General features: G+C 47.2%; 4 protein-coding genes and 4 pseudogenes across 4 annotated transcripts; 3 read left to right on the top strand and 5 right to left on the bottom strand.

Annotated features, from left to right (window-relative positions):
• Positions 1–10,682: 10,682 nt before the first annotated feature.
• Positions 10,683–11,618, bottom strand: LOC115645698 (olfactory receptor 51G2-like). The gene has a single exon (XM_030550704.1). It carries the CDS (start codon positions 11,616–11,618, stop codon positions 10,683–10,685), a length of 936 nt encoding a protein of 311 aa, XP_030406564.1.
• A 13,148-nt stretch (positions 11,619–24,766) lies between these two features.
• On the bottom strand, positions 24,767–25,702 carry LOC115645693 (olfactory receptor 51G2-like). Its single transcript, XM_030550692.1, has one exon. The coding sequence runs from the start codon at positions 25,700–25,702 to the stop codon at positions 24,767–24,769; it is 936 nt and encodes a 311-aa protein (XP_030406552.1).
• An 11,635-nt stretch (positions 25,703–37,337) lies between these two features.
• LOC115645687 lies at positions 37,338–38,267 on the bottom strand (annotated as a pseudogene).
• A 9,634-nt stretch (positions 38,268–47,901) lies between these two features.
• Positions 47,902–48,832, bottom strand: LOC115648225 (annotated as a pseudogene).
• A 35,173-nt stretch (positions 48,833–84,005) lies between these two features.
• LOC115645681 lies at positions 84,006–84,941 on the bottom strand (annotated as a pseudogene).
• An 11,523-nt stretch (positions 84,942–96,464) lies between these two features.
• Positions 96,465–97,412, top strand: LOC115648220 (olfactory receptor 52K2-like). The gene has a single exon (XM_030555496.1). It carries the CDS (start codon positions 96,627–96,629, stop codon positions 97,410–97,412), a length of 786 nt encoding a protein of 261 aa, XP_030411356.1. The 5' UTR covers positions 96,465–96,626.
• Positions 97,413–118,758: 21,346 nt separating this feature from the next.
• LOC115648212 (olfactory receptor 52M1-like) lies at positions 118,759–119,706 on the top strand. The gene has a single exon (XM_030555482.1). It carries the CDS (start codon positions 118,759–118,761, stop codon positions 119,704–119,706), a length of 948 nt encoding a protein of 315 aa, XP_030411342.1.
• A 22,946-nt stretch (positions 119,707–142,652) lies between these two features.
• LOC115644654 lies at positions 142,653–142,771 on the top strand (annotated as a pseudogene).
• The last annotated feature ends 1,408 nt before the right edge of the window (positions 142,772–144,179 follow it).

Here is a 144,179-nt window from a genome sequence, read left to right as displayed (position 1 = left end):
AGGATCTGCTGAAGCATGAATTGTATAGGGTGGAGGGGACTGCACAGACATGGGAGGGCAGATTAGAGTAGTTGATGGGCACAATACCCCAGCCCTAGACTGGTTCAGATGTTTCGAAATTTCTATGCCCCGTGTCCAGCCATAGACTCCGTAAGTGCAACCTTCATTTATGTTATGAGGAAGAGGAAGATGAAACACATCTAATTTCTTTTGGCGATTCAGGCAGTTGCAGCTGTGCAGCTTCATTGGGTCAAAATTGTGGAGGAGAGGCACTCTGTTTTCCTACATAAACCATGAAACTCTAGGTCACACCATGAAACTCTCTCTCTAGTTCTACAGGACCACACCCCTAGGTGGCTGCACAAGTCCCCCATCAACCTTCCACACTGAGCACCCTTACGATGACCATATTTCCCAAAGAAAAAACAGGAGACACACAGTTTCTCACCCTAGTCCCCCCAACTCTGTGCAAAGCTATCGCCCATCACTGGAACCCAGTAGGGGCCCCCTCAAGTTTCAGGAAGTTGTCACCTGTGGCTGCAACACTGCCACCTGCCTCTCAGCTCTGCATCACCCCAGGCTTGGGGCTGGCATCTCCACTCGCCTGCCCCAAATGTTCCTCCGCTCCCCACTTCCCCACTTTTATGATAGAAGTGGGCATTTGTCCTGTTTGCTGTTGCCGGCTGATCAAATCTCCAGGAGCAAACAATAGAAATGCCTCCTTTTGGGGAAAAAAAAAAGTTGAATTCGCTGGGACAGTGCTTAAAAAAGGGATTGTCCCAGCCAAAATGGGAAGTATGGTCACCCTACCACGGAAGTCTTCTAGGGTGGCTAGCTGAGCTCTATAACAGAGGGAACTCCTGGAAAAGGTTTGGTCCATCTAGCCCAGTGCCCTGTCTTCTGACTGTGGACAGTTCAGGTACTTCAGAGGGAAAGAAGAGAAGGAGGAAATTATTGAGTGATCCATCCCCCCTCGTCTACTCTCATCTTCTGACAGTCAGAGACACATATGGAGCATGGGATTGCGTCCCCGACCGTCTTGTCTTACAGCCACTAATGAACCTCTCCTCCATGAAATAACCTAGTTCTTTTTTTGGACTCAGTCATATTTTTGTCCTTCGCAACATCCCCTGGCAATGAGTCCCTCAGGTTGACTTTGCATTGTGCATTGTGTGAAGAAATGCGGCCTTTTGTTCATTTTAAACCTGAAGCATATTAATTTCACAGGTGACCCCAGTTGTTGTGTTATGTGTTTTATAAACCTCTATCATATTGCCGCTTAGTGATCTCTTTTCCAAGCTGAAAAGTCCCAGTATTTGTAATCTCTCATCCACTGGAAGCTGTTTCATACCCTAAACGTTTTTGTCACCCTTCTCTGTACTTTTTCTAATTCTAATATATCTTTTTGGAGATGGGGCAACCAGACCTGCACAAAGTATTCAAGGTGCGGGCGTACCATGCATTTATATAGAGGCATCTATTTCAGTCTCATTATCTATCCCTTTCCTAATGGTTTCCAAAATGGGCAGTGGGTGGAGCCCACTTTTGGGGACGCTAGCCACTATGATGAATATGGGAGGCAATGTCCCAACTGCTTCCTCAGCTGCCCTGGAACCTGCAAGGCAAATATGAAAAGCTGAGGTCCTTTGGGAAGAGACAAGCTTTTCTGGCGGTGGCTCAGGGTCTCACAAGAGGAGGCGCAGCATGGCTGGGGGGGCTCCAGCCAGTCCGGGGCTCCTCAAACCATGCTCAGGGCACTAGCCACGGGGGCTATGGGGGCTCTGGGCTTCTCCAGGGGGCTCACCACTCTAGCTGGGGGGGCAGTGAGAAGGGCAGAAGGAGAAGCTCTAGGGCAGCTGAGGAAGAGGTAGGGACATTACCTCCCATATTCATCATAGTGGTATCATTATGACACCGTTATAATAGATCTTGTACAAACATGTCTTGTGAGGTGTCTATGCAAAAGTTTCAGAGTGGTAGCCGTGTTAGTCTGTATCAGCAAAAAAAACGAGGAGTCCTTGTGGCACTTTAGAGACTAACATACTTATTTGGTGTTGTATCCTTGGGGGCAACACTTTTAGGAAGAAATCACTGGAGACACAGAGAGCTGTAAACCTTGAAGCAGCCATTTTATTGCCGCTCATAGAACTAACCAACAGCCAGCCAAAACTGACTGGGCTATCCCCTAATAATCTAACTCAGTTGTCATAGCAACACAAGATTCTATTACCACGACAACCAAATACATATTTGGGCATTATTAAGGTGGAGGTGGACTATTCTCAACAGTTGACAAGAAGGAGTGGAAATCACTTTGTAAAGTTAATGAGGCCAATGTAAACAAGGTGGCTCATTTGAAATGGTTGGAAAGAAGTGGTAAGTATTTAGCAAGGAGAAATTAGTTTTTGTAAAAACAGCTAGGAGTACTTGTGGCACTTTCGAGACTAACACCTTGATTTAGTTTCTGTAGTGACCCATCCACTCCCCCTCTATTTAGGCCTAATTTGATGGTGCCCAGTTTGGAAATAATTCCAGTTCTGCAGTTGCTCATTGGAGTCTGTTTTCTGAAGTTTTTTTGTTGAAGAATTACAACTCATATGCACCTGAAGGAGGGACTATAAAAGTTACTGGTAGCCCCCCTTAATAGCTTATAAGCAGCCAAAATAAAATAAAAAAAGCAAAAGCCTTATGTATACAGTAACATAAACTTTTAAACTCTCTCTTTTCTTCTGCCTCAAAGCAAAAAAAACTTATTTCAAACCAGTTTTTACTAAACAAATAACAAAACCGTAAGGTTTAACACCTACCAATCAAATGTTAACACACAAGACTCTTTGTCTAAAAGTGTATAAAAGGCTTGTAAAATTTGTATAAAATAGGGTCTTTGTACTAAAGTACAAGGCTCTTCTTTTTTTCTGCAAAATAAAGCATCTTTTCTTTATCCCTGTCAGGCTGTTATAGGCTCTCAAAGAGGCAAACCCAATATTTCGGTAACAAGTCCATGCATCATGATTTTCTGGAATGATGGGTAAACCTCCTCCCCATAAAAAGACAAAACATGGGGAGATGTAGTTGAAAGAAGACTTAAGACTTGAGGCCCTATAGGAGAGGCCTCATATGAGGCCTGAGGCCTGGGCTAAAGTAGTCACAATTTTGTGCTTATAAAGCAAAGTGATGTTGTGAAGAACAGGCAGGCCCAGCTCACAGAACCTTGCACCAACAGGGCTGACATTGCAGAAACACACATTTTTAAGTAGTGATAGGCACAATATATATACTCAAACAAATTCCAGAAAGGTGGTACCAGAACACCCTGATACTAATCACATTCCCCAAAGACAACAGGAGCATTCCGACTCATCTTAAGGATGAGGTCAAGATAACAGCATGATGGATCAAGATGCTTTGATCGAACCAACATGTACAAGGTAATGGGCGGCCCCTCTTTACATCAGTGGGTGGCATCCAGATACGTGAGGAGTAATACATAGCTTGTTTGAATCTGTGTATAAAGATGTGTCTCAGAGGCAATGTCTTTGTCTGGCTGAGGGAAGAACGGAAAGTCCCGTCATTCTCTAAGCCGGTCCATTGTCACAGGCATACCTGTGTTAGGCCATGGCTACACTAGAGAGTTGCAGCGCTGGTGAGGGGGTTACAGCGCTGCAACTTAGGATGTGGCCACACTTGCAAAGCACGGCCAGTGCTGCAACTCCCTGGTTGCAGCGCTGGCTGTACACCCGGTCGAGCCTCTGGTGTAGCGATTCCAGCGCTGGTGATCCAGCGCTGGTCAGCTAGTGTGGACCCCACCAGCGCTTTTATTGACCTCCGGGGTATAAGGAGGTATCCCAGAATTCCTGTCCACAACAAACCGGAAGAAAGGGGGAGCTCGGAGTTCTGCCAAACTGCTTATTTAAAAAACAAACACAGCTCCTGTTTGCTGAGTGAGCGGAGGCAGGCAGGGGAATTACTTTGGAATGTTCACAGCTGTTTGCTTGAAGAGAGAAACAGCACGCTCACACGGCAGAGGGGGAGGGGGAAGTCCGTGCTGAGCAGATGCTTATCTGGTCTGACGGCTATTTAGGAGCGCATAATTTGCATTTAGTGAATGAGAGAGGGGTGGGGGAAGGGGTCAGAACTTTTAAAATGATTGAAGGTAGGCACTGTGTGTCTTCCAGTCCTTAGAACTTGCAAGGCAGGGAGCTGAGAACAGTGTCAGCTCCAAAAATCCACTCTCTCTGTCTCTCCCACGCTCCCTGTCACATTCCACCCCACCCCCCTCTTTTGAAAAGCACGTTGCAGCCATTTGAACGCTGGGATAGCTGCCCACAATGCACCACTCCCAACAGCGCTGCAAATGCTGCAAATGTGGCCACACTGCAGCGCTGGTACCTGTCAGTGTGGCCACACTGCAGCGCTGGCCCTACACAGCTGTACGAACACAGCTGTAACTACCAGCGCTGCAGAACTGTAAGTGTAGCCATGGCCTAAGTGTTCTGTAATCACTGAGCAAGGGCATTAGCACCGTGCTTCATTGGCAATAAACCTGACCAATTTCCTTTGCTGAAAACTGAGTCTGTGGATTTACTGGGTGGTTCGCTCAAGGTCTGCTATGCCAGCTGTCTGCACAGAGCTGTGACAACACACAGGGAAAAAACACGCTCGCAGCCGAACATCTGTCAACAGTGATCACCTAGTCTTACTGCCTATATAACACAAGTCAGAGACCTGCCCCCAAAAATCCTAGAGAAGAGCTGTGAAAACAACATCCTGCCTTGATTTAACAATCATCAGTGCTGGAGAATCTACCACAACCCTTGGTAAATTTTCCCAGTGGTTAATTACCCTCATTGTTTAAAAAATTACACTTTAGCTCGAGTCTGAATTTGTCTAGCTCCTGTTATAACTTTTTCTGCTAGATTGAAGAGCCCATTATTAAACATTTGTTCCTCTTGCCAGTACGAACAGATTGTAACCAAGTCATCCCTTAACCTTCTCTTTGTTATGCTAAATAGACTGAGCTCCTTGAGTCTGTCACTCTCAGGGTATGTCTACACTATGGGATTATTCCGATATTACAGAAACCCATTTTTGGAAACAGATTGTATAATATCGAGTGCACGCCGCCACACTAAGCATATTAATTAGGCGGTGTGCTTCCATGTACCAAGGCTAGCGTTGATTTACGGAGCATTGCACTGTGGGTAGCTATCCCATAGCTATCCCATAGTTCCCGCAGTCTCCTCCGCCCACTGGAATTCTAGGTTGAGATCACAATGCACGATGAGGCAAAAACAGTGTCTCGGGTGATTCTGGGTAAATGTCGTCAGACAAGACTCCCTCCATGAAAGCAACGACAATCATTTTGCCCCCTTTTCCATGGATAGCCCTGGCAGATGCCATAGCACGGCAACCATGGAGCCCATTCATTTTCACTGTCACCGTATGTCTACTGGATGCTGCTGACAGATGTGGTACTGCAGTGCTACACAGCAGCATTCCCTTTCCTTTCCAAGTTAGCAGAGACGTTTACCAGTCATATTGTACCATCTGCTGCTTTGCAAATTGGCAATGATGGTTACCAGTCCTATTGTACCGTCTGCTGCTGTCATAGGTGCTCCTGGCTGGCCTTGGCGAGGTCAGCCGGGGGCACATGGACAAAAATGGGAATGACTCCCCAGGTCATTCCCTTCTTTACATTTTGTCTAAAGATAGAGTCAGTCCTGCCTAGAATATCAGGTAAGTCTACTAAAGAATCAGAGAGGCAAACGGCAGCTCCGGGTCACAGCACCAGACATCCCGCAGAAATGATGAGCTGCATGCCATTCTAGGGGTGCCCCTCCAACAATGCCACCCATTGCTTCCCTCCTCCTCCACCCTTCCTGGGCTACCATGGCAGTTATCCCCCTATTTGTGTGATGAAGTAATAAAGAATGCATGAATAAGAAACAACACTGACTTTATTGCCTCTGCAAGAAGAGATCAAAGGGGGAAGTGGAGCGCAGCCTCCAGCTGCAATGATATTCCAGGCAGGAATGAATCTCCATTAGACACAGCTTAAAGAAGGGAATGACTGGGAGTCATTCCCATTTTTACCCAGGAACCCCTGGCCGACCTCACCGAGGCCAGCCAGGAGTACTCACGGGATGAAGATGACGACAACTATCAGCCATATTGCACCATCTGCCATTGGGGAGGAGAGGGGAGGGGATGCTGCTGTTTAGCTCTGCAGCATCGCATCTGCCAGCAGCCTCCAGTAGACATACGATGACATTGAAAAAAGGTGAGAAACAATTTTTTTTCCCTTTTCTTTCACAGGATCGGGGTGTTTGTGAGGACATATACCCTGAACCACCTGTGACGATGTTTTTGACCCTTCAGGCTTTGGGAGCTCAGTCAAGAGTGAAAATGATTTTTGGAGAGTGCGGGAACTGTGGGATAGCTAGAGTCCTCAGTTCCCCTTCCCTCTGTAAGTGTCCATTTGATTCTTTGGCTTTCCGTTACGCTTTTCTCAGTGCCTTAAATTTCACGCAGCACTGTGTTGAGTCCCTGTTGTGGCAACTGTCTATCATAACCTTGAAGATTTTTTCAAATGCTTGGGCATTTCATCTTTTGGAACGGAGTTCTGATAGAACGGATTCATCTCCCCATACAGATAACAGATTCAGTATCTCCCACACGGTCCATGCTGGAGCTTTTTTTTTTGATTCTCGGACTGCATGGTCACCCGTGTTGATCGGCGCACCACGCTGGGCAAACAGGATACGAAATTCAAAAGTTTGTGGGGCTTTTCCTGTCTAACTGGCCAGTGCATCCGAGGTCAGATTGCTGTCCAGAGCACTCACAATGGTGCACTGTGGGACAGCGCCCGGAGGCCAATACCGTCAAATTGCGGCCACACTAACCCTAATCAGAAATGGCAATACTGGTTTCAGCACTACATCCCTCATTGGGGAGGATTACATATATCGGTATTAAGAGCCCTTTATATCGATATAAAGGGCTTCGTTCTTTGGATGGGTGCAGTGTTAATGAGATTTAATGCTGCCAAATTCGATATAAACTCATAGTGTAGACCAGGCCTAAGACAGATTTTCTAATCCTTTAACCATTCCCATGTCTCTTTTCTGCGCCTTCTCCAATTTATCAACGTCCATCAAGAACTGTAGACACCAGAACTAGACACAATATTCTGGCAGCAGTCACACCAGTGCCAAATAAAGGGATAAAATAACCTCTCTGCTCCAACTTCAGATTCTCCTGGTTATACATCCCAGATTGCAGTAGCGTTTTCGGCCGCAGTGTTGCACAGGGAGCTCATGTTCAATTGATTAACCACCGTGACCCCCAAGTCATTCTTAGAGTAACTGCATCCCAGCACCGCCTCCCCATCCGATAAGGATGACCAGCATCCTTTGTTCCTAGATGTACACCTTTACATTGAGCCGTTTTAAAACACATATTGCTGAAGAACGGAGGGACTAAATGAGTTTCCCAAAGTCACAGAGGAAGTCATTTGAAGAACCTGGAACTCAAGCCAATTCTCCTGTATCCCAGGCTAGTACTTTAACCACTGAACTATCCTTTCTCTCTGGAGCTAGTAGCTGTGATGGGGGCAGCTGGCATCTCAGCATCCTGAAATTATCTGAAGCTCAGAGAATTAAGCTCCTGTGACATAGATTCATAGATTCTAGGGTCAGAAGGGACCAATGTGATCATCTAGTCCGACCCCCTCACTAAATAGGAGCCCACGAACAATACCTTTTCCAGATGAAAATGCTGAGTCATGCTTTTTCCTGAATCTATTGAGGGCCAAATCCATAGGCCAGAGGATAGTGGACAAGTAACTCCACACACACTCCAAGTGTGATGCAAAGTGGGCTAATGGGATGTAGGGACATAGGCCAGGAAGGGACCTCCTGAGTCAAGGACTCTAGTCCACTGCTATGGCAGGCGACTCCATAATATCACCCAGTGAATTAGCTGTGTAAACAGGGTCGCAGTGAGTTCTCCCTTGACAGCAGGCTGGGATGGAGAGAGACTTCAGGAGCAAACTGTATTTACATAAACACGTCTACTCTGAGTAGCTATCCAGCAGACAGAGCGGTGTTGTTCAAAGTGATCAACTTTGGCTGGTGCTGGGTTACAAATCACTGTAGAACTGAATGCAGGGGTAGTGCAATGTTGTTATCAATGCTGATGTCCTTATTTTTATTTTTCGATTAGCTATTAAACCAGAGTTACCTTAAAGACAGTATGTGCTGTAGATTTTTTGCAGGGTTTATAATTATATTTTTGGCCGTTTAAGGTTAGTCCTCATACAGATATTTTAGGTTTTTTTCCAGTAACTAATTGAACATTTTTTGTTATGACAGCAAAGATCCATTATATAGGTTTTTTTTATTTTTATGTGCCCTTTGGATAAATTGTGATGACTTACAGGTTTTTTTAGAGCAGGATGACTTTTTATAACTTTATTTGCTTTGACAAATGTTTGGGCTTGTAATGTTGTAGTGTTTAGTAAGCAGCAAGAGCAGTTTGCTTACAGAGCTTTAATTTGCTTTTTGGAGCTGTTAATGCTTTGGTTTAGCATGCAGCAGGTGTTTCTCCCCCAGTATCAGTACTTTGCATGATTATACTAACAATACAGATAGTTTTAATGATAGGATGCAACGCGAAAGGGAACTTATTGTTGGGGTGACCAAAGCAGGTGTTTTCATTAACCCCTTTTCAAGCTTCCCCATTCACTAGCTGCTGTTTTTGTTTAGGTTTATTGTGTTTTTTTTAAGGAACAACCCAGTAACTACTGCACAAACCCTTTATGCTCCTTTTCTGTTTAACTTACTAGCAAGATAGTGTTTATATACTTCACAATTTTTTTGTTTGCAACAATTTTTTAAACATATTTTTACAGCAGTATGGAATATTGTGTGTGTATCGCAGTACCCCACAGGCAAAACATTTGAGCAATATCGAGTACCCTGGAACACAGAAGCCGTTTGGTACTGGGAAGCTGGATTTAAAGTAAACTTTAAAAAACATTTGTCACATTCAGTACAGAAAACCACCCTATTTCTGGGATACCACCTCCAGCAGCACAGGCTACGCAGCTACTATGGGGTGATTCCTGCTTAGCAATTTTGTTTAACCCTCAATCTTACTGTCAGCCTGGGGTACTTAAAACAAGACTCCCCTTTGTGGGATCGCATCAGTTCAGTCGTCTCCAAAACACAAACTCTCCTACCCTCCAGCCCCGTTCTCCTCCTTTACTTAGGATACTCCACCGCCCTGCCTGCTGCAGTTAGCATTAGTTCAGTCTTGTCACACCCTCTGACTCATCTCTTCCCTCAAATCTCTGCTCCCTGCTCTTCCAATTCTGGGCCAATGTGAGGAGACCTGGACTCTCCAACTTCCCTGGGGGTATGTCTTGGGTTTGGTGATAGAAGATGGGAGCTGCTTTCAGGCCGACCAGCCACCGGCCCAGGATTGGAGTAGGGACTGGGGCTCCTTATAGAAGTTCTGGAAACCTGGGCAGCACTTACCATGGCCCGGCTCTGGCTTCAGGTCTGGACAGGGGTTGGAGCCTCAGATAAAGAGGAGGAGCAGGGAGGTGGGCTTCTGGGGAAGAGATGGGGCAGAGGGAGAGGTAAAGGGGGAAGGGGATGAAGCAGGGGATTGTGGCTTCAGGCAAGAATGAAGGAGAGGTAGGTGCCTCAGGGTAAGAGGAAGCCCGGGGCGGGGCCACACTGGGGACAGGGCCCCTGCATATGTTCTGCTTTTGCCTTTTGAACAGGTGGTCACCCTGCAGTGAATGGGCTGGACTGCGATAGGAAATACCTGGGCTTCTCTACGGGAGCTGATTCCCACTCCCACCCCTTGGAAAGCAGCTGGGACAGCACAAACACAGGGGACAAGGAGGGAAACTGGGCCTCAGTTTCTTGTCAGGACTCCTGCATGTCAGACCCTCGCTCACAGAGGCAGCTCTGCTTGAGGGAGGGGGGAATGGGCTCAGTAGGTGTGCGGTGCTGAGACATCAATTGTGTGCAGGGGGCACTGCCTGAAAGGCTTGTCCTGCGTTAATCTGACAGGACTCAGTCATGATCACCTGGCTGAGGGCGTAGGGGAAGGGTGGGTGTCCGTGCACCTTGAATAGCCCCTGTCCATATCTCCTGCAGCCCTCATGGATTACACAGCAACCAGAGCACTCACAGTGAATCAGAGCTGAGACTGAAGAACAGCTCTGCAGCTTCCTCCATGGCCTATGCATGTTTAACCAGAGACAGGACAGGGGCAGGCCAGATGTAATAGGAAACAACATCCACCTCCCTTCTCTTTATTGACTATATGAAGAGGAATTCTAAGGTCGGAGCAGCAACAAATAGAGCTGTTTATGGGCCAACATCCCACCTGTCCCCAGGCTCTCTACAAACACAGTCACTTTGTAAATGCTGCTGCCTGCCTTGATCTCCTTCCCCTTGTGTGCTGTCCTCACTCACCAGCAGGTGCGGGCAGTCTCTTTCCCATTCCTCCAAGCCTTAGACCCCATCTCAACCTCTTTCTATAGAGAGGAGATGAGTAGCTCATCTTGTCTCAGATGTAAGGGTCCAGGATGGAATAAGTGTCTGTGTCCTGGGTTTTTCCTCTCCTGTGTCACCACTGCTGGAACTGGGTGATGAACTGACGCTTCACTTGATGAACAATCTGATTATCCTCAATCGAAGGTGTTTGCTTTTCATGCTGTACACGACTGGGTTCATAAGGGGCGGGACCAGAAGGTAGACGTAGCCCAGGAGAACCTGAAGCAGATGAGTCGAGCTGTTCCCGAATCTGTGTATCACAGACAAACCAATCTCTGAATTGTAGAAAAGCAGGACTACACAGAGGTGGGAGACACAGGTGTTCAGGGCCCGAAGACACTTTGTCTGTGACACAATGCTCAGCACTGTTTTGAGGATCATCACATACGAGAAGAAGATGAGCAGTGAATCCAACCCCATTATTAAGAATGAAAGACATAAGCCATAGAGGTTGTTGAATTTGTTGTCTGAACAAGCCAACTTCATGACTTCCTGGTGCGCACAGCAGGAATGGGAGAGGACATTGTCTCCACAGTATTGGAACCGTTTCAGGAGAAGGTGGAGTGGGAATATTACGGCTATTCCTCTTAGCACACACACCAGTCCCATCTTGGCTATTCTAGGCAGGGTTAAGATGGAAGCATAGCTCAGTGGGTTACAGATTGCGATGAAGCGGTCAAAGGCCATCAGCAAGAGTACAGAAGATTCAATGCATCGAAGTGAGCCAATAAAGAACAACTGTGTAAAACAGGCATTAAAGCTGATTTCCCTAGAGTTAAACAAGTATATGCCTAATATCGTCGGCATGGTGGCTATCAATAAGCCAAGGTCTGTGATGGCCAACATGGAAAGGAAAATGTACATGGGTTCATGGAGGGTTGGATCTGTTTTTATAATGAAGAGAATGACTGAATTTCCTACTATCGAAATAACATACGTTAAACAGAAGAGGATAGAAATCCAGAGATGGACATCCTCCTGCCCTGGTATCCCAGTGAGAAGGAACACTGCAGAGTTGAATTTGGTGTCATTGACAGCTGACATAATGTCCTGGGCAGGCACAGGGAGTTTTGAACTTTAGATTCTGAAAGGAGAAATAACAGGAGACGAGATGAAAATTAAGGAGATATCTTTCTGCTCTCAATGCAAGTCTAGAGGCTCCCAGGATCTCAAGGAAAATGAGCAACTACATAGTCTTGGATTTTCACCACCACCAGGAAGATAGGCACTGCCAGACTGGATCAGACATCTGGTCCATTCAGCTCAGTATTTAGTATCCATTTCCTAGATTCTTCAGTGGAAAGTAGAACAAGTCTTGCAATAGGCAGCTATGAGATTTCCTGCTGCCAGGGAATATTTCCCCCTGACACCCACTACTTAGACATATTTGGTGGTGTAAATCAGGAAGGCTTAGAGCTCTTCCAAGACTTTTTAAAAGAGATCCTAACAACCTTAATGGGATTTATTTTTTTATCCATATAAACATCTTATCCCTCTTTGAAGCCTGCTAAGCTCTTGGTCCCATAGATATCTTGAGCTGGGAGTTCCACAGCCTATTGTGCACTATGTGCATTTACAGTTGTGACTTTCCCACACACACTCTTTCTGGCCCATTGCATCATGGCTTGTGTGCAAGTGCATGGTGATATTGGTCATTGTATTTATCTGTCCTGGATTGAAGCTATTTATAAATGTGTCTGCCTCTTCCTGGCACATGGGATGAATTCTTAGGGCCTGATTCTGAATTCAAGAATGTCTTAATGATATCACTCCAGATTTACATGGGTTAATTGCTTCAGAACAGGGGTCTATTAGCTTTCCCTTACCAAATGCCCGGGTGATACACTTTGACCCCCAAGAGTCCCTTCAAGAAGAGCTGAAATGCTTTGCCTCAACAATGTTGACTGAATCCAGACGGTCCATTCACCATACAAGCTTCTCTTCATTCTCACAGCCCCTGCATCCTCTCACCATGCAAGGGTCCGTAAATATCTGCAAAGTTACATGGGTGAATAGTTTAAACCAGGTTTGCACTAATATCCCCTTGAGCGTGCAAGTTATTTCAGAGATGTTCATGTAAGAGGTGATGGGTGAAAATTATATACAACCACTGTAACACTCCCCTTTTCTGCACCTCAGCTTGACTCTTTGCTGAAACACAGACCAATGGTTCTGTTATCTCATGACCTTTTCAAAAGACTTGCTCAGGTATTGCAGAGGGACAATGTTCATGACCCCCAATGTAAGTGTTAGAAAGAGCTTCTGGTCATTTCCCAGGAGACAGTATCATACAGCTGTTCACTGAACAAAGAGTTAAGAGCTCAAACCTATTGCCAACAATAGTTGGAGTACTACTGAAATACTTTCTAAAGCAAAAACCATTCAGCGGTACAGTTACCACTGCTTCTGACTTTCAATGTACAGGTATGTCATGAATTTTTGGTTTGTAATATTTGTGTTACAATGAAAAGATTTAGCATAACATTTACTCTGTACTTTAGCATACATGTGTCAGTCTATTCTTTCCCCTCTGATCCACTTTCAGAAATGATTTCTTGGATTAGAGTGGGACTTAAAATGTAACGTCTGTCATCGGGATTTCTTCAGAACCTGAAAAGATTGCGGAGTCCCAGCCCTCATTCAGTTGATTGCCAGCAAACAAAAGTCTAGTAGCTCCTCTGTCCCTGGGTTAATAGCTGACTGGTTCTCCTCAGGTTCTGCTCTGTCAGTCTGTAGCCTGTATCCAGAGCACTAACAGCCATTGGGATCAGTACAGAAAATATTCACTCCCTGAACTCTCACTCTCTAGTACATAGTAACTCCAGCACCTGTTATTCAGGCACGATGAGGGTTTGCAGTTAGTGGATTTCAAAGTCAAATGCAGGAGTATTCATGGAAATGGAACTTCATTTCCCACAGGAAAGTCACCTATTGCTCTCTCTCCGACTGTCTTTGTCCTGTATTCAAACAATCTGTAGCACCTGGGAATAGCATTGTATCAGACATGGAGCTGAGCTGTCATCATGAATGTGTGTGTTAAACCCAGTTCTTAGGATGGTAGCTTTATAGCTACATTGTGTTGACTATTTATGTTATGGCTGTACTGGGTGAAACCACAGTGTGCAATAGAGAAGGTCCCAGTCTGATGGTGGGAGGATCGTGGGATTTCACTCAATGAGAGGGAAAGCTATTATGCCTGACATCTGGCACTTGGGACCAGAGGAAGGGCAGAGATGTAGGTAGCTCTGTTACTCTGAGGGGTAGATACAAGGCAGAACTGCTGAAGCCCTCAGCCAGTCAGGAAACAGAAATATGCCCTATTGGAACTTATACCACAGAGCAGTGCAGATCTGAATTTCTGCTTTCACAATAGAACTAGAGAATAATATAATTTTATATGCATTTGTTGATTACATTTCCTGGAACAAATAAACCTGAGGTAATTTGTGAACTAGTCACTAATATTCTGTGGGGTTTCAGGATCAGGCCCAGAACACACTGCCCCTCTAGAAATGGGACAACTTGACAAATCCTAACTCATGGTACTGGAGTTTTAACTCTCCGAGCTCACTTTGCATGTCAGATTTCTGTGTAGCTTGAATAACCCACCTTGGTTCGTGGGCAGGTGTAGGGGAGAGATTGCCAAGTGACCAAGTGCTCCTGCCCTCCAGCCCCTGTCTCTATATTGCACCAACAGACCAGCTGAGTTTGCTGTTGCTGCACAGAACACCTGCAAATGGAAACAGTTTGCAGCCTTTCCCCTTCACTTCATGCTTTAAAAACAGTGAAACCTTCCAACATACCCAATTTCTGCTAGACAAGGAGCTGCTGACACCAGAGGTCTTCAGCCTAAAGGAAAAGGAGTCATCGGAGAGGTAGCAGGCAGTGTCTGTTCAGATAGGAAGACAACTGTGTTTATGAAGCATGAATGCACATTCCCTTGGGGGCCACTTGGCCATCAGGGAACTTCAGCTGCTTGGCTTAGTGTGCACCATCGTGGCCAAAAGCAAACTGCAGAAAGACAAATCACAGGGGATGCATAGTGATCCTACCCACCTGGATTGCAGCACAAGCCCTGCTGCAGGCTCTATTCCTGGAATCCAGGTTGTCATCACTGTTCATATGATTTCGATTAGTCATCTGGCTACCTTGGAGACGTCCGAGGGGTAGCAATGAACCTGTCACAGCTGTGATCTTGCTGAAATAACATAAAATAAAATCTAATTATAATAATATAGGAGTATATTTCTCCCTGGCAGCCCCCGTTCCTGTATTACTAAAATAGGGTGCAGGCCAGGGAAGGGATATTCCAAAATGCTCTGTACCTGGAAATTTCCCTTGAATCATTCCAGGAGGGGAGGTCTCTTCCCTTCTCCCTGACGAATAACTAAGGGGACCCAGGATCCAGGGTTCTTCAAAGTTAGGCTCAGATCTCAGTGGTCCACTGATAGCTAGGTCCTCCCACCCACAATCTCTGGGCCTCCACAACTGCTCTAGGATGCTCTCCGCCTCCCTGCTAGCACAGGTTCATCAGAGATGTGTTACCAGGGTCTGTCACAGTAGCCGCTGATTGCAGGATCTGCTGAAGCATGAATTGTATAGGGTGGAGGGGACTGCACAGACATGGGAGGGCAGATTAGAGTAGCTGATGGGCACAATACCCCAGCCCTAGACTGGTTTAGATGTTTCGAAATTTCTATGCCCCGTGTCCAGCCATAGACTCTGTAAGTGCAACCTTCATTTATGTTATGAGGAAGAGGAAGATGAAACACCTCTAATTTCTTTTGGCGATTCAGGCAGTTGCAGCTGTGCAGCTTCATTGGGTCAAAATTGTGGAGGAGAGGCACTCTGTTTTCCTACATAAACCATGAAACTCTAGGTCACACCATGAAACTCTCTCTCTAGTTCTACAGGACCACACCCCTAGGTGGCTGCACAAGTCCCCCATCAACCTTCCACACTGAGCACCCTTACGATGACCATATTTCCCAAAGAAAAAACAGGAGACACACAGTTTCTCACCCTAGTCCCCCCAACTCTGTGCAAAGCTATCGCCCATCACTGGAACCCAGTAGGGGCCCCCTCAAGTTTCAGGAAGTTGTCACCTGTGGCTGCAACACTGCCGCCTGCCTCTCAGCTCTGCATCACCCCAGGCTTGGGGCTGGCATCTCCACTCGCCTGCCCCAAATGTTCCTCCGCTCCCCACTTCCCCACTTTTATGATAGAAGTGGGCATTTGTCCTGTTTGCTGTTGCCGGCTGATCAAATCTCCAGGAGCAAACAATAGAAATGCCTCCTTTTGGGGAAAAAAAAAAGTTGAATTCGCTGGGACAGTGCTTAAAAAAGGGATTGTCCCAGCCAAAATGGGAAGTATGGTCACCCTACCACGGAAGTCTTCTAGGGTGGCTAGCTGAGCTCTATAACAGAGGGAACTCCTGGAAAAGGTTTGGTCCATCTAGCCCAGTGCCCTGTCTTCTGACTGTGGACAGTTCAGGTACTTCAGAGGGAAAGAAGAGAAGGGGGCAATTATTGAGTGATCCATCCCCCCTCGTCTACTCTCATCTTCTGACAGTCAGAGACACATCCGGAGCATGGGATTGCGTCCCCGACCATCTTGTCTTACAGCCACTAATGAACCTCTCCTCCATGAAATAACCTAGTTCTTTTTTTGGACTCAGTCATATTTTTGTCCTTCGCAACATCCCCTGGCAATGAGTCCCTCAGGTTGACTTTGCATTGTGCATTGTGTGAAGAAATGCGGCCTTTTGTTCATTTTAAACCTGAAGCATATTAATTTCACAGGTGACCCCAGTTGTTGTGTTATGTGTTTTATAAACCTCTATCATATTGCCGCTTAGTGATCTCTTTTCCAAGCTGAAAAGTCCCAGTATTTGTAATCTCTCATCCACTGGAAGCTGTTTCATACCCTAAACGTTTTTGTCACCCTTCTCTGTACTTTTTCTAATTCTAATATATCTTTTTGGAGATGGGGCAACCAGACCTGCACAAAGTATTCAAGGTGCGGGCATACCATGCATTTATATAGAGGCATCTATTTCAGTCTCATTGTCTATCCCTTTCCTAATGGTTTCCAAAATGGGCAGTGGGTGGAGCCCACTTTTGGGGACGCTAGCCACTATGATGAATATGGGAGGCAATGTCCCAACTGCTTCCTCAGCTGCCCTGGAACCTGCAAGGCAAATATGAAAAGCTGAGGTCCTTTGGGAAGAGACAAGCTTTTCTGGGGGTGGCTCAGGGTCTCATGAGAGGAGGCGCAGCATGGCTGGGGGGGCTCCAGCCAGTCCGGGGCTCCTCAAACCATGCTCAGGGCACTAGCCACGGGGGCTATGGGGGCTCTGGGCTTCTCCAGGGGGCTCACCACTCTAGCTGGGGGGGCAGTGAGAAGGGCAGAAGGAGAAGCTCTAGGGCAGCTGAGGAAGAGGTAGGGACATTGCCTCCCATATTCATCATAGTGGTATCATTATGACACCGTTATAATAGATCTTGTACAAACATGTCTTGTGAGGTGTCTATGCAAAAGTTTCAGAGTGGTAGCCGTGTTAGTCTGTATCAGCAAAAAAAACGAGGAGTCCTTGTGGCACTTTAGAGACTAACATACTTATTTGGTGTTGTATCCTTGGGGGCAACACTTTTAGGAAGAAATCACTGGAGACACAGAGAGCTGTAAACCTTGAAGCAGCCATTTTATTGCCGCTCATAGAACTAACCAACAGCCAGCCAAACTGACTGGGCTATCCCCTAATAATCTAACTCAGTTGTCATAGCAACACAAGATTCTATTACCACGACAACCAAATACATATTTGGGCATTATTAAGGTGGAGGTGGACTATTCTCAACAGTTGACAAGAAGGAGTGGAAATCACTTTGTAAAGTTAATGAGGCCAATGTAAACAAGGTGGCTCATTTGAAATGGTTGGAAAGAAGTGGTAAGTATTTAGCAAGGAGAAATTAGTTTTTGTAAAAACAGCTAGGAGTACTTGTGGCACTTTCGAGACTAACACCTTGATTTAGTTTCTGTAGTGACCCATCCACTCCCCCTCTATTTAGGCCTAATTTGATGGTGCCCAGTTTGGAAATAATTCCAGTTCTGCAGTTTCTCATTGGAGTCTGTTTTCTGAAGTTTTTTTGTTGAAGAATTACAACTCATATGCACCTGAAGGAGGGACTATAAAAGTTACTGGTAGCCCCCCTTAATAGCTTATAAGCAGCCAAAATAAAATAAAAAAAGCAAAAGCCTTATGTATACAGTAACGTAAACTTTTAAACTCTCTCTTTTCTTCTGCCTCAAAGCAAAAAAAACTTATTTCAAACCAGTTTTTACTAAACAAATAACAAAACCGTAAGGTTTAACACCTACCAATCAAATGTTAACACACAAGACTCTTTGTCCAAAAGTGTATAAAAGGCTTGTAAAATTTGTATAAAATAGGGTCTTTGTACTAAAGTACAAGGCTCTCCTTTTTCCTGCAAAATAAAGCATCTTTTCTTTATCCCTGTCAGGCTGTTATAGGCTCTCAGAGAGGCAAACCCAATATTTCAGTAACAAGTCCATGCATCATGATTTTCTGGAATGTTGGGTAAACCTCCTCCCCATAAAAAGACAAAACATGGGGAGATGTAGTTGAAAGAAGACTTAAGACTTGAGGCCCTATAGGAGAGGCCTCATATGAGGCCTGAGGCCTGGGCTAAAGTAGTCACAATTTTGTGCTTATAAAGCAAAGTGATGTTGTAAAGAACAGGCAGGCCCAGCTCACAGAACCTTGCACCAACAGGGCTGACATTGCAGAAACACACATTCTTAAGTAGTGATAGGCACAATATATATACTCAAACAAATTCCAGAAAGGTGGTACCAGAACACCCTGATGCTAATCACATTCCCCAAAGACAACAGGAGCATTCCGACTCATCTTAAGGATAAGGTCAAGATAACAGCACGATGGATCAAGATGCTTTGATCGAACCAACATGTACAAGGTAATGGGCGGCCCCTCTTTACATCAGTGGGTGGCATCCAGATACGTGAGGAGTAATACATAGCTTGTTTGAATCTGTGTATAAAGATGTGTCTCAGGGGCAATGTCTTTGTCTGGCTGAGGGAAGAACGGAAAGTCCCGTCATTCTCTAAGCCAGTCCATTGTCACAGGCATACCTGTGTTAGGCCATGGCTACACTAGAGAGTTGCAGCGCTGGTGAGGGGGTTACAGCGCTGCAACTTAGGATGTGGCCACACTTGCAAAGCACGGCCAGCGCTGCAACTCCCTGGTTGCAGGGCTGGCTGTACACCCGGTCGAGCCTCGGGTGTAGTGATTCCAGTGCTGGTGATCCAGCGCTGGTGAGCAAGTGTGGACCCCACCAGTGCTTTTATTGACCTCCGGGGTATAAGGAGGTATCCCAGAATTCCTGTCCACAACAAACCGGAAGAAAAGGGGAGCTCGGAGTTCAGCCAAACTGCTTATTTAAAAAACAAACACAGCTCCTGTTTGCTGAGTGAGCGGCGGCAGGCAGGGGAATTACTCTGGAATGTTCACAGCTGTTTGCTTGAAGAGAGAAACAGCACGCTCACACGGCAGAGGGGGAGGGGGAAGTCCGTGTTGAGCAGATGCTTATCTGGTCTGAGGGCTATTTAGGAGTGCATAATTTGCATTTAGTGAATGAGAGAGGGGTGGGGGAAGGGGTCAGAACTTTTAAAATGATTGAAGATAGGCACTGTGTGTCTTCCAGTCCTTAGAACTTGCAAGGCAGGGAGCTGAGAACAGTGTCAGCTCCAAAAATCCAATCTCTCTCTCTCTCCCCCACGCTCCCTGTCACATTCCACCCCACCCCCCTCTTTTGAAAAGCACGTTGCAGCCATTTGAATGCTGGGATAGCTGCCCACAATGCACCACTCCCAACAGCGCTGCAAATGCTGCAAATGTGGCCACACTGCAGCGCTGGTACCTGTCAGTGTGGCCACACTGCAGCACTGGCCCTACACAGCTGTACGAACACAGCTGTAACTACCAGCACTGCAGAACTGTAAGTGTAGCCATGGCCTAAGTGTTCTGTAACCACTGAGCAAGGGCATTAGCACCGTGCTTCGTTGGCAATAAACCTGACCAATTTCCTTTGCTGAAAACTGAGTCTGTGGATTTACTGGGTGGTTCGCTCAAGGTCTGCTGTGCCAGCTGTCTGCACAGAGCTGTGACAACACATAGGGAAAAAACACGCTCGCAGCCGAACATCTGTCAACAGTGATCACCTAATCTTACTGCCTATATAACACAAGTCAGAGACCTGCCCCCAAAAATCCTAGAGAAGAGCTGTGAAAACAACATCCTGCCTTGATTTAACAATCATCAGTGCTGGAGAATCTACCACAACCCTTGGTAAATTTTCCCAGTGGTTAATTACCCTCGTTGTTTAAAAAATTACACTTTAGCTCGAGTCTGAATTTGTCTAGCTCCTGTTATAACTTTCTCTGCTAGATTGAAGAGCCCATTATTAAACATTTGTTCCTCTTGCCAGTACGAACAGACTGTAACCAAGTCACCCCTTAACTTTCTCTTTGTTAAGCAAAAAAGACTGAGTTCCTTGAGTCTGTCAATCTCAGGGTATGTCTACACTACAGGATTATTCCGATATTACAGAAACCCATTTTTGGAAACAGATTGTATAATATCGAGTGCACGCCGCCACACTAAGCATATTAATTAGGCGGTGTGCTTCCATGTACCAAGGCTAGCGTTGATTTACGGAGCATTGCACTGTGGGTAGCTATCCCATAGCTATCCCATAGTTCCCGCAGTCTCCCCCGCCCATTGGAATTCTAGGTTGAGATCACAATGCATGATGAAGCAAAAACAGTGTCTCGGGTGATTCTGGGTAAATGTCGTCAGACAAGACTCCCTCCGTGAAAGCAATGACAATCATTTTGCCCCCTTTTCCATGGATTGCCCTGGCAGATGCCATAGCACAGCAACCATGGAGCCCGTTCATTTTCACTGTCACCGTACGTCTACTGGATGCTGCTGACAGATGCGGTACTGCAGTGCTACACAGCAGCATTCCCTTTCCTTTCCAAGTTAGCAGAAATGTTTACCAGTCATATTGTACCATATGCTGCTTTGCAAATTGGCAATGATGGTTACCAGTCCTATTGTGCCGTCTGCTGCTGTCATAGGTGCTCCTGGCTGGCCTTGGCGAGGTCAGCCGGGGTATCATGGACAAAAATGGGAATGACTCCCCAGGTCATTCCCTTCTTTACGTTTTGTCTAAAGATAGAGTCAGTCCTGCCTAGAATATCAGGTAAGTCTACTAAAGAATCAGAGAGACAAACGGCAGCTCCGGGTCACAGCGCCAGACATCCCGCAGAAATGATGAGCTGCATGCCATTCTAGGGCGTGCCTCTCCAACAATGCCACCCATTGCTTCCCTCCTCCTCCACCCTTCCTGGGCTACCATGGCAGTTATCCCCCTATTTGTGTGATGAAATAATAAAGAATGAATGAATAAGAAACAACACTGACTTTATTGCCTCTGCAAGAAGAGATCAAAGGGGGAAGCGGAGCGCAGCCTCCAGCTGCAATGATATTCCAGGCAGGACTGAATCTCCATTAGACACAGCTTAAAGAAGAGAATGACTGGGAGTCATTCCCATTTTTACCCAGGAACCCCTGGCCGACCTCACTGAGGCCAGCCAGGAGTACTCACGGGATGAAGATGACGACAGCTATCAGCCATATTGCACCATCTGCCATTGGGGAGGAGAGGGGAAGGGATGCTGCTGTTTAGCTCTGCAGCACTGCATCTGCCAGCAGCCTCCAGTAGATATACGATGACATTGAAAAAAGGCGAGAAACAATTTTTTTTCCCTTTTCTTTCACAGGATCGGGGTGTTTGTGAGGACATATACCCTGAACCACCTGTGACGATGTTTTTGACCCTTCAGGCTTTGGGAGCTCAGTCAAGAGTGAAAATGATTTTTGGAGAGTGCGGGAACTGTGGGATAGCTAGAGTCCTCAGTTCCCCTTCCCTCTGTAAGTGTCCATTTGATTCTTTGGCTTTCTGTTACGCTTTTCTCAGTGCCTTAAATTTCACGCAGCACTGTGTTGAGTCCCTGTTGTGGCAACTGTCTATCATAACCTTGAAGATTTTTTCAAATGCTTTGGCATTTCGTCTTTTGGAAAGAAGTTCTGATAGAACAGATTCATCTCCCCATACAGATAACAGATTCAGTATCTCCCACACGGTCCATGCTGGAGCTTTTTTTTTTGATTCTCGGACTGCATGGTCACCCGTGTTGATCGGCGCACCACGCTGGGCAAACAGGATATGAAATTCAAAAATTTGTGGGGCTTTTCCTGTCTAACTGGCCAGTGCATCCAAGGTCAGATTGCTGTCCAGAGCACTCACAATGGTGCACTGTGAGACAGCGCCCGGAGGCCAATACCGTCAAATTGCGGCCACACTAACCCTAATCCGAAATGGCAATACTGGTTTCAGCACTACACCCCTCGTTGGGGAGGATTACAGATATCGGTATTAAGAGCCCTTTATATCGATATAAAAGGCTTCGTTCTTTGGATGAGTAGCTATCCAGCAGACAGAGCGGTGTTGTTCAAAGTGATCAACTTTGGCTGGTGCTGGGTTACAAATCACTGTAGTACTGAATGCAGGGGTAGTGCAATGTTGTTATCAATGCTGATGTCTTTATTTTTATTTTTCGATTAGCTATTAAACCAGAGTTACCTTGAAGACAGTATGTTCTGTAGATTTTTTGCAGGGTTTATAATTATATTTTTGGCCACTTAAGGTTAGTCCTCATACAGATATTTTAGGTTTTTTTCCGGTAACCAATTGAACATTTTTTGTTATGACAGCAAAGATCCATTATATAGGTTTTTTTTATTTTTATGTGCCCTTTGATAAATTGTGATGACTTACAGGTTTTTTTAGAGCAGGATGGCTTTTTATAATAACTTTATTTGCTTAGACAAATGTTTGGGCTTGTAATGTTGTAGTGTTTAGTAAGCAGCAAGAGCAGTTTGCTTACAGAGCTTTAGTTTGCTTTTTGGAGCTGTTAATGCTTTGGTTTAGTATGCAGCAGGTGTTTCTCCCCCAGTATCGGTACTTTGCATGATTATACTAACAATACAGATAGTTTTAATGGTAGGATGCAACGCAAAAGGGAACTTATTGTTGGGGTGACCAAAGCAGGTGTTTTCATTAACCCCTTTTCAAGCTTCCCCATTCACTAGCTGCTGCTTTTGTTTAGGTTTATTGTGTTTTTTTAAGGAACAACCCAGTAACTACTGCACAAACCCTTTATGCTCCTTTTCTATTTAACTTACTAGCAAGATATTGTTTATATATTTCACAATTTTTTTGTTTGCAACAATTTTTTAAACATATTTTTACAGCAGTATGGAATATTGTGTGTGTATCACAGTACCCCACAGGCAAAACATTTGAGCAATATCGAGTACCCTGGAACACAGAAGCCGTTTGGTACTGGGAAGCTGGATTTAAAGTAAACTTTAAAAAACATTTGTCACATTCAGTACAGAAAACCACCCTATTTCTGGGATACCACCTCCAGCAGCACAGGCTACACAGCTACTATGGGGTGATTCCTGCTTAGCAATTTTGTTTAACCCTCAATCTTACTGTCAGCCTGGGGTACTTAAAACAAGACTCCCCTTTGTGGGATCGCTTCAGTTCAGTCGTCTCCAAAACACAAACTCTCCTACCCTCCAGCCCCGTCCTCCTTTACATAGGAGACTCCACCACCCTGCCTGCTGCAGTTAGCATTAGTTCAGTCTTGTCACACCCTCTGACTCATCTCTTCCCTCAAATCTCTGCCCCCTGCTCTTCCAATTCTGGGCCAATGTGAGGAGACCTGGACTCTCCAACTTCCCTGGGAGTATGTCTTGGGTTTGGTGATAGAAGATGGGAGCTGCTTTCAGGCCGACCAGCCATCGGCCCAGGATTGGCGTAGGGTCTGGGGCTCCTTATAGAAGTTCTGGAAACCTGGGCAGCTCTTACCATGGCCCGGCTCTGGCTTCAGGTCTGGACAGGGGTTGGAGCCTCAGATAAAGAGGAGGAGCAGGGAGGTGGGCTTCTGGGGAAGAGATGGGGCAGAGGGAGAGGTAAAGGGGAAAGGGGATGAAGCAGGGGATTGTGGCTTCAGGCAAGAATGAAGGAGAGGGAGGTGCCTCAGGGAAAGAGGAAGCCCGGGGTGGGGCCACACTGGGGACAGGGCCCCTGCATATGTTCTGCTTTTGCCTTTTGAACAGGTGGTCACCCTGCAGTGAATGGGCTGGACTGAGATAGGAAATACCTGGGCTTCTCTACGGGAGCTGATTCCCACTCCCACCCCTTGGAAAGCAGCTGGGGCAGCACAAACACAGGGGACAAGGAGGGAAACTGGGCCTCAGTTTCTTGTCAGGACTCCTGCGTGTCAGACCCTCGCTCACAGAGGCAGCTCTGCTTCGGGGCGGGGGGAACGGGCTCAGCAGGTGTGCGGTGCTGAGACATCAACTGTGTGCAGGGGGCGCTGCCTGAAAGGCTTGTCCTGTGTTAATCTGACAGGACTCAGTCATGATCACCTGGCTGAGGGCGTAGGGGAAGGGTGGGTGTCCGTGCACCTTGAATAGCCCCTGTCCATATCTCCTGCAGCCCTCATGGATCACACAGCAACCAGAGCACTCACAGTGAATCAGAGCTGAGACTGAAGAACAGCTCTGCAGCTTCCTCCATGGCCTATGCACGTTTAACCAGAGACAGGACAGGGGCAGGCCAGATGTAATAGGAAACAACATCCACCTCCCTTCTCTTTATTGACTATATGAAGAGGAATTCTAAGGTCTGAGCAGCAACAAATAGAGCTGTTTATGGGCCAACATCCCACCTGTCCCCGGGCTCTCCACAAACACAGTCACTTTGTAAATGCTGCTGCCTGCCTTGATCTCCTTCCCCTTGTGTGCTGTCCTCACTCATCAGCAGGTGCGGGCAGTCTCTCTCCCATTCCTCCAAGCCTTAGACCCCATCTCAACCTCTTTCTATAGAGAGGAGATGAGTAGCTCATCTTGTCTCAGATGTAAGGGTCCAGGATGGAATAAGTGTCTGTGTCCTGGGTTTTTCCTCTCCTGTGTCACCACTGCTGGAACTGGGTGATGAACTGACGCTTCACTTGACGAACAATCTGATTATCCTCAATCGAAGGTGTTTGCTTTTCATGCTGTACACGACTGGGTTCATAAGGGGCGGGACCAGAAGGTAGACGTAGCCCAGGAGAACCTGAAGCAGGTGAGTCGAGCTGTTCCCGAATCTGTGTATCACAGACAAACCAATCTCTGAAGTGTAGAAAAGCAGGACTACACAGAGGTGGGAGACACAGGTGTTCAGGGCCCGAAGACACTTTGTCTGTGACACAACGCTCAGCACTGTTTTGAGGATCATCACATACGAGAGGAAGATGAGCAGTGAATCCAACCCCATTATTAAGAATGAAAGACACAAGCCATAGAGGTTGTTGAATCTGTTGTCTGAACAAGCCAACTTCATGACTTCCTGGTTCGCACAATAGAAATGAGAGAGGACATTGTCTCCACAGTATTGGAACCGTTTCAGGAGAAGGGGGAGTGGGAATATTATGGCCATTCCTCTTAGCACACACACCAGTCCCATCTTGGCTATTCTAGGCAGGGTTAAGATGGAAGCATAGCTCAGTGGGATACAGATTGCGATGAAGCGGTCAAAGGCCATCAGCAAGAGTACAGAAGATTCAATGCATTGAAGTGAGCCAATAAAGAACAACTGTGTAAAACAGGCATTAAAGCTGATTTCCCTAGAGTTAAACAAGTATATGCCTAATATCGTCGGCATGGTGGCTATCAATAAGCCAAGGTCTGTGATGGCCAACATGGAAAGGAAAATGTACATGGGTTCATGAAGGGTTGGATCTGTTTTTATAATGAAGAGAATGACTGAATTTCCTACTATCGAAATAACATACGTTAAACAGAAGAGGATAGAAATCCAGAGATGGACATCCTCCTGCCCTGGTATCCCAGTGAGAAGGAACACTGCAGAGTTGAATTTGGTGTCATTGACAGCTGACATAATGTCCTGGGCAGGCACAGGGAGTTTTGAACTTTAGATTCTGAAAGGAGAAATAACAGGAGACGAGATGAAAATTAAGGAGATATCTTTCTGCTCTCAATGCAAGTCTAGAGGCTCCCAGGATCTCAAGGAAAATGAGCAACTACATAGTCTTGGATTTTCACCACCACCAGGAAGATAGGCACTGCCAGACTGGATCAGACATCTGGTCCATTCAGCTCAGAATTTAGTATCCATTTCCTAGATTCTTCAGTGGAAAGTAGAACAAGTCTTGCAATAGGCAGCTATGAGATTTCCTGCTGCCAGGGAATATTTCCCCCTGACACCCACTACTTAGACATATTTGGTGGTGTAAATCAGGAAGGCTTAGAGCTCTTCCAAGACTTTTTAAAAGAGATCCTAACAACCTTAATGGGATTTATTTTTTTATCCATATAAACATCTTATCCCTCTTTGAAGCCTGCTAAGCTCTTGGTCCCATAGATATCTTGAGCTGGGAGTTCCACAGCCTATTGTGCACTATGTGCATTTACAGTTGTGACTTTCCCACACACACTCTTTCTGGCCCATTGCATCATGGCATGTGTACAAGTGCATGGTGATATTGGTCATTGTATTTATCTGTCCTGGATTGAAGCTATTTATAAATGTGTCTGCCTCTTCCCGGCACATGGGATGAATTCTTAGGGCCTGATTCTGAATTCAAGAATGTCTTAATGATATCACTCCAGATTTACATGGGTTAATTGCTTCAGAACAGGGCTCTATTAGCTTTCCCTTACCAAATGCACAGGTGATACACTTTGACCCCCAAGAGTCCCTTCAAGAAGAGCTGAAATGCTTTGCCTCAACAATGTTGACTGAATCCAGACGGTCCATTCACCATACAAGCTTCTCTTCATTCTCACAGCCCCTGCATCCTCTCACCATGCAAGGGTCCGTAAATATCTGCAAAGTTACATGGGTGAATAGTTTAAACCAGGTTTGCACTAATATCCCCTTGAGCGTGCAAGTTATTTCAGAGATGTTCATGTAAGAGGTGATGGGTGAAAATTATATACAACCACTGTAACACTCCCCTTTTCTGCACCTCAGCTTGACTCTTTGCTGAAACACAGACCAATGGTTCTGTTATCTCATGACCTTTTCAAAAGACTTGCTCAGGTATTGCAGAGGGATAATGTTCATGACCCCCAATGTAAGTGTTAGAAAGAGCTTCTGGTCATTTCCCAGGAGACAGTATCATACAGCTGTTCACTGAACAAAGAGTTAAGAGCTCAAACCTATTGCCAACAATATTTGGAGTACTACTGAAATACTTTCTAAAGCAAAAACCATTCAGCACTACAGTTACCACTGCTTCTGACTTTCAATATACAGGCATGTCATGAATTTTTCGTTTGTAATATCTGTGTTACAAAGAAAAGATTTAGCATAACATTTACTCTGTACTTTAGCATACATGTGTCAGTCTATTCTTTCCCCTCTGATCCACTTTCAGAAATGATTTCTTGGATTAGAGTGGGACTTAAAATGTAACGTCTGTCATCGGGATTTCTTCAGAACCTGAAAAGATTGCAGAGTCCCAGCCCTCATTCAGTTGATTGCCAGCAAACAAAAGTCTAGTAGCTCCTCTGTCCCTGGGTTAATAGCTGACTGGTCCTCCTCAGGTTCTGCTCTGTCAGACTGCAGACTGTATCCAGAGCAGTAACAGCCATTGGGATCAGTATAGAAAATATTCACTCTCTGAACTCTCACTCTCTAGTACATAGTAACTCCAGCACCTTTTATTCAGGCACGATGAGGGTTTGCAGTTAGTGGATTTCAAAGTGAAATGCAGGAGTATTCATGGAAATGGAACTTCATTTTCCACAGGAAAGTCACCTATTGCTCTCTCTCTGTCTTTGTCCTGTATTCATAAAACCTGTAGCACCTGGGAACAGCATTGTATCAGACATGGAGCTGAGCTGTTATCATGAATGTGTGTGTTAAACCCAGTTCTTAGGATGGTAGCTTTATAGCTACATTGTGTTGACTGTTTCTGTTATGGCTGTACTGGGTGAAACCAGTATTGTTCATGTTAGTTTAGTAACAGGATGCTGGAAAACAAGCAGAAAGGGAAACAACAGCTGAAGAAAAGCCATCTCTCAGTAAGCTCTTCAGGGAAGCTGAGAGATCACTCCGTAGCTACAAGCTAGGAAGATCCTATTTGCGGGCTCCAGGCACATTACACAGCTTGTTTTGCCAGTGCTGGGAGTCTGTGCAGAAGTGTGGAATCTGTTGCTGAGAATCTCTTCATACCGACAGGCACAGACGACGCTGGGGATGTCTGAAGGCCCTCGGCCTGCCTGGGTCCCTGTCAGAGTGGGAGGGTTTGGGGTCAGAGACATGTACAGGCTGTTGTTTTAAAATTATTTTATTCTCTCATGTTATGCTTTATTCCTACTGTTCAAATTAAAGAGTATCTGGGTTCAAGAAGGCTGGCTGGTCACTTGTCACTAGTCACATGCTCACAAAGGGAAGAAACACATGTGCCTAGCCCACTTGGATGTGCAAGGAAAACACATTTGACCCACACTGTGTGGTAGACAAGATCCCAGTGTGAGAGTGGGGGGATCATGAGATTTCACTCAATGAGAGGGAAAGCTATTATGCCTGACATATGGCACTTGGAGACCAGAGGAAGGGCAGAGATGTAGGTAGCCCTGTAACTCTTAGGGATATATACAAGGTGGAAATGCAGGAGCCCTCAGCCAGTCAGGAAACAGAAATATGCCCTATTGGACCTGTTACCACAGAGCAGTGCAGATCTGAACTCCTGCCTTCACAATCGAACTAGAGAATAAAATAATTATATATGCATTTACCGATTACATTTCCTGGAACAAATAAACCTGAGATAATTTGTGAACTAGTCACTAATATTCTGTGGGATTTCAGGATCGGGCTCAGATCACACTGCTCCTCTAGAAATGGGACAACTTGACAAATCCTAACCCAGGGTACTGGAGTTTTAATGCTCCAAGCTCACTTTGCATGTCAGATTTCTGAGTAGCTTGAATAACCCACCTTGGTTCATAGGCAGGTGTAGGGGAGGGATTGCCAAGTGACCAAATGCTCCTGACCTCCATCCCCTGTCTCTGTCTCACATCAACAGACCAGTTGAGTTTGCTGCTGCTGCACAGAACATCTGCAAATGGAAACATTTTGCACTCTTTCCCCTTCACTTCACATTTTAAAGACAACGAAACCTCTCAACGTACCCAATTCCTGCTAGACATGGAGCTGCTGACACCAGAGGTCTTCAGCCTAAAGGAAAAGGAGTCATCGGAGAGCTAGCAGGCAGTATCTGTTCAGACAGGGAGGCAACTGTGTTTATGAAGCATGAGTGCATATTCCCTTGGGGGCCACTTGGCCATCAGGGAACTTCAGCTGCTTGGCTTAATATGCACCAGCTTTAACCCCCATTGTGGCCAAAGGCAAACTGCAGAAAGACAAATCACAGGGGATGTGTAGTGATCCTACCCACCTGGACTGCAGAGCAAGCCCTGCTGCAGGATCTATTCCTGGAATCCAGGCTTGTCATCACTGTTCATATGATTTTGATTAGTCACCTGGCTACCTTGGAGGCATCCAAGGGGTAACAATGAACCTGTCACAGCTGTGATCTTGCTGAAATAAAACAAAATAAAATATAATTATAATAATATAGTAGCATATTTCTCCCCAGCAGCCCCCTTTCCTGTATTACTAAACCAGGGTGCAGGCCAGGGAAGGGATATTCCAAAATGCTCTGTACCTGGAAATTTCCCTTGAATCGTTCCAGGAGGGCAGGTCCCTTCCCTTCTCCCTGAGGAATGAAAAAGGGGACCCAGGATCCAGGGTTCCCCAAAGTTAGGCACAGATCTCAGTGATCCACTGGTAGCTAGGTTCCCCCACCCACAATCTCTGGGCCTCCACAACTGTTCTTCACCTCCCTGCTAGCACAGGTTCATCAGAGATGTGCTACCAGGGCCTGTCACAGTAACCAGTGACTGCAGGATCTGCTGATGCGTGAATTGTACAGGGTGGAGGGGACTGCACAGACATGGGAGAGCAGATTAGAGTGCCTGATGGGCACAATACCCCAGCCCAAGACTGGTTCAGATGCTTCGACATTTCTATGCCCCGAGTCCAGATATAGACTCTGTCAGTGCAACCTTCAATTATGTTATGAGGAAGAGGAAGATGAAACCCCTCCAATTTCTCTTGGCGATTCAGGCAGTTGCAGCTGGGCAGCATCACTGGGTCAAAATTGTGGGGGAGAGGCACTCTGTTTTCCAAGCAAACCATGAAACTCTAGGTCAAACCATGAAACTCTGTCTCTAGTTCTACAGGACCACACGCCTAGGTCGCTGCATAAGCCCCCGATTAACCTTCCACACTGAGCACTCTTAGGGTGAACATATTTCCCAAAGAGAAAACAGGAAACACACAGTTTCTCACCCTAGTCCCCTCGCCCCTGTGCAAAGCTATCGCCCATCACTGGAACCCAGTAGGGACCCCCACAAGTTTCAGGAAGTTGTCACCTGTGGCTGCAACATTGCCTCCTGCCTCCCAGCTCTGCTTCACTCCCGTCTTGGGGCTGGCATCTCCACTCGCCTGCCTCAAACGTTCATCCGCTCCCCACTTCCCAACTTTTATGATAGAAGTGTGCATTTGGCCTGTTTGCTCTTGCCAGCTGATCAAGTCTGCAAGAGGAAACAGGACAAATGCCTCCTTTTGAAAAAAAAAAGGTTGATCAGGCTGGGACACTTGTATTAATATCACAGGGCAAATATATCAGGAAGATACTGAGCCATCTTAAGGAGAAGGGCAGGGACAACAGCATGATGAATAGATATTTTACTTGATTAAACCAACATGTACAAGGTAACGGGCGGCCCATGGATATGTCAGTGGGTGGCACCCTAAAACGTTACAGGGTGGCACTCTGATATGTCAGGGACAATAGGTAACTTGTTTGTATCTGTGTATAAAGATGTATCTCAGAGGCAATATGTTTATCTGGCCGAGGGGAGAATGGAAAGTCCTGCCATTCACTGAGCCAGTCCATTGTCATGGGCATACATGTGTGAGTGTTCCTGTAACCATCAGCACCCTGCTTCGGTGGCAGTAAACCTGACTAAGTGCCTGTCATAAACAGATAAGTAAGAGTTAATAGAACAGAAGTACTTCATATCTCTTTTGCCTGGAAAGGGTTAACAAGATCAGTGAGCCTGGCTGTCACCTGACCAGAGGACCAATCAGGGGACAGGATACTTACAAATCATGAGGGAGGGAAGTTTTTGCGTGTGCTGTTAGTTTTTGGTTGTTGTTCTCTCTGGATTCTGAGAGTGACCAGACGTGCAACCAGGTTTCTCTCCAATCTCCCTGATACAGGTTCTTATAGTTTCAAAATAGTAAGTACTAGGTAGATAAAGTGATTTAGGCTTATGTTTGTTTTCTTTATTTGCAAATGTGTATTTGGCTGGAAGGAGTTCAAAAGTGTATTTGGCTAAAATAATTTTACTTTGTACTTGTATACTTAGGCTGGGAGGGTATTCCCAGTGTCTATAGCTGAAAGACCCTATAACATATTCCATCTTAAATTTACAAAGATAATTTTTACTGTTTTTCTTTCTTTAATTAAAAGCTTTTCTTGTTTAAGAAGCTGATTGTTTTTTTTATTCTGGTGAGACTCCAGGGGACTGGGTCTGGATTCACCAGGGAATTGGTGGGGAGAAAGGAGGGAAGGGGGAGAGAGAGGTTAATTTTCTCTCTGTGTTAGGATTACTTTCTCTCTCAGAGAGAGTCTGGGAGGGGAAGGGAGAAGGAGGGGGAAGGTGAATTTTCCTCTCTGTTTTAAGATTCAAGGAGTTTGAATCACACAGTGATCTTCCAGGGTAACCCAGGGAGGCAATGGTGAGGGAAAGGGTTTACTTTCCTTGTGTTAAGATCCAGAGGGACTGGGTCTTGGGGGTCCCTGGGCAAGGTTTTGGGGGGACCAGAGTGTACCAGGCATTGGAATTCCTGGTTGGTGGCAGCGCTACATGTTCTAAGCTGGTAATTGAGCTTAGAGGAATTCATGCTGGTACCCCATCTTTTGGACGCTAAGGTTCAGAGTGGGGAATTATACCATGACAGTGCCTTTGCTGAAAACTGACTCTGTGGATTTATTGGGTAGTTCACTCAAGGTCTGCTGTGCCAGCTGTCTGCACAGAGCTATGACAGCACACAGGGAGAACACACACAATCAGCAGAACATCTGTCAACACTGATGATCCCCAACCATTGCTCTGATAAGGAAGTGAGCTGCGCTCCGTAGGACTCATGATCTAACATGGCAGAAAGCTATGTGTTAGGGAATCCCCTTAACCCCTCCCTAAGACTCCCCTGAGAGTTTCATAAAGTATGGATGTACTGGTTTGCTAGCCAAAGAGATCCATATGAACTTAAAAAATATAGTAGGGTAGATAAACATGCAATGAAATCTTACAGACCAAAGACACTAAAAGATATCACACCACAAAAACAACAGAAGATATCAGTATATAGTGAAGGAACCCTCAAGCAGCAAGAAAAGGAACATGAAGTGTTTTATAAATAAGAGACTGGTCAAAAACACCTCAGCTTACCATATATGGACAATTAAGTTGGCAATCAGCTAAACCTCACCATTAGTAAATTAAAACTTGTCTACCTCGTAAAAACAACTGTGTTATTTCTGTATTGCATTCTTGCTGTACATCATTTACAATGTGCATAACATTGCTAAACTGTTTAACCAACACAAAATAATGACAGCAAAGAACATGAAGTCAAGTTAAAAACAAAGTGGTAAAAAATATATATGTGACATAGTAAGTACGAATTGGGTAAACCAATTCCCTGGCAGTACCAGTCATAATTTGGATTAGTGACACTGCATCATAAGTGAGGCACATGTTATTCAAAACCATCTTGTTGAGGGTCTGGGTACCAATACTACATCCTGACATGGCAATATTGGAGAAATTGGTTATGGTCCATTCACTAGGCTATCTGGAAGACAGCGTCCATAAGAAACAACCATCTACGTCAGCTACTGATGTATCACAGAGTAATACAACCCATGGAACAAAGAAGCTAGACATCTCTGTTTCCTGCCTAGTAAAGTTTACCAGAGCGTGACCACCAGCAATAAGGGTAACCTATAACATGAATGGACAGTACAGTGTAGTAACTAATTGCGAGACATTTATATATAAAGGCCTCATTTGTAATGTCACCACTCTAAATTTGTTTTACTTCTCATATACATAGTTCAGTGGAACACATTGTAACAGTGCTTATCCCAGCATTTCAAAACACTCAGCCTACTACTACCGATGATACAGGTGATAACTGTCATTGCCCTAAGAGGAGTGTGTTGCTCTCTGTGGTGGCACAAAAGTAAAAGGGCCAAACTACTAAGACTCAATCATAAAATTACATTCCTCAGTCATGGTTCCAGGCCTAACATTCCCAGGTCCACAACAGAGGACTAAAAACAATTGGAAAAAAAAATCTGTCCATCAGTCGTACGAGGGAATGTGAGAGGGAATATGGGACAGATGTCGCACAATGGTATAGTAAGGTGGCCACATAACAGTGTTTAGCCCAACTGGTTCATCTTCAGTCCTGGCACTATGCTTTTCTGGGATGATGAGTAAATGTGGGGAAATGTAGTTGAAAGAAGGCCTAAGACTTGATGCTCTGTAGAGAGTCGTGATATGAGGCCTGATGCCCAGACTAAAATAGTCAAAACTTTGTGGTTATAAAGCAAAGTTGAGTTGTGAGCAAGAAGCAGGCCCAGCTCACAGAATCTTGCATGAACAGGGCTGACATTGCAGAAACCCACATTCTTAAGTAGTGATAGGCACAATATATATACTCAAAAAAATTCCAGAAAGGTGGTACCATTACTTCCTAATACCAAACACATTCCCCAAGGACAACAGGAGCATTCTGACTCATTTTAAGGATAAGGTCAAGATAACAGCATGATGGACAGAGATGTTTTGATCGAACCAACATGTATAAGGTAATGGGTGGCCCCTGGTTACGTCAGTGAGTGGCACCCTGATATGTCAGGGGTGATACATAACTTGTCTGTATCTGTGTATAAAGATTTCTCTCAGGGGCAACGTCTTTGTCTGGCTGAGGAGAGAATGGAACGTCCTGCCATTCACTGAGTCGGTCCCTTGTCACACACATACATGTATTAGTGTACCTGTAAACACTTAGCGAGGGCATTAACACTGTGCGTCATTGGCAATAAACATGACCAAGTTAATTTGCTGAAAACCAAGTCTGTGGATTTACTGGTGCTGTGTTAGGTGCTGAGTACCGCCAGATTAATTTTTTTCCAGTTCTTCTATGACTTGTTTTAGTGAATTTTTGGTGGTATTGGGTATTATTTAGTATATGAAGACATGTCTCCTTTTAGTGTAACCAAAATTTGTATCTTTCCTGTATTGAGAGGGTTTGTAGCTCATCCATTTTGTATTTCAGTCAACCAGGTTTTCCAGCCTTCTGGAGCAGGAGGTGGCTTTTTTGGTTTTATTGCTTTTACAGTTTGAGTAGCAAGCCCCATGCAGATTAGATTAACATCGTCCTTGCCCTCTTCTACAGTAACGGCCCCTTTGATACACATATTTGAGAAATGTATGATTATTTTTAGTTGCTTTATTGTTTCAGCTCCAATTACATTTTTTTTTCTGCGATGCCACACACACTTCTCCTGAATGACATGTGGACCAAACTGGGGATGCAGTGTTTCCACATCATATGTTTGCTTGTTTTTTTTTTGATATTTTTTGTATTTGTACAGAGTTTGTAACTGGGTATGAGCGAATGAGCTATTGGAATAAGAGCAAAATCAAAACTGTCATTGTGGTCCCTGCTCACAATGAAAGATGCACACCACGCTGTAGCCTGTGAATCCATGTACTGATGACAACTTAGTTTCATGCATTGCACACTAAATAGAAATCCAGCAAAATGCACTGCACCAGCTAGAGACAGACACACAGCACCAAACGAAGACCAAATCTGTCTGGAGGAATCAGCTTGGCTAGTTATTCACTGCTATGGGTAGAATGTGCACAGGAAGGTTTTTTCTCATGCCCATCCCAGAATACATTCCACACACCATCCCAGGGGGCCCACCCCCAGTGTGAGAAACTCTGGACTACATGGTCTAATGGTTCCTTTTGGACTTAAACTTTATAACTTTTTGAATCATTGACTTCAGTGGATTGTAATCTTGGATGCAACTTAAACAAGGGAAGTCTCAAAACTGTCTCACTCTTCGAGCTGGGAACAACATCCTATTCATGTTTAATGCTTATCACCAAGCAGGTCCAAAGGGACACTTCAGTCTCTTTCCTTCGGGTTTTTGTGACCAGAGCTATAGAGTCACCCCCAGCCTCCTTAAAACTAATAGGTTTATTGGAAAACAACACAAAGCATTAGAGAAAATTGTTTCAAAATAACAAGCCGCTGTCACACGTCTACACTCATCTATCTCACATCTCACTACGAGCTAAGTTAGACAAGGTTTGCTCTGGAGATACAGAAACAGAGCTGGCCCAACTTACATTCTTTTGGAAAGCCAAGGAGCTCATGGGACCTAGCCTAGTTTCTCTGTGTCTCTGAGCGCATCTTCCCAACTGTTTGCCATTTTCTTTTGGAATCAGACTTTGCTGAAACCTGTGTGAGCCTGGGCCCAGTCACCATAGTGCTCAGCTGTGTCTGTGTTACTGGGCCAAGGTGTGAAGCTGGCCTTTGCCCTCAGACTGCTTTCTCCCATCTAAGATGATGCCCCTGTGGCCGTTGCTCCACTGTTTGACAGTTAGACTCTTCAGCCTCTATGTCTTGAAAACACCATTCCGGTGACTGTCCAAAACTCCCGGTGACCCCGTGACACTCCAACATTCTCCTCAGAAATCCACTACTCACCCCTCATTGTCACGACGAGCACCCCCACAGCTGCCACAGACACCAAGATACTGGAATCACCTGGCTTCCCAGAAGCCAGCTGTCACAGGAGGCTGTGGTAAGAAATGTCAGTGGCTTTGCACTGTGGAACCCTGACATAGCCCTGATCTTAGGGTATGAGCACCTTGAGTGTATTTATCCTCCTGCCACTGACGTGAGGCAGGGCAGGGCTATTACTCACCTGTGCAGAGGCTCAGAGACAGCCAATGGCTCCCCCATGGTCACACACGACACAGGAATCAAACCTAACTCTGTTGAGTCACAGAGCAGTGCCAAGGCCACAGGACCAGACTTCCGCCCATCTGAGCATTGAGAGGTCCAGCTGGGGTCTCTTGTGCACTGCAGAAAGCAGGAACTCTCTACATTACTCCTGGGGGTGCACCCTTGGGTGAGGGACATGAGCTGGGTGCTGCTCTCACACCCCACAGCCCCCTGCCCAGGGCAAGAAGAGGGTCTTGGTCTGTGCACAGTGACTCTGGCTCCCTGGGAAGCTCTTACCATGCTCCAGCTCTGGCTTCGGGCCTGGAGAGGGAGAGGAGACTCGGGTAAAGAGGAGGAGCGGGGGGTGGGGGTTGGGGGAAGGGGTAGGGCAGAGGGAGTGGTATGGGGGGAAGAAGAGGGGCAGGGACTGTGTCAATGTGCAGACGTGACTCCTGTATATGTTCTGCTTTTGCCTTTGGAAAAGGTGGTCACCCTACACTGAATGGGCTGGGGTGGGAGAGGAGCTAGCTGTGCCTGTGATGGGGAGCGGATTCCCTTTTCCAACCCTTTGCATTGCTGGGGCAGCACAAACAGAGGGAGGAGGAGGGAATCTGGGCCTGAGTCTCTTGACAGGACTCCGGCGTGTCACGCCCTCATTCACACACGCAGCTCTGCTCTGCCTCAGTGAGGAGTGGGCTCAGCAGGTGTGCGGTGTACAGAGCCATCAGCGTGGGGGTGGGGATGTTCTGTTTGAATGGCTTCTCCTGGGGCTCCTATGTTAATCATGTCTCTGACACGACTCAGTCACAAGCACCTGGCTGAGGGGGTGGGGGAAGGGTGGGTGCCCGTACACCTCGAACAGCCCCTGTCCACAGTTGCTGCAGCCATCACGGATCAGGCAGCACCCAGAGCACTCAGGAAGGGCCAGGATTGCAACTGCAGAACAGCTCTGCAGCTTTCTTCATGGCCTATGGGTGTTTAACCAGAGACAGGCCAGCGACAGGCCAGGAGTAATAGGAAACAGCATCCACATCCCTTCTCTTTATTGACTGTATAGCCAGGAATTCTGAGGTCGGAGCAGCTACCAATACGTCTCTTTATCAGCCAATATCCCACCGTCCCCTGGCTCTCCACAAACACAGTCACTTTGTAAATGCTGGTGCCTGCCTTGGTCTAATTCCCCCAGTGCGCTGTCCTCCCTCAACAGAGGGTGGCGGTGGTCCCTGTCCCATTGCTTCAAGCTTTAGACCCCGTCTCAATCTCTTTCTATAGAGTGGAGGTGAGTAGCTCATCTCGTCTCAAATGTGAAGGTCCAGGATAGAATAAATGTCCATGTCTTGGGTTTTTAGTCTCTTATGTTACCAGCACTGGAAACAACTGATGAACTGACCCTTCACTTGACAAACAATCTGATAATCCTCGCACGAAGGTGTTTGCTTTTCACACTGTCATGACTGGATTCATCGGGGTGGAATGAGAAGGTAGACGTAGCTCAGGAGAATCTGAAGCAGGTGAGTAGAGCTGTTCCCGAATCTGTGTATCACAGTCAAGCTTATCTCTGGTGTGTAGAAGATCAGGACGATGCAGAGGTGGGAGATACGGATGTTCAGGGCCCTGAGGCACTCCGTGGGGGACACAACGCTCAACACTGTTTTGAGGATCATCACATAAGAGAGGAAGATGAGCAGCGAGTCCAGCCCCATAACAGTGAACCAGACAAACCATAGATGCTGTTGACTGTGATGTCTGAACAAGCCAGCTTCCTGATGTCCTGGTGCAGGCAGTAGGAATGGGAGAGGACATTGGCTCGACAATATTGGAACCGTTTTAGAAGAAGGGGGAGTGGGATTATTACGGTTACTCCTCTTAGCACACACACCAGTCCCATCTTGACTATTCTCGATGGGGTTAAGATGGAAGTATATCTTAGTGGGTTACAGATCGCGATGTAGTGGTCAAAGGCTATCAACAAGAGCACGGAGGATTCAGTGCATTGAAGTGAGTGGATAAAGAACAACTGTGCAAAACAGGCATCGAGGCTGATCTCCCTAGGATTAAACAAGAATATGCCCAGTGTTGTTGGCATGGTGGATATCGATAAGCCAAGGTCTGTGACAGCCAACATGGAAAGAAAAATGTACATGGGCTCATGGAGGCTTGGATCTATTTTTATAATGAACAGAATGACTGAATTTCCTACAATCAAAGTGACATACATTAGGCAGAACGAGATAGAGATCCAGATATGAAAGTCTTCGTGCCCAGGTATCCCGGTGAGAAGGAACACTGTAGGGTTGAATTTTGTGTCATTGACAGCTGACATAATGTCCTGGGCAAGTCTGAGGAGTTTTGAACTTTTCTTCCTGAAAGGAGAAATAACAGGAGACTGGATGACATTTAGTGAAACATCTTTCTGCTCTCAGTGCAAGTCTAGAGACTCCCAGGACCTCAAGGAAGATGAGTAAAAACATAGTCTTGGATTTACACCACCAATAGGAAGATAGACACTGCCAGACTGGATCAGAACTGAAGTCCATATAGGCCAGTATCCAGTGGCCAGGTCCAGGTTCTTCAGGGAACACATGGCAAGTGCATGATGAAAGTGGTCATCATATTTATCTGTCCTGGATTTAAGCTTTTTATAAATATGTCTGCCTCTTTCCAGTACATGGGATAAATTCTTAGGGCTAGGTTCTGAATTCAATATAATTTACTTCAACAATATTTCTCAAGATTTACATGTGTAAATTCGATCGGAAATGGGCTCTATTAACTTTCCCTTACAAAACCTTCCCAGTGATACACTTTGACTCCCAAGAATCCCCCCAAGAGGAGCTGAAGTGCTTTTCCTGGCCAATCTGACTTAATCCAGAGAGTTCGACCATCCTACAAGCCGTTTTTCATTGTCACATGACCTGCATCCTCTCCCCATGCAACAGTCTGTAGATATATCGGAAGTTACAAGCTAACACAGACAATTACTTCAGCTGAACAGGGGAGGGGTTTTCTTCACACATGGGTATGCAAGTTATTTCAGCCATGCACATGTACACGGTAATGGATAATTTTCACTTCCCTTTTCTGCACCTCAGTTCTACTCTTTCCTGAAACACTGACCAGCGGTTCTGGTCTCTCATGACTTTTTGGAAAGACTGCACAGGTATTGCAGAGGGATTGTGTTCATGACCCCAAATGTAAGTGTTAGAAACAGCTTCTGGTCATTTACGAGGAGACAGTATCATACAACTCTTCACTGAACAAAGAGTTAATAGCACAAACCCATTGCACACAGTATGTGGAGCACTTCTGAAATACTTTTGAAAGCAAAAGCCATTAAACAGTAAAGTCACCACTGCTCCTTCCTGTAGAGATTCTAACAACTCTGCTGCTGGCTTTCAAAGTTTGATTTGTAATATTTGTATTACAGTGAAAAGTTTTGGCATAAAATGTACACATCTGTCCTATAGTACACACATATCAATCCATTCTTTCCCCTCTGATTTTCTTTCAGAGATGATTTCTCAGGTTAGAGTGGGACTTAAAATGTAACATCTGTCACCTGGATTTCTTCAGAACCTGAAAAGTTCCCTGTGACTTAGCCCTCATTCAGTGGCTTGTCAGCAAACAAAAGTCTAGTAGCTCCTCTGTCCCTGGGTTAATAGCAGGTTCTGTTCTGTCAGTTTGTAGCCGGTATCCAGGGTGGTAACAGCCATTGGGATCAGTATATGAAATATTCATTCCCTGAGCTCTCACTCTCTAGTACATAATAACCCCAGCACCTGCTATTCAGGCACAATGAGGGTTTGCAGGAAGTGGATTTCAAAGTCAAATGTATGGGTATTCATGGAGCTGTCATAATGAATGTATATGTTCAACCCAGTTCTTGGGCTGTTTGCTATAGAGCTATATTGGGTTGACTATTGGGATGTTTATGTTATGGCTATATTAGGTTAAACCACAGAGCGTGGTGGGAAACAAGCAGGAAGGGAAGCTACAGCTGAAGAAAAGCTCAGCAAGGACTTAAGGAAATTTGAGAGGCCACACCTGACTACTATCTGGAAAATGCCTAATTCCGGGCTCCAGCCATGTTACAAAGCTTGTTTTGCCAGTGCTGAGACTCTGTCCAGAGGTGTGACAGCTGTTGCTGAGGAGCTCTTCAGACTGACAGGCACAGACACCACTGGGGAAGTGTGAAGGCCTTCGGCCTGCCTGCGTCCCCATCAGAGAGGGAGAGTTTGGAGTCAAGCCTGCTGTTGGAGAACTCTCTTATTCTCCCATCTTATACTTTATTCCTACTGTTCATATTAAACTGTATTTGGTTCAAGAAGGCTGCTGGTCACTTGTCTCACCAGTAGTCACAGACCCCCTGAGAGAAGAATCACAGGTACTGAACTCATTTGGACCAGTTGGGCAGTCACAGTCAACCAGCAATGGGCTGTAGCCAGGGTGGGAGGGTTGTAGGATTCCACCCCATGAAAGGGAAATCTATGAGGACTCAGATCTGGCACTTGGAGACCAGAGATGGGGCAGAGATACAAGTAGCCCTGTAACTCTGAGGGGTCTCTACAGGGCAAAAACACTGGAGCCCTCAGCCAGTCAGGAAACAGACATACTCCCTATTGGGCCTGTTATCAAAGAGCAACAGAACTCTGAATTCCTGCCTTCATGGTCGAGCCAGAGAACAAAATCATTGTAAATTCATTTGCTGATTACATTTCCAGGAGCAACTAAACCTGAGGTAATTTATGAACTAATCACTGATATTCCGTGGGGTCTCCTCTTGCTCAGCCACTGTCAGGATCAGTCCCAGAGCACACAGCACCTCTGAAATGGGACCCCTTGTGAAATCCTCACTCGGGGCATCAGGGTTTTAACACTCTAAGCTCACTTTGAACATCACATTTCTTTATAGCTTGAATAACCCACCGTGTACCATGGGCAGATGGAGGGGAGGGGTTGACAAGCGACCTAGCGCTGCCTGCCCATCACTGAGTCCCTGTCGCAGCCCAGCTGAGTTTGCTGCTGTAGCACAGAACATCTGCAAATGTAAACAGCTCGCAGCCTTTTCCCTTCACTTTGAATTTAAAGATACTGAAACATAAAATAATAGAATCTCAGGGTTGGAAGGGACCTCAGGAGGTCATCTAATCCAAGCCCCTGCTCAAAGCAGGACCAATTCCCAACTAAACCTGCTAACATACCCAATTCCTGCTAGATAAGGACACGCTGACACCAGAAGGATTCACCCTAAAGGACAATCAGTCATCAGAGAGGTTGCACAGGCAGCAGGCAGTATCTGTTCAGGCAGGGAGGCAACTGCCTTTATGAAGCATGTCTGCACATTCCCTTGGGGGGCACTTGGCCATCAGAGAACGTCAGCTGCTTGGCTCAGTGTGCACCAGCTTTAACTCCTGTCACAGCCAATGGAAAACTGGAGGAGGCCAATTAACAGGGGATGTGTGGTGATCCTATCCACATGGACTGCAGTGCCAAGTCTGCTGCAGGCTCTACTCCTGGAATCCAGGCTTGTCATCACTCTTCGTATAATTGTGATTAGTCACATCGCTACCTTGGGGGGTCCGAGGGTTAACGATGATGCTGGCACAGCTGTGATCTTGCTGAAATAAAATAAACTGTAATAATCATAATCATAATCATAATCATAATATAGGAACAGCTTTCTCCCCCGCAGCCCCTTTCCCTGCATTAAACACCCAGGGTGCAGGCCAGGGAAGGGAGATTCCACATGCTCCGTAAGTGGAAATTTCTCTTGGATCATTCCAGTAGGGGGATCCCATCTCTTCTCTCTGAAGAAGGAAAAGGGGGACCCAGGATCCAGGGATCCCCAAAGTTAGGCACAGATCTCAGGGATCCACTGGTAGCTCGGCTCACCCACCCACAATCTCTGGACCTCCACAACTGCTCTAGGAACCTCTCCAGCTCCCGACTAGCACAGGCTCATCAGAGGTGTGCTAATAGGGCCTGTTACAATAGCCGCTGCCCGCAGCGTCTGGTGAAGGAGCCTTGTACAGGGTGGAGGGGGCTGCACAGAGATGGGAAGGCTGGTTAGAGTAGCTGATGGGCACAATACGCCAGCCATAGACTGGTCAGGAGATTTCGACCTTTCCATACCCAGAGTGCAGCCATAGACTCCCTCAGTGCAAACTTAATTTATGTTATGAGGGAGAAAAAGATGAAAAGCCTTCAATTTCTCTTGGGGATCCAGGAAGTTTCAGGTAGGCAGCACAATGACAGCTGATCTCTCAGAGAAAAATGCTCCATTTTCTATGACAACTCACCCCAAATATTTGATGAAAAAGAGACATTTTAGTTTGGGTCAAAATTTTTCATGGGGGTAAATGTTTCTGTTTTCTGGCCTAGCTCTAGCTCAAAACATGAACCTCTGTCCCTTGTGCTATAGGACCATACCCCTAGATGACAGCACTAGCCACCATTCCTCTTATGAGCCTCCCACACTGAGCAGGCCCTGGACATCTGCTAGGGTGGCTACACTAGCTCTATAGCAGAGGGAGCCCCTGGAAATGGCCTGTCTGCATGAGCCCCTCAATCAGTGGAACAATTTAAGAACATAAGAGCAACCTTATTGGGTCAGCCCAATGGTCCATCTACCCCAGTGTTCTGACAGTGACCCATATAAATACTTCAGAAGGAACAAACAGAACAGGGCAATTATCAAGTGATCCATCCCCTGTCATCTGCTTCCAGCTCCTGACAGTCAGAGGTTTAGAGATACCCAGACAATCACCATTGTGGAGATTCCTGTGTACCCCATGTTGATAACAGGGGGTGCTACTACCCTTGAAATGGATCTTTACTGGCTCCCGTTGGAGCAGATTACTGTCATGCCAGTGAAGAAGGTCCCCAGTAATTATTTTCAATGTGCAGTAGTTTATTGAGAAGGAATACACAAGCAGCAAAGGGTTATATTAAGCACATAACTCCTATATTAGACATTAAGAGCTATACAATAAGAGCGATACATTCCCCTTATCAAGTCTTTTTTTCACAAACATACATAGACAGGCCCTGCACTAGCCTTACGCAGTTCCTGCTTGGCAAACAGAAAAGATGGTTACCAACTTTATAGATGGCTTCTTCTCTGTCTGTTCCTCTCAGCCTTCTGGTCTGTCTGGGATTCCCCCGAAGTAAGGCCTCGGTTGCCTTGAGATCTTCTGGTTCACAGTCCTACTCGAACTACGGAGCAGAGTTTTGGCTACTCTGTCTAGCAGTGTTGCTTGTTCAAGCGTCCATCAAGGAATCCAACCAGTAATTTAATTTGCTTGATTTTTATAGTCTTTTCCTCAAAGGAGTCCCATGTGTTAAAAGCATGCCCAGTGGGCCTGTGGTTACTAATTTTTACCTAATTAATACTTTAGGAGGAGACTGCAGAATGTTGCCAGCTGAACATTACCCTACATTCACTCCCTTATCAATCATTCACTTCAGCCTCCTGTGTGATGTCCTTCAACCGGGTCGAGATGCCCCAGTCAGCCCATGCTCCACTCCAGATGTTCTACACATGTTGTTTGTTTTCAGGCGGACATATTTGCTGACCCAAAGATCAACATACAGCATGGGGCCAGTTGGTTTCACCTCTGGCATCTGCCTCATGCTAGGAGAAGGATTCTGCTCCCAGAATCCTCTTTCACAGTTCATTCCTGTCAAGCCATGCTCTCACAACATTCATTCAGTAGGCCACAATAATTCAGCAACATCCCAACACCCTACAGTGTCCTGGGCTCCCTGGGCAGCTCTTACCACAGCCCAGCTCTGGCCTAGCCGGGGGGCAGAGTCTCAGGGAAACTGGAGGGTCAAGGAGTAGTGCTCACTGGGAAGAAATGGGGCACAAAGCAGGGCCTCAGGGGAAGAGATTAGGCAGAGTGTGGGGCCTCAGGGTAAAAAGGGGAGCAGGGGGTGCGGCAAGCCTGAACCAACACTAACCACAACTAGAAGGGCGGTGGGCTCCTGAGTAAAGGAGGAGTATGGAACCAGAGGATAGGAGAGCCTATGTTTTATAGAAGACAGAATTAATGTGACCCCACAAAGTGGGGTCTCCTTTTATGTATTCCTGTCTGAGAGGAAGTCATTGTAAGGAACTTTGAAGGAAGGGCAAGGCACCTGCAGGGCTACCTCAGACCCCAAGTAGGCACTCTGGGGTGTCACCCATCTGCAGGGACTTGGATGGAGAAGGCTGTGATCCTGGAAGCCGTAACTAATGGGCAGAGGCCAGGCCAGCTCCTAGGCTGCTCTAAATGACACTGAGGCAGAAGGAGAACAAGTCAGAGAATCAAACCACTTTTAATAGCTCCTTGGCATCCCCACTATCTGCAGCACAGAAGGCTGGTCCTGTGTTCCGGGCACTGTTCTGTGACTCAGGAGAGCTGGGTTTGATTTCTTTCCCCTGTGTGACCATAAGCACGCCATTGGCTGTCTCTGAGCCTTTGCACAGGTGCATAATAGCCCTGCCCTGCCTCAGAGTGGTGGTGGGAGGATAAATACATTCAAGGTGTTCAAATACCCTGAGATCAAGGCTATGTCAGGGTCCCACAAAGCAACATCTCTGACATTTGTCTATAAAAGGCCTTTTACCACAGCTCCTGTGACAGCTGCTTCTGCGAAGTCCCATGCCTCCAACATGGTGGTGTCTGTGGCAGATGTGGGGGTGCTCAGGGGTGACAGTGAGGGGTAGGTAGTGGATTTCTGAGGAGAGTGTTGGAGTGTCATGGAGACTCCGAGCGGTTCAGCACAGTTACCGGCCCAGTGTTTGCAAGTCATTGAGGCTGAATAGGTCAAACTGCTGAGCAATGGCCCCGGGACCCTCATTTTAGATGTCTGACTTGGAGAAAGCAATCTGAGGGCAAAGGTCAGCTTCGCACCTTGGCCCGGTAACATGGACATGACATGGCTGAGCACTATAGTGACTGGGCCCAGGCTCACGCAGGTTTCAGCACAGGCTGCTTCCACAGAAATGGGCAAACAGATGGGAAGATGCTCTCAGAGACACAGGGAAACTAGGCTGGGTCCCAAGAGCTCCTTGGCTTCCCAAAAGAATGTAAGTTGGGCCAGTTCTGTTCCTCTATCTCCAGAGCAAAACCTGTCTAACTTAGCCTGTAGTGAGATGTCAGATAGACAAGCGTAGACATGCGACAGCTGCCTGGTATTTCAGAATCATTTTCTCTAATGTTTTATGCTATTTGCAAATGAGCCTATCAATTTTAAGGAGGCTGAGGGTGACTGTATAGCTTTGGTCATAAGCACCAGAAGGGAAAACATTGAGGTGTCCAATAGGATCTGCTTGGTGATAAGCTTTTGGCATATATGGGGTATTGTTTCTAGCTCGAAGAGTGGGACAATTAAGAACATATGAATGGCCATACTGAGTCAGACCAATGTTCCATATAAACCAGTATCCTTTCTTCTGAAAGTGGGCAATGTGAGGTGCCCCAGAGGGAATGAACAGAACAGGCAATTATCAAGTGATCCACCCCGTGTCAGCACTCCCCAGCTTCTGGCAAACAGATACTAGGGACACCATCCCTGCCCATCCTGGCTAATAGCCATTGATTGACCTATCCTCCATGGATTTATCTAGCTCTTTTTTGAACCCTGTTATAGTCTTGGCCTTCACAACATCCTCTGGCAAAGAGTTCCACAGGTTGACTGTGAGTTGTGTGAAGAAATAATTCCTTTTCTTTCATTAAACCTGCTTCCTATTAATTTCATTTGGTGATCTGTAATTCTTATGCAAAGGAGTAAATAACACTTCCTTATTGACCTTCTCCACACCAGAATTTCACCCAATTACCCCCGTTTTGGGTCTAATGATGTGGGTTTGACTAATGCATAACATTTGTTCTTCAAAAGGGTATCTTCCAGGAGATCATCCAGTCTTGGCTTGGAGGTATCAGGAGAATCCATCACCTCTATTGGGAGGTTTTTTTGACTCATTAAGCACCCTTGCTGTTAAAAAATGTGTGCCTCATTTCCAAATTTAGTTAGTCTGGTTTCAGTTTCCAGCCATTGGTTCTTGTTATAACTTTCCCTGATAGATTAAAGAGCCCATTATTACCCAGTATTTTGTCCCCATGAAAGTGCTTGTACATTGTCATCAACTCTCCTCTTAGTCCTCTCTACTTATTCTCACTACACCCAGTTTCTACAGACAGAGAAGGCTGAATGACCTGAGTATAATAGTCAGTCCCAGGATGTGAGCCACTAATGTGATGAGACTGTGAACAAGGCAAATGAGATCCTAGAATGTGTCATGTGAGATAGGAACATATTAATATCCTTATACCAGGCACTGGTGAGATCTCCTGTGGCAAACTGTGTAAAATTCTGGTCACTCCTATTCCAGAAAGAAGAATTCAGACTGGAACAGTGAAGGACTATTAAGACTGTCAGGGCAATGGAAAGCCTGGCTTTGGAGGAGACTGAAGGGGCTAGGCTGGTTTAAACTAACATAAGGGGAGCGTATTGCTCTATAAACACATCGGGGTGGGAGGTAGGTTGTGAACACCGGGGGGAGATGAGCTCCTGAAGCTGAAGGACGGTGCTGACAAAAGACCAAATGGGGAGAAACTGGCCAGGAGTAAACTGAGGCTGAAAAGCACAGCCCCTTTTGACGAGGGAGTTTTGGGCCCCTCCTGCAGCTCGGCAGTAAGAGGGGGAATCAGGAGGTGCTTTCAGAGGGTGAAGGACCTGGAGAGCATTGTCTGGCCAAACACAGCCCTGTTGGGCTTCCCGTTGGTCTGATCCTGACTCCCACCTGCTCCATGAGCACTGCGAGCTGCTCTAGCGCTGGAGACAGACCTCACACCCTGCGTCCAAATTTCCATCATCATCAAGTTTGGGGACAGCTGGATCTGAGGGAGCGGGTTTGTTTATGTCCAATAGAGAGCTAGCAAGAGGTACTTGGAGCTTAACTTGGGTCGCGTTTGTGAGTAGGGAGCTATTGCCTCTCAGATGCTCCCAGGGTGGAGTGTAATTTTCCCAGGTTACTGGGTGAGGCTCAAGCCGCTTGTGTACTGTATTGTATTGTTGAAAAGGAACCCCTAGAGCTGTGGCTCTCAAACTTCTGTGCTGGTGACCCCTTTCACATAGCAAGCCCCTGAGTGTGACCCCCCCCTTATAAATTAAAAACACTTTTAAATATATTTGACACCATTATAAATGCTGGAGACAAAGCTGGGCTTGGAATATGTATGACCAACATTTTACACAGTTTTCCAGAGGAGGTTTCACCCGTGCCTTGTATAAGGATGTTAATATTTCTCTATCTGACCGGACACATTCTACGATCTCATTTGCTTTGTTCACAGCCATATCATATTGGTGGCTCACAGTTATCCTGAGATCGACTAATCCACCCAGATCTTTCTCCTCCTCTATTCTTTCCAACTTACCTTTCATGTATAAACTGGGGCATAGTGAGTAGATGTAGGGAAGACTGAGAACTGACTTGATGACTCTGTACAAGCACTTTCACAGAAATGAAATACCAGCTACTAATGGGCTCTTCTGTTTATAGGAGAAAGATATAAAAAGACCAATCCTAGGAGACTGAAGCCAGAAAAATGAAATTTGGAATGAGACTGACATTTTTAACAGCGAGGGTGCTTAAACAGTGGAACAAACTTCCATGGGAGGTGGTGGATTTTCCTGATACCTCCAACCCAAGGCTGGATGCCTTCCTGGAAAATATGCTTTAGATGAACACAAATTATGTGTTAATCAAACAGAAGTCAGTACTGGGATAAATTGGTATCCTTCTCCCACTGCACTATCCTCCTGCACCAGTTGTCTTGCCCATTCCTCCAGGGCTTAAACCCCATCCAAACTTCTCTCTACAGAGTGGAGATCAGTAGCTCATGTTGTATCAGTTGTAGGAGTCTGGCATGGAATAAGTTGCTGGAGCTGGGTGATGAACTAACCTTTCACTTGATGAACATCCTGATTATTTTCACATGAAGGTCTTTGCTTTTCACACTGTACACAATTGGGTTCCACAAGGGAGGGAACAGCAGGGAGATGTAGCCCATAAGAATCTGAAGTACAGGAGAAGAGCTCTTTCCGAATCTGTACATCCCAGACAAGAAGATGTCTGATGTATAGAATATAAGGACGGCACAGAGGTGGAAGACACAGATGTTCAAGGCCCTGAGGCACTCAACGTTAGACGCGATGCTCAGCACTGTTTTGAGAATCATTTCATAAGAGAGGAAGATGAGCAGCGAGTCCAACCCCATTGTTAAGAGTTTAGTAAACAAGCCATAGATATTGTTGACTCTGATATCCGAACAAGCCATCTTCATGACCTCCTGGTGCATGCAATAAGAATGGGATAGGACATTCACTCGACAGTATCTGAACTGTTTCAGGAGAATGGTGAGTCGGAGCATTACGGCCACCCCTCTTAGCACACACACCAGTCCCATCTTAACTATTTTCGGCAGTGTTAAGATGGAGGCATATCTTAGCGGGTCATAGATAGCGATGAAGCGGTCAAAGGCCATCAATAATAGCACGGAGGAATTGAAGCAAGTGGATAAAGAACAACTGGGCAAAACAGACATCGAAGCAGATCTCCCCAGAGTTAAACAAGTATATATCCAGTATAGTTGGCATGGTGGATATCGATAAGCCAAGGTCTGTGACGGCCAGCATGGAAAGGAAAATGTACATGGGTTCATGGAGGCTTGGATCTGTTTTTATAATGAAGAGAATGACTGAGTTTCCTAATATTGAAATACCGTATGTTAAGCAGAAGGGAAGAGAGATCCAGACATTTTGGATGTCTTCCTGCCCAGGTATCCCGGTGAGAAGGAACACTGCAGATTTGAATTTGGTGTCATTAACAGCTGACATAATGTACTGGGCAGGTCTGAGGAGTTCTGAACTTTCCTTCCTGAAAAGAAAAACAATAGGAAACTAGATGATATTTAACGAGACATCTTTCTGCTCTCAGTGCAAGTCTAGAGACTCCCAGGAGCTAAAGGAAAATCAACAAAAACACCACCAATAGCAAGACAGGCAATCCCAGACAGGATCAGACCTGCAGTCCGTCTAGCTCAGCGTCCTCTAGCCAGTTCCACATGGTTCAGAAGAAGGTGGAAGAAGCTCTGGAATAGGCAGCTATTACATAACCTGCCCCCAAAGTTTCCCCTGGACAACCACTAGTTAGAGATATTTTATGGGGAAAATCAGGAAGGTTTAGCCCTTCCACGACTTTTTGAAACAGTCCTTACTAGTGTAATTTGATTATCTGGTTACCCATATAAACATCCAGTCCCTCTTTCAATCCTGCTGAGCTCTTAACCCCATTGATACCATGTGGCTGGGAGTTCCGCAGCCTACTTGAGCACTGTGTGATTTTACAATTGTGACCTTCCCACAGACACCTTTTCTGGAACTCCACTTCTGAGTGTGGCTCATTGTATCATGACATGTGCACAAATACATGGCAAGTGCATGGTGAAAACAGTCATTGTATTTATCTGTGTTGTATTGAAGATATTTATAAACGTGTTTCGTTGACACAGACAGTTACTTCATCTGCACGGAGGAGGGGTTGGCATCACAAATGTGTGAATAGTGCAAACAGTAGGTTTTGCACTAATATCCTGTTCAGTGTGCAAGTTACATCAGCCATGCTTGTGTAACAGCTAATGGTGTAAATTGCATACAACCATTATTACACTCCCTTTCCTGCACTTCTGCTCTACTCTTTGCTGAAACAAATATCAACGGACTTTTTCTCAGGACATTTTGGAAAGTCGTGTGCAGTTGTAGCAGAAATATTGTGTTCATGACCCTGATTAGAAACAGCTTCTGGTCAGTTACCAGGAGACAGTATCATGCAACTGTTCACTGAACAAGGAGTTCGTAGCGTAAAACCTTTCCAAATAGTATGTGGATTATTTCTGAACATTAAGCAGTAATGTTACCACTTCTCCTTCCTGTAGAGATTCTAAAAACTCTGCCGCTGGCTTTTGATATACATGCATGACATCAAAGTTTGAGGTGTAAAATTTGCATTACAATGACAAGTTTTGACATAACATTTACACATCTGTACTTTAACACACATGTCAACTCATTCTTTCTCCTTTGATCTTCTCTCAGAGATGATTTCTCTGGTTACAGTGGGACTTGAAATGTAGCGTCTGTCATCTGGATTTCTTCAGAACCTAAAAAGATTGCAGCATCTCAGCACTCATTCAGTTATTTGTCAGCAAACAAAAGTCTAGTAGGTTTCAGAGTAGCAGCCATGTTAGTCTGTATCCGGAAAAAGAACAGGAGTACTTGTGGCACCTTAGAGACTAACACAGTTATTTGAGCATAAGCTAAAAAGTCTAGTAGTTCCTCTGTCCTTTGTTAATGGGTGACTGATTCTCCTCAAGTTCTGTTCTGTTAGTCTGTAGCCTGTAACCGGAGTGGTAACAGCCATTGGGGCCAATACAGAAAATATCCATTCCCTGAGCTCTCACTCTCTGATACATAGTAACCCCAGGAGCTGTTATTCAGCCAGGATGAGGTTTTCCAGGAAGTGGCTTTCAAAGTCAAATACATGAGTATTCATGGAAATGGAACTTCATTTCACACAGGAAAGTAGTTTATTGCTTTCTCTCCTTCTGACTGTCTATGTCCTGTATTCATAGAATATGTAGCACCCGGAAAAGGTGACAGACGTGGAGCTGAGCTGCCATAATGAAATGTGTATGTTAAACCCAGTTCTTGGGATGTTTGCTGTATAACTGTATAGGGTTAACTTTTGGGATGTTTATGTTTTGTCTTTATTGGGTGAAACCAGTATGGATCTTCATAGTTCAATAGCAGGCTGCTGGAAAACAAACAGGATGGGAAGCACAGATCAAGAAAAGCCATCACTCATTCAGCACTTCAAGGAGGTTGAGAGACAACACCGGAGCTACAAGCTGGGAAGAGCCTATTCCTGGGCTCCGGGCACATTACACAACTTGTTTTACCAGATCTGGGAACCTGCGCAGAGGTGGGGCAGCTGTTGCTGAGAAGCTCTTCAGACGGCAAAGACACACATTGCTGGGGAAATCTGAAGGCCCTGGGCCTGCCTGTGTCTGCATCAGAGGGGGAGGACTTGGGGTCAGAGACGTGTACAGACTGTTCTTGGAAAACCCTCATTCTCCTATGTTACCCTTTATTCCTACTGTTCACATTAAACAGTGTTTTGGCTCAATAAGGCTGACTGGCCACTCGTCTCAGCATTAGTCACAGGCTCACAAAGGGAGAACCACAGGTGCTGAACCCACTGGGCCTGCTGGGCAAGCACAGTCCCCCCACACTGTGCAGTAGCCCAGGGCCCAGTCTGAGGGTGGGAGGATCTCGGGGTTCCACCCCATGAGAGAGAAGGTTACAAGGCCTGACATCTGGCTTTCACAGAAGAGATGCCGGTAGCTTGGTAACTCTGAGGGTTATCTACGGGACAGAGATTCTAGAGGCATCAGCCAGTCAGGAAATAGAAATATGCTTCATCGGACCTTTTACCACAGAGCAATCAGCTCTCAATTCCTGCATTCACAATTAACCTGGAGACTAAAACCCTTGAAAATGCATTTGCTGAATAAATTTCCAGCAACAAATACACCTGAGGCAATTTGGAAATAGTCCCTGAAATCCTGTGTGGTTTCCTCTCACTCAGCCCCTGGCAGGATTGGGCCCACAGTACACAGCTCCTATAGAAATGTGACCTCTTGAGAAATCCTGACTTGTGGCATTTGAGTTTTAATATTCCGAGCTCATTTTGAAGCTTAGATTTGTGTGTAGCTTGAATAACCCACTGAGGACCATGGGCAGATGTAGGGGAGGGGTTCCCATGCTACCTAGCACTGCCTGTCCCCCAGCCCCCTCACTGAGACACTCCAGCAGCCCAGCTGAGTCCTCTGCCGCTGCACAGAACATCTGCAAATGGAAACAGCTTGTACCCTTTCCCCTTCACTGCGCATTTTAACGCTAGTGAAACCTGCCAACGTACCCAATTCCTGCTAGAAGGGGAGCCACTGACACCAGAGGTCTTCACCCTAAAGGACAAGGAGTCATCGGAGAGGTTGAATGGGCAGCAGGCAGCATCTGTTCAGACAAGGAGGCAACTATCTTTATGAAGCATGTCTGCACATTCCCTTGGGGGCCACTTGGCCATCAGGGAACCTCAGCTGCTTGGTTCTGTGTGCACCAGCTTCAACCCCCGTCACAGCCAATGGCAAACTGCAGGCGGCCAAATCACAGGGAATGTGCAGTGAGGCTACACAACTGGGCTGCAGCGGAAACACTGCTGCAAACTCTGTTCCTGGAATCACTGTTCGTATGGATCCGAATAGGCACACGGCTACTTGGGAGTGGTGAGTGGTAACAAAGATACTGTCACAACTGTGGTCTTGCTCAAATAAAATAAATAATAATAATATATTACCAAATTTCTCCCCAGCCACCGCCTTTCCTACATTACAAACCCAGGGTGCAGGCCAGGAAAGAGAGATTTCCCAAGGTTCCGTACAAGGAAATTTCCATCGGATCATTCCGAGAATAGAGGTCTCTTCCCTTCTCCCTGAGGAATGAAAGGCAGGACCCAGGATCTAGAGATCTCTAATGTTATGCACAGATCCACTGGTAGCTAGGCCCACTCACACACAGTCTATGTGCCTTCACAATTGGTTTAAGACCCTCCCCATCTCTCTGCTAACACAGGTTCATCAGAGATTTGCTACCAGGCCCTGTCACGGTAGCTGAAGGGACGTTGTACAGGGTGGAGGGGGCTGCACAGAGATGGGAAGGCTGCTTAGAGTAACTGATGAACACAGTACCCCGGCCATAGATTGGGCAGGAGATTTTGATTTTTCCATACCCAGAGTCACAGACTCAGTCAGTGCAAACTTCATTTATGTCGCGGGGAAGCAGCAGATGAAAAGCCTCCAATTTATGTTGTCGAGCCAACAAGCTGCAGCTGGGCAATATCACGGCAGCCGAGCTTTCATAGAAAAATGATCTATTTTATATGAAAACTCAAATTAAAATATGGATGAAAACGAAACAGTTCAGTTCTGGTCAAAAATTTAAGTGCAGGGAAAATCTCTCTGTTATCCATCCCAAATCTATCCCCTGTGTGCACTAGACCCCATCAGCATCCAACGCTGAACAGCACCGGGACTTCAGCTAGGGTGGCTGTGCCAGCTCTGTAACACAGGCAGCCCTGGAAATGGCCGGTCTGTAGCACCCCATCAATCACTGGAACAATTTAAGAACATAAGAAAGGCCTTATTGGGTCATACCAATGGCCCATGTAGCCCAGTGTCCTGTCTTCTGACAGTGGTTAGTGCCGATAGTTCAGAGGGAACTAACAGGCATCTGCTCCCAGCTTCTGACTATCAGAGGTTTAGAGACACCCAGAGCATGGAGCTTTATCACTGATCATCTTGGCTAATAGCTTCTAATGGACATATCCTCAGTCAACATAGCTAGTTGTGTATTGGACCAATTATTCTTTTCACTTTCAGAAGATCCCCTGGCAATGAGTTCCACAGCTGACTGAACTTTGTGTAAAAAGTACTTTATTTTGTTTGGTTTAAACCTGCTGCCTACTCTCTTCCTTGGGTGACCCCTGCTTCTTATGAAGGGGTAAATAACATTTCCTGATTCACTTTCTCCACAGCACTCGTGATTTTATAGACCTCTATTTTATCCCCGGTTAGTCTTCTCTTTTTCCAAGCTGAAATATTCCAGGCTTTTTAATGTCTCCTCATCTGGAAGCTGACATTTTTGTCACATTTCTCTGTACTTTTTCAAATTCTAATATATCTTTTTTTGAGATGAGATGGACAGAACTACATTAACTAATCAAGATGTGGGTATACCATGGATTTATATAAAGGCATCATGATATTTTCTGTCTTATCATCTGTCACTTTCCTTATGATTTACAACATGAGCAGGGAGTGAAGACCCCCAGCCCTACTCCTTCTGCCCAACTGCCACAGCTGGAGTGTTGAAGTCCACCCCCCATCCCCCTGCTCCTGGAGATGCCCAGAGCTTACTCAGACCCCATAGCTGGAACAATGAGCCCCTCCAGCCCAGACGATTCCCAGGGTGGCCGGAGCCCCCTCAGCCATGCTCAGCCTAATCTCCTGAGACCCCAAGTCACCCCACAGCAAAAGCTTGTCTCTTCCCAAAGAACCTCAGCCTTTAACATGCCCATTGCAGGTTCCAGGGTAGCTGAGCAGGTGGTTGTGAAACTGTCACCAATATTAATCATAGTGGGATGCTTATGATATGATTATGACATAGTTATATGCAACTTGTACAATAAAAGGTCTTATGAGGTTTCTATGGAAAAAATATGATTTGCAGAATATGTTGATCCTATTTGTATGTGTATCATTTTTGCACCTGAAGTTATTAATATTGGCTATGTATTTGTATTTCAAATCTATTTACACCTGCATGACACCCACTAGACAAAATTCTTACAGTCCAGATAGCCGGTTGAGAAGGCCCTATTCCAGATAATGGGACATTAGGGAAAAGGACTGTCTCTAGGAGAAGGTTATACCTCATCTGGTGAGCCTTCCTGAGAATGCTTGGGACCGTCTATGGATAATGCGTGCAAAGACTCAGCAGGGCATTCCAGGGCATGGAACCAGACCACATGATACTAAACTCCATTTTGGCACATGTACTTTTCTGCTATATAATGTGGGGAGTGACATCATCTCTTGGCCTCACTCCCCACACAAGAGAACTCCTGGAAACACCTGAGGAACAAAGACTGAACTGGGGTAAGTGATAGTCCCAGGCTAAAGGGATTTTTAGCCTGCATATGGAAACTTGGTAGACTGGTTGTATCATCAGTCAGGATGAGAAATTGATAATTCATATCCAGTCTATCTAACATGTTAACTTTAGTTTATGTTTTTATTTGCTAGGTAATCTACTGTGATCGGATTTCTATCACTTTTAATCACTTAAAATCCATCTTTTTTTTAATTAATAAACCTGTTTTAAGCTTTATCTTTACCGTTGTGTTTTGAATAAAGTGTCTGGGGAAAATCTTATCTCTGTGTACAAAGGCTGTTCCATAGATTTCCCACATCAAGGGGGAAGCGACTAATGTTAATGCTAATGTTATGCTGTACAGACTCCTGTGCACTGCAAGGTGGGATAATTTGGGGTTTGTACTCCAGCAAGGGTGCAAGGCTGGATAGCTGGGAAATTGGCTGTTGTCTCCTGCCTGTCTTTGAGTGGCTTAGGTAAAGCACTCAGGAGGCTCAGCTGGGTGTGCGGTGCCACCTGCTGTCAAGTTGGGTGATAACAGGGCTTGAAGAGGCTGACTGTGTCACCAACAAAGCAGTGTAACAATGGGCAGCCCAACTGGAGGGTTCAGAGGCACAGTGGTTCCCACCGCTCCCAGGCTGCACCCCGGGGTGACAACCTGTCACGTGTGTTACTCAGCTTCCTGGTTTCACAATCTCCAAGGAGTGCAGTGAAATTACTGAAGAAGCTGAGTAGCCCATACTGCCTCCCCAGCTACCCTGGAACCTGCATGGCACGTAATAGTAAAAAGTTCCCTGTGCAAACCCTGCAACTGCTGGGCAGTGGTTATAGCTGCACCAGGGGAGGCTCAGCCTGTCTTGGCCTGTTATATTCACCACCTCTGGTTCCCAGCATTGTGTTTGCTTTTTTGACGGATGCTGCACACTGAGCAGATGTTTTCAGAGAACTATCCACAATGACTCCAAGATCTCTTTTTTGAGTGGCAACCGCTAATTTGGCACCATCATTTTGTCTGAACCGTTGGGATTAGGTTTTTCCAAAGTGCGTTATTTTTCGCATTTATCAACACTGAATTTCATTGGCCATTTTGTTGCCCAATCTCCAAGTTAAGTGAGATCCCTTTGTAACTCTTCATGGTCTGCTTTGCTCTTAAATATATTGAATAATTTGATCTCATCTGCAAATGTTGCCACCTCATTGCTTCCCCCTTTTTCCAGTTTATTTATAAATATGTGGAACAGCCCTGGCCCCACTCCCGACCCCAGGACGACCCCACGATTTACATCCCTCCATTCTGAAAACTGACCATTTACTCCTACCCTTTGTTTCCTACCTTTTAACCAGTTACTTATCCAGGAGAGACCCTTCCTTCTTTTCCTATGACAGCTTACTTTTCTTAAGAGCCTTTAGTGAGGGACCTTGTAAAAGTTTTTCTGAAAGTCACGGCACATTATATCATCTAGATTACCCTTGCACACATTTGTTAGTCCGCTCAAAGAATTCTAGTAGATTGGTGAGGCATGATTTCCCTTTGCAAAAGACATGTTGACTGTTCCACAGCAAATGATGTTCAAGTGGGGATCTGATAATTCTGTTCTTTACTATAGTTTAAATCAATTTGCCTGGTACTAAATTTAGGATGACTAGCCTATAATTGCTTGGATCACCTCTGTAGCCCTTTTTAAAAATCCGCATGATATTATCTACCATTCACCTGGTACAAATCTTGACATATGTCACAGTTAGCAGTTCTGAAATTTGATATTTGAGTTCCTTCGGAACTATTGGGTGAATGTCCTCTGGTCCTGGTGACTTTTAATGTTTAGTTTATCAGTTTGTTGTAAAACCTCTGTGATGAGTTGTCCCCCTGGGGGGCAGTCTGGAAGCCGGTGGAATCACTGAACCGGCTATCCATTCAGATCGATTGGGCTCTCCACAGTGCTCTTCTGGTGACACAACCAGCCACTCCAGGCCCCGTTATCATCCAACATGACAGCAATTGGTGCTGAAAACCAAATGAGCTACCTGAGTAATTTACCTAAGCCACTCAAGGACAAACATGAGACAACAGCCAATTTCCAATCTCTCCAGCCATGCACACTTGCTGAAGTATAAACCCCAATTTATGCCATTTTGCATTGCACAGAAATCTGCACAATGCATACTAATTAATATAGGTTGCTTTCCTCTCGAGGAGGGAAAGATATGCAAAAAACTTTATTTACAGAGCTGAGATTTTTCAAGACACTTCACTCAAAACACACTGATTATGGTAAAACATAACACAAATTTATTATGTCATTGTTTATTATCTCCACAAGCTGGTTGAGGGAGTGGGGGAAGGGTGGGTATCTATGTCCCTTGAATAGCCCTGTCCACAGCTGGTGCAGCCCCCATGGATCGTGCAGCACCTAGGCTGCTCAGGAAGGGTGAGCACTGTGACTGCAAAACAGCTCTGCAGCTTTTTTATGGCCCACGGATGTTTAACCACATACAGGACAGTGACAGATCAGGTGTAATGGGAAACAACATGCACATCCCTTCTCTTTATTGAGAGTCTTGTCAGGGATTCTGAGTTTGGAGCAACCACTGATATGGTTATTTATGGGCCAACATCCTATCGATCCCCTGGCTCTCCACGAACATAGTCACTTGGTAAATGCTGCTGCCTGCCTTGGTCTCCTTCCCCCAGTGCCCTGTCCTCCCTCATCAGAGGGTGGAAAGAGCTCCTATACCTTTGTATCAGGCCTAGACCTCATTTGAACCTGTCTGTATTGACAGACCTGTACAGACCTGAACCTGTCTGTACTGTACTGTAGATCAATAACTCATGTCATCACAGATATAAGGATCCAGGATGGAATAAGTCGCCAGGTCCTGTGTTTCTTGTTTCCTATTCCACCAGCACTGGGGCCAGGTCATACTCTGACTCTTCACTTCACGAACACTCTGATTATCCTGTAACGAAGGTGTTTGCTTTTCATGCTGTACACAATTGGGTTAATCAGAGGAGGAACCAGAAGGTAGACGTAGCCCAGGACAATTTGAAGCAAGGGAGAAGAGCCATTCCAGTATCTGTGTATCAACGTCGGGCTGAACTCTGGTATGTAGAAGAGGAGGATGGTGCAGAGGTGGGAGATGCAGATGTTCAGGGCCCTGAGGAACTCTGTGTGGGATGCAACGCTCAGCACTGTTTTGAGGATCATCATATATAAGAGGAAGATGAGCTGTGAGTCCAACACAACTGTTAGGACTGTAATAAACAAGCCATAGATGCTGTTAACTCTGATATCCGAACAAGCCATCATCATGACCTCTAGGTCCATGCAGTAAAAATGGGACAGGACATTCACTCGACAATATCTGAACCATTTCAGGAGAAGGGGGAGTGGGAGCATTACGGCCACCCCTCTTAGAACACACAGCAGTTCCATATTGGCTATTCTTGGCAGGGTTAATATGGAGGCATATCTCAGCGGATCACGGATAGTGAGGAATCGCATTTACCAGCTCCTTGCTAGCACAGGTTCATCAGAGATGTGCTACCAGGGCCTGTCCTTGAATACTGCATACAGATATGGTCGCCCCACCTCAAAAAAGATATATTAGAATTGGAAAAGGTTTAGAAAAGGGCAACAAAAATGATTGGGGTATTGAACACCTTCTGTATGGGGAGAGATTAATAAGACTGGGACTTCTCAGCTTGGAAAAGAGGCAACTAAGGCGGGATATGACAAAGGTCTATAAAATCATGAGTGGTATAGAGAAAGTAGATAAGGAAGTGTTATTTACTCCTCATAGTATAAGAACAAGAGGCCCACCAAATGAAACTAATAGGCAGCAGGTTTAAAACAAACACAAGAAAGTACTTTTTTTCATGCAACTCATAGTCAATCCCTGGAATTCCTTGCCAGAGACTGTTGTGAAGGCCAATAGTATCACGAGGTTCATAAGGGAGCTAGATAGATTCATGGAGGACAGGTCCATCAATGGCTATTAGCAGGATGGGCAGGAATGGTGTCCCTAGCCTCTGTTTGCCAGAAGCTGGGATTGGGTGACAGGGCAGGGATCACTTGATGATTCCCTGTTCTGTTCATTCCCTTTGGGACACCTGCCATTGGCCACCGTTGGAAGACAGGATACTGGGCTGGATAGATCCTTGGTCCGCTGCTGAAGGTATAATCGGTGCAGCCCCGGGCTGCCCGTGCACTCGGAAGAGGGAGTGGAGGGTGGGTAGGTGAAGAGCTTGTGAGGGTGGAACTGCAGCCAGATCTAAGAACTGTTTGGAGCTCAAAGCGTCAGGGGCTGGATGTGTGTGTGTGTTTTGAATCCCAATTTCCAGTTCAGTCCAAGGGGCCTGCTCTGAAGATTGGATCTACGCCAGCAGGAGGATGCTGCTGCCCCTCACTGACACTTATTGGGGTTTTTGGCTGGCCTCTCCCAGTACCAAAAGAAAGGGGAATGGATGAAGAGAAATCAGGATCCTGAGACTGACAGTCCCCAGGGCCAAGAGGGAAATGCCAAAGCTCCAGGTCAGCCTGATTGACAGGGCAGGCCAGCCAATGAGGAAGCCAGGAGCCCAGGATCCCATCCTCCATGTGAGGGGAGCTGCCTGAGCGAGCGGGGCAGAGCTAAGGGGAGAGCAGCAGCCAGAGATGGGGGAGCTGGGGCAGCACAGATCAGCCGCACCATCAGGGAGCCAGGGCCAAGCTGCAGTGGGGAGCTGCGAGGCCAGAGCTGGGACTGCGGGCACGGGTCATGCTGGAGCCGGGCACGGGGAGTGGCTGGGGAGTGCGAGGGGGGCCCTGGGCAGGTGCCCAGTGCAGGGAGACGCCCCCAGACACGCAGGCCGGACTCAGGGGGACGGAACATGACCCTGACTGAGGGGGTGGACAATGCTTGGAGGAAGGGCCCGGCTGGCTAGAACCTGAGGCCCGCGAGGGAGCCTGGAGTGTGAGGAACAGGCTATGACCTGCCCTCACGTCCCAGAGATGCCGGTTGTGGTGCTCCCGAGCCCACAGGGCAGGTCCCTTGTTCCCCTTAACACTCTTCCATTTTTCTTTATTTTTCTTACAGTTGCTGTTTAATAAATTGTATTTGTTTTGAAGTTAATGTGCTGATCAGGGGTCAGGGAAGCGGCCGGTGCGAAGAGAGTATCCCAGAGTGAGGCCGCCCCCGAGCACACAAGAATCTCCACTTTCATTTAAAAAATAGTAAATGTCTAGCTCGTCATGTTCAAAATGTGACCCCCCAATGGTCCAAAAAGTATAAGGCAAATCAAAAGAATCCCCCAGATAATTATAAAATCTCATGATTTGGGAGGCCTGACTAGTGATGTTTGAATGTATAGGGTCGGCAGTACTTGCCGATATGTGGGGGGGGTATGGATGCACTTATCTTTACAGCCAAGCAAATAATTCATGGGGAATAATTTAGGCTGTGAATCCATCCCATTTCCTTTTCATAAATTCTCCATAAGAAGCTTACAGGGCACTCAAATTTATCCCTATTTCAAAAATGATCCCGGGGTCAGTTCAATGAATAATTCTTCTTCAGGAATCAGTTTGCTAGTTAAAACTCACAGTGTGTGGATTGGACACTCGGGTCATATGACTTGACATCTGTTCTCTGATTGGATGAGCAGAACTCCAAGAAATCTGATTGCTAGCATGAATGCTTTCCTTTCCTTATTCAGAATTTATTTTCGGGAAATATAATGTACTATCAAGGAGGCAGTGTGTTCCAATGGGCAGAGCACTGGCTGGGCAGTCAGGAAACCTCAGTACAGTCGCAGCTCTGCCACTGACCTGTTGCATGAGCCTCGATGAGTTGCCTCTCTGTACCTCAGTTTCCTCGTGTTTAATAGTCTACTAACCCATACTGCCCTTTGAAAGGTGCTTTCATAGATTCCAAGGCCGGAATGCTGTATCACACAGGCCAGAAAACTTCCCCAAAATAATTTCTAGAGCAGATCTTTCAGAAAAACATCCTGTCTTGATTTAAAAGTTGTCAGTGATGGAGAATCCACTACAATCTTTGCTAAATTGTCCCAGTGATTAATTACTCTCACCAATATAAATGTACGCCTTGTTTCACACAGGCTCTGTTCAAGATGGTTTCTCTCAGCCATAGTCTCCCAGCAAAATGGTGGCTGGCTCTCCCCTTGCTCAGGCTCTCTTCCAGGGGCCCAAAGGTGCTGGTGTTTTTGTTTTCTTAGGTGAAAGAATGTGGGATTGTCTGCCCCTTTCTCTTCTAGTCCGTTGAGTCTTGGAAGTTGATTCTTCTAAAGCAGTGGTTGTCAACCAGGGGCATGGGGTACACAGAGGTCTTCTAGGGAGCACATCAACTCCTGTTGATATTTGCCTAGTTTTACAACAGGCTCCATAACAAGTACTAGAGAAATAAGTACAAACTAAAATTTCATACAGACAAAAGGAGAACAACATCAATTTGTCAGAAAGAGTGTACTGTGACACTTCTATATTTTATATCTGATTTTGTAAACAAGTAGTTTCTAAGTGAGGTGAAACTTGGGGGTACACAAGACAAATCAGACTCCTGAAAGGGGCACAGTAGACTGAAAAGGTTGAGAGCCAATGTTCTAAAGGATCCCCTCAAAGCAAAGTTTATCCAAGCTGTGAGGAAGGCGACCTGAAGTCTGGTGGTGAAGGCTCCGTGTGTAATCCACACACCTCCTGGGTGTGGGGTCCTGTCCCATCAAGTGGCACCAAGACCACTTAATGAGAGAGAACTAAAATGAGTCTGTGGTGTGGCCTTTTAGCTCATGCGGTAGAGACTCATGCAGTAAGTTCCAGAGGCCTTAAGTTCAATCCCTCTCGCCACCAACTGGGGTCTGTCAATGTTACAAGTGGGGGCTCGTCTGGGATTTCAACCAGGAAGTCTCTGAGCTTGGGATGTGCTTCCTCAGCGAGGGGAAGTATGTAACCCACACTCCTCCTGAGTGTGGTGTTCTGTCTATCTAGTGGCACCGAGACCATTTAGAGACAGTGAAATGAGTCTGCTCTACAGCCCTAGCTAACAACCAACTGGCTTTTGGCTCATTCACTAAGCTCCAGAAGTACCAGGTTTGATCCTGCCTGCCAGCAACCAGGGTCTGTCAACATTACACATGCTTTTCTCCCTCCCCCGCCCCCCACTTGTGTTTGCTGAATTGTAAATTGCTCTGTTGGCTATCATCTCCTTCCCCTGCTGTCTTGATGACCTTGTTTGCTGCTTATATAAACCCCCATTCCTTTGTTTGGGACAGACCTTTTTAACAGCGTTTGCCTAGGAGGGGCTGTCGGGTTTTCACAAGTAATGTCGTACAGGGGGAACTCATAACTATCTATGTAATGTTGCATCGTGATCTTATTGACCAGAGAGTTGTTAGTTTTCAAATGATACCTCTCAAGGCATATTTCGTACAAAGACTATTACCATCGCATGTAGGGTGTGACTAGAGGGCTGGTTTGGGGCACACATGCTCATTAGGGCATCTGCAAGGGTAGAAGGCCAATTCCACTCCCAAATTTGAAAAAAAGGGGATGTCAACCTGTTCCGCCAGTTCAGCCAGCCCCAGAGAGAGACAGCCATATCAGAAGGACGCTGAAGATCTCTGCCCTGAGGGCTGATGTTCGCAGGCCTGCTTTGGCCACCTGCAGCAAGCAGATAACTGCAGGAGACTGCTGCTTGGTCAGCTCAGAAGGGTGTGAGGACATAAATGCCACATAAGCAGTGCATGCTTTTAATGCATAGGATTAGTGGCCCGTGTACCTTTCAGGACTGAAGAAATCTGTATGTTAGATACTGTTATTTTTCTTTGATCGGTATGTGCTGTATTGCTGTAATGATAAGAGCATGTTTTGATTTATGAGGCGTCTTAGTTAACCCACAGATTGTCGTCTTATCAACTAAAGGATTTTTTTGTTTAGTCTGAGCAGCTTTACTATACTGTGGTGTCTTTCCTCCACATCGGAGCAACTCAGGGTACTGGCATCCCCAACTGTCCCAATTTGCATATTTGTGTTGTTCTCCACAGGAGGGAGTTCCGCTCTCAGAACAGACTGAACCTGCTCACTATCCCTGCAATACTATGGAATAATTACGGGTAGGGGTGTAACCGAAGTTTGGTGGATTACACTCAGGCCAGGCCCTTGTCTCCGGCTCTTTAACGGAGCCCTGACTTTGCTCTTCCAGGAGCCGCTCTCTGCCTGAACATGGGTTGCTCTTAGAGGCCCAGCTCACTAGGTGACATCTGCCCTGTCTTTCCATCCAGACTCCAAGGAGGACTGGAGAACTGAGCAGGATTATGACATCATAGGTATCAAGGAGGCTGAACAGCTGTAACATAAGAATGGCCACACCCATAGGCGGCAGGTTATATACATTTGCGGTGCCCAAGCACCAGGAATATTCAGGGCCGGGTGCCCTGCTCCAGCAATATTTGGAGCTGGGTCTCTCCCATGGCCTTGCCTGGATCGAGCCCCGGCCCCTGCGGGTCTCCCCTGTGCTGCCGCGTCTCTGCCTGGAGCGGGCACTGGGCTCCGCCTGCCACCCTCCCCCTGCGTGTCCCCCCAGCCAGGCACGTCCCTGCCTGCTCGTGCTGCCGGAGTGGAACTGCTCCCAGCAGAACTGCTGGCTGCTGCCCCCCGGTCCTAGTGCCGCCATCTGCTAATGGCAGGGCAGGCTGCCCTTCCCCTGCCCTTCTGCCCTAACCCTGAGCCCTTCCAACGCTCCAAACCGTCATCCCCAGCCACAGCCCTCATCCTCTTGCACCCTGATCCTCTGCCCCAGCCCTGAGCCCCCCCCCCGCAGCATGAACCCCTCATCCTCAGCCACAGCCCACATCCCTTCACACTCAGATCCTCTGCCCCAGCCCTGACCCTGCCCCCCTGCGGCATGAACCCCTCATCCTCAGCCCCAACCCTCATCCCTTCACACCCTGATTCTCTGCCCCAGCCCTGAGCCCCTCATGGAGCATGAACCCCTCATCCTCAGCCCCAACCCTCATCCCTTCACACTCTGATCCTCTGCCCCAGCCCTGAGCCCCCCCCCCGCAGCATAAACCCCTCATCCTCAGCCCCAACCCTCATCCCTTCACACCCTGATCCTCTGCCCCAGCCCTGAGCCCCCCATGGAGCATGAACCCCTCATCCTCAGCCCCAACCCTCATCCCTTCACACTCTGATCCTCTGCCCCAGCCCTGAGCCCCCCCCCCGCAGCATAAACCCCTCATCCTCAGCCCCAACCCTCATCCCTTCACACCCTGATCCTCTGCCCCAGCCCTGAGCCCCCCATGGAGCATGAACCCCTCATCCTCAGCCCCAACCCTCATCCCTTCACACCCTGATCCTCTGCCCCAGCCCTGAGCCCCCCATGGAGCATGAACCCCTCATCCTCAGCCCCAACCCTCATCTCCCTGCACCCTGATCCTCTGCCCCAGCTCTGACCCTGCCCCCCACAGCATGAACCCCTCATCCTCAGCCCCAACCCTCATCCCCCCTGCACCCTAATCCTCTGCCCCAGCCCTGAGCCCCCCCCGCAGCATGAACCCCTCATCCTCAGCCACAGCCTTCATCCCTTCACACCCTGATCCTCTGCCCAGCCCTGAGCACCCACCCCACAACATGAACCCCTCATCCTCAGCCCCAACCCTCATCCCTTCACACCATGATCCTCTGCCCCAACCCTGAACCCCCCTCCTGCACACCCACCCCCTCCCCCAGCCCGGAGCCCGCACCCAGCACCCAAACTTCCTCCCAGAGCCTGCACCCCTCACTCCTTCCTACACCCCCACCCCCAGCCCAGAGCCTGCACCCAAACTCCGTCCCAAAGCCTGCACCCCTCACCCCCTCCTGAACACCCACCCCCTGCCTCAGCCCGGAGCCTGCATCCAGCACCCAAACTCCATCCCAAAGCCTGCACCCCTCCTGCACCCTAATCCCCAGCGCAGGAGGTGTACCCCAGACCTCTCCCCCGAAACCCCACCCAGCGCCTTAGGCAAGTGGGGGTGGAGTTGGGGGGCAGGTGCTGGGCACCACCAAATTTTCTACAAACTTACCGCCCATGGCCACACTGGGTCAGACCAAAGATTCATCTAGCCCAGTATCGGGTCTTCCAACAGTGGCCAATGCTGGGTGTTTCAGAGGGAATGAACAGAACAGGGAATCATAAGGGATCCATCCCCTGTCATCCATTTCCAGTATCTGGAAAACAGAGCGTATGGACACTCAGAGCACCATGTGGCATCCCTGCCCATCTTGGCTAATAGCCATTGATGGAGCTATCTTTCATGAAATTATCTAGTTCTTTTTTGAACCCTCTTATAGTCTCAGCCTTCCCAACATCCTCTGGCAAGGAGTTCCCTGGCTTGACTGTGCCTCGTGTGAAGAAATATTTCCTTTTATTTCTTTTCGACCTGCTGCCTATTCATTTCATGTGGTGACCCCTAGTTCTTTTGTTCTGAGAAGGAGTAAATAACACTTCCTTATTTACTTTTTCCACACAAATCATGATTTTACAGACCTCTATCATATCTCCTGTAGTTGTCTTTTCTAAGATGAAAAGTCCCAGTCTTATTAATCTCTTCTCCTATGCAATTTGTTCCACATCCTTAATCATTTTTGTTGCCCTTTTCTGAACTTTTTCCAATTCCAAGATATCTTTTTTGAGATGGGGAGACCACATCTCCATGCAGTATTCCTACGCTTTGTTTCCTATGCTTCAGCCAGTTACTGATCCATGAGAGGACCCTTCCTCTTATCCCATGACAGCTTACTTTGCTTAAGAGCCTTTGCTGAGGGACCTTCTCAAAGGCTTTCTGAAAACCCCAGTATGTCAGTGCACTGCAAGGCCTTCAATGGCTTTTAAACTTTCCCATGGGGACATCGGAGACATGGTCCAGTGAACTTGTGTTCAGGCCTAACAAGAACTCAGATGCAACCTGCTGTGAGAAACTCGTTTTAACAAGGATGCACCTGTCCCAGCACAGACCACAGGTCAAAATGTGTAACTTTAATAACAATGGTATTGGAAGAGCCCAAAAGAAACACTACAGGAATGTACTGACTATGACCCCTTACTTCAAATGCACTGTGGCCTAGTGGATAGAGCACTAGATGGAGCTCAGAAGACTTAAGTGCTAGTCCTGACTCTGCTACTGTCATGCTGGGTGACCTTGGACAAGTCACTGTGCTTCTCTGTGCCTCAGTTTCCCATCTGGAAAAGGAGGCTAATGCTCCAGACTGCCTTTGTAAAGTGCCTTGAGGTCTACTGATTGAACATGTTAGATAAGAGGTAGGGCTCTTTATTATTTTATGCTATAGGGTGCTTTTCTTAATGCGCCCACTGCTGGAGTCAAGTAATTTATTTGAGAATCTCTGCTCTTTATTTCATTTTATTTGTTAGCCAATTTGAAGCCCTTGTTGTTGCAAAGAGGGCTTGAGAGTCAGAGCTCAGAAAAGACCAAGGGTTTTCCTGGGAAACCTGATGCCCTCTCTCCTGCTTTATTCTGAGCTCAGCAGCTTAGCCCACTTGGGCGGTTGCCCCATCCCATCTCCTGATCTAAGTACAGCATTGACACCTCACAGACTAGAGGGAGATTGCAGGAGGGCAGCCTCATTGTGACCTAGACACCACATCAGCGCCTGCCTGATGCCAGAGCAGCAACCTGCCCTCAGGTGTAGCCTGGGTACTTGTTGCTGGTTTGAGAGTGTCTGTGTTGAGAGTGTCTTAGTGCCTGAGCCCGGGGAAATGAGTTCAATCCTCCTCTATCTCAACTCTGCCTCCTGCCTAACAATCCTGAAATTCATTCTGCCATTTCTGGTCTATTATGCTGTGATAAGGCTCGCCAGATCTGAGGTAAGTGAGACTCCTAGAGAGATGGAAAGGCTGGATTGATGCTAGCTGAATGCAGGAACCAAATATAAGTATTTTTAAATCAGCAGGCTCGGATCATCTCCATCCAAGAGTCCTCAAAGAGCTGGTCAGGAGGTTATTGGCCCACTGACATTAATTTTTTAACCAATTTAGGATTCCTGAGGGAATTCCAGAAGGCTGAAAGTGTGCTAATGTTTTGTCAATATTCAAAAAGGTACGGGAGGTTGACCCGGCTTCTTATAGGCCAGTTAGCCTGAAATAATGGACAAACTGATATGAGAATCAATCAATAAAGAATTCAAGGACAGGAATATATTTAAAGCAGGCTAACAATGTTTTATGGAAAATGGGCCATGTCAAACATAGATGTGACAAACTTAGAGTTTTGTAAGGTGTTGTTTTTCATAGATTCCAAGGCAAGATGAGCCTATTGTGATCTTCTAGTCTGACCCTCCTGTCTAACACAGGCCAAAGAACTTCCACACAATAATGCCTAGTGCATACCTTTTATTACAATGTCCAATCTTGATTTTTAAAACTGCCATAATGGAGAATCAATCCACCATGACCTTGGTAAATTGTTCCAATGGTTAGTTCCTCTCACTGTTAAAAATGGACGCCTGATTTCCTGTCTGAATTTGTCTAGTTTCAACTTCCAGCCATTGGACCATGTTAGACCTTTCTCTGCTAGATTGAAGAGCCCATTTGTAATTATTTCTTCCCCATGTAGGTATTTATAGACTTTCCTCAAACCACCTTTAACCTCTTTAAGTGACATTGACTGAGCTCCTAAAATCTATCACTACAAGGCATGTTTTCTAATCCTTTTGTCATTCTTATGGCTCTTCTCTGAACCCTCTGCAATTTATCAACATCCTTCCTGAACTGGACACAGGATTCCAGCAGTGGTTGCACCAGTGCCAAATAGAGAGATAAAATAACCTCTCTCCTCCAACTTGAGATTCCCCTATTTATGCATCCAAGTACCGCAGGACATTTGGATTAAAAATTAGCACTATGCAATATCAATGGAGCACAGGTTAAACGGATTGGGAACAGGCTAATGGCGAACTGACAGATCTCAAAAAGTAATTGTCAAAGGGCTCATCGAATGTGGGTGTTTCTAATGGGGCTCTGCAGGGATCAGTACTAGGTCTGATGCTAGTCAATATCTTTTCAGTGACTTGGAAGTAAATACAAAATTGCTGCTGATCAAAATGTGCTGATGACACGAAGATTGGCAGAATGGTAAATAACAATGAGCACAGGGCAGTCATACAGAGAGTTCTGGAGAGTTTGTTTGGCAAATGGGGCCCATTCAAACAAAATGCATTTTCACACAGCCCAGCACAGAGTTATACATCTGGGAACAAGGAGGGCACATTCAGCTTTGGATTTAACCATCTTTAGTTTTGTATCATCTGCAAATCGACCACTACTCTGTTTCTCCCCTTTTCTAGATCATTTATGAATATGTTGAACAACTCTGGTCCCAGTACAGATCCCTGCGGGACCTTGCTATTTATCTCTCTTCATAAACTCACCATTTATTCCTACCTTTTGTTTCCTATCTTTAAACCAGTTACTGCTCCATGTGAAGACCTTCCCTCTTATCCCCTGACAACTTACTTTGCTTGAGAACTTTTGATGAGGGATCTTATTAAAGGCTTTCTGAAAGTTCAGGTACCCTATATCGATTGGATCGCCCTTGTCCACATGCTCCTTCACCCCTCTGACATTACGCCCCATCTTCTTCATAGAAATATTGTTCTATGAATATGGCATAACTAAGCTATGTTTTATGCAAGATGGGTCATGTGACATATCATTGGAAAGGTTATGATGAACGAATGGGATTATCCTATTTGTATGGATGTATCATTTCTGTATCTGAAGTTAGGAATATGGGCTCTATATCAATTACAAAAGTGCTTGCACCAGGGGAATGCCCCCGAACAGTAGGCAATCAGCCTGGACGGACTATTAGGGAGGACAATAGGACTTTGAAGATACTAATCTTCCTCCTTCCTGAGAAGTTTCCTGGGATGCTGCTTTGACACTGCAGGGTCATGTGACCATGTCACCTCACAGAATCCCATAGAATCTCAGGGTTGGAAGGGACCTCAGGAGGTCATCTAGTCCAAGCCCCTGCTCAAAGGAGGACCAATTCCCAACTAAATCATCCCAGCCAGGGCTTTGTCAAGCCTGCCCTTAAAAACCTCTAAGAAAGGAGATTCCATCACCACCCTAGGTAACACATTCCAGTGCTTCACCACCCTCCTAGTGAAAAAGTTTTTCCTAATATCCACCTAAACTTCCCCCACTGCAACTTGAGACCATTTCTCCTTGTTCTGTCATCTGCTACCACTGAGAACAGTCTAGATCCATCCTCTTTGGAACCCCCTTTCAGGTAGTTGAAAGCAGCTAGCAAATCCCCCCTCATTTGTCTCCTCTGCAGACTAAACAATCCCACTTCCCTCAGATGGACATCATTTTGGACTGGTGGTATTTTTCCAAAAGGAGGGAGTGGAAGGTCAAACTGGGAGACAAAGGATTCTTGTCATAGCCAAATCTTATTTAAGGATTCAAAGGGAGTTAAACTAGATTCTTCTCCACCACCTCCCTGTCCAAAAAAGGAAGACTGCTGAAAACACCTGGAGAACTAAAGGAACTAAATTGTGGGGGAGGAGGGCAGGGGCTGAGCCCAGACAAGAAAGATCTAGCCTGTGAGAGGAATACCTGGAGAGTTAAGCTGCAAGCAGTGCAGTTTACCTTCAAGAAACTTTGCAGCTCCCAGGCAAGTGGGCTGAACTCATGCCAAACTGTTCTTGTTCTTTGGTGTAAAAGAGCTGCCGTTTAAGGATGATATTAGGGTTATATCAGCACTTGTTTGGGAGGATTTGCATAACGCATTCATGGTTTCACCACTCAGGAGTAGCATGGCCATCCCAAATGCACGCAGATAAAACCCCAACAGCATGCATTCCCTAAATATGTATCTAGGAAACACTGTTGTCCAGAGGTCAGATTTCTCCCCCAAGTCTGAATTCCGTGCATGGTATCTGGGCTTAGTTGCATACCCTGCAAATCCTAAAACCTGCCAAGTTTTATCATCTCTGCAGGAGAGAGAACTTTGCAGGCTCTCTCCTTCAATGCTTATAAACTCTGCAGGCTCCTGGTACCAGCAATCCCTGTTTCTCCAAGCCCTGGATTGTTCCAGTGACCCCTGTTATGGGTTGTGCTATGTGCACTATATTGTCTGCATCATAGGAAAGCACAATGCCTACCCATGATGCCTTATAGTGCAATACTCTCCCACAAGGAAAAACTTCCCTCTGGTCCCACATGGCAGTCACCTCTGGCTCATTGTTCTCCCAGATTTATTGAGGAGTTCTCTTCTAACCTTGCTGCTTTCTCTGTTTGTGGCAGACTTCTCCGAGGAAGAGGACACACAGAGAGAAAAAGAAGAAACCAAAAGGTAAGCAGCCCCTGACCCCACAGCTGCAGTGGCAGACTCAGGCCCCCTGCAAAGCAGAGAAATAGGGTCTATTCCCCCACCTGCCTCCCCTCTTCCTGAGAAGGCAGAGTCGTGCCGAGAGTCGTGCACCAGCACTGGCTGGGGCTCCGTTCACAAGCTGCCTCTGAAATCTGGGCCTCTAGAGCGCTAGGAAGCAGAGGGTGCCCAAGCAACTTAATGTGTCCTTTATGTCTCACTTCTGGCAGCTTTTGGACACTGTGAGGAAGAGTTGGAGGAGGCTCGTGCATCCCTAGAGACATGGTAAGCAATGCCCCCCTCCATAAATGTGCAGTGGGTCAGTGCTCTCCTATAGCGTCATGCAATTCATCCTCACCCAGGGGCAGTAGTCTGAGTAATCCCTTCCCTGCCCTGACCTATGTACCAGGCAAGCAATTCTTCTCCTTTAGACTCATGCAATTCATTCCCACCCAGCAGAAGTTGCCATCTCTACTCCACCCCCACGCCTCGTACAGTGGGTCATTCCCTTCCTTGATCATCATACAGTTCATTTAACCTGGGGCAGTGTGGGATTGGGGGTAGATTGTGTCGACTGGACTGGACCATCCTCCCTTCCCAAGAGGGGGAGAAAATGTTTTCTGGGAGCAGCCCCGTGCATCCCAGGGAGGTGAGGTGGAGAGGTCATCAGGAAGGCTGGCCTTTCTGGTACAGTGAGTAGGGTGAAAGGGATCCGGCAGCACTTGGGTAATAGCCCCTCCTCCAGTCCCCCAGGATAGGTTCCCAGTAGCATTTGAACCCTGGACCTTCAGCTCTGCAGCATAAAGCACCCCTTAGAGCTAAAGAGGTAGCCGCATTAGTTGGCAGCTATAGTAGGCTGTTATCCTATATGTTGATTAGCTTCTGTGGGCAGGACATGACACACACGCTGCCAGCAGGATACACTCTCACCTCCTCAGCACTAGACAGGGCTCACCTAACAATCCAGCTAACCCCAAACCAGAACATCCAACGCCCGGGTATTGCAGGGGAAGAGGCTGCCTCAGTGGAGAATGGGACAGGGAGCCTTTCGGTGCTGCACCTCTAGGTAAAAGAGGGCCTGAGGGCAGGCCCTGCACTCAGCTATCTGCTCTCTCTGTTCCACAGCTGCCCTGTGCCCCTGGAGAAGCTCCCCTTGGCTTACAGCCTCAGGCTCTTTGAGAGGAGGCTACAGTACGTGGCCAGACACCTGGATGAAGTTCTGAGGTGAGGGATTATCAGAAATTAAATGCAGAGATTACAAATTGGGGTTGTGCGTAGGATCAAATCCTTCTGTACCGCAATATCTGCCAGCAGGCGACTATCTAGCACCTGCCCGTCCTGTGTTTGAAAGAAAAAGCAATCAAATAACACCCTCTGAGGGAGTGTCCACCCCACATAGGACTGGAAAGGGCTCAGGTGGCCAGGCAGGCCCATTATCTCCATAGGGTGCACCTGGAGGAAGAGCCAGGGAGCAGGAAATTGATTCCAAGCATGCTCAGCTGGGCAGGAATAGGCAGGGCCTATAAAGTCAGGAAGCTGGCAACAGACAGGGGCTGCCGCTGGGAAAGGGCAGCCCCTCCCTGGGAAGAGGGGGCAGTGTTTGGAGCTGGTGCACCCAGAACAAGGAGGGAACCAGGAGTAGTAGGAAGCAGTCAAGGCTTGGAGAGGAAAGCCCAGAACTGCTAGGTTGAGGGTCCCTGGCCTGGAGCCCGGTGTGCAGTGTGGGCCTGGGTTTCCCTACCAGCCACCAAGGGCATGGCATAGACCGGCAGGGCAGTGAACAGGAAAACTGTCTGGGTCATTGTGGGAGTGACAGTGACCACATGCGACAATTGGAAGGGGCATTGACCAAGAGAGCTAATCCCCAGAATAGGCAGCAGACAAGCAGTGAGTGGGACACCACATGATACACCCCAAACACGAGTCATCAGCTGGGGTCAAACCCAGGACTTTCAGGACCATAGCACAGACCTCCACCACTGCAGAAACTCCCTTAACTAGGAGCAATAGTAGGTTATTAGCCTCTAGTGTATCAGCCATTCGAAAAGGACAGTCACCACTGGAGAAACTCCCTTAACTGGGAACAATAGTAGGTTATTAGCCTCTAGTGTATCAGCCATTAGAAAAGGACAGTTTTCCAGTGGGTTAGATTGTAAGAACATAAGAACAGCCAGACTGGGTCAGACCAAAGGTTCACCTAGCCCAGTATCCTGTCTTCCAAAACTGGCCAATGCCAGAACAAGGAATCATCAAATGATCCATCCCTTGTCGCCCATTCCCAGCTTCAGACAAACAGAGACTAGGGACACCATTCCTGCCCACCTTAGCTCATAGCCATTGATGAATTTATCTATTTCCTTTTATAGTTTATAGTCTTGGCCTTCACAACATCCTCTGGCAAGGGTTACACACACATGCTCACATCTTCCTCCCCCAAACAATTGTTGTTAGCTAATCTTCCTATTAAAATAACAGTAGATCCCCGATCATGATCAAGACCCCATTGTGCTAGGTGCTGCACATGTGCGTGTGACGAAGGGGTTATCGTTCTAGATAAAATGAGTGCCAGCTCCCCCTCTCAGTCCTTCTTTACACAATTGATGTCTTTGGATCAGGGTGTGGTGTGCAATGCATGCCTACTCACTGCCCCATTGCACTACTGTGGGAAGGCTGTGCCCAAGCCCTGCCTTTGCTCAGCAGGGCCATGTCCCATCTGTCCCTGTCTGCTCTCTCCCACAGGCCTAGTGTGTCGACATCTGCCATGAACCAGTTCTCCTATTCCTCTATGGAATCCACCACCTCTTCCCTCTGGAGTCCCAGCACCTTTTCCGTGAGAGAAGTCTCTGTGACTTGGTCAGAGCCCCTCTGCCACACAAGGGAGATCATGACTGTCGCAAGCCGGGAAGGATCCACTCATCCCATCCAAGCCCAGCCTCTTCCCAGTCCTCCTGCCCACAGCAGACGAGACCGGCAAGAGCAGAACATAGGTCTGGACCAGATGTCAGCCCATGGCTCAGACGTCAGCATCCGACAGAAGCATCTGCAGAGCCAACCGGGGGCTCCACAAAACCCCATCCTGGGGGATCCATTGCTGGGTGAGCAGGACATCAAGCAGCAATGGGCATTCAATACAGATCGGCCCAATTGTGGATTTCCAGCAAAGGTCTCAAAGCCCCTGAGATCCGACACCAGCCCTCAGCATGCACAGGAGATCCAGGAGCCATATGTCTGCCCCTCTGGACCCCTGCCCCAAAAGGCCCACAGGATCATGGCATCCCCTGATGCCATCCTGGCCAGGCTTGTGACCACAGCGAGGGTCAAGCTGCAGGATCACGTGGCTCAGAAATGCTCGGAAATCCAAATGCAGGCGTTTCCTAAGATTGTGAGAGAGTCACACAGAGATGCTCCCCTCCTGAGAGAGACTACCCTGCCTGGGCCACTCCGCCCCCCTAGGGAGCCAGGCAAGCACAGGACAGTGGCATTCTCAACAATGGGACAACAGCCTGCCCAGCCCATCGAACTCCACATAAGGCGTGAGCATCTGGTCATGCAGAGGGGGCTGCTCACCCTGGACCCAGAGCCCCGGGCAAAGCTGCCTCATGCCGTCCAAGCCAGGGGAGCCAATGTGGAGTTCAGTAAGATGGAGACCAATTTCCTGCAGATGGGGAGGCAAAGCACAAGCTCCTTTTCTTCCACACGTCCTCTAACGCCAGTGGAAGTTACCACCATGGAGACGGGCTCAGGAAACCAGATTAACCCAGATCACTGCACTCTGCCAGCAATGGTGGGTCTGACATCTCCACCTCCAGGAACCACAATAGCAGAGAAGATCCTCGAAGGGACACTCCAGATTTATAGGAGCGAGCTGAGAAAGCCCCTGACCAGTGTGAGCGGCACCAAAGGGACTGAAGAGAAGCTGGAGCTGCATGTGGAGAGGAAGGTTATCTTGGGAGAAGGCTCCTGCCTTGGGCCAGCGGCAGAGGCAGGTGAGAGCAGGGCAGATCTTCCCAGGACCCAATGCCACCAGCTTGCCCCAGAGGCACCAGGATCTGAGTGGCTCACAAGATCCACCCTTGACTCTCTCATTGCTGGGCAGGCTGCACATGACCTGCAGATCAAGCAGCTGTCGGAAATGTTGAGCAGCTCCCACCTCTTGGCGGGCCAGGTCTCAGTTTGCCAGCAGTGCCACAAGGCATATCCAGGAAAGATGAAGGGTAAGAAAACTCAGAAGGAGACATCTGCTGAGCTGCATGGTCTTCAAGACATCGTGGATTCACAGGGGTTCGATGGAACTGTGAATTCAAAGCTCCCCAGGGACCAGCCGCCAATCAAAATCTGCAAGAAGTGCAGTAAGCTTCGATGGAAGAGACCAGCTGGCTCTGCAGGTGCTGACTTGCCCACAAGATCCCATGGAATTCCAAAGCGATGGACTCCAGGAGACTCCTCAGCATCATCCAACCACAACAAGATGCCAGAGATGTGGCTCCTTCCAGCAGGCAAGAGCAAGACGCAGGATGGAAAGGGGAAAACGGCTCCCACCAAGCAACCAAAGATGGTGTCCATTGCGACGAGTACAACAGGGCTTTGGCAAGCTGGGGAGAAAGCAACTGGGAATCCTGACGGTTCTCCCCCAAAGTCACCAAAGGCCTCCAGAGCAAGGACACCATCCCCTCCAAGGAGCAAAGTTACAGTGCTCAAACAGATGTTAATGTGCCTCAAGCAAACCTTCAGCAAGCTTCAAAACAAAGTGAAGTCCCGAATGTTCAAGGACTCTCGTTCCAGAACACCTGACACTAAATTTACAAAGCCACCCTTTTGGAAGGCAAGGGCCGCCAAGGGTGTCCGGTTACCACACTACTGAATCCCACCCTGCCACCATGCCCACTAACAGAAGGGGCCCACAAATTCCAACATCTCTCTATCATCCAGCGGGTCTGCTAAGCATGGGCTAAAGTGGCTGAGAAGAATGGCTTGTTGTCCTGGGACACAGAGACTGATGTATAAGAGACTCTCCTTGGGGTATGACATCTAAATTCAGATTCCAAGATGAAGGGGGACCTGGGGGCTTGAATGAGATTGAGGGTGTGGCTAGCTCACTGGATTTGTTACTTTACCTCATATGGTTCAAGAATCAATTCTTCCTTCAAAAAGAGCTGATACTAAATTTACAAAGCCACTCTTTTGGAAGGCAAGGGCCCCTAAGGGTCTCCAGTAGTACTATTAAGGGCGTACCATCAATCAAACCCAAACTGGCCCCTTGACCCCTAAAACCCCACCCCTCGACCCTTAAACCCTGCCCACCTATCACCAGAAGTCCCACCCATGGGGATATTACTTCCCGACTCAAGGCGGACATATGACCGGAAGCAAAGTGTGTCATGTGACCCCTCTAAGAACTCCTCCCACTGTCATCTACCAATCAGGAATGGTTTCGCCCCCATAGGCCTACGCCGAGAGGTGATTTGACCAATCAGGGGTGTTCCATGGTGGGGTGACCCCTCCGGATGTGGCTCGTGTGACCCCTCTAAGAACTCTTCCCACTCCACTCTACCAATCGCGATGGGTTTCAGCTGCATAGGACCACCCCGAGAGCAGATTTGACCAATCAGTGGTGTTCCGGGGCAGGGTGATCCACCCAAATGAGGGTCGTGTGACCCCTCTAAGAACTCCTCCCAGAGCCCTCTGCCAATCAGAGCGCAGCACTATTACCCCGTAAGTCCCAGCAATCGGGACAGAGGAGGCCATCTTTTACCAAGGACGCGTGCTTTAGAAATCGTGGAAACATGGACTCCTTCACCACCTCTGTGAGCACTTTGGACTTTGTTTTAGCCCCGAGGGCCTTTGGACTTGTGTGGAGAAAGTGCTACATCAACGACAGTTCCCACGAGTGCTCTTTGACTCAGTCATTGATGGATACGACAGAACCTGAAGCCCAAACTCTCCTGAGGCACCCCAATGAGTGTGATGGCCTCTCATTTTCCACCCCCCTAGAGGTGGAAGGCAAACACAGCTTGCGGGAGTCATTGGAGGACAAGGTGAATGGAAAAGACATTGCTCAGGTAAATGAATGATTAAGAAGTGACCATTGATGATGGAGTGTAAAGGGGTTAGGAACCGGGGGGTGGAGTTGGGTTGTGTCTATTGAAAAACAAACAGTGAGAACTTACACTGTTTCTTTTCTGAAAATCTCTCGACAGCTTGACGAAGCCTTTCTAGAGGACCCGGAGGCCCTGGACAGCGTTAGATCAAGCAGCGAAGATGAACCGGGTTCTCTTTGTTTTTGCTCAATGCCGATACAAATTGTTGAAGAGGACTCCGAGGATGACGGCTCTGAGGAGTTTAGGAGGCTTGGCATGGAACTAACTGAGCCAGTGCCACATCGTGAGCGTAAAAAAGTCATGCAGACTATTGTACATGTTGCTGTTTATGCTGTCCTTAATCACTGCCTTAGGGAAAAGCTTTTTGAAGATTGTGAGGGCTGTGTCATAGATGTGGCAGCCCAATGGCACCATGACTGTGTGACTTGGACTTCAGTAGATATAAATTGCAAGCTCCGGGGCCTGTGTACTGAACTGTATTTGGAAAGCTTATTAAACACTGTTCTTGCCATAGATTATGCTATGCAATGTCTGTGCCTAACCCAAGAACATTTAGTGTAAGGGGTGACCTTGATAAATGCTGTGCAATTTAGTGCAGGCCCTGACCGTGTTTTAAAGAAAATGACCAAACCAGAAGATGCCTGTGTCACATTATTGACTTGAACTGGGACCGTATAGAACATGGTTACAACAAAGGTCCTATAGTGGCACCAAATCTTATGTAAAGGGGGCCATATAAGGGGTCTAAGACCAGGTTATGGGTTGCTGGTTATGATTATGCTGTCTGTATGCATGTGTCTTTTTGTAGTTGAAGTTATGAATATTGGCTCTATCCTGTGTGTATTTCAAACTTATGCTTTACTTCTGGGTGACATCCCAGACGAGTTGATGTTAGCTCTGCCTAGCCTACTTGATGGCCCATTAAGGACCATCAGCTACACAACTGACCCATTGAGAGAAGGCAGATACCACCTTGTAACTCAGCAAAGTGCAGGGACTTGCCCATGTGACTCCAGACTCCATTTTGCTGTAATTTTCCACAATAAGGACAATGAGGTGTTCTTACACCTGGAAAAGACTATAAAAGGCTGATGCCTCATCCCCATCTTGTCATCAATCTTGCTTCTTACATCTGGAGGGACTTTGCTACAAGCTGAACTCTGAACAAAGAGCTGATGACCCGTCCAAGCTGGGGATGTACTCCAGAGACTTAATTTAAACCTGCACTTTATTCTATCACTGCTACAAGCCTGAACCAAGAACTTTGCCATTACTGTATGTAATTGATTCCATTTAACCAATTCTAGCTCTCATCTCTATCTTTTTCCTTTTGTGAATAAACCTTTAGATTTTATAGATTCATAGATTCATAGATTGTAGGGCTGGAAGGGACCTGGAAAGTCATTGTGTCCAGTTCTCTACTCTCATGGCAGGACCAAATCCTGTCTAGACCAGCCCTGATAGACATTTATCTAACATACTCATAAATATCTCCAGAGATGGAGATTTCACAACCTCCCTAGGCAATTTATTCCAGTGTTTAACCACCTTGACAATTAGGAACCTTTTCCTAATGTCCAGTCTAAACTTCCCTTGCTGCAGTTTAAGCCCATTGCATCTTGTTTATTCTTAGAGGCTAACTAAGGTGGACAAGTTTTCTCCCTCCTCCTTATGACACCCTTTTAGATACCTGAAAACTGCTATCATGTCCCCTCTCAGTCTTCTCTTTTCCAAACTAAATAAACCCAATTCTTTCAGCCTTCCTTCATAGGTCATGTTCTCAAGACCTTTAATCATTCTTGTTGTTCTTCTCTGGACCCTCTCCAATTTCTCCACTCTTTCAGTACCTGTTTTCCCTCAATTACAAGGTTCCATCCTGTGAGTTTATCAACGATGAAACCGCATGTTTTGGAAGCACGTAAAAGACCGGTACTCTGTCTCTGGCAATACCAACATCTTCATAGCCTGTTTCACCTCCGCTTATGCCTGCTTAGAACTATACAACCTCCTAGAGCGGTTGCAAGAGTGGTGCCTGTACCACGACACTGTCTTGGTGATATTTGTGAAAAGGGAGATTGAGTGGAATCCCTCTCTGGGGGATTATTTAGGGTCAACAACCGGTGTTATTTTAAACCATCTCCGTAAACCATTTTCCTTACCTTCAAAGAATTTGAAGGGCTAACATCAGCGGGCCTGGTACGTATAGTTCTGTGAAACTCTAGTTGTAACTCTTGTTATAATTTTTTAGGCATGTGACCTTTGCTGAGAATAGCTTGAAAGGCCTTGGATACCTCAACACCCATCTTCTCTTTTAGGACTAAGGTCCACGCATATTTGGACAGAATGTCTATCACTGTTAAGATGTACTTAAAACCACTGCTGCATTTGGAGAACCGGTGCATATCCACCAAATTTCCCTGCCACTGCACATCCACATCTGAAACAATGGTCTTGTTTCTTTGAAAATGTATTCAAGCCGGTTTCTGTAAAGGGAAAAAAGAACAGGAGTACTTGTGGCACTTTAGAGACTAACAAATTTATTTGAGCGTAAGCTTTTGTGGGCTACAGCCCACTTCATCGGATGCATGCAGTGGAAAATATAGTAGGAAGATAGATAGATAGATAGATAGATAGATACAGAGAACATGAAACAATGGGTGTTACTATACACACTATAAGGAGAGTGATCAGTTATGGTGAGCTATTATCATCAGGAGAGAAAAAGAACTGTTTTTAGTGGTAATGAAAATGGCCCATTTCCAGCAATTGACAAGAAGATGTGAGGAACTGTAGTGGGGGGGAAATTAAGCGTGGGGAAATAGTTTTACTTTGTGTAATGGCCCATCCACTCCCAGTCTTTATTCAAGCCTAATTTAATGGTGTCCAATTTGCAAATTAATTCCAATTCAGCAGTCTCTTGTTGGAGTCTGTTTTTGAAGTTTTTTTGTTGCAATATTGTGACTTTTAGGTCTGTAATCAAGTGGCCAGGGAGATTGAATTGTTCTCCGACTGGTTTTTTAGAGTTATAATTCTTGACATCTGATTTGTGTCCATTTAATTCTTTTATGTAGAGACTGTCCGGTTTGGCCAAAGTACATAGCAGAGGAGTATTGCTGGCACATGATGGCATATATCACATTGGTAGATGTGCAGCTGAATGAGCCTCTGATAGTGTGGCTGATGTGATTAGGTCCTATGATGGTATCCCCTCAATAGATATGTGAACAGAGTTAGCAAGAGGCTTTGTTGCAAGGATAGGTTTCTGGGTTAGTGTTTTTCTTGTGTGGTTGCTGTAGGTTTGGGGGCTGTCTGTAAGAGCAGACTGGCCTGTCTCCCAAGATCTGTGAGAGTGAGGGATTGTCCTTCAGGATAGGTTGTAGATCCTTGAAGATGTGCTGGAGAGGTTTTAGTTGGGGACTGTGGCAGAGTAACAAATTTGCAGCCCCTAGGCCCTCAAAAAAATGCCGTGTACCCTCCCGCGCGCCAGCTCACCTCCGCTCCCCCACAGCAAGCCTGGTAGCGAGGGAGGAGAAGGGGAGTTGTGGTGCGCTCGGGGGACGGCGGCGGTGGAGCAGAGATGAGTTGGAGCGGGGAGCGATTCCCGCCCCCACCCCCGGTTTACTCCCCGCACCCGCGGGCCGCAGCTCACCTCTGCTCTGCCTCCTCTGAGTGCGCCACTACTCGCTTCTCCCTCCCTCCCAGCACTTTCGCGTGGGAATCCTGGGAGCGAGTTGGAAGGAGGAAAGCGCGGTGCGCCTGGGGGAGGAGGTGGGCCAGGGATTTGTAGAAGGGGCAGAGTTGGGGAGAGGACGTGAGCAAATTTGCCACCCTAGGCCTAGGCCTTGTTGGCCTAGGCGATAATGCACTGCTGGTTGGGGGCTGAAGGTGATGGCTAGTGGCTTTCTGTTCATTTCTTTGTTGGGCCTGTCCTGTAGTAGGTGACTTCTGTGTACTCTTCTGGCTCTGTCAATCTGTTTCTTCTCTTCAGCAGGTGGGTATTGTAGTTGTAGGAATGCTTGATAGAGATCTTGTAGGTGTTTGTCTCTATCTGAGGGGTTGGAGCAAATGCGATTGTATCGTAGAGCTTGGCTGTAGACAATGGGTTGAGTGGCGTGGTCTGGATGAAAGTTGGAGGCATGTAGGTAAGTATAGTGGTCAGTAGGTTTCCGGTATAGGGTGGTGTTTAGGTGGCCATCGTTTATTAGGGCTGTATTGTCTAGGAAGTGGATCTCTTGTGTGGAATGGTCCAGGCTGAAGTTGATGGTGGGGTGGAAATGTGTAAAGTGTAAGTGTCCCTCTCTGAAAGCCAAACTGTTCCCTGTCTTCTATTTAAAGTTTTACTATGCTTTCTGGCCACTTGAGAAAGAGGGTTCACCCTGCCGCAGCTCCCAACTTCCCCGGGGATGTAATATATTTTCTTTAACAGAGCTGCCTGTGTAGAAATGACTTACTGGTACAGTCTTTTACTAACACAAATATGAAGGGGGACACATTCATATTGACACATTTAAATAAATAAGGTTTATTAATTGCCTGGTTTAACACAACCTTTTACAGCCGCCTGTAAAAATGGACACCACGATCCCTACCATAAGGGAGCCTGAGCTGGTTCATTCTTCCATTTTGTCCTTTTCCGGATTTTCCTCTTGAGATCTGTGTCTCAGACATGAGCAAAAACCGCTGATGCATGACATATTTAATCCCACGTAGTGGTGAGCTGGAGCCAGTTCCCACTGGTTCACAGGAACCGGTTGTTAAATTTAGAAACCCTTTTAGAAGCAGTTGTTCCAGGACAACCGGTTCTAAAACAGCTTTTAAATTTAACTAAACCTCGGGCAGCTATCCACCCGGCCCCGGCCCCAGCTCACATCCCTCTCCTCCCCTGAATGCTCCTCCTCCCCCTCCCCTGCTTCCGGCGAATCAGATGTTCACGAGAAGCCTGAAACAAGCAGCAGGCAGATAAGCTGGGCGGCAGGCATGAGGAGGGCTCCAGAGAGGCATGGCACGGTCCAGTCCGGCTCAGGCTGAGCGGCTCCCTCCAGCCTGGCCCCTGGCTGAGCATCCCTGCTCAGTCCTGGCCAAGCACCCCTGGCTCTGGCCCCAGTGGCATCGACCCGGCTTGGGTCCCACTGCACCGGTGTCGGTCCTGGCCGAGCAGCTCCGATCTGGCCCAGCTTGGGCCCCGCATCACCGGTGCCGGTCCCTGCCTAGAGTCTCTGGCTTGGCTCGGGCCCTGGGCCCGTGGTGCTGGTCACGGCCACGCGGATCCGGCCCCGCTCGGGCCCCATGGTGCTGGTCCCAGTCCCGGCTGAGCAGCTCCAGCCCGGCCCGGCCCGGCCCAGACCCCACGGCACTGGTCCCAGTCCTGGATGAGCAGCTCCTGCTCGGACCTCTCGGCACCGGCACCGGTCCAGGTCCCGGCCGAGCGGTTCTGTCTGGCTCGGCTCGGGCCCCCACAGCGTCGGTTCTGGTTCCGGCCGAGTGGACCCGGCCATGGCCGAGTGGCTCCAGGCAGCGCGTTAAGGGGGAAGGGAGCAGGGATGGGGTGTTGGAAGAGGGCAGGGGAGTTTGGTGGGTTGTGGAGGAGTGGATGGGCTCGGGGCAGTCAGAGGGCAGGGAACAGGGGGATTGAAAGGGGCCAAGGGTTCGAGGGGAGCAGTCAGGAAGGAGCAGGGGATGGATGGGGTGATGGTGGGAAGGAACAGACAGAAGGGGTGGTTGGATGGGGCAGGGGTCCTAGGGACCCATCAGGAATGAGAGGAGGAGTTGGATGGGGTGGCAGGGGACAGTCAGAGGACAGGGAAGGGGGTGGATGGGGCAGGGGTCCCGGGAGGCGTCAAGAACATGGGGTGTTGGATGGGGTATGATCCCCTGGGGTGTACGACCCTCTCTTGGGGTGAGGAGGAGGGAACTTGTTGTTAATATTTTGGCAGCTCATCACTGCTCCCACGAGGCTACCGATGTCAGTTCTCAAAGGCCTCTAGAAAGGCATCGTTGAGCTGTTGAGAGATTTTCAGAAAAGAAACAGCGTAAGCACCCCACTGCTTGTTTTCAGATTTACACAACCTCCAGGTTCCTAATTTCATTGCACCCCATCATCAGCTGTCACTTCTTAATCATTCATTTACCCGAGCAACATCTTCTTTGTTCACCTTGTCCTCTGCTGACTCCCCTGAGCTGCGTTCGTCTTCCACCTCTGGGGGGCGAACAACGAGAGGCCTTCATGCTCATTGGGTGCCTCACGAGGGTTTGGGTTTCGAGTTCTGGTGTATCCACCAACGGCTGAGTCAAAGGGACCTCATTGGAACTGTCCCTGATGTAGCGCTTTCTCCGCACAAGTTCAAACGCCCTCGGGGCTCACACAAAGTCCGAAGTGCTCACCAGGGTGGTGAAGGCGGCCATGTTTCCACGATTTCTAAAGCACGTGTTCTTGGTAAAAGATGGCCTCTTCTGCCCCGATTGCTGGGACTTATGGGGTGATAGTGCTGCGCTCTGATTGGCAGAGGGCGCTGGGACGAGTTCTTAGAGGGGTGACACGACCCTCTTCTGGGCAGCTCACTCCACCCCGGAACACCACCGATTGGTCAAATCTGCTCTCAGGGCGGTGCTGTGTGGCTGAAACCCATCGTGATTCGCAGAGGGGAGTGGAGGAGTTCTTGGAGGGGTCATGCGAACCACTTCCGGATGGCTCACCATGCCCAGGAACACCCCTGATTGGACAAATCTCCTCTCGGGGTGGGCCTATGGGGGAGAAACTCTTCCTGATTGGTAGAGGGTAGTGGGAGGAGTTCTTAGAGGGGTCACATGACACCCTTTGCTTCCGGTCGTGTGTCCTCCTTGACCCCGGAAGTAATATTCCCAATGGGTGGGACTTCCAGTGACAGGTGGTCGGGGCTCAAGGGGTCAAGGGGCAGGGTTTAAGCAGCCAACGGGAGGGGTTAGGGTTTGATTCATGGTAGGTCCCTTATACTATTTCCGGTTTCCATACTACTGAATCCCACCCTGCCAGCAAGCCCATTAACAGAAGGGATCCACTAATTCCACCATCTCCCTAGCAACCAGCAGGCCTTGTAAGCATGGGCCAAAGTGGCTGAGAACAATGGTTTGTTGTCCTGGGACACAGAGACTGATGATAAGAGACTCTTCTTGGGGTATGACGTTTAACACCAGATTAAAGATGAAAGCGGGGCCTGTGGCTGCAATGAGACTGATGGTGTGACTAGCTCACTGGATTTGTTATTTTACCTCATCTGATTCAAGAAGCAATCCTTCCTTGGCAGATGCATGGCTGAAGTCTCGTCCTTACAGATGTTTTGGCCACATGTGTGAATAAAAGCCAACAACCCATGGAGAAGGAGATTAACATGGCGCGTGAGTGATTAACCAGGGATAGGACAGTGACAGGCCAGGTGTAATGGGAAACAGCAGCCACATTTCTTCTCACAGTGACTTTATTCATAGGAATTCTGAGATTAGAGCAGCCATCAAAATGGCTCTTTAGGGGTCAACATCCCACTGATCCCCTGGCTCTCCATGAACAGAGTGACTTTGTAAATGCTGCTGCCTGGTTTGGTCTCCTTTCCCCGGAGTGCTGTCCTCCCTCAACTGTGGGTAGGGATGGCCCCCCTAAGCTTCAGGTCTTAGACCCTGTATGAGCCTCTCTCTACAGAGTGGAGATCAGTAGCTCTTGTTTCCTTGTGTATAAGGGTCCAAGATGGAATACGTGGTCATGACCTGTGTCACCAGCTCGGGAGCTGGATGATGAACTGACTCTTTACTTGACAAACACCCTGATTTTCCTCGCACGAAGATGGTTGCTTTTCATGCGGTACACAATTGGATTCATTAAAGGAGGAGCCAGCAGGTAGATGTAGCCCAGGATAATTTGAAGCAAGGGAGAAAAGCTCTTCCAGAATCTGTGTATGACAGTCAGGCTGAACTCTGACATGTAGAAGAGCAGGATGGCACAGAGGTGGGAGACACAAGTGTTCAGGGCCCTAAAGCATTTTGCGGGGGATGTGATGCTCAGCACTGCTTTGAGGATCATCACATAAGAGAGGAAAATGAGTAGCGAGTCCAATCTCACCATTATGACCATAATAAACAAGCCATAGATGTTGTTGACTGTGATGTCCGAACAAACCAGCTTCATGACATCCTGGTGCAGGCAGTAGGAATGGGAAAGGACATTGCCTCAAAATAATCGGAACCGTTTCAGGAGAAAGGGGAGTGGAAATATTACTGCCACTGCTCTCAGCACAAACACCAGTCCCATCTTGGCTATTCTCGGCAGGGTTAAGATGGAGGCATATCTCAGTGGGTTACAGATTGCGATAAAGCGGTCAAATGCCATCAACAAGAGCACAGAAGATTCAATGAATTGCAGAGAGTGGATGAAGAACATCTGGGCAAAACAAGCATCAAGGCTGATCTCTTTAGAGTTAAACAAGAATAGGCCCAGTATTGTTGGTATGGTGGCTATCAATAAGTCAAGGTCTGTGACGGCCAACATGGAGAGGAAAATGTACATGGGCTCATGGAGGATTGGATCTGTTTTTATAATGAACAGAATGACTGAATTTCCTACTATCGAAATAGCATACATGAAGCAGAAGAGGACAGAGACCCAGAGATGGAAGTCTTCCTGCCCAGGTATCTCAGTGAGAAGGAACACTGCAGGTGTGAATTTGGTGTCATTGAGAGCTGACATACCATACTGGGCAGGTCCGAGAAGTTTTGAACTTTCCTTCCTGAAAGGAAAAAGAACAGGAAAGTAGATGATATTTAACAAGACATCTTTCTGCTCTGAGTGCAAATCTAGGATTCCCAGAAGCTCAAGGAAGATCAGAAAAAACATAGATTTGGATTTACACCCCCAATAGGATATGCCAATAGGAAGATAGGCACTGCCAGACTGGATCAGACCTGCAGTCCTTCTAGCCCAGTAACCAGTTACACATGCGTCAGGGGAAGATGGAAGAATCCTTGCAATCGGGAGCTATGAGATTAACTGCTCCAAGGGAAAGTTTCCCCCAGGCACCCACTAGTTAGACATATTTTGTGGTGTAAATCCAGTCCCTCTTTGAATCCGGCTAATCCCTTGGCCCCATTTATATCTAGTGGATCAGAGTTCCACAGCCTATTAGAGCACTGTGTGAGTTTGCGATAATGACATTCACACAGACAACCTTTCTGGCCCTCAACTTCAAAGTGTGGCCCATTGTGTCATGACATGTGTGTAGACATATGGCAAGTGCATGGTGAAAATGGTCATTGTGTTTATCTGTCCTGCATTTAAGTTATTCATAAACGTGTTTCATTGCCTCATTATGTACATTATTTTTTTTTAATTTTCTCTGCTCCTGTGAGCTCAAATTATGCCACTGCCTCTTTGCAGCAAATGGGATAAACTTTCAGAGTCTGGCTCTGAATTCAATAACGGCATCACTCCAGATTTACGTGTGTAAATTTGATCGGAACTGGGATCTATTAACTTTCCCTTACCAAATGCTCCCAGTGATACACTCTGACCCCAAGAATCCCTCCAAGAGAAGCTGAAGTGCTTTGCCCAGCCTATGTTGACTGAATCCAGAGAGTTTGATCGTCCTACAGGTTCCCCTTCTTCCCCACAGGACCCGCATCTGCTCCCCATGCAAGGGATTGTAGTTATCTGGTAAGTTACAAGCTAACATGGACAGTTACTTCAGCTGGATGAGGGAGGGGTTGGCCTCGCAAATGGGTGAATAGTGCAAACACTAGGTTTGCACTAATATCCAGTTGAGTGTGCTAGTTACTTCAGCCATGCTTTTTTAACAGGTGATGGAGGTAAATTACATAAAAAACTATCACACTGCTCTTTCCTGCAGCTCAGCTCTACTCTTTGCTGAAACACAGACCAGCGGTTCTGGTCTCTCAGGACTTTTTGGAAAGTCTTGCACGGCTATAGTAGAGTAATTGTGTGCATGACCCTGAATGTAAGTATTACAAATGGCTTCTGCTCAGTTAGCAGGGATGAGTTCCATACAGCTGTTCTCTGAACAGAGAGTTAATAGCACAAACCTATTGCAAACAATTACCACTGCTCCTTCCTGTAGCAGTTCCAACAACTCTGCCGCTGGCTTTCAATATGCAGACATGTCATGAAATTTTTGTTTGTAATATTTGTATTACAATGAAAAGTTTTGGCATAACATTCACACAGCTGTACTTTAGCACACACATGTCAACCACAGGCACAAACCCAGCCGGACCTATTGAGCAGGCACAGTGCTCAGTGCTACAGCCACATTGTGCGGTAGCCCAGGGCCCAGTCTGAGGGTGGGAGAATGGTGAGATTTCACCCCATGAGAAAGGAGGCTACGAATCCTGACATTTGGCCCTGAGTAACCAGAGAAGGGAAAGAGTTGAACGTAGCCCTGTAACTCTGAGGGGTAACTTCAGGGCAGAAGGGCTGGAGCCTTCAGCCAGTCAGGAAACAGAAATACAGGCAAGTCGCATCTTAGGCGCATTTAACATGCGCGAATTCAGCTTTGTGCAGTCGGTAAAAACGGAAACAAAAGAAAAATTACAATATAAAAACTGCATCTGCAGTGCAGGCGATTCCGCCCGCCATTCAACTCAATGACTGTTTCACCATACGTGGTTTTTGCTTTACGCGCTAAACGTGGAACGGAAACCTCGCATAAAATGAGACTTGCTTGTGTGCCCTCAGAGCAACACAGCTCTGAATTCCTGCGTCTACAGTCAAGTCAAAGAGTAAAATTGTTGAAAATGCATTTGCTGATTAAATTTCCAGCAGCAAATAGACCTGATGCAATTTGGGAAGTAGTCACTGGTATTCTGTGGAGTATCTTCTTCCTCAGCCCCTGGCAGGATCGGGCCCAGAGCACACAGCACCTCTACAAATGGGACTCCTTGAGAAATCATTGCTCCGGGCATCAGGCTTTTAGCACTGCAAGCTCGCTTTGAATGTCAGATTTCTGTGTAGATGAAATTACTCCCCATGGAGCATGGGCAGATGTAGGGGAGGGGTTCCCAAGCTACCTACTGCTACCTGCCCTCCATCCTCGTCACTGAGTCACCCCAACAGCCCAGCTGAGCCCTCTGTCGCTGCACTGAACATCTGCAAATGGAAACAGCTTGCAGCCTTTACACATCACTTTGTATTTTAAAGAGAGTGAAACCTGCCAACGTACCCAATTCCTGCCAGAAGGGGAGCCGCTGACGCCAGAGGTCTTCACCCTAAAGGAGAAGGAGTCATCGGAGAGGTTGCAGGGCAGCAGGCAGCGTCTGTTCAGATAGGGAGGCAACTGCCTTTATGGAGCATGTTCCCAATATCCCTTAGGGGTCACTTGACCATCAGGGACACTTAACTGCTTGGCTTCTTGTGCAGCAGCTATAAACCCCATCAGAACGAAAGGTAAAGTTCAAGAGGCAAAATGATAGAGAATGCGTGCTAATGCTACCCAGTGAGACTGCAGAACCAGCCCTACTGCAGGCTGTCTTGCTGGAATTGGGGCTTATCATCCCTGTTATTCACATGGCTACCTCAAGGGTGGCCGAGTGGTAATGATGATGCCATAACTGCTGTGATCTTGCTGAAATAAACTAAAATAGAATAATAATATTGATATAGGAGCAGATTTCTCTGCAGCAGCCCCCTTTCCTGCATTACACACCCAGGGTGCTGACCAGAGTACAGAGAATCCACAAGAAATTTCCCTCAGATTGTTCCAGGAGGGGAGCTCCCTTCCTTTTCCCTGAAGAATGAAAAGGGGAGACCCAGGACCTAGGAATCCCCAAAGTTATGCCCTGATCTCAGTGATCCATTGGGAGCTAGGCTCACCCAGGCACAATCTCTGGGCCTCCCCAACTACTCCAGGACCCTCACCAGCTCCCTGGAAGCTCATTAGAGATGTGCTACCAGGGCCTGTCACAATAGTCCACAGAGATTGACAGATTGGTTGGTGTAGCTGAAGGGCACAAATCCTCAGCCATAGACTGGTTGGGAGGTTTTGACCTTTCCATATCCAGAGTGCAGCCAGAGACTCCACCAGTGCAGCCTTCATTTATGTTACAAAGGAGAAGCAGATGAATAGTCCCAATTTCTCTTGAGGATCCAGGCAGCTGGGCAGTATCGTGGAAATTGAAATTTTAGAGAAAAATGATCCATTTTCTATGAAAACACACCCCAGAGAATGGATAAAAAGGAAACATTTTAGTTTGGGTCTTACTTTTATGAGGGGTACGTGGGGGGGGGGAACCTCTCAGTTTTCCAGCCCAGCTCTAGCTTGAATCATGAGCCTCTGTCCCATTTCATGTGTGAAATGATGTTCTATGTCCATGAATACTCATACATTTCACTTTGAAATCTGTGTCCTGCAAACCCTCATCGTGCCTGAATAACAGCTCTGGGGTCACTATGTACTAGAGAGTGAGAGCTCAGGGAATGCCTGTTACCACTCCAGATACAGGCTGCAGACTGACAGAACAGAACCTGAGGAGAATCAGTCAGCTACTAACCGAGGGACAGAGGAGCTACCAGACTTTTGTTTGCTGACAAGTCACTGACTGAGGGCTGAGACGCTGGGATCTTTAAGAAATCCAGATGACAGATGCTACATTTTATGCCCCACTCTAGCCTGAGAAATCATCTCTGAAAGACGATCAGAGGGGAACGAGTGGGTTTACATGTGTGTGTCAAAGTACAAATGTGTAAATGTTATGCCAAAACTTTTCATTGTAATATAAATATTAAAAAGACAAAGTTTCATGACATGCATGTATATCAAAAACCAGCAGCAGAGTTGTTGGAATCTCTACAGGAAGGAGCAGTGGTAACTTTACTGCATAAAGGCTTTTGCTTTAGAAAGTATTTCAGTAGTACTCCAAATAGTGTTTGCAATGGGTTTGTGCTATTAACTCTTCCTTCAGTGAAGAGCTGTATGATATGGTCTCCCGGTAACTGACCAGTAGCTGTTTCTAACACTTACATTCAGAGTCATGAACAAAATCCCTCTGCGATTCCAATGCAAGACTTTCCAAAAAGTCCTGACAGAACAGAATCACTGGGGAGTGATCCAGCGAAGAGCAGAGCTGAGGTGCAGGAAAGGGGAGTGTAGTAGTGGTTCTATATTGTTGTGATGGGTTGGATCACAGAAAACTCTAGGGATGTGCCACCTGATGTGCCCAGATTTCCTCTGAGCCCATTTTCCCTGGCTGTTTGGGACTTCAGTGCCCAGCCTGGTTTGAGCCAGACAGGCTATGTCTGCTGCAAACCCAGACCCAGGTCTGAACAACATCCCCCAAAAGCTTTAGGCTTAACTGAAAAGAGCTTGAGAAGTGTTCCTGTCTCCAGCACTCAGATGCCCAGCTCCCAATGGGAGGTCCTAATGGCATCCAAACCCCAAATAAATACATTTTACCCTGTATAAAGCTTACACAGGTAAACTCACAGATTGTCTGTCCTCTATAGCACTGGTAGAGAGATATGCACAGCTGTTTTCCCCGCCCCCGGTATTAATTCATACTCTGGGTCAATTAATAAGTAAAAAGTGATTGTATTAAATACAGAAAGTAGGATTTAAATGGTTCCAAGTAATAACAGACAGAACAGAGTGAATTACCAAGCAAAATCAAATAAAACATGCAAGTCTAAGCCTAGTACAGTAAGAAAGTGATTACAGATGAAATCTCCCCCTCAAAGATGTTCCAATAAGTTTCTTGTACAGACTAATCTCCTGCTAGTCTGGGTCCAGCGATCTTTACCCCTGTGGTTACTGTCCTTTCTTCCAGTTTCTTTCAGGCATCCTTTGGGGTGGAGAGGCTCTCTCCTGAGCCAGCTGAAGACCAAATGGAGGGGTCTCCAAGGGGCTTAAATAGACTTTCTTTTGTGGGTGGAGTCCCCCTCCTCTCTCCTATGCAGAATTCAGCAAGTCACATGTCTGTGCATGACTCAGAACTTTACAGGTGGCAGCCATTGTTCACATGCTACCTTCAACGTCCCCAAGTAGATTTCTTCTTTGGATTGGAGTCTTCCAAGGTTCTATTGTCCGTTCAATGTTTCTTGATTGGGCACTTAACTTGAAAATTCCTTGCTTAAGAATCTGACCAAGTGCCTTACTAAGGCTACTTAAAATCAAACGAGTACATAGACAACATTTATAACTTTGACTACAAAAATGGCACATGTGTACAGATAGGATGGATAGATTCAGTAGATCATAACCTTTGCAGAGATATGTTACATGCCATGCCCAGTTATGTCATATATACATTCATAAGCATATTCCCATAAAGCATTATAGGGTGCAACATCGGTTAAACATCTTGCAAAATAAATAACCCACAGAAGACATGTGGGGAGATAATGTTTGTGGTTTTGTGTATTTACATACGTGTGAGTAGTGTGGAAAATGTAATCAACAGTCCCTGTCTGTGCTGTATTCTGATAATTCAGAGGTCAAAAGAATATCCTATCATGTAAATAAATTGTAAACACAGGCTATCTCAGTATTCATCTCTCTTTGAAATGTGCTGTGAATGGTGGAGAACAAGCAAATGGCCTAATGTTAACTTATATAGCTAAGTACTGGTGATGGACGTCCTTCAAAGTCATCCTAATTACCTTTTGTTCTCTGAGGAATTTCGACTTGTCAAAAGACATGAAATTGTATAAACGATCCTTGGGTCCTGAAATATACAGAAAAAAAAACCAAAACACAAAGAACAGCCCAGTCCTCTCTGACTCACAGAGAGCAAAAGAGCTCTCAGCTCCCTTTGGGAAGCTCCCATAATTACTGTTTACTGCTAACGCTTGATATTGGTCTTACCCAAAAGGGTCATTCTGATGTTCTTATAGAGATACCAGATATATCTGTCTCCTGTTGTACCCCACTAGACCCCCCTACTCCCCTCCTCTTCCCTCCCCAAGCTGAGACAGAACCCAGGAGTCCTGATGGGGTCTCTCTCTGCAGAGTTAGTAATAAAGTAAGAACATACATCAAATTTTTAAACCTAACCAGTGTCCCTTAAGTGACTTGCCACATGAAGTCAGAACCTGTTAGTGTTAGAGCTGAGTGCATCTAATATTTATTTAATTTTCTTTCTTTTATATAGGAATAAAATCCAGTGCGTCTGTCAGCTAATTGCTAAGTTATCTGCCAAAAACGTAGAATTTTCAGGTGCCTAAGTAGCCCCTGGAATCAAGGTTAAGGTTGCTGTCCCCTTACCAGAGCCGGCTCAGGGACTGGCGGAAACAAGGGCTCTGGCCAGTGATCGCAGTGAAAATACACAAGACTCCACACAGGGCTGTGGAGCGGGCAGGCCCCGCTCAATTCCCCTTGCCTTGTCTGAACCAATGCTGCTCTCACACTGGTGTAAATCTGCAATGCCCCTGGCATGTCACTCTCCCAGCTCCTATGGGGGGCCGTATGCTCAGGGACAGGGAAAAGCTGGCGACTGTTTCTCTATCTCACGCTCTCCGCTAAGCTGCGGCTCCCCACGTGAGGCAGAAACCCTGCTGGGATCCCACAGCGATGGCTGTAAACCTCCCTGCCCAGCACTCCTCTGGCACAGCACAGAGACTCTCCGGATGCCTCACACTGCCTGGGCAGTCCCTCTCTGCTGCACAGGAGCCGGGTGAGTGCAGGGCTTTGGAGCCCAGAAATGGCCCTGGTTACTTGCACCTGCCCGACATAATAGCCCAGAGGAAGCACAGAGCTGAGGCAGGTCCCAGGCCAGGGAAGCTCAGAGAGGAGCCGGCTCAGGGTCGGGGGAGACAGTGCTGAGAATAACTTCTGGAAAGTTGGTCTAAGCAACAGGAGCTTTTTATTTTCCCTTCCCTCCTCCCATAATGCCAGCGCCTCTCTTTGCTGCCTCTGGCTCCCACCTGGCTCGAGAGGCCGCTCACCCCTCTGTGTAGGAAGGGCTGGGAGCAGCCTCCGTGCCCTGCTTCTGCTTAGCTGTGGTTGCCAGCCCTCCAGGACTGGCCTGGAGTCGCCAGGAATTAAAGATTAATTTTTAATTAAAACTATGCCATGAGATGAAATCTCCAGGAATACAGCTAACCATAACGGGCAACACTACATACTTCCCCAGCATTAGTCCATCCAGTCCGACCCTGGCACGAACAAGCCAGGAAAATACACCCGCTTACCCCTTTCCTGAGCCAAGGACTTCAGTTAGACCTGGGGTGTCATGGTATAATTCCCCACTCTGAACTTCAGCATCCAAAAGATGGGGTACCAGCATGAATTCCTCTAAGCTCAATTACCAGCTTAGAACCTGTAGCACTGCCACCAACCAGGAATTCCAGTGCCTGGTACACTCTGGTCCCCCCAAAACCTTGCCCGGGGACCCCCAAGACCCAGACCCTCTGGATCTTAACACAAGGAAAGTAAACCCTTTCCCTCACCATTGCCTCTCCCAGGCTTCCCCTCCCTGGGTTACCCTGGAAGATCACTGTGTGATTCAAACTCCTTGAATCACAAAACAGAGAGGACAATTCACCTTCCTCCCTCCTTCTCTTTCCCCCTCCCAGACTCTTCCTGAGAGAGACAGTAATCCTGGCACAGAGAGAAATCAGCCTCTCTCTCCCTCTTCCCTCCTTTCTCCCCACCAATTCCCTGGTGAACCCAGACCCAGTCCCCTGGGGTCTCATCAGAATAAAAAAACAATCAGGTTCTTAAACAAGAAACTTTTAGTTAAAGAGAGAAAAACAGTAAAAATTATCTTTGTAAATTTAAGATGAATTAGGTACAGGGTCTTTCAGCTATAGACACTGGGAATACCCTCCCAGCCTAAGTATACAAGTACAAATTAAAATCTTTTCAGCCAAATAACAATCTGAACTTCTTCCAACCAAATACACATTTGCAAATAAAGAAAACAAATATAAGCCATGAGGGCAGGGGACTGGACTCGATGACCTCTCGAGGTCCCTTCCAGTCCTAGAGTCTGAGTCTGAGTCTGAGTCTAACTCGCTTTATCTACCTAGTACTCACTAGTCTGAACTTATAAGAGCCTGTATCGGAGAGATTGGAGAGAAACCTGGTTGCACGCCTAGTCCCTCTGAGCCCCCAGAGTGAACAACAACCAAAACTAACAGCACAGCACAAAAACTTCCCTCCCTCAAGATTTGAAAGTATCCTGTCCTCTGATTGGTCCTCTGGTCAGGTGACAGCCAGGCTCACTGAACTAGTTAACCCTTTACAGTCAAAGAGATATAAAGTACTTCTGTGCTATTAACTTTTCTTATCTGTTTATGACAGGGGGTCTCAAACTTCCTTACACCGCGACCCCCTTCTGACAACAACAGTTACTACCTGACCTCAGCAGGGGAGACTGAAGCCTGAGTCCCCCTGATTCCCACTGCCCCAAGTGGGAAGCCAAAGCCCGAGCCCTGGCTTCAGCCCCAGCCAGGGGGCCTGTAACCTGAGCCCTGCCATCCAGGGCTGAATCCCTCGGGCTTTGGCTTTGGCCGTGGGTGGTGGGAATCAGGCTTAAGGCCCAAGCTCCAGCAAGTCTCAGCCAGCCCTGGCGAGCATATGAAAATGGGTTCGTGACCCACTTTGGTATCACAACCCAGAGTTTGAGAACCGCTGAGTTAGATCAAAACATTTCAGTCCTCGGGAGACTATGCTGTTGTGTCCGCAGGCAGAGAACAGGAGGGACCAAGCCCCCCAGCCATGCCAGAGGCCCTTCAAATGGCAGGGGATTGGTCAGGTGAGACATGCCCAGGTGTTCCCAGCAGGCAACCCACACCCCAGGCTGCGGAGGAAGGCAAAAACCCCAGGTCCCTGCCAATCTGACCTGGGAGAAATTCCTTCCTGATCCCAAATCTGGCAAGGCATTAAATGTTGAGTACATGACCAAACCCACCAGCCAGGCATCCAAGAAAAGGGATTCTCTGTTCCAGCCTAGGGCACTGGTCCGCCCCATCCAGTATCCCTTCGCCAGCTGTGGCCAATCGCTGATGTTTCAGAGGAAGGTATAGAAAAGCCCAGAATACATCTGGCCAATTGTTAGAGGTGCTGGGAGGGGGAATTCCTTCCTGGCCCCAAGTCCAACTGACTAAAGCTCTAAATCCTGAGATTTGAGTACAGCCACTGTCTTAATGCACCACAGGCCTTCCTGTTCTCCCCATGGCCCAGGGAGGGACTGGATGAACAGGGGGCCTCACAAATTCCAGGGAATCCCCACAACCTCCCCCTCCACAAACAGGGCCATGGAATTACTGCCAGATACTGGATTAAAGCATCTGCTTTTTAAACTTCATTAAAAAATATATCAGTGCTAACCTGAGAGACTCTAAGCCATGTTGGGTCACCCCACCCACCACCCAGGTGAGCTGTGCAATGTCTAACCACCCTCACTGCTAGGTACTTGCATTTTACTTCAGGGTTGAATTTATTTAACCTTAACTTCTGGCCCCAGGATCTTGGGGGAGCATGCGGGGGGGAGGCAGTGAGATCAGGCCAATTCAAGGATGGTTTTGGTACAAAGTTGTAGTTGCACGAGTGCAGCGTGCTGGAGCAGGCGGCTGGTTCACTGAGGGTAGACGAGCTAGCCATGCAGGGGATCCCCCCCTCTGGTACTCACCCCTCCACGCTCTTGTTGAGTGCTGACGCTTGGGGTGTGGGCAGCTGAGAATTTCCCGCTGGAGTGAGGGTGCTAGGGCTCTGCTTGTTGCTGTTACTGCGCTGGGCAGCTGGCCCCGTTGCCCAGGGTGCCGTGCAGGGGAGCAACGCCCAAACGGTCCCTGCCCAGAGAGCTCCAAGCCGGGACTGTGACAGACCCAAGAGATGGAGCTGAACAGATCCAGGGGAGCTGCAGGGGGAGAGTCACGGAGGACAAGGGGACAGACGGGGGGGCTGCCCCTTGCATTAGCTAGTGTCCTCACTAGTCAGAGTAGTCACTGGTGACCACACTCCTCATCGGTGCTGGGGCAGATCAGAGCCAGGCACATCAGCGGTGGCCTGGCTGGGGGAGTGGGACTCAGCTGGCCAGACCATTCCCTGCCTGCCTTCCTGCTGTGGGAGGGATGGGGGTGATTATACTTTTCTGCCTGAGCTCCCCTGATGAGCCTTGCTCAGAGGAGCTTAAAGAGAATGTGAATAGCCCCAGCGGGGAGAGGGCAGCGCCCCAAAACCCAGTGCAAACGTCCAACAGGCAGGGAGAGATCCAAGAGCATCTGCCTCTGTGCTCGGAGCTGGACCAGCTTCCCAGCCCAGGCCTCATCCGCTAGAGGAAGCCAACGTGCAGAGCCGCTGTCCTGCTGTTCAGAGCTTTCCCACTCCCGGGAGCAGCTGGTTCCCTCTCAAAGCAGCCGGTGCCCAGCTGAACCTCTCTCTGCGCTCACACGCCTCATGCAGGACTCGCCCTTCTGGCTTCCTGGGGCTCATCTTTAGAGCCTAGCCCTAAGGGTCTCTGTGCTCATGGCCTGTGGGAACCTGCCAACCTTGAATACCTCTGCGGGTGTGGCCAGGGACAGCAGAGGTCTCCTACATTTCCAGTGGGGAGAGCTGCAGGCTGCAGCCAGCCCTGGGGGGCTCTTGAGCTGAGCTATTCAATTAAAAGTCACCTGAGCGTTGAATGTGAGCTCCACATCATAACACAGAGCAGCGCTCGCCCCCGGGCATCCCACCCCAGGGGATGTGGGAGAGACAGCTCCCTAGATCACCACAGGAGGGCGCAGGGGGCAGAGGGTGCCTGTGGGGCGCTGTTCGGGATCGCCTGGCTCATGTCAGCCCAGTTAGACGTGATGCTCCATTGCAATGTGGCCGCAGCACGTGCAAGCCCCAGTCCGTGGGTGTGACAGCCCTGCTCCCCAGACTGTACCGTCTCTGCCTGTGCTGGAGGAGCAGTAATGTGATCAGTCTGGAGGAAGCTGCCTGCTCGCTGGGTCCATGTGCCCCCTCCCCGCAGACAGCCTGAGACCGTGGCTGTAAGAGGGCTGAACTCCCCTCGCAGCGCCGGAGTTAACGCTGAACCTAATGGTGACACTGTCAGCGTCAGTGTCAGCTATCCCACCGCTGGTCACTTCAGCTGATGGAACAGGGGAGGGGTGGGGTGCGGTGCAGCCCATTCCCCACCCCCCTCAGTCTCTGCTCACCAGACTTTCCCCTCTACATTCAGAGTTGGGTCCTATTTCATTGGAGCAGTTTGGGGCAGGAGCTCGTCAGGCAGTTTTGGGTGCTCCATAAATCGTAAGGTTGCAGTCTCAGGCCTGGAATGGGTGGGGGCAATAAACGGGGATATGCCGAAGGCCTGGGGTGACTACTGCGTTCCTTCATTCTGTGCAGGGAGCCCTGCAATCATTGTTCCGGTGTGTGCCTAGCCACAGGGGCTGGAAGCAGCCGTGCTGTAGAGCTGAACAGACCCAACCGGACCCACCATGGCAGCTTCCAACTGGACGACACCTCACCCCTCCACCTTCATCCTCCCCGGCATCCTGGGGCTGGAGGCAGCAAATGTCTGGATCTCCATCCCCTTCTGCTCCGTCTACATTCCGTCCCTCCTGGGGAACGGCCTCCTCCTGGCTGTTATCAAGACTGAACCGAGCCTCCATGAGCCCATGTACCTTTTCCTTTCCTTGCTGGTGCTCGCCGACCTGGTCATATCCACCACCACCCTGCCCAAAACCCTCTGCATTTTCTGGTTCAGGGACCAGGCCATTCACACCAATGCTTGCCTGGCCCAGATTTATTTGATTCACTCAATTAGTACCATGGAGTCTGGGTTAATGCTGGCCATGGCCTTCAATCGCTATGTTGCTATCTGTAACCCACTGCAACACTCGGCCATCCTGACCAGTCAGGCCATAGCCAAGATAGGGCTGAGTGTTGTGATGAGGGGAGTCCTGTTACTGGGCCCACACCCATTCCTGCTGCAGTGGCTCCCATACTGCAGGACCAATGTCATTTCTCACACCTATTGTGAGTTCATGGCACTGGTGAAACTGGCCTGTGTGGACACTACAGTCATGACAGCCTATAGTCTGGTTGTAGCATTTTTCACCGGCGGCTTAGACCTGCTGCTGATTGTCCTGTCCTACGTGATGATTCTCTGGGCCACCTTCAGACTCCCCTCCAAGGAGGCGCAGCGCAAGTCCCTCAGCACCTGCAGCTCCCACATCTGTGTCATGTTGGTGTTTTACACTCCTGCGTTCTTAGACTCATAGACTCATAGACTCATAGGTCAGAAGGGACCAATCTGATCATCTAGTCTGACCTCCTGCACAAGGCAGGCCACAGAACCCCACCCATCCAGTTTTATAACAACCCCTATCCCAGGATCGAGTTATTGAAATCTTCAAAACTGGTTTGAAGACCTCAAGCTGCAGAGAAACCACCAGCAAGCGACCCGTGCCCCACGCTGCAGGGGAAGGCGAAAAACCTCCAGGGCCCCTGCCAATCCGCCCTGGAGGAAAATTCCTTCCCGACCCCAAATATGGCGATCAGCTAAACCCTGAGCATGTGGGCAAGAGTCACCAGCCAGCACCCAAGAAGGAATTCTCTGCAGTAACTCAGTTCCCATGCCATCCAACATCTCCCCGCAGATCATTGAGCAGACCTATCTGGTGGTAATCCAAGATCAATTGCCCAAATTAACAATCCTATCATAACATCCCCTCCATATACTTATCAAGCTTTGTCTTAAAGCCAGGAAAGTCTTTTGCCCCCACTACTTCCCTCGGAAGGCTGTTCCAGAACTTCACTCCCCTAATGGTTAGAAACCTTCGTCTAATTTCAAGTCTAAACTTCCTAATATCCAGTTTATACCCATTCGTCCTCGTGCCTACATTAGTACTAAACTTAAATAATTCCTCTCCCTCCCTAACGTTAACCTCCCTGATATATTTATATAGAGCAAGCATATCCCCCCGCAGCCTTCTTTTGGCCAGGCTAAACAAGCCTAGCTCTTTGAGTCTCCTTTCATAAGGCAGTTTTTCCATTCCTCGGATCATCCTTGTAGCCCGTCTCTGAACCTGTTCCAGTTTGAATTCATCCTTCTTGAACATGGGACACCAGAACTGCACACAGTATTCCAGATGGGGTCTCACCAACGCCTTGTATAACGGTACTAACACCTCCTTATCCTTGCAGGAAATACCCCGCCTGATGCATCCCAAAATCGCATTTGCTTTTTTAACAGCCGTATCACATTGGCGACTCATAGTCATCCTGCTATCAACCAGCACCCCAAGGTCCTTCTCCTCCTCCGTCGCTTCCAACTGATGCGCCCCCAACGTATATCCAAAATTCTTATTATTAGTTCCTAAATGCATAACCTTGCACTTTTCACTATTGTATTTCATCCTATTTCTATTACTCCAGTTTACAAGGTGGTTCAGATCTTCCTGAATAGTATCCCTGTCCTTCTCCGTGTTAACAATTCCCCCCAGCTTCGTGTCATCTGCAAACTTTATTAGCACATTCCCGCTCTTTGTGCCAAGGTCAGTAATAAAAAGGTTAAATAAGATCGGTCCCAAAACCGATCCTTGAGGGACTCCACTAGTGACCTCCTTCCAGCCTGACAATTCACCTTTCAATACGACCCTCTGGAGTCTCCCCTTTAACCAGTTCCTTATCCACCTTACAACTTTCATATTCATGCCCATCTTTTCCAATTTGACTAACAGTTCCCCGTGCGGAACCGTGTCGAACGCCTTACTGAAATCTAGGTAAATTATATCTACCGCATTTCCTTTATCTAAGTAATCCGTCACCTTCTCAAAGAAGGAGATCAGATTGGTTTGGCACGATCTACCTTTACTAAATCCGTGTTGCAATTCGTCCCAATTACCATTGACCTCTATGTCCTTGACTACTTTCTCCCTTAAAATTTTTTCCAAGACCTTGCATACTACAGACGTCAAGCTAACAGGCCTATAATTACCCGGATCACTTTTATTCCCTTTCTTAAAAATAGGAACTACATTAGCAATCCTCCAATCATACGGCACAACCCCCGAGTTTAACGATTGCTTAAAAATTTTCACTAACGGGCTCGCAATTTCACGCGCCAGTTCCTTTAATATCCTCGGATGGAGATTGTCCGGGCCCTCCGACTTCGTCCCATCGAGCTGTTCAAGTACGGCCTCTACCTCAGTTGCGGTAATATCCACTTCCATATCCACATTCCCGTTTATCATCCGTCCATCATCCCAAGGTTCACTAGTCTTATTAAAAACTGAAGCAAAGTACTTGTTTAGATGTTGGGCCATGCCTAGGTTATCCTTGATCTCCATTCCATCCTCAGTGTATAGCGGCACCACTTCTTCTTTCTTTGTTTTCTTCTTATTTATGTGGCTGTAGAACCTTTTACTATTGGTTTTGATTCCCTTTGCAAGGTCCAGTTCAATGCGGCTTTTAGCCTTCCGCACTTTATCCCTACATGTTCTGACCTCACCAAGGTAGCCTTCCTTACTGATCCTGCCTTTCTTCCACTCCCTGTAAGCTGTCTGCTTTTGTCTAATCCCCTCTCTGAGTTGTTTGCTCATCCAGTTTGGCCTACGACTCCTGCCCATGGTTTTTTTCTCCTTTCTCGGGATGCAGGCTTCCGACAGTCTCCGCAGCTGCGACTTAAAGTAATTCCAGGCCTCCTCCACATTCAAATCCACTAATTCCTCCGTCCAATCCACTTCCCTAACTAATTTCCTTAACTCTTTAAAATTAGCCCTCGAGAAGTCTACATTTGTTTATCCTTCCATCTAGTTTGAACTGAATCAGCCCATGATCACTCGAACCTAGGTTGTCCCCTACCACCATTTCTTCTACGAGGTCCTCACTGCTCACCAACACCAAATCTAAAATGGCATCTCCTCTCGTAGGTACTTCAACTACTTGATGAAGAAATCCATCCGCTATCACATCCAGAAAAATCTGACCCCTATTATTCTTGCAAGTACTCGTCCTCCAGTCTATATCCGGGAAGTTGAAGTCCCCCATAATCACACATTTCCCCTTTGTGTTTACTTCATTAAAGACATTAAAGAGGTCTCTATCCATATCCCAATCAGATCCCGGCGGTCTGTAGCACACGCCAAGCACTATCTCAGGGGAAGCTCTAGTTGCTTTTTTACCCAATGTGATTTTCGCCCAGACAGACTCTGTCTTATCCATTCCATCGCTTCTTATTTCGCTACAGTTAATGTCATCATTGATGTACAAGGCTACTCCACCACCTTTGCCTTTCTTTCTGTCTTTCCTAAACAGCACATAGCCTTCAATACCTGTGCTCCAGTCATGAGTACTATTCCACCAGGTTTCAGTTATCCCTATAATATCCGGTTTAACTTCCTGCACTAGTAACTCCAGTTCCTCCATCTTGTTACCTAGACTCCTCGCATTAGTGTACAGGCCTTTTAATTTTCGGCATTTGGCATCAGTGACATTCTTTCCCCCGTCGTGCAGAGACCTTTTACCACCAGCATCACCCGCTACTCTGGTTTCTCCACTATTCCTCCTTGGATCAAATCTTGGGACCACAAGGGTATCCCCTCTCACTTTGTTTACTTTCCTCTCCAGGTTACATTCCGGCGTGGAGATCTCCCGAACATCTCCCAACCATCTCCCCCAACTTCCTAGTTTAAAGCTCTCTTGATGAGGTCGGCGAGCCTCCATCCTAGAATTCTATTTCCCTCCTTGCTTAGATGAAGTCCATCCTGAGCGAACAGTCGTCTATCCGTAAACGCTTCCCAGTGACCGTACATCCCAAACCCCCAATCCTGCTGTGGTCACCTACATACTGGTCGCTTCCCTGAGGGATAGCTCAGTGGTTTGAGCATTAGCCTGCTAAGCTCAGAAGTGTGAGTTCAATCTTTGAGGGGGCCATTTAGGGTTCTGGAGCAAAAATCTGTCTGGGGATTGGTCCTGCTTTGAGCAGAGGGTTGGACTAGATACTTCCTGAGGTCCCTTCTAACCCTGATATTCTATGACCCACTGATTTAAAGTAAATACAAGTTATTTAATCAACAATTAATTTAAAAAAGAATAAGGAAAAAATGAGAAAGGTTAAAGGAAAACACATCACCCTGCTCTGTGGCAGGGAAAAATCACAAACAGTGTCTCTGGAATGTCAGGGCAGTTCACAGTCTGTTCCTTGTAGGTCCCAGGTCTCCTTCTCAGGCCCTGGCTGTGCTGCAGGGACGCTGCGGGTTGGACACTTGTAATGGTGGTGGCCACATACCTCCGAGCTTTGGGTGGTGGGACCCTTCTTCCCAGCGTCAGCCCCCCATCAGGTTAAGATCCCCCTCCCAGCCTGGCCTGCAAGGACCCTTGGCTGGGGGTGTCTATCTGCACTGGGCCCTTTGCCCAAGGTCCCCCCCTTCGCTGGCCCCAGTTGCTCACCACACCTGGCTCCAGCCCCAGCTCCACTCATCCTCAGTACTGACGCTGCTTCTCTGGCCCCTCTGGCTCTGTGGCTGGCCCAGCTCTGCTCCCAGCACAGGATCTGCTCTCCCTGGGCTGTGTCTGGCTGGCCCAGCTCTGCTCCCAGCACAGGATCTGCTCCCCCTGGGCTGTGTCTGGCTGGCCCAGCTCTGCTCCCAGCACAGGATCTGCTCCCCCTGGGCTGTGTCTGGCTGGCCCAGCTCTGCTCCCAGCACAGGATCTGCTCCCGCTGGGCTGTGTCTAGCTGGCCCAGCTCTGCTCCCAGCACAGGATCTGCTCTCCCGGGCTGTGTCTGGCTGGCCCAGCTCTGCTCCCAGCACAGGATCTGCTCTCCCTGGGCTATGTCTGGCTGGTCCAGCTCTGCTCCCAGCACAGGATCTGCTCTCCCTGGGCTGTGTCTCTGGATATCACAGCTCTGCTCCCAGCACAGGATCTTCTCTCCCTGGGCTGTGTCTGGCTGGCCCAGCTCTGCTCCCAGCACAGGATCTGCTCCCCCTGGGCTGTGTCTGGCTGGCCCAGCTCTGCTCCCAGCACAGGATCTGCTCCCCCTGGGCTGTGTCTGGCTGGCCCAGCTCTGCTCCCAGCACAGGATCTGCTCCCGCTGGGCTGTGTCTAGCTGGCCCAGCTCTGCTCCCAGCACAGGATCTGCTCTCCTGGGCTGTGTCTGGCTGGCCCAGCTCTGCTCCCAGCACAGGATCTGCTCCCCCTGGGCTGTGTCTGGCTGGCCCAGCTCTGCTCCCAGCACAGGATCTGCTCCCCCTGGGCTGTGTCTGGCTGGCCCAGCTCTGCTCCCAGCACAGGATCTGCTCTCCCTGGGCTGTGTCTGGCTAGCCCAGCTCTGCTCCCAGCACAGGATCTGCTCCCCCTGGGCTGTGTCTGGCTGGCCCAGTTCTGCTCCCAGCACAGGATCTGCTCCCCCTGGGCTGTGTCTGGCTGGCCCAGCTCTGCTCCCAGCACAGGATCTGCTCTCCCTGGGCTGTGTCTGGCTGGCCCAGCTCTGCTCCCAGCACAGGATCTGCTCTCCCTGGGCTGCGTCTGGCTGGCCCAGCTCTGCTCCCAGCACAGGATCTGCTCTCCCTGGGCTGTGTCTGGCTGGCCCAGCTCTGCTCCCAGCACAGGATCTGCTCTCCCTGGGCTATGTCTGGCTGGCCCAGCTCTGCTCCCAGCACAGGATCTGCTCTCCCTGGGCTGTGTCTCTGGATATCACAGCTCTGCTCCCAGCACAGGATCTTCTCTCCCTGGGCTGTGTCTGGCTGGCCCAGCTCTGCTCCCAGCACAGGATCTGCTCCCCCTGGGCTGTGTCTGGCTGGCCCAGCTCTGCTCCCAGCACAGGATCTGCTCTCCCTGGGCTGTGTCTGGCTGGCCCAGCTCTGCTCCCAGCACAGGATCTGCTCCCGCTGGGCTGTGTCTAGCTGGCCCAGCTCTGCTCCCAGCACAGGATCTGCTCTCCCGGGCTGTGTCTGGCTGGCCCAGCTCTGCTCCCAGCACAGGATCTGCTCCCCCTGGGCTGTGTCTGGCTGGCCCAGCTCTGCTCCCAGCACAGGATCTGCTCCCCCTGGGCTGTGTCTGGCTGGCCCAGCTCTGCTCCCAGCACAGGATCTGCTCTCCCTGGGCTGTGTCTGGCTGGCCCAGCTCTGCTCCCAGCACAGGATCTGCTCCCCCTGGGCTGTGTCTGGCTGGCCCAGTTCTGCTCCCAGCACAGGATCTGCTCCCCCTGGGCTGTGTCTGGCTGGCCCAGCTCTGCTCCCAGCACAGGATCTGCTCCCCCTGGGCTGTGTCTGGCTAGCTCAGATCTGCTCCCAGCACAGGATCTGCTCCCGCTGGGCTGTGTCTGGCTAGCCCAGCTCTGCTCCCAGCACAGGATCTGCTCCCCCTGGGCTGTGTCTGGCTAGCCCAGCTCTGCTCCCAGCACAGGATCTGCTCCCCCTGGGCTGTGTCTGGCTGGCCCAGCTCTGCTCCCAGCACAGGATCTGCTCTCCCTGGGCTGTGTCTGGCTGGCCCAGCTCTGCTCCCAGCACAGGATCTGCTCTCCCTGGGCTATGTCTGGCTGGCCCAGCTCTGCTCCCAGCACAGGATCTGCTCTCCCTGGGCTGTGTCTCTGGATATCACAGCTCTGCTCCCAGCACAGGATCTTCTCTCCCTGGGCTGTGTCTGGCTGGCCCAGCTCTGCTCCCAGCACAGGATCTGCTCCCCCTGGGCTGTGTCTGGCTGGCCCAGCTCTGCTCCCAGCACAGGATCTGCTCTCCCTGGGCTGTGTCTGGCTGGCCCAGCTCTGCTCCCAGCACAGGATCTGCTCCCGCTGGGCTGTGTCTAGCTGGCCCAGCTCTGCTCCCAGCACAGGATCTGCTCTCCCGGGCTGTGTCTGGCTGGCCCAGCTCTGCTCCCAGCACAGGATCTGCTCCCCCTGGGCTGTGTCTGGCTGGCCCAGCTCTGCTCCCAGCACAGGATCTGCTCCCCCTGGGCTGTGTCTGGCTGGCCCAGCTCTGCTCCCAGCACAGGATCTGCTCTCCCTGGGCTGTGTCTGGCTGGCCCAGCTCTGCTCCCAGCACAGGATCTGCTCCCCCTGGGCTGTGTCTGGCTGGCCCAGTTCTGCTCCCAGCACAGGATCTGCTCCCCCTGGGCTGTGTCTGGCTGGCCCAGCTCTGCTCCCAGCACAGGATCTGCTCCCCCTGGGCTGTGTCTGGCTAGCTCAGATCTGCTCCCAGCACAGGATCTGCTCCCGCTGGGCTGTGTCTGGCTAGCCCAGCTCTGCTCCCAGCACAGGATCTGCTCCCCCTGGGCTGTGTCTGGCTAGCCCAGCTCTGCTCCCAGCACAGGATCTGCTCCCCCTGGGCTGTGTCTGGCTGGCCCAGCTCTGCTCCCAGCACAGGATCTGCTCTCCCTGGGCTGTGTCTGGCTGGCCCAGCTCTGCTCCCAGCACAGGATCTGCTCTCCCGGGCTGTGTCTGGCTGGTACACCTCTGCTCCCAGCACAGGATCTGCTCTCCCTGGGCTGTGTCTCTGGCTCTGTGTTGCAGCTCAGCTCCCAGGGCAGGTCTGCTCTGTGGGCTACTTCTGTGACTCTGCTCCCAGCTCTGACCTGCTCCCTAGGCTGCTTTTCTGGCCCCTCTGGCAGGCCCAGCTCTGCTCCCCAGCTCAGCTTGGGCCCCTGCTCTCTCCTTAGCTCTGCCCCACTCTGTCTGACCCAGGCAATTCCAGCTCTCATGGAGGCCGCGTCCCCTCTGGCTCCTGACTCCCTCATTAACTTGCTCGCCCTGTCAATCAAGCTGACCGGGAGCACTGGCCTCTCCCCCATTGTTCCTGGGGAGTGTCTCAGGGTCCTGATTTCCCATCGACCACTCCCCTTTTACTGCTGGGAGCCAGCAACCGAAACACTCCCACTGAATGTTAGTGAGGGGGCAACAGTCCCCTTACATATATACAGTATTACACATTAACAGCAGTTACAGAGCCCAGACTGGGAGGAATGGGGGAGCCCTGAAGAGGCTGCTTTCCTCTACAGTCACTCCCAGGGGAGGTGCAGCTCATGGCCTTTCCCTGGCCTCTCCTGCAGCATTTCTCTCCTCTCCATGCTGGGTTCAATGCTATTTGTGAACTCCAGAGCAAAGTGTAAGAATGTAACCTCTCCCCATGTAACTAAGGCAGCCAGAGAAGGTTCCCATCATCCTGGCCTGACCCTGTCCCAAACTTTGGGTGAGTGGGTGGGCCCAGATCCAGCTGCCAGTTTTCTAATGTTTGCAATTCCCTAGTTCTCTGCTGTCCTAGCCCTCGCCCCATGTGGAGCAAAAACTTCTTTCCCCAGCAATCTATCACTTCTGCAGTCCGGGAGTCCCCTTTCAGGGGCAGGATTTTTAACAGAGTTCTGCTCCAGGAACATCCCCCATGACTAGAAGGATTTTAGTAGCAAGGTTCATGGTCTTTTTACCCCATCCAGCAAGCTGGATGTTCCTTTTTCAGGGACTGGAGTTAGTTATTGTTTGAAGAGTTCAGTGACTGATTTAATTGGGGTTGGTCCTGCTTTGAGGGGGGAGGTTGCGTTGCCGGCACAGAGTGCCCGAGGGTGGCAACGGTTGGGTCCGTTGCCTGGTGTGCTTCGCAACCAATTAAACACACCAGGGTGGAGAAGTAACCAACTTTATTTGAGCTCAAATAAGACGCCTGGAGCCACACAGGACTCAGATCAAGTGTGCCAAACAAACAGCTAACCTAACTATTTATACTGGAACCAAAACTGATACACATTATAACATGATCTGTCACTCACTCTGTCCCCACCCAAGGCTGAGTCTGCCTAGTAACAGTTCAGTTTCCCGCCCAAAGGTTAAATCTACCTAGCAACAGAGGGAGTAGGAGTAGCCCCTCCCAACAAGGGCAACCTGAGGTCAAACATGGAGGAGTAAAACTCAAAATGGAGGAGCTGGTACACTATGGCTCAGAACAAGAGAATTTCATCGACTCTCATGGCCTTCCATTCTCCCGAATTACCTGGGTTATACCAAGTGCGTCCCCAACAGTTGGACTAGAACCTCCTTATGTCCCTTCCAACCCTGATAGTCTATGATTCCATGATACCTGAGCACCAATGTAATGCTTTTCCCAAGGACACAGCCTATTCTTGGGGTTTTCATTGCTGGACCAGACCCCCACTCGGTTGTTTGCTTCCCCAGGGACAGGCAGTAGGAGTGAGACGCAGCTGAGAACAGCCGGTGATGGGACCATTCAGGCACTGGGCCTAGCCTGGCAGGGGTAGGAACAGATACTGGAGTCTCAGGAGCAGGGCCGGCTCCAGGTACCATCCCAGCAAGCAGGTGCCTGGGGCAGCCAAGGGGAAGGGGTGCCCTGTTGGGCACTTCGGGGATAATTGGGCAGTGGGTCCCTCGTTCCCTCTCAGAGAAAAGGACCTGCTGCCAAATTGTCGCCAAAGAGTGAGGCAGCGGGGGTAGAACTGATCGCGATCGTGGCTTTTTTTCTTTTCCCGATACTTGGGGTGACAAAAAGCTGGAGCTGGCCCTGTGCAGGAGGCAAGGAGGAAGTGGAATGGTTTGGAAGGGGGTTAGGAAGGAAGGGCAGCTGTGTGGCCCAGGAGGGCTTGTTAATGAGATCCGGGGCTTTCTCCATCTGCGGTGGGATGTGTCTGAATCTCCACAGGGCAGGAGATCAGTTTCTCCTATTGTTACCATGGGAGACTGAGTGGTCCTTCCCCTACAACAAGGCTGGGTTCACCAGGCGTAGCCCCACCCCAGCAGTGTGACCAGGTGGAGCTAGTGACAATGGATTTGTCTCGCTGTTCTCTAGGGGAGATTTGATTTCCTTGCCCAGTGCACCTGCTGGGACCCGAGGGGTCTCTCCACCCCTGCTGATGGGTAAATAGATACCCGCTGGCTGTGGGGATGCAACCCTCCAGCGGGGCTTGTGAGCATTACTCTGCCAGAGGAGGGCCTCCCTTGGCCCGAGGGAAGTGTCCCCAGCTGCACAGTCATTGCCAAGGACGCCTGGGACCTTCTCCCATCCATGTGAAGGGGTCGGAGACTTGGGGGCATGACAGGAGCTTAGCCTGTGCAGTGACTTTCTTCAGGTACGTTAGCAACGAGAAGAAAGTCAAGGAAAGTGTGGGCCCCTTACTGAATGAGGGAGGCAACCTAGTGACAGAGGATGTGGAAAAAGCTCATGTACCCAATGCTTTTTTTACCTCTGTCTTCACGAACAAGTTCAGCTCCCAAACTGCTGCGCTGAGCAGCACAGCTTTTGATACTATCTCCCACAGTGTTCTTGCCAGCAAGTTAAAGAAGTATGGGCTGGAGGAATGGACTATAAGGTGGATAGAAAGCTGACTAGTTTATTGGGCTCAACGAGTAGTGATCAATGGCTCCATGTCTAGTTGGCAGCTGGTTTCAAGTGGAGTGCCCCAAGGGTCGGTCCTGGGGCCGGTTTTGTTCAATATCTTCATTAATGATCTGGAGGATGGCGTGGACTGCACTATCAGCAAGTTTGCATGTGACACTAAACTGGGAGGAGTGGTAGATACGCTGGAGGGTAGGGTTAGGATACAGTGTGCCCTAGACAAATTAGAGGATTGGGCCAAAAGAAATCTGATGAGGTTCAACAAGGACAAGTGCAGAGTCCTGCACTTAGGATGGAAAAATCCTATTCACTGTTACAGACTAGCCACCAAATGGCTAGGCAACAGCTCTGTAGAGAAGGACCTAGGGGTTACAGTGGACAAGATGCTGGATATGAGTCAAAAGTGTGCCCTTGTTGTCAATAAGGCTAACGACATTTTGGGCTGTATAAGTAGGGGCATTGCCAGCAGATTGAGGGACATGATCATTCCCCTCTATTTGGCATTGGTGAGACCACATCTGGAGTACTGTGTCCAGTTTTGGGCCCCATACTACAAGAAGGATGTGGAAGAAGTGGAAAGAATCCAGTGGAGGGCAACAAAAATGATTAGGGGGTTGGAGCACATGACTTATGAGGAGAGACTGAGCGAAGTGGGATTGTTTAGTCTGCAGAAGGGAAGAGTGAGGGGGGATTTGATAGCTGCTTTCAACTACCTGAAAGGGGGTTCCAAAGAGGACGGATCTAGACTGTTTTCAGTGGTACCAAATGACAGAACAAGGAGTAATGGTCTCAAGTTGCAGTGGGGGAGGTTTAGGTTGAATATTAGGAAAAACGTTTTCACTAGGAGGGTTGTGAAGCACTGGAATGGGTTCCCTAGGGAGGTGATGGAATCTCCTTCCTTAGAGGTTTTTAAGGTCAGGCTTCACAAATCCTTGCCTGGGAAGATTTAGTTGGGGTTAGTCCTGCTTTGAGCAGGGGGCTGGACTAGACAACCTCCTGAGGTCCCTTCCAACCCTGATATTCTATGATGCTATGATTCTATGAATATTGACTATATACCAGTATTTCAAATGTCTTTCCTCCTGAGTAACAACCACAAAGTAGTTTATATCCAGTGTAGCCAGCACATTGTGGGAGGAACCATTCAAGGTAACAGTCCATTAAGAAACACAATAGGCCTTAGAAACAATGAGGAGTCTAGTGGCACCTTACAGACAAACAGATTTACTTGGGCATAAGCTCTCATGGGTAAAAAAAAAAACTTTTTTATATGCATGGAGTGAAAAGTACAGGTACAGACAGAAATATGCTGACACATGAAGAGAAGGGAGTTACCTCACAAGTGGAGAACCAGTGTTGACAAGGCCAATTCAGTCAGGGTGGATGTGGTCCACTCCCAATGACTGATGAGGAGGTGTCAATACCAAGAGAGGGAAATTTGCGTTTGTAGTGAGCCACCCACTCCCAGTCCCTATTCAAGCCCAAATGAACGGTGTTAAGTTTGCAAGTGAATTGTAGCTCTGCAGTTTCTCTTTGAAGTCTGTTTTTAAAGTTTTTTTTTATTATTTTATTTTTTTTGTTGAAGGATGACTACTTTTAAATGTTTTAATGATTGTGCAGGGAGATTGAAGTGTTCTCCTACTGGCTTTTTTATGTTATCATTCCTAATGTTTGATTTGTGTCCATTTATTCTTTGCCTGTATCTGTAACTTTCACTCCATGCCTGTGAAGAACTGAGGTTTTTAACTCACGAAAGCTTATGCCCAGATAAATCTGTTAGTCTTTAAGGTGCCACTGGACTCCTTGTTGTTTTTGTGGAAACAGACTAATATGGCTACCTCTCAGATAATAGGTCTTAGAAGAGGCTTATCCCCACCTGATGGACTTTCCTGTGAACCTTCCAGCCAGGAAATGGTTATTGGCCCCTGTTATAACTCACTGACGTATGCAAATGCAAGTGACCAGCTTATGCGACACTGGATACAACCTTGCTCCTGTACTTTTCCAATAACTTTGCCGCAAGCTTTCACTTAAGAAATGTTTGGGACAATGAAGTTCCCTCCACATGGCAGAAGATATAATAGGGGGAAGCGACATCATCACTTGGTCTCATTCCCCCCTACAACTCAACACCTGGAAACACCTTAGGAAGTGAACTGGGGATGTGGTCCCAGGTTGAAGGGGTAGAAACCCTGTATACAGAAGATTGGTGAATTGTTTGTACCATCAGGGTGAGACACTGCTTGATTCAAATCCTGTCCAGTGTAGAAAACTTAGATTATGATTGTATTTATTTCTTAGGTAACCATCCTTGATCTGTGCACTTAATACTTACAATCACTTAAAATCTAGATTCCAATACTTGATAAATCTGTTTTTTATATATATATATTTTACGTAAACCAGTGTGCTGTTTGAAATGCAAAGGGGAAATCTGCTCAGGAACAGCAGCTGGTGCATTGTCCTCTCCACATTGAGGGAGGGGCAGGTTGGGAAATAAATTTATACCGGTCAGGCTTTTGGCCAGGGCAAGATGATACAGCTCTTGGGTCCGCTGGATCCTCTCTATTGTTGTTTCATGGCTGGCTAGTGAAAGCATTCATGTGACTGCAGCTGAGGGTGTCCCTGACTGCATATAGCTATGTAAGTGCAAGACCTGAGAGGATTGCAGCTTGTCACAGCCTCACAGTGTGAGAGGGGACAGAGATTGGTGTGCCAGAGGGCTTAGTGGTATTTCAGTTCCAGGGCGCATCCCTGGGAAGTCAGTCACACCCAGACAATGAGCAGACCCTGCTAGACCGTGAGTCCATTTCCCTGTTATTATGCACTCAGTTACTGATAGGGAGACGTGGTTACATCAGGGAAGTCAGGACTCCTGGTTTCTGTCTGTTATTCTGTGTGTGACCTTGGCCAAATCAGATAATCCCGTACCTCAGCTTATCTATCTGTATAATTGGGATATGTTCATAGTGAGTTTCCTTTGCTAGGTTTTTTGAAACTCCTTCAATGAAAGGTGCTGCACCATCTGATGATAAATATCAGAGAGGTAGCTGTGTTAGTCTGGATCTGTAAAAGCAGCAAAGAATCCTGTGGCACCTTATAGACTAACAGACGTATTGGAGCATGAGCTTTCGTGGGTGAATACCCACTTCGTCAGATGATGGTTACTGATGAGAATTACAGATCTCTGATCCCTTAGCTACAGCTCAATGTGTTTGCAGAAAGTGTTTGTGTCTCCCTCAGTCTTCTTTCTCCAGATATGTCTGTCTAATATCTACCCAGCCATCCTGGGCATTTACAGGGCCTCAGAACCTAGGAAGAGCTAGTTTTATTACTAATAAACCATAATTTAAAAACATACGCAAATACACAGAGCAGCCAATTCCTTTCTAACTCAGCACAGAGCCCCAGAGTTCTCTGGGAGTCTACTACAGGCCACCTAATCAGGTGGAAGAGGTGGATGAGGCTTTTTTCAAACAACTAACAAAATCATCCAAAGCCCAAGATTTGGTGGTGATGGGGGACTTCAACTTTCCAGATATATGTTGGGAAAATAACACTGCGGGGCACAGACTATCTAATAAGTTCCTGGACTGCATAGCAGACAACTTTTTATTTCAGAAAGTTGAAAAAGCTACTAGGGGGGAAGCTGTTCTAGACTTGATTTTAACAAATAGGGAGGAACTTGTTGAGAGTTTGAAAGTAGAAGGAAGCTTGGGTGAAAGTGATCATGAAATCATAGAGTTTGCAATTCTAAGGAAGGGTAGAAGGGAGTACAGCAGAATAGAGACAATGGATTTCAGGAAGGCGGATTTTGGTAAGCTCAGAGAGCTGATAGGTAAAGTCCCATGGGAATTAAGACTGAGGGGAAAAACAACTGAAGAAAGTTGGCAGTTTTTCAAAGGGACACTATTAAGGGCCCAAAAGCAAGCTATTCCAATGGTTAGGAAAGATAGAAAATGTGGCAAAAGACCACCTTGGCTTAACCACGAGATCTTGCGTGACCTACAAAATAAAAAGGCGTCATATAAAAAATGGAAACTAGGTCAGATTACAAAGGATGAATATAGGCAAATAACACAGGAATGCAGAGGCAAGATTAGAAAAGCAAAGGCACAAAATGAACTCAAACTAGCTATGGGAATAAAGGGAAACAAGAAGACTTTTTATCAATACATTAGAAGCAAGAGGAAGACCAAGGACAGGGTAGGCCCACTGCTCAGTGAGGAGGGGGAAACAGTAACAGGAGACTTGGAAATGGCAGAGATGCTTAATGACTTCTTTGTTTCGGTCTTCACTGAGAAGTCTGAAGGAATGTCTAGTATAGTGAATGCTTACGGGAAGAGGGTAGGTTTAGAAGAGAAAATAAAAAAAGAGCAAGTAAAAAATCACTTGGAAAAGTTAGATGCCTGCAAGTCACCAGGGCCTGATGAAATGCATCCTAGAATACTCAAGGAGTTAATAGAAGAGGTATCTGAGCCTCTAGCTATTATCTTTGGGAAATCATGGGAGACGGTGGAGATTCCAGAAGACTGGAAGGGGGCAAATATAGTGCCCATCTATAAAAAGGGAAATAAAAACAACCCAGGAAACTACAGACCAGTTAGTTTAACTTCTGTGCCAGGGAAGATAATGGAGCAGGTAATCAAAGAAATTACCTGCAAACACTTGGAAGGTGGTAAGGTGATAGGGAATAGCCAGCATGGATTTGTAAAGAGCAAATCGTGTCAAACTAATCTGATTGCATTCTTTGATAGGATAACAAGCCTTGTGGATAAGGGAGAAGCGGTGGATGTGATATACCTAGACTTTAGTAAGGCATTTGATACGGTCTCGCATGATATTCTTATAGATAAACTAGGAAAGTACAATTTAGATGGGGCTACTATAAGGTGGGTGCATAACTGGCTGGATAACCGTACTCAGAGAGTAGTTGTTAATGGCTCCCGATCCTGCTGGAAAGGTATAACAAGTGGGGTTCCGCAGGGGTCTGTTTTGGGACCGGTTCTGTTCAATATCTTCATCAACAATTTAGATGTTGGCATAGAAAGTACGCTTATTAAGTTTGCGGACGATACCAAACTGGGAGGGATTGCAACTGCTTTGGAGGACAGGGTCAAAATTCAAAATGATCTGGACAAATTGGAGAAATGGTCTGAGGTAAACAGGATGAAGTTCAATAAAGATAAATGCAAAGTGCTCCACCTAGGAAGGAACAATCAGTTTCACACATACAGAATGGGAAGAGACTGTCTAGGAAGGAGTATGGCAGAAAGAGATCTAGGGGTCATAGTAGACCACAAGCTTAATATGAGTCAACAGTGTGATACTGTTGCAAAAAAAGCAAACGTGATTCTGGGATGCATTAACAGGTGTGTTGTAAACAAGACACGAGAAGTCATTCTTCCGCTTTACTCTGCGCTGGTTAGGCCTCAGCTGGAATATTGTGTCCAGTTCTGGGCACCGCATTTCAAGAAAGATGTGGAGAAACTGGAGAGGGTCCAGAGAAGAGCAACAAGAATGATTAAAGGTCTTGAGAACATGACCTATGAAGGAAGGCTGAAGGAATTGGGTTTGTTTAGTTTGGAAAAGAGAAGACTGAGAGGGGACATGATAGCAGTTTTCAGGTATCTAAAAGGGTGTCATCAGGAGGAGGGAGAAAACTTGTTCACCTTAGCCTCCAATGATAGAACAAGAAGCAATGGGCTTAAACTGCAGCAAGGGAGATTTAGGTTGGACATTAGGAAAAAGTTCCTAACTGTCAGGGTAGTTAAACACTGGAATAGATTGCCTAGGGAAGTTGTGGAATCTCCATCTCTGGAGATATTTAAGAGTAGGTTAGATAAATGTCTATTAGGGATGGTCTAGACAGTATTTGGTCCTGCCATGAGGGCAGGGGACTGGACTCGATGACCTCTCGAGGTCCCTTCCAGTCCTAGAGTCTATGAGTCTATGAGTCTATCTCCCTTTGGGAAGGTCCCTTAATTATTGTTTACTCCTAAAGCTGGATGAATACCACAGAAGCAAAGACAGGCTTGTCTCCAGCTTGTTTTTTCTCAGATGCCTGTATCTTCCCCTGAGGCTGAGTGAACCCCCCTGAGATTGCACAGAGCTGTTATAAACAGTGCACACCCCTGTGTCAGCTCTCAGTATGGGATGTTGCTGCAGATGCTGGGGTGAGAGAAGTGCGGGATACGGACACCTGAGGGAGATTCCCAGGGAAGACGCTTCCATCTCAGAATTCACAGGTACCATCTCTTGCTGCTCAACAAACTGAGTGCTATGTGGGTGTGATGGGATAGAGAATATGTCTGTGGTCCTTTCCGCTCTGCACAGCTGTTGAACATCCCAGAACCCTTTGCACAGGTGATGAGTTTGCTCCAGTGTCATGTGTCAAAATGTCCCCCTTTGCTAGCCACCCCCCATCCCCCTCCAGCAAAAGGACTCCAGCCCTGAGGTGGCTGCATTTCAGTTGCACAGTGGATCCCTCAGGATGAAAGGTGATAGGAGATGTACAATAAAAGGCCATGCATCTGACGAAGTGAGTATTCACCCACAAAAGCTCATGCTCCAAAACGTCTGTCTATGAGGTGCCACAGGATTCTTTGCTGCTTTTACAGATCCAGACTAACACGGCTACCCCTCTGATAAAAGGCTAGATTCTGAGGCCCTGGCCTATACTTTGTTCAGCTCCCCTCAGAGTGAAAACTGAGTAAAGACCTGAGGAGTCAGCTGTGTGCTAGTGCATGGACACCGTCACTTCCCCACTTGGTTGTTAACAGGGGAGAAGGGGGCTGTTACTTGACTTTTCTCTGCTGGAAAGCCTGGCAATGTTAGTTAAGGCTCCTCCCTGGAACAATTATCAGAATTTTTCAGCAAGGGCAAGACATCTCTCATAGCTTCATTCAAGAAGCCAGTTAAATTCTTATGTCTGAAACTTTCAGAAAACAATTCAGCCTGATGCCAACACCCAGTGTGGGAAATTTCTGTCCAAATGCTTAAAAATTGGCAAACTTATAAGCAATTGAAAATCAGTTCTTCTAATGGAAGGTGTCAGACAGCCTTAACTAATGGCGGTGCCAGCAGCACCACCTACAATGACCAATCCAGTGCATGAATCCCATTTAGCTAAGCTCTCTGCTGCAATAACGTATGTGGCAAGGAGTTCCACTGGCCAAATATGTATTACGTAAATAATTTTCTTTTATTAGTGTTATATGTTCAGACTTACAATGAAATTGAATGTTCCCTTGTTTGTATGTTATGAGACACATTAAATATAAAAGCCTGATCTACTTTCCTCATCTATAGATTTATAGAGTTTAAGACTTAAAGGGACCATTAAATCATCCAGTTTGACTTCCTGTATAGAACAAACCATAAAATTTCACCCAGTTACCCCTGTATTGAGCTCCATAACTTGTGTTTGACTATGGCCTGGTCTATACTATGATTTCACATCAGTAAGAGGGTGAGAAGGCACTGCAAGTGTCAGCTACTCTAGCCCCCTCCCAACGGGCAGAATGTGTTCCACCTGAACCATTCAAGAGAGATGATTATCCAGCCTCCTTTTGACATCCTCCTTTGAAGGAGTTTCCATAACCTCCCAAGGCATCTGTCCCATTGGCCTCCTCTTCTTGCAGTTCGGAAGTTTTTCCTGAGATTTAGTCTAAATCTGCTGTGCTGTAGCTTAAACTCAGAGCTTCTTGTCCTGCCCTCTGTGGCAAGAAACAACAACTTTTCTCCAGCGTTTTTATGGCAGCTTTTCATGTATTTGAAGACCACTACCATGCTCCCACTTAATCTCCTCTTTTCCTTCAGCCTTTGTCATATGGCTTCCCTCCCAAGTAGCTGAAGACTGTTGGCATATCCTCCCCTCAATCTTCTATATTCCAAAGCTATATTCTTATAGCTTCTGTTCTGTTCCTTGGATCATCTTTATCTCTCACCTCTGGATTCTTTTCAGTCTCTCTTTATACCCTCAGTGCAAACTATTTGGTCCTTATTTTCAGCTGGAATTGTCTAGCTTCATCTTCCAGCCCTTGGATCTTGCTTTGCCTTTTTCTGCTAGATTAAAGACCCCAATATTACTGTTTAAGATAAATAAATAAAGCTCTTTAAGTCTCTCTCACACGCTGTCATTTTCTTCAGCCCTGAATCATTTATGTGACTTTTTGCTCCACTCACTTCAATTTTTCAACATCCTTTTTTAAATGTGGACCCCGGGACTGGACACAGTCAGTTTCACCAATGCCATGTGCAGAGGTAAAATCCTTCCCCTGCTCCAACTCACCAACCCCCTGTTTATGCATCCAAGGATCACATCAGTGCTTTTGGCCACAGCATTGCACTGGGAGCTCACAATGATTAGGTTATCCACAGTGAGCCCTAAATCATTTTCACAGTCCCTGCCTTCCATAATACAGTGCCCCCGTCAATGGGTTTTGCCTGCATTCCCTGTTCCAAGAGGATCACTTTGCATCTGACTGTATTAAAATATTTTGTTTGCATGGCCCAGCTCACCAAACACTCTAAATCAATCAGTGTGCTGCCCTGGCCACTTCATTGTAACCGCTCTGCTGATATTTGGATTATGCACAATTTTTATCTGTGGTTATTTTATATTTGTTTCCAGATCATTGATGAAAATATTGAATAACATTGGGCCAACAAGTGATCCCTGCAGAACCCCACTGGAAACAGCTGCATTTGCTGACAACATCCCATTGTCAGCTGCTTTCTGAGGTCTGTTAGGTGGCCAGATTTTATTTCATTTTATGTATATGCTACTGAGATAGTAGAGAATTCATTTTTTTTATCTGAATGTTTTCCCTTACTTAGTCAAATATCTGAGAGAAATCAAAGTCTATCACATCTGCACAGTTCCCTTGATCTACCAAATATGTACTCTAATTAAAGAATGAAATCAGGTTTATATGACAAGACAACTTCTCCATAAACCATGTTGTTGATAAGCATTAATTATATCACTAAACTTTTTCTGAAGTAATCCTGTCAACTTTTCCATTTTTTCATAACATTTCAATTGTTTAAAACTTTCCCTTTATCTTTTTAATAGTTAACATTTAACACAGTGCTGTTCTGTATTTGCATTTTTTTTGTTTGTTTTGGCTCAGCTGCTGCCTGATTTTGCACTTCTGGTTCCAAATGAGACATATTGTTGACTCTGGTGTTTGTAATTCTAAGGTTCTATGTAGATGCTCTTTAATGTTCTCCTTGATTTTTGATGGAGAACATTAAAGTGTGTCATCACCTCATGTGGTATGAGTACATCATATTGCTTCTTTCCAAGTGCAGAACAAAAATATATATGAAATATATCACCTTTTCTGCAACATTAACAAGTTTCCTTTCTCCCTCTAGAATTTTGCCTAAACCTTTTATAGGATTTCTTTTGTTGTTAAAATGCTTAATAACATCCAAGCACGGATTTTTCCCTGATATCTTTAATGCCCTTTATCAATCATAACTTCCAGTTTCTAGTTCTTGCTATCTATATTCTCGATTTCCCCCCATTTTTATATATTTTATATATTGCTTTTCCCCACCCCACAATAGCTGCCTTCACTTTGCCACTGGAGTGGGTTTTTAGCCAAATTTGTCCATATTCATGACTGTGGTATCATGGCTTTTTAGCTATTTAATCAAGTATCAGAGGGGTAGTCGTGTTAGTCTGGATCTGTAAAAAGCGACAAAGAGTCCTGTGGCACCTTACAGGCTAACAGATGTATTGGAGCGTGAGCTTTCGGGGGCGAATACCCTCTTTGTCAGATGCGTGCAGGCAAGAATCAGTCTAGAGACAACAAGGTTAGTTCAGTCAGGGAGGATGCCGATGTACATGGCAGAGGGGCATTTCTGGCACAGGATAGCGTACATTACATTGGTGGATGTGCAGGTGAATGAACGGGTAATGTTGTGGTTGATCTGGTTAGGTCCTGTCATGGTGTTGCTGGTGTAGATATGTGCGCAGAGTTGGCATTGAAGTTTGTTGCATGCACATATCTACACCAGCGACACCATGACAGGACTTAACCAGATCAGCTACAACATCACCTGTTCATTTGCCTGCACGTCCACCAATGTTATATACGTCATCATGTGCCAGAAATGTCCCTCTGCTATGTACATCAGCCAAACTGGCCTCATCCTTTCTGAGTGAACTAACTTTGTTATCTCTAGACTGATTCTTGCTTGCATATATATACCTGCCCCTGGAAATTTCCACTACTTGCATCTGACAAAGTGAATATTCACCCCTGAAAGCTTATGCTCCAATACATCTGTTAATCTATAAGATGCCACAAGACTCTTTGTTGCTTTTTATAGCTATTTAATATACTCATCTTAAAGAACTCCCAAGTTTCATTCCCATTTTCTCTCTGAAAAATTCTTCACCATCAGTTTTACAGATGATTTCCTCAGCTTTGCGGATTTAGCCTTTGGAAGCACTAAGTATCTCTAGATATTACTGGTTGGGAACTGTTCTCTCTCTGTCCATTTGAATGTAAACTGTTCCATTCTTTATTTTCCTCTCATCTATCATATGCCCCCTTATGTATCTCTTCACTAAATGAAACAGTCCAAGTCTTTCCAGTCTTTTTACATATGGCAGCCTCTCCTAGTCTCATAGAGTTTCTTGGAAATTCCCTTTCTATCTAAAACTGGGTGCGGGGGAGCAATAGCCCAGTGGTTTGTGCATTGGCTTGCTAAATCCCAGGTTATGAGCTCAGCCCTTAAGAGGGCCATTTAGGGAACTGGGATTTAACAAAAAAAAAAGTCTGGGAATTTGCCCTGCTTTGAACAGGGGGTTGGACTAGATGATCTCCTGAGGTCCTTTCCAACCTGGTATTCTATGGTCCTTTATAGAGACTGGGTCACCATAACTGAACACAGATCCAAAGTGGTTTATTCTCCATCCCATTATAAGGCATATCCATCCTAGTGTTTCCTGTTGGTGCCTATTATCATTTCCCACACATGGAGCACCATAAAATATGGAATTTGCATAAGTAGGGTCATTTTTTCATAATTAATTTCTCTGAATAACAAAAATGTTATTTTCAGTGTATGAAGAGTGATCAATCTGTTTGTCCCATGAGAACAGTTTCCAGTAGCACATGCAGTGTCTCATATTAACATTGTTTCTCCATCCAGGCATTTGTACTGCGACCATCACCCTAGAGCCTGGGCACATACAGGAAATCAGGGTAACATATGGTACATGCAGGAGACACTGTTCGGCCTTAGAGTTGGACATCTTCTCCCCTACTCCATGTCAGATACTAACACAACTGACTTCACCAACCCCTCCACCTTCATCCTGCTGGGCATTCCTGGCCTGGAGGCTGCCCATGTCTGGATCTCCATTCCCTTCTGTGCTATGTACGTCATAGTCATCTTGGGGAACTTCACCATCCTGTTCATTGTGAAGAGGGAGCCGAGCCTCCATGGGCCCATGTACTATTTCCTCTGCATGCTGGCCATCACCGACCTGGTCCTGTCCACGACCACTGTGCCCAAAACACTGAGCATCTTCTGGTTCAATTCCAGGGAGATCAGTTTCAGTGCCTGTCTCATGCAGATGTACTTCGTTCACTGCTTGTCAGCAATGGAATCTGGGATCTTTGTGGCCATGGCTTTGGATAGGTATGTAGCCATCTGCGATCCCCTGAGACATTCTACCACCCTGACAAACCCCATGGTGGCCAAGATTGGTCTCACTGTGGTACTACACAGCAGCATACTGGTACTACCCAATCCCTTCCTGGTGTGGCGGTGCCCCTGTTACAGAACCAACATCATCCCCCATACCTACTGCGATCACATAGCTGTGGTCAAGCTGGCCTGTGCTGACATTAGTGCCAGTAATTACTATGGCCTGTCTTTGGCATTCTTCATCACAGGTCTAGATGTGTTTTTTATCGCTGTGTCCTATACTCAAATTCTCAGGGTTATCATAGGCCTCCCCACAAAGGATGCCAGACTCAAAACTTTTGGGACCTGCGTCTCCCACCTCTGTGTCATCTTAGCCTTTTACATCCCCAGTCTCTTCTCCATCCTGACACACAGATTTGGCCACAATGTGGCCCCATATTTCCATGTTCTCAATGCCAACATGTACCTCCTGGTGCCCCCAATGCTGAACCCCATCATATATGGAGTGAGGACCAAAAAGATACGGAACAGACTGCTCTGGATCTTTGCTCATAAAGGGACCTAAAGTTTTCTCTTGGTGTTCTGAAGTGCAGAGACCTCTTTCCTGAATCACTTACTGAAAATAAGAACATATGAACAGCCATACTGGGTCAGACCAAAGGTCCATCTAGCCAGTATCCTGTTTCTAACAATGGCCAATGCCAGGTGCCCTAGACAGAATGAATAGAACAGGAAATAATTAAGTAATCTATTCCCTGCTGCTCATCCCCAGCTTCTGGCAAACAGAGGCTAGGGACCATGTCCCTGCCCATCCTGATTAAAAGCCATTGATGGACCTATCTGCCCCATGAATTTATATAGTTCTTGCTTTGAACCCTGTTATAGTCTTGTACTTCACAACATCCTCTGGCAAAGAGTTCCAAAGGTTGACGGTACCTTGTGTGAATAAACACTTCCTTTTGCTTTTTTTAAACCAGCTGCCTATTAATTGCGTTTGGTGGCCCATAGCTCTTATATTATGAGAAGGAGTAAATAGCACTTCCTTATTTATTCTCTCCACACTAATCATGATGTTATAGACCTCAAGCATATCCCCCCTTAGTTATCTCTTTTCCAAGCTGAAATGCCCCAGGCTTATTAATTTCTCCTCCTACAGAAGCCATTCCATACTCCTAATCATTTTTGTTGCCCTTTTCTAAATCTTTTCCAATTTCAATATATCTTTTTCGATGTGGAGTGGCCACATCTGCATGCAGTATTCAAGAGAGGCATTATGATATTTTCTGTCTTATTATCTACCCCTTCCTTAATGATTCCAAAAATTCTGTTTGCTTTTTTTGACTGCTGCTGCACATCGAGTGAATGTTTTCAGAGAACTATCTACAATGACTCCAATATCTCTTTCCTGAGTGTTAAGAGCTAATTTACATTCCATGATTTTATATGTATAGTTGGGATTATGTTTTCCAGTGTGCATTACTTTGCATTATCAACATTGCTTTTCATTTTCCATGTTGTTGCCCAGTCACAGTTTTGAGAGGTCCTTTTGTAGCTCTTCAGAGTGTGCCTGGGACTTAACTATTTTGACTAGTTTTATATCATATGCAAATTTTGCCACCTCAGTGTTTACCCCTTTTCCCAGTCATTTATGAATGTGTTGAATAGGACTGGTCCCAGGACAGACCCATGGGGAACATCACTATTTACCTGTCTCCATTCTCACCATTTATTCCTACCCTTTGCTTCCCATCTTTTAAGTGCCTAGCAATGCTTTCAGTCTCATCTAATGATCATTAACTTAGGGTATGTCTACACTAGAAAATTAGGTAGAATTTATAGAAGTTGGTTTTTTAGAAATCGTTTTTATACATTCGATTGTGCGTTCCCCACACAAAATGCTCTAAGTCAGGGGTATGCAACCTATGTCATGGGTGCCAAAGGCGGCACACGAGCTGGTTTTCAGTGGCACTCACATTGCCTGGGTCCTGGCCACTGGTCCAGGGGGCTCTGCATTTTAATTTAATTTTAAATGAAGCTTTTTAAACATTTAAAAAACCTTATTTACTTTACATACAACAATAGTTTAGTTATATAGTATAGACTTATAGAAAGAGACCTCTAAAAACGTTAAAATGTATTACCGGCACGTGAAACCTTAAATTAGAGTGAATAACTGAAGACTGGGCATACCACTTCTGAAATGTTGCCGAGACCTGCTCTGAGTGGATTAAGTTGGCGGACTGTGTCCACAGTACCGAGGTGAGCGTCGATTTCTGTAGTGTTGCACTGCGGGCAGTTGTGTGTAACTGTGGGTAGCTATCCCACAGTTCCTGCAGTCTCTGCTGCCCATTGAAATTCTGGGTTGAGATCCCAGTGCCTGATGGGGCAAAAACAGTGTCACTGGTGGTTCTGGGTGCCTGTCATCAGGCCCCCCTCTCCCTCCCTCCCTCTGTGAAAGCAACAGCAGACGATGGTGTCACACCTTTTTTCCTGGGTTACCTGAACAGACACCATAGCACGGCAAGCATGGAGCCCGCTCAGCTCTCTGCCACTGTACGTCTCCTGGGTTCTGGCAGACATGGGACTGCACTGCTACTAAGCAGACAGTGCATTACGATTGGGAGCCATCGTCGTCATATTCCTGGGTGCTCTTTTAGCCGACCTCAGTGATGTCAGTCAGGGGTGCCTAGGCAGACATGGGAGTGACTCAGCCAGGTCATTCTCATCTTCTGGCGACCACCCAGGAGATGACGATGACTAGCAGTCGTACTGTCTTCTGGCGAGCAGCCAGGACATGACGATGGCTAGCAGTCGTACTGCACCGTCCTCTGGTGAGTGGCCAGGAGATGATGATGGCTAGCAGTTGTATGGCACAGTCTTCTGGTGAGTGGCCAGGAGATGATGATGGCTAGCAGTTGTATGGCACAATCTTCTGGTGAGCGGCCAGGAGATGATGATGGCTTGCAGTCGTACTGCACTGTCTGCTGCCAGCCTAAGATGTAAAAGATAGATGGATCAAAACAAGAGATTGAGCTGATTTGTTTTGTTAAATCAACGGCCTGCTGAACCCAGGGTTTTGAGTTAAGTCCTTGAGGGGGCCATTCTGTGTGACAGTGGTTTGTGTTTCTCCTTAATGAAAGCCTCCCCTGTTGTTGATTTCAATTCCCTGTAAGCCATGTCGTCAGTCGCCCCTCCTTCCGTCAGAGCAACAGCAAACAATTGTTTCGTGCCTTTTTGCAGCACAGATTTTCCAGAGAAGCATTAAGTCTGGATCTGCCGACATGGGGAGCTGGAGAATCCACCATTTCCCTTCCCAGTGTGTCCCAACAGTTAATCACATCCGTGCTAAATATTTGGCCATTTTTTCCAGCTGGAATTTGTCTGGCTTCAGCTACCAGCCCTTGGGTCTTGCTCTCCCTTTCTCTGCTAGATTACAGAGCACGTTACAACACATGGTTTCCTCCCTAGGAAAGTCTCCACTTCATCATCTTTCTGAGAAGATAAATAGATGTAATTTCAAATTTCTCCAGCTTCCAATCATTTTTGTGGCTCTTTTCTGCACCCTCTCAAATTTTTCAACAGCCTTTTTGAAATGTGGACCCCAGACCTGGACGCAGTCGGTTTCATCAATCCCATGTGCAGAGGTAAAATCCTTCCCCAGCTCCAACTCACCGCTCCTATTTTTGTGCATCAAAGATGACATCAGTCCTTTCAGCCACAGCATCACATTAGGAGTTCACAAGTTGGTTTTACAAAATGATTTCTAAATCCTATTCTGGGTCCTTGCATTTCATAATACAGTGCCCCAGATGTTGGATTGGATGCTCATACCAATTCCCCAGATCAATTGAAACAGCAAGGAGTCTGTGTTTAATCCTGGAGCAGTTTCTCCTCCCTTGGTTTTCACACCTCAACTGCTAGAACAAGGCCTCATCCTCCCTAATTGAACTGACCTCGTTATCTCTACCCTGGACACACAATAGCAGATTTAAAGGTGGCCATCCTGCAGCAAAAAAACTTCAGGACCAGACTCCAAAGAGAAACTGCTGACCTTCAGTTCATCTGCAAATTTGACACCATCAGCTCAGGATTAAACAAAGACTGGGAATGGTTTGCCAACTACAAAACCAGTTTCTCCTCCCTTGGTTTTCACACCTCAACTGCTAGAACAGGGCCTCATCCTCCCTGATTGAACTAACCTCGTTATCTCTAGCCTGCTTCTTGCTTGCATATATATGCAAGCAAGAAGCAGGCTTGAGATAACGAGATTAGTTCAATCAGAAATGCTTAGGGTGCTGGAGCACATGATTTATGAGGAGAGGCTGAGGGAACTGGGATTGTTTAGTCTGCAGAAGAGAAGAATGAGGAGGGATTTAATAGCTGCTTTCAACTACCTGAAAGGGGGTTCCAAAGAGGATGGATCTAGACTGTTCTCAGTGGTGGCAGATGACAGAACAAGGAGCAATGGTCTCAAGTTCAGTTTGGGGGAGTGTAAGAGGGCTCGGCTGAGGTTCATCCCTCGGCAGGGATGTGGGGTATCCCACCACCTTGCTGTAGTTCGCTGTCAGTCTGGGCTCTGCGGTAGTATGGGACAGCAAACACACTGTTAGGCGCTCCGGCCCTTTAGCAGGGACTGCATCAATAGTCAAGTGGCCGCCCAGGCCCCTAGGTCAGGGCGGGGTGGCAACCAAACAGTCAGGGACTCAGGCCATTAGGCAGGGGCAGAGTCAATAGTCAAATCACAGCCCAGGCCCTAGGTCAGGGCAGGGCAGCAACCAGACAGTCAGGGACTCAGGCCTTTAAGCAGGGACTGAGTCAGTAATTCAGTAGCAGGAGGTCCTAGACTCTCCAGGCCAGGGAGAAGGGGGAGTCTGCCACCCAAGGAGTGGGTGGCAGGGGGGACGCAGGCCCTCCCACTCCACTGCGTCCCAGCCCGGGGCCCTAGCAGTGGCGGAAACTAGCTGCTGTCAGTCGGGATCCTGGCCGCAACACACTCACATAGGCTCTGGCTGTGCTGCAGCCAGACTGGGGTCGGCTGCCCCCGGGATACTTCCACACTCCCCCTCGTAGGGTACCTGGGTCCTGCTAGCATCCTCGGCTGTCTCGAACACCATCGGTTCCTCCGGGTAGGTAGCGAAGGGTAGGTTCAGCTGCTCCTTGGGGTAGTTGGCACGGGGCAGGCTCACCTCCTCCTTGGGGTACCTGGGTAGGGGCAGGCTTGGCTACTCCTTGAGGTAGCTGGGTAGGGGCAGGCTCGGCTACTCCTTGGAGTAGCTGGAAAGGGGCAGGATTGGCCAGTCCTCCTCAGGGTAATGAGCGAGGGGTAGGCTCGGCTCCTCCTTGGGGTAACTGGAAAGGGGCAGGCTCGGCTAGTCCTCCTCAGGGTAGGCTCGTCTGGCCCTGTGCGACCTCAGGCTGGCCGTGGCCTGCTGCTGTCTCCCATGAGGGAGCTCAGTCACAGACGTCTGGTCTCTCCGGCGGCTGACTCTCAGCTGAGCTCTGCAGGTGAGCTTTTGTACTTCCGGGTCTGCGCCGTGACCTCTGGATGTTAGGAATCATTAAAAAGGGGATAGAGAATAAGACAGAATAAGACAGAGAATATTTTATTGCCCTTATATAAATCCATGGTACACTCACATCTCGAATACTGTGCACAGATGTGTCTCCTTACCTCAAAAAAGATATTCTAGAACTAGAAAAGGTTCAGAAAAGGGCAACTAAAATGATAGGGGTGTCATAAACAGATAAGTAAGAGTTAATAGAACAGAAGTACATCATATCTCTTTTGCCTGGAAAGGGTTAACAAGATCAGTGAGCCTGGCTGTCACCTGAGCAGAGGACCAATCAGGGGACAGGATAATTTCAAATCTTGAGGGAGGGAAGTTTGTGTGTGTGCTGTTAGTTTTTGATTGTTGTTCACTCGGGGGCTCAGAGGGACCAGACGTACAACCAGGTTTCTCTCCAATCTCTTTGATACAGTCTCATATATGTCCAGAATAGTGAGTACTAGGTAGATAAGGTGAGTTAGGCTTATGTTTGTTTTCTTTATTTGCAAATGTGTATTTGGCTGGAAGGAGTTCAAATGTGTATTTGGCTGGAAGGAGTTCAAATTTGTATTTTGCTGAAAGGATTTTAATTTGTACTTGTATACTTAGGCTGGGAGGGTATTCCCAGTGTCTATAGCTGAAAGACCTTGTAACATATTCCATCTTAAATTTACAAAGATAATTTTTACTGTTTTTTCTTTCTTTAATTAAAAGCTTTTCTTGTTTAAGAACCTGATTGGTTTTTTTATTCTGGTGTGAGATCCCAGGGGACGGGATCGGGATTCACCAGGGAATTGGTGGGGAGAAAGGAGCGAAGGGGGAGAGAAAGGTTAATTTCTCTCTGTGTTAGGATTACTTTCTTTCTCAGGGAGAGTCTGGGAGGGGGAGAGAGAAGGAGGGGAGAAGGTGAATTTTCCTCTCTGTTTTAAGATTCAAGGAGTTTGAATCACAGTGATCTTCCAGGGTAACCCAGGGAGGGGAAGCCTGGGAGAGGCAACGGTGAGGGAAAGGGTTTACTTTCCTTGTGTTAAGATCCAGAGGTACTGGGTCTTGGGGGCCCCCAGGCAAGGTTTTGTGGGGACCAGAGTGTACCAGGCACTGGAATTCCTGGTTGGTGGCAGCGCTACAAGTACTAAGTAACCCTTTCTCAGTTGAACCTGATTGACCTGTAGTTGCCTCCCAGTTGATAAGGAGGAGGGCCTTTTAACCCTCTGGGACTGATTCCTACCCGTCCCTTGCAGCTGTCTGTCCTGAGTTTATCACATATCCCCCTCTCCGCTCAACACTACAGGACTGGGCTACTTGGGCTGGCAAACAGTGTATCCTTGAAAGGCCATCCGCGTTGCCATGCTTGATTCCGGACCTATGTTATACTCTGAAGTGGAAGGCTTGTAGCGACAGGAACCACCTTGTCACTCTCGCATTGTTCTCTTTGTTTTGGTGTATCCACTTCAGAGGGGCATGGTCTGTGACAAGGGTAAACCTCCGTCCAAGTAGGTAGTAGCGAAGGCTTTCTACGGCCCACTTTACGGCCAGGCATTCCTTCTCTACTATGGTATATTTACGTTCCCTCAGCAGGAGTTTCCTACTGAGGAACAGGACTGGGTGTTTTTCTGCTCCAACCATTTGTGAAAGAACCGCTCCCAACCCAACCTCAGAGGCATCCGTTTTCAGGATAAACTCTTTCTCCCAGTCTGGAGATACTAGCACTGGATCGGTGCAGAGGATGGTCTGCAGATCTGCAAAAGCCTCCTCAGCCGCGCTAGACCATCTTACTATGTCCGGATCACGGGCTTTCGTTAAGTCTGTTAGCGGGCATGCCTTGGTGGCGAAGTGGGAGATGAACCGCCTGTATTAACCAACCAGCCCCAGGAATGCTCTGACCTGTTTCTTCCAGACTGGTCGGGGCCAATTTTGTATTGCCTCTAACTTGTTGAGTTGGGGCTTCACCATGCTTCTCCCCATTATATACCCAAGGTATTTGGCTTCTGCTAGCCCAATTGCGCATTTGGAGGGATTTGCGGTCAGCTCCGCCTTCCTCAAGGTATCCAGGACTGCTTCCACCTTCCTCAAGTGCGTCTCCCAATCTGGACGATGTATAATAACGTCATCAAGATAGGCGGCTGCATACTTGCCATGTAGACGCAACAGTTTGTCCATGAGCCTTTGGAAAGTTGCAGGAGCCCCATGTAAACCAAAAGGGAGGACAGTGTATCGATACAGTCCCTCTAGTGTTGAAAAGGCCATTTTCTCTTTATAGATCTTGGCCAAGGGAATTTGCCAATAACCCTTAGTCAGGTCAAAGGTGGACAAAAATCGTGCTTTCCCCAGTCGGTCAATTAACTTACCTATCCAGGGTATAGGGTACGCATCAAATTGAGACACCTCATTCAGTTTCTGGAAGTCATTGCAAAACCTCATACTGCCATCCGGTTTAGGTACTAGGGCCGCTGGGCTTGACCATTGGCTAAGAGACTCTTCAATGACCCCTAACTTCAACATTTTCCTGACTTCTGTCTTGATCTCTTCTCTTTTCACTTCCGGGATCCGGTTTGGCTTGACATTCACCTTCACTCCAGGCTCTGTGAGGATGTGATGGTGAACCTCAGTAGTCCTGCCTGGCTTTTCTAAGAACATGTCCTGGTTGCGTTTGATCATGTTGATCACCTCAGTTCATTGGTCAGGGGTTAACTCTGGGGATATTTCCACTTGGCCAGGCGGGTTGCTCTTGGGAGGAGGTGACCCTAGAGTGACCACATGAGCTTCTCTGTCTTGCCAAGCTTTCAACAGGTTTATATGATAGATTTGTTCCAGCTTCCAGCTTCCAGACTGTTGGACCTTGTAATCGATCTCTCCAATGGCTTCTATTATCTCATATGACCCCTGCCATCTGGCCAGAAGCTTGCTCTCCGCTGTGGGTACGAGCATCATTACCCAATCTCCCACCTGGAATTTTCAGATCGTCGCTTGGCGATTGTAGTATGTTTGTTGGGCCCCTTGTGCCCATGTGTTCCCGCACTATGGGAGTGACTTGGGCTATCCTGTCTTTCATCTGCAACACATGCTCGATGAGGTTTTTCCCTGGGTTCGGCTGTTCTTCCCAACTTTCTTTGGCAATATCCAGTATGCCGGGGGGGTGGCGACCATATAACAATTCGAATGGGGAGAACCCAGTTGAAGTCTGAGCTACCTCCCTTATCACAAACATTAGGTATGGTAGCAGGGTGTCCCAGTTCTTCCCATCCCGGCTCACCACCTTTTGTATCGTGTTCTTCAATGTTCTATTAAAACGCTCGACAAGGCCATCGGTCTGCGGTGATAGACTGATGTCATTAGGGTCCGTATGTGGAGCATTGCACATAGATCCTTCATTAATTTAGACATAAAGGGGGTTCCTTGATCCGTCAAGATCTCTTTGGGTATTCCCACTCTAGCAAAAATTTGGATTAATTCTTTAGCTATGGTCTTAGACGTAGTTTTCCGTAGGGGAATGGCCTCGGGGTACTGGGTGGCATAATCTAGCACCACCAGTATGTGCTGATGGCCTCGGGCTGATTTTTCTAGCGGACCTACTAGGTCCATAGCTATTCACTCAAAGAGGACTTCAATAATCAGCAGAGGTACCAAAGGTGCCCTTAAGCGGGCTCGGGACCCATGTAATTGGCATTCCGGACATGAGGCACAATATCATCGGACTGCCGCATATATTACAGGCCAAAAAAACCTCTGCAGAATTCGATCCAGGGTTTTATCTACCCCTAGATATCCCCCAAACAGATGGCTGTGGGCTAGCTCCATCACTCCCCTCTGACGTTTCTGTGGTACTAGGAGCTGTTCCACGACTCGCTCTTGGATACGGACTACCCTGTATAGCAGATCCTTCTTGATCATATAATATGGCCCTGGGCCTTTGTCTCTTCCTTCCACAGGGATCCCATTCACCTCAACTACTTCTTTGTGAATATTATTATATATTGGATCATTGGCCTGATCCTGTCCAAAATTCTCTAGTGAAGGTCCAATTTGCCCAAACTCAGGGGGTTCTATTTCCCCCTCTCCCTCGAGGGAGGTCCCTGGGGAACTGGGTCCGGCTTCTGGCTCATCGACCTCCTGCCTAGTTCCCTTGTCAGTCAGGCCAACTCTTTCCCCTACGAGTATATGCTTCTGGTTCTGGGTCAAGATTCTCGTTCCCCTCCTCTTATCTGCCCTCCTTTCTGGCCGAGTTTTCTTGGTCTTCCGAAGGGGCAAGAATAAATCCTGGGCAAATTTATGGAAGGCAGGGGGGCTGCTAACTATCGAGGTCATCCCATTGCTCTCTGGGTTATTATCTTCTTCTGACTCCCCTCCAGGAAGTAGACTGCCAAATCCTGGGAAGTCTCATCCTATGAGGACTGGGTAGGGGAGTTTCGGGACCACCCCCACCGTCACCTTAGTGGGGTTTCCCAGGACCTCTATTTTTACTGGGATGGTCTGGTAGTAATAGACATCCCCATGGACACAGGATATCCCTGTGCACTTGTCCCGGGATAGTTGATCATACCCGATCAGCTTTCCCGAGACCAGAGTGACTGCACTTCCTGAGTCTACTAACGCGGTGGTCTTTATACCATTCATTTTAACTTGCCTAGTATATCTATGAGGGACCATCGCTACCCCCAGTAGATTTATCAAGTCACATGGCTCTTCTAGATTTCCCAGGTCGCATTGCATGGGGTCCTCTAGGTTTGGGCATTGGGCAGCTATATGCCCTATCTGTCCACATGCATAACATCGGTACCCTGCTCTGGGCAGCCCTCTAGTTTTCAGGCTGTGAGGCATTACCCCCCTAGTCTTTCTCCCCCCATCCCCAGGTCCCTCCGAGTACTCTGGCCGCTCTTTGGCCTCCTTCCTGCCCTCCATAGTTCGGCCCGGAGCTACGGCAACTCGGGCCCGTGGTACGTAGACTTGCCTCCTATTCTGGCACCTCCCTTCCCCAGTGGTCAAAGGAAGTTCCTGCACTGCTAGGTGTCTCTCTACAAGGGCAACTAGCTCATCATAGGAGGAGGGATCATTTTGACTGACCCATTCTCTTATGTCTGGCAGTAGCCCTCTCATGTACCTGTCCACAACTATAGTTTCCACAACTTCCTCCTGCTGGTGGGTCTCGGAGCGCAGCCACTTCCTGGCTAGATGGATCAGGTCAAACAGCTGGGACCTCGGGGCTTTGTTGACTCGGTATTTCCACTCATGGAACTGCTGTGCCCTTATGGATGTCGTCACGCCAGAGATCACCAGAATGTCTGCCTTTAGCTGGGAGTAATCTGAAGCTGCTTCTGTTGTCATATCAAAATATGCTTTCTGTGCCTCCCCACACAGAAAAGGAGCCAGGATACTGGCCCATTGGTCTTGGGGCCAGGCCTCCGGCAGGGCCGTTCTCTCAAACTCAAGGAGGTATGCCTCCACATCATCATCCACTGTCATCTTCTGTAAGTAGTGGCTCTCCTGCAGGGGCTGAGTCCCGTGGGGGCCATGTGCTAGAATGGTCAGAGACTTTAGCTGGTTCACAACCTCATGCAGGGTGGCTCGATCCTGAGCCACCAAGCTCATCAGTAGTCTATTTGTCTCCTGCTGTATTTGCACTGCCTCCTGCTGGGCAGCTATCTGTACAATGGTAGCTTCTTGTTGGGCCACAGTGGCCTGCACCAATGCCTTCACTACATCCTCCATTTTGTTTTCTTTTGTTTGTTTGTTTGTTTGTTTGTTTGTTTGTTTGTTTGTTTGTTTGTTTGTTTGTTTGTTTGTTTGTTTGGTGTTTTTTTTGGGGGGGGGCGTTTTACCCTGCCCTGAGACAGTTTGCCACGAAGTCTCACTCACATCCCACCTCTGACACCACGAGTGGCAAGGCACCTTCTCAGTCTCCTCGGCATCTGCTGCTTTTAGCCCTGGTGAGACAGGCTTGGATAATGCGGTCCCCCTTGGGACACAGGGGAAGTCTGCTCCTCATATCTCCATCTGTCCTGTTTAGATTATTTTTACTCCTTTGTGAGAGAGAGTACTGCCTCCCCTCCTGGTGAGGCTCGCTGTCTTGTTGCTCCTACACTCCTGGCAGCAGGGCTCCTCTCTCTGCTCTCCTCCCTCCTTCCTCCCAGGGAAGGGCTTAAAAAGGTCTCAGGCAGCCCTAAGTTGGAATTAGCTGATCCTAATTAGCCTCAGGTAGTTCCCCCTCGGCTGATTCTAATTGTTACCTTGGTAACCCTTTCTCAGTTGAACTTGATTGACCTGTAGTTGCCTCCCAGTTGATAAGGAGAAGGGCCTTTTAACCCTCTGGGACTGATTCCTACCCATCCCTTGCAGCTATCTGTCCTGAGTTTATCACACTATCCCAGAGGGAGGTTTATCCTTGTTTTGTTGTAACTTTGAAACTAAGGCTAGAAGAGGTTCCTTTGTGCTCTTTGACTCTGATTACTCTGTAAAGTTATTTTCCATCCTGATTTTAATAAAAACCAGACTGATTTTTCCATTGTCCAAAGACCCAGGGGTTTGGGTCTTTGATCACTTTGTAACCAATTGTTTAGGATATTATTCTCAATCCTCCCCAGGAAAGAGGGGGGTAAGAGCTTGGGGGAATATTTTGGGGGAAGAGGAACTCCAAGTGGTCCTTTCTCTGTTTCTTGTTAAATCACTTGGTGGTGGCAGTGTACCATGTTTTAACCTAAACTAGTAGAAGTAAACTTAGGGGGCTTTCATGCGGGTCCCCACAACTGTACCCTAAAGTTCAGAGTGGGGAAGGAACCCTGACATCTTCCTTAGAGGTTCTTAAGGCCTGGTTTGACAAAGTCCTGGCTGGGATGATTTAGTTGACGATTGCTCCTGCTTTGAGCAGGGGGTTGGACTAGATAACCTCCTGAGGTCCCTTCCAACCCTGACATACTATGATTCTATGATTCTTCACACACTGAAAAAAATACATTTTCTTTATTCATAGAAATGAATTATGAACAACTGACTCTAATAATGCCAATTCCATATTTTATGCCATGTGTCAACAATTCCTACATGTCGTGGTGTGGTAAAGCTTAATAGGCAAAAGCAGAAACATGACGTTGGGTACTGGTTATCCATCATTGTTCCTTAATGCAATGAAACCCAGGCTAGGAAGTCTATGCTGTAGAGAGTTCCCCATTCACCTTATTGCTCAAAACCTGAGGCCTGGTCTACACTACGCTGTTAAACCAATTTTAACAGCGTTAAATCGATTTAACGCTACACCCGTCCACACTACACTGCTCTTTATATCAATTTAAAGGGCTCTTTAAATCAATTTCTATACTCCTATAAAATGAGAGGAGTAACGCTAAAATAGATATTACTATATCGGATTAGGGTTAGTGTGGATGCAAATCGATGTTATTGGCCTAATTATTTTACAGTAGCTACCCACAGTGCACTGCTCCAGAAATCGACGCTAGCCTCGGACCATGGACGCACACCACCAAATTAATATGCCTAGTGTGGACGTGCACAATCGACTTTATAATATCTGTTTTATAAAATCGGTTTAAGCTAATTCGAATTTATCCTGTAGTGTAGACGTAGCCTGAGAGTGGGGAAAAAAATCCACAAACTTCTGCCAATTCATGCTCTGGGGGGAACATCCCAGCTAGATGCACCCCAGGGAAAAGAACTGGGCATCTCTGATAGCAACTCAGTGGAAACACCTGCTGTGGTAAATGATGGGGGTAGTACCCCTTTTATGAACACCCAGCCAGTCAGTTATCTATAAAAATCTTTCTTAGTAGCTGTTCTCTACTTGCCTTACATGTACAGAGTAAAGACGTCTCACTGAAATGCTTAGATAAGAGGAAGTGAGTTGGCACCTGGCCAAATGAGCCAATGGGAAGACTAGAAACTTTTAAAATTGAGAAACAACTTCCCGTCTTTGTCCGAGTTGTTGTTTTCTCTCGGCTGGAGAAACAGAGAGCAGCAGGTGTGCTGTAAAGATTGGGCTGGATATGAAAAATCATCAGCATTTAAACCTAAAAATTACTCATTTGGAACTACAGAAAAGCAAGTAGAACAGGAAATGTTTAGTTAGGCGTGATCAGGTTTACCGCTTTATTTTGGGCTTGCGGAGTCTTCTGCGCTAAACACAGGAGCTTTTGGTTGCTTTGTAACCTTTAAACTGGACTCAAAGGAAGGCATTCTTGGATGTTAATGATTTCAGTTGCTGTTTTCATATCTAGCAACATCCTGATTTTCCAGATGTGTTTTCTTTATTTTTTTAATATAATCATCTTTTAGGAACATGATTTGATTTTTGAGTTTTAAAAGCAAGAGGTCTGTGCACACGCTACTGAAATAGTTACGTGGAACAAGGGTTCCAAGATCAGCTGGTACAACAGCTGGGTTTTCTTTTGTTTGTTTACTTTCTTCGCTTCCCTGAGAGAAGGCTGGAAAAGCCAAGGGACTTCAGGGAAATGTTCCCAAGTGAGTTTTCCTGGATTTTAAGAGGCATTTTTTTTCACTTGGTTGGTGGCAGCACTACTACCAAGGCCAAGGGGATCTGTAACCTTGGGAGTTTAATACAAGCCTGGAGTATCCAGGTATTTTTAAGGTCTTTTGCAGACTCCCACCTTCCGCTCTCAAGGTGCCAGTGTGGGGAATCAGCCTTGACACCTGCTCGTTCACATTAGTGGCTAAAACAAAGACAATGTTCAGCTCCCTAATGAAAGGGATGGGGAATAACCTGCTCTGGACATGCACACAGTTTTTATCACCCCGTTTCCATAAAGGATGTAGCAGATAAAAAGGGGATTTCTGAGACAGGCTGTGAAAATGAAGGCGGCTTCCATATGAGGACAGACTGAAAGTCTGGGCCTGTTTAGTTTGGAGAAGAGACAAAGAAGGGGGCATATGAGAGAGGAGAGAAAAATAAAGAATGGAACTGATTATATTCAAATGGACAAACAGAGAACAGGTCCCAACCAGTAACATCTACAGGCACCTAGTGCTTCAACTAATTCCCCAAAGCTGAGATAAATTATCAGCAAAGCTGATTGGGAGAAAAGACTTGAGAGACAAACATGGGAATGAAAACTAAGAGTTCTTTAAAAAGAGTTTATTAGATAGTTAAAAATCCAAGATTCCACAATCAAGAAAGTGGACAACTTTGGACAAAAACCTGGTTCAATGACAAAGCGAAGGTAGCAATTAGGGAGAAAACAATATCAAACAAATTGTGAAAAGGTAAAATAGACAGCAAATACAAATTGATATGTGATGTTAAAAACATCAGGGGAAAATCCATGCTAAGGATCATCAAAAGGAAGTTATTAAAGAACAAAAGAAATCCTGGAAAAGGTTTAGGACAATTACTAGAGAGAGAAAGGAAACTTGTTCATCTTTCAGAAAAGGTAGATGTGTTCATGGCATAATTTTGTTCTGCATTTGGAAAGAAGCAGAATGAGGTGCTCATATCACGAGAGGATGAAACACTTTCCTGTCTAAGAGCAGTCAAGAAGGGTGTTAAACAGCATTTCCAATAGAACCTTAGAGTTGCAAACACCAGAGTTACAAACTGACCGATCAGCAACACCTCTCATTCACAATTGTAAAAAAAGGCAAATACAGAAAAATTCTATGTTAAACGTAAAGTATGAAAAATTAAGAGAAAGTTAAAAAAAAGACTTAAGAAGGATAAGAAACAATGGAAAAGCTGGTATGGGATTAGTTTAAAGACCCTTTAGGAATTTAATTAATACCAGTCAACAACAGGTCTTGTAAAATAAACCTTATTTCTTCCTTAAATGACAGTACACATTTGGTTGATCAATGGAACTGCGCAGATGCAATAGACTGAGATTTCTCTGAGGAATTCCAATTAGTAAGGGAAAATATTCAGATAAAAAAATGAAGACTGTACAATATCAGTGGAGTGGACATAAAATTGACTAAAAACTGGCTAGCAGACAGATCTCAGAAAGCAGTTGTAAATGGACCATTGTCAGTCAATGGGGTTGTTTTTGGTGGGGCTCTGCAGGGATCAGTTCTAGGCCTGAGGCTATTCAATATTTTCATTAATGATATGGGAGCAAATAGAAAATTACTGCAGATAAAATTGGTGGCCAACCCAAAGATGGGCAGAGTGGTTACAATGAGGAGGTGAGGGCAGGTGCACTGATTGATCTGGTGTGTTTGATGAGTAGGGCCCATGCAAACAAAATGTTTTAATACAATCAGATGCAAACTTACCATCTCAGAAGAGGGAATGCAGGCCTGACCCATAGACTAGACCACTGTATTATGGAATTCAGAGGTCCTGAAAAGGATTTAGGGGTCACTGTGGATGACTAGCTCATTGTGAGCTCCTAGTGCAATGCTGTGGCCAAAAGGGCTCATGCAGTCCTTGGATGCAAAAAGAGGTGAGTGGTGAGTTGGAGCCGGGGCAAGATTTTACCTCTGCACCTGGCATTGGTGAAACCAATGATGGGTAGTCCTGGGGGCTAGATTTCAAAAGGGATGCAGAAAAATTGGAGAGGGTGTAGGAAAGAGCCACAAAAATTTTTGGAGGCTGGAGAAAATGCCTGACAGTGAGAGAGAGACTGAAAGAAATGCATGTATTTGTCTTAAATAGTAACAATGGGCTCTTAAATCAGGAGGAGAAAGGCAGAACAAGGCCTAGTGGGTAGAAGCTAAACACCAGACATATTTCAGCTGGAAATAAGGACCAATGTTTAGCATTCAGGATGATTAAGCATTGGAACAAACAGCGAAGAGAATTGATGGACTCTCCAATTCCACATGTCTGCAGATCAGGACAGGATGCTTTCCTGGAAGATCTTCTTGAGGGCTTCTCAACACATAACAAGCCACAGCAACACTGCTATAGTGCTTCAGTGTACTAATAGCTAGGTCAATGTATAAAAAAGATGTAGGGAAACTGGATCCAGCGGCAAGTGACAAAGATGTTCCAAGGGATGGTATACAATCCATAGGCGAAAGCTGAAAGACACATTTAGTTTGGAAAAGTGGAGATTAAGGAGGGTCATGATAACAGTCCTCAAATACTTCAAAGAATTCTATAAAAAAGGTGGTATAGAGTTGTTCTCTCTTGCCAGAAAGGGCAGGACAAGAGGCAATGGGTTTAAACTACAGCAGAGTAGATTTAGATGAAATCTCAGGAAAAACTTCCTAACTGCATGAACTGTAGGACAATGGAACAGAAGAACTCAGAAGGTTGTGGAAGCGCCTTTGCTGGAAGTTTGCAGAATGAGGCAGGACAGTCATCTGTCTGGGGAAGGTTTAGACCTAACACATCCTGTTTCTTGGCACAGAGTTAGACTAGCTAATCATTTGGTCCCTTCTGACCCAGGGGCTCTATGATTCTACATTGTAAAATCCTACTGTGGATCAGGCCTTAGTGACAAACAAGTCAAGAGGCTTAATATAGGGGTAACTGGGTGAAATTCAATGGCCTGTATTATATAGGAGGTCAGACTGGATGATCTAATGGTCCCTTCTCACCTTAAACTCTATGAATCTATTGATAAAGAAAGCAGACCAGGCATTTCTATTTGCTGTGACAATTCAATTCCCTTTAAAGTCTGAACAAGTGACACTGTTAAAACGTAATTGTTTACATAATTCACAATTGGCCTGTGTGACTCCTTGCCACAGACATTATTGGACATTATCAACCAGAGCCCTGAAATGCAAGAGGAGGAGGTGACCGTCTCAGTACATTAACGCACAGCTGGCTCTTAAAGTCTTTACTCACTTCTTATTCCTAGGGGAGTTTTGCCTCAGTGGAGCCTGAGCAAACTATGAGTCAGGGCCCCAGAATTCGGACTTTGTATTATACATCTACTAATACCTTTCTCCTGGAGGATCCACTGGGCCGCTGGAAACATGCATTCACCTTGGGCTGGAAGCCATCAGCTGGGGCGGACAGGTGAGCACAGAAAATACTGGAGCAAACTCATCCACTGTGGCAAGGGCCCTGGGATGTTTAATGGCTGTGCAGGGCAGAAAGTACCACAAACTTACTGTCTATCCCAGCATGCCCACATTGCACTGAGTTTGTCAAGGGGTTGAGCTCCTCTGCAAGAGATGGTACCTGTGAATTCTGAGATGGAAGTGTCCTCCTTGGAAATCCCCCTCAGGTAGCCATGACCTACAGCTCTCTCAGCCCAGCATCTGCAGCAGCGTCCTAAGCCGAGAGCTGACACGGTTGTGTGCCCCATTTATAATAGCTTTGTGCAATCCCAGTGGGATTCACTCAGCCTCTAGGGGAGATGCAGCATCTGGATGCAAACAGGTTGGAGACCAGCCGGTCTGTGCTTTTCTGCTATTTATCCAGCTTTAGGAGTAAATAGTAATTAAGGGACCTTCCCAAAGGAAGATGAGAACTCTGCGGCTCTGTGCTGAGTCAGAGAGCAATAGGCTGCTCTGTGTATTTGTATATATGTAAAAATTATGGTTGATTAGGAAGAAAAACTAGGGCTTAGTCCTCGATCTCCATAGGGTCTGATACCCTGTCAATACCCAGGATGGAGGGGTAGATAATAGACAGATAGATCTGGAGATAGAAGCTTGTGGGGAGCACCTGGGTTTTAAGCACTGTTATGAGACTGAACACATTCTCCTCTCTGAGTTGAACAGGGGGATATTTCCTCCTGTATTCAAGTGACTAACGCTCTGTAGCTGGCAAACATGGATTGACCTAATCTGTAGCTAAAGGCAATGGCGGGTGGTGGGACCTAGGCCCCTACTTATGTGGATTATTGTGTTTATTATTTATGATCATTATTTGTGTTGTGGAAGCCTCCAGAGGCTCCGCTGCAGTTCAGGGCCCATTGTGCTGGGCCTTCGCGCACACAGGAGAAACAGCCCCTGTGTGACATCATTGACGGGAACTGTGACTCTATAGACCATTGTTGCAACCAGGGTCCCATAGTTACCCAAAGCTTGTACAAATGAGGTGTCTGTGGAAAGGCTGTAATTTGCTGGTTAGGATTGTGCTGTCTGTAACTGTGTATTCTGTTTGTATTTGAAGTTATGAATATTGGCTATGTACTTGTAAACCAATGTGTTTCATTCTGAGCAACATGAGTGAAGCATTTGGTCAGCTTCTTGAGAAAGGACTATTCTGGATAAGTGCCCAGTCAAGAAACACTTACCTGACATTGGACCTTGGGAGACTCCCATCCACATCTGAGGAGCCTTCCTGGGAACATTCAAGGTGGCATGTGAGCAATGGCTCTCTGCCTGCAAACTGAGTCATGCATGGACATGTGACTTACCCATGTGACTCCAAACTCCATACTGCTGTTGTGATTTTCCACAGTAAGAACAAAGGTGTCCTTCCACCTGACAGAGGATATAAAAGGCTCTTAAAACCCCTCAATTTTGTCTTCTATCCTGCTTCTGACCTCTGGAGGAACTTTACTACAAAGTGATGCTCTAAACAAAGGACTGAACAACCCATCCAAGCTGGGATGTTTGTTCTCCAGAGACTTGATTGGTTTAAATCAGCAGTAATCCCATCAAGCCTGAAACAAGCCTGAACTAAGAACTTCACAATTGTTGTGTGTATTTGTTACCATTTAACCTGTTTTAATTCTAATCTATATTTCTTTCTTTTTATGACTAAACCTTTAGATATTAGATATTAGATTCTAAAGGATTGGCAACAGCGTGATTTGTTGGTGAAATCTGAATTATATATTGACCTGGATCTGGGACCTGGTCCATTGAGATCGGAACAAACATTTTTTTCTTTTACTGGGGTATTGGTTTTCATAACCATTCATCCCCACAAGGTGTGGTGCTGATGGTGATACTGGAAAACTGGAATGTCTGAGGGAATTGTGTGAGAACCCCTAATAGATCAGACCAGCTGATTTAATGTGTGGGAGACATCTCATTGAATACTACCAGAACTGAGCCCTGAGCGAAAACTCTGAGAAGCTCATTAGCTGTGGAGCAGCGTCAGTGCTCAGGTTGCTTTGTGCAGGCTACAGGCTGAACCTTAGGCTCCTGTAGGGTCAGGCAGGAGATGAGCCGGGTTTGAGAAATGCAGCAGCACCGAAGTTCAGTATTTACCTGAGTACTTTATGGATCTAGCCCTGAATGCCTTTCTGGAAGATATTTTAGTCAAACACAAATTAAGGTTGTTCAAAGCCAGGGGGCTGGCTGGGGATGCTTGGAGGAAACAGCCAAGTTCCCGGACATCCACCTCTCACTTTTAAAGACCTCTTTCCTCCTATCTTTGTACAAGGTATAGGCTCCCTGCAGCAAAATAAACTTTTACCTGCTCTTCTCATCCTCCAGTGGCTCTAGTGTCCCAGCTGCTTGCCCTGCTAGAACCCCAGCAACATAACTTCTTTAGGTGGCTGGCAGCTGTAATGCCATCATGGGACGAGAACATGGCATGATGCTCTATGATTGAATATGACCATTTTTATCATTTTTGCTATCATGATTATACTATTGCAGCAAATGTTGTTGTGGCAAACTGGGAATGTTCTTAATGTATTCTCTGAATACTGTGTTGGTGCCTCAGTGTCCCCTATGCAGTTCTTAAGTATCTAGGTGTTAGGATAAGGGTGTGTGATTGCTGCAGAGCAAAGGGCCAGTGCACCTAAGTGCCTGACACTCTATCACCTAGCAACTGGTGGCCAGGTCCCCTTCTCTGCAAAGGTGCCAGCTGAAGGTGTTGGAGACAAAGAGGTCAGGTGACCTCCTGGCCCAGGAAAGGAACTGAGCAGAGAAGGAGGGGCTGGAGGGGTTTTCAGTCTGGAGCTGGCTGGGGACGAGGTGTGAGGGCAGATGTGGGGGTCTGGCTCACTGCCCCCCAGAATGGACCCGGCCGAGGGGTTCTGTTCGCTGTACCTACAAGCTCTGTTTTAGACCATGATCCTGCCATTGAATAAACCTCTGTTTTACTGGCTGGCTGAGAGTCACGTCTGGCTGCAAAGTGGGGGTGCAGGACCTGGTGGCTTCCCCAGGACCCCGCTGGGGCGGGCTCACTGTGGGAAGCGCACGGAGGGGCAGAAGATGCTGAGTGCTCCAAGGAGAGACCCAGGAGGTGAAGACGTGTGAGCTTCTTGCCCTGAAAACAGTCTGCTCCAAGGGAAAGGAGGCTCCCCAAAGTCCTGCCTGGCTTTGTGGGGAGCAGTTCCAGAGCATTGCCCAGGGACTCTGTGACAGTTGCACATTACATGTCCTCTTAGATGTCAATGGGAAAGCTCTGATTTATGTGCATGTATCATCCTTGTGTCTGAACTTGTGGTTACTGTTGAGGTACTGGTATGAGAGGAGCAGTGCCAGGTCATGGCCAGAGCAGTGGTGCTGGGGGACTGAGGACTCCTAGTTTGTTATTCTCAGCTCTGCCACCAGCTCATTGTGTGGCCTTGAGTAAATCACTTTCCCTCTGTGTGGCTCAGTCGGTCCGTGACATGGGGAGAACGCTGCCTAGCTAAAGAGTTTCTAGATGTAGTGACTAAAAGCGTCACACAGAACATACGTTAGACTCAGCTTCACTGTTCAGCTTCAGCCCCTGGGTAATGGTGCCCTGTAGTTCAAGATAAAGTGCCATGTACATGTGTGAATAGCTGACTAATGGCAGATGTGTCATTTATCATCATCCCTGTGAGCTACAGAGCCCACCCCAGGCTCTGCCTGACCACTCACCCTCCAGGTATCCCAGATAGCACAGGGGATTATCCTACAGCCTATCTCAGCTGTTCTCCTTCTACCATCAAATCTGATCCCTTGCTCTGCCCCTGAGGCCAGGAACAGGGCAAATAGCTCCCGGAACCATCCCCATTTCAGGGACTCTGCCTGCTACAGGCTCCCAGGAGTTAAAAAAGGGAACTGAAATCAAAGCAGGTAATCCACAGGATGGTCTCTTCCCTTGGGAATTTGTAGCTAAGTAATGGGCGCAGGGTCTTGAGGGAATAGGGAGAGAATAGGGGGAGAAGGAGGCTGGGCTATGAGGGAATTGGACAGGAAAGGGGCAGGACATCAGTGGTCTAGTTACCAGCAATAAGAAATGTGGAAGCTCTATAAATTAATGAGCTCTACACAAACAAATTCCCTACTTTGTCACCCTGAGAGAGCACAGTAAGGCCAGGAATGGGTTTAATGTCTCTTTGACTATCCCGCCAGTGTTTCAGAGGAAAGGGACCAGCACCACGTCACCAGCCAGCTCTTCACAGAGCTCGGTCTGAGAGCCAGAGCACCAGGAGAAAACTTTAGGTCCCTTTATGAAGCAGATTGGTCACTCTTCACACAAATAAAAATGATATTTTTATTATTCTGTGAAATAAACTATGAACTTACTGTACTAATAGTAACTTTCTACTTTATGATGCTCCATACATCAATAATTCCCACACATTGTGGTGGGGAAACCTTCATAGGCAGCAGCAGTAAATAGAAGTGTGGATACTTGCTTCGTCTGTATGAAGTGCAAGCTGGTCTCCATATTGGAAGAGAAGGTTAAAGGACTAGTGAAACCTGCATTGCATCAGAGAACATGAAGATTTTCTGAATAGAAGTCAATGTTTCATTCTGGAAGAAAAACATACCGAAGAATCAGAGAGTACAGTGCTGAATGGGGAAGAATAGTGGCAGCATGTGATTTCCAGAAGAAGAAAGAGGAGAACCTATGTACCCGCAATGCAGATAGAGATGCAAAACCGTTTTCAGGCTCTCTGCACAGATACTACTCTGGAGAAGGACTTGGAAGAGCCCTGTGAGGGAAGGGATCCGAAGGAGACCCCATTGGCTGAAAGGCATGGGCTACATTTCCCTAGGGATGGGAGTTCCATGACCAGCACTCCCAAAGAGAGGAAACAGGTGGTGGTGGTCGTGGACTCCATCCTAAGGGGGACGGAGTCATCCAACTGCTGACCAGACAGGGAGATTCGCTAAGTTTGCTGCTTGCCTGGAGCTAGAATCCAGGATGTGGCGGAGTATCTGCTGAGATTGATCAAGACCTTGGACTGCTACCCCTTCCTACTTCTCCACGTGGGCACCAAAGATACTGCCAAGAATGTCCTTTAGTGGGTCACTGCAGACTACATGGCTCTGGGAAGAAGGAAAAAGGAATTTGAGGCACAAGTTGTGTTCTCGTCCATCCTCCCTGTGCGGGAGAAAGGCCCACTCAGGGATTGTTGAACTATAGATATGAGTGCATGGTTTCCCAGGTGATGTCGGAGAGAGGATTTCGCCAGGGGACTGTGACCTAAGCCCAGAAGTAAGTGAGGAAGTGGGATACCGAGAGGAAATACAAGGAGGAGGGTACAAGACAAGAAGCCTCCTATTCATGCTGAGAAAGTAGGGGAATCAGCTAGTTACTTTAGGTGCACGTACTCGAATGCAAGAAGCCTGGGAAAAAAGCAGGAAGAGTTGGAAGTCCTGGCACAGTCAAGGAACTATGATGTGATTGGAATAACAGAAATTTGGTGGGGCAGTTCATATGACTGGAGTACTGTCATGGATAGGTATAAACTGTTCAGGAAGGACAAGTGGAGGAGGAAAGGTGGAGGAATTGCATTGTATGTAAGATAGTGGTATGCTTGCTTGGAGCTCCAGTATGAAACTGGAGAAAATCCTGTTGAGAGTCTTTGTGTTAAATTTAGAGGTGAGAGCAACAAGGTGATGTTGTGGTGGGCGTGTACTATGGACCACCAGATCAGAAGGATGAAGTAGATAAGGCTTTCTTCAGACAACTAACTGAAGTCTCCAGATCACAGGCCCTGGTTCTCATGGGAGACTTCAATCACTCTGATATCTGTTGGGAGAGCAATACAGTAGTTCACAGACAATCATGGAGAGTATTTGGAGAGTGCTGGGGACAACGTCCTGGTACAAGTGCTGGAGGAACTGACTAGGGGGTGTTCTCCACTTCACCTGCTGCTCACAGACAGGGAAAAATTGGTAGGGGAATTAGAAGTGGGTGACAACCTAGGCAGCAGTGACCTATGGCCAAACCGGACTGAATACCCCTGATCCTGTCGGATTTCAGAAGGTAAACCATCCTGGGCCTGGCTAGTACTTGGATGGGTGACCACCTGGGAATCCCAGGTGCTATAAACAAGGGAGGAGGGATAGCTCAGTGGTTTGAGCATTTGCCTACTAAAGCCAGGGTGATGAGCTCAGTCCTTGAGGGGGCCATTTAGGGCAGTGGGGTAAAAATCTGTCTGGGTCTTGGTCGACTAGATACTTCCTGAGGTCCCTTCCAACCCTGATATTCTATGATTCTGTGGTTGTTCCGTAATGTAATGAAAGCCAGGCTACAGAGTCCATGCTGTAGAGAGTTCTCCATTCAGTGGCGTGCTCAAAATCTGAGAGTGGGAAAAAAAAACAATCTTTGCCAAGACATGTGCCTGAGGGAAACATCCCAGCTAGAACATACCTCAGGGAAAGGATCTGGGTGTTATTGATAGGAGTTCAAAAGAAACACCTGCTTATTCTCAGCTGTGGCCAAAACAATGAAAACTGTTTGGAAAGGATGGACAATAACCTGCTCTGGAGATGCACTCAGTTTGGTCACCCAGTCTCTATAAAGGATACAGCAGACAGAAAGTGGGTTTCCAAAACAGGCTCTGAGGATGGGGGAAGCTGCCCTATGCAGAGAGACTGAAAAGTCTTGGACTGTTTAATTTAGAGAAGAGACAAATCAGGGGGAATATGAAAAAGGAAGGAAAATAAAGAATGCATGGAATAAAAAGAGAACTGTTCCCAACCCATAATATCTATAGACATGTAGTGCTTCAAGAGGGCTATTTCCCAAAAGCTGAAACAAATTATCAGGAAAACTAATTGGGAGTAAAAATTTATACAGCAAATTAGGAATGAAAATTGGGAATTCTTTAAGAAGAGTTTATTGGATAGCTAAAAATCCACAATTCCGTAGTCAAGAAAGTGTACATCTTTGGCTAACCACACAGTTCAAAGGCAAGGGGAAGGCAGCAATAATAGGGGAGGGGAGAAGCAATATATAACACATGAAAAAAAAGGGAAAACAGAGAGCAGACAATACACATTGAAAGTTTTTAAAATTCATAAGGGACATTAAAGGCATTAGGGAAAAATCAATGCTTGGCAGAGCTAAGGATCACAAAAAGGAAAAGGAAACTTATTAATGTTGCAGAAAAGAGAAATGTCTTGAAGAAATAATTTTGTTTTGCATTTGGGAAGAAGCAGCATGAGGTACTCATATCACAAGAGGATGAAATACTTTCCAGTCCATTAACAGTCAAGAAGGGTGTTAAACAGCATTTCCAGTAGAACCTTAGCGTTATGAACACCACAATTACCAAGTGACCAATGAACCACATATCTCCTTCTAAACCAGAAGAACACAATGGGGGTGTTGTGGGGAGAGGGAATACAGACATTTATGTGTTAAATCTAAACTATTAAAAAATAAAGGGAAATTTGAAGAAGAAAAAAAAGAGTGGAAAACGTGTATGAGATTAGTAACAATATGCTTCATGGAAAA

This window comes from Gopherus evgoodei, chromosome 1 (assembly GCF_007399415.2).
Source record: "Gopherus evgoodei ecotype Sinaloan lineage chromosome 1, rGopEvg1_v1.p, whole genome shotgun sequence".
NCBI lineage: Eukaryota > Metazoa > Chordata > Testudines > Testudinidae > Gopherus > Gopherus evgoodei.
Note: the sequence above shows the minus strand (reverse complement) of the source record. Positions and strands in the feature narration are given on the sequence as shown.

What these genes read in the sequence shown, in the direction of transcription:
- LOC115645698 (XM_030550704.1), bottom strand. Translation starts at nt 11,618, where the DNA reads ATGTCAGCTGTCAATGACACCAAATTCAACTCTGCAGTGTTCCTTCTC.
- LOC115645693 (XM_030550692.1), bottom strand. Translation starts at nt 25,702, where the DNA reads ATGTCAGCTGTCAATGACACCAAATTCAACTCTGCAGTGTTCCTTCTC.
- LOC115648220 (XM_030555496.1), top strand. Translation starts at nt 96,627, where the DNA reads ATGGCAGCTTCCAACTGGACGACACCTCACCCCTCCACCTTCATCCTC.
- LOC115648212 (XM_030555482.1), top strand. Translation starts at nt 118,759, where the DNA reads ATGTCAGATACTAACACAACTGACTTCACCAACCCCTCCACCTTCATC.